Source organism: Heptranchias perlo, chromosome 16 (assembly GCF_035084215.1).
Source record: "Heptranchias perlo isolate sHepPer1 chromosome 16, sHepPer1.hap1, whole genome shotgun sequence".
Taxonomy (NCBI): domain Eukaryota; kingdom Metazoa; phylum Chordata; class Chondrichthyes; order Hexanchiformes; family Hexanchidae; genus Heptranchias; species Heptranchias perlo.
The window spans coordinates 66,351,641-66,495,819 of record NC_090340.1 but is presented as its reverse complement, the minus strand read 5'-3'; the positions used below and the strand labels follow the sequence as shown (position 1 = coordinate 66,495,819).

General features: G+C 49.8%; 1 protein-coding gene across 1 annotated transcript; it reads left to right on the top strand.

Moving 5' to 3' along the window:
- Positions 1 to 44,622: 44,622 nt before the first annotated feature.
- Positions 44,623 to 141,088, top strand: tat (tyrosine aminotransferase). The gene is made up of 12 exons (XM_067998244.1): positions 44,623 to 44,699; positions 45,056 to 45,264; positions 57,725 to 57,829; positions 65,803 to 65,870; positions 69,011 to 69,169; positions 81,849 to 81,987; positions 92,374 to 92,426; positions 97,219 to 97,371; positions 104,731 to 104,859; positions 113,746 to 113,829; positions 113,906 to 114,004; positions 134,545 to 141,088. The coding sequence occupies exons 2-12, from the start codon at positions 45,060 to 45,062 to the stop codon at positions 134,692 to 134,694; spliced, it is 1,344 nt and encodes a 447-aa protein (XP_067854345.1). The 5' UTR covers positions 44,623 to 44,699; positions 45,056 to 45,059; the 3' UTR covers positions 134,695 to 141,088.
- The last annotated feature ends 3,091 nt before the right edge of the window (positions 141,089 to 144,179 follow it).

Genomic DNA, 144,179 nt, shown 5'->3' with positions numbered 1-144,179 from the left:
CCGGCGGTTCGAGGGCCGGGGATATAAAGCCCGGCTGTCCGAGGGCCGGGGATATAAAGCCCGGCGCTCCGAGGGCCGGGGATATAAAGCCCGGCGGTCCGAGGGCCCGGGTATATAAAGCCCGGCGGTCCGAGGGCCCGGGGATATAAAGCCCGGCGGTCTGAGGGCCCGGGTATATAAAGCCCGGCGGTCCGAGGGCCGGGGATATAAAGCCCGGCGGTCCGAGGGCCGGGGATATAAAGCCCGGCGGTCCGAGGGCCCGGGGATATAAAGCCCGGCGGTCCGAGGGCCCGGGTATATAAAGCCCGGCGGTCCGAGGGCCCGGGTATTTAAAGCCCGGCGGTCCGAGGGCCCGGGGATATAAAGCCCGGCGGTCCGAGGGCCGGGGATATAAAGCCCGGCGGTCCGAGGGCCCGGGGATATAAAGCCCGGCGGTATGAGGGCCCGGGGATATAAAGCCCGGCGGTCCGAGGGCCCGGGTATATAAAGCCCGGCGGTCCGAGGGCCCGGGATATAAAGCCCGGCGGTCCGAGGGCCCGGGTGTATAAAGCCCGGCGGACCGAGGGCCCGTGTGTATAAAGCCCGGCGGTCCGAGGGCCCGGGTATATAAAGCCCGGCGGTCCGAGGGCCCGGGTATATAAAGCCCGGCGGTCCGAGGGCCCGGGTATATAAAGCCCGGCGTTCCGAGGGCCGGGTATATAAAGCCCGGCGGTCCGAGGGCCCGGGTATATAAAGCCCGGCGGTCCGAGGGCCCGGGGATATAAAGCCCGGCGGTCCGAGTGCCGGGGATATAAAGCCCGGCGGTCCGAGGGCCCGGGTATATAAAGCCAGGCGGTCCGAGGGCCCGGGTATATAAAGCCCGGCGGTCCGAGGGCCCGGGTATATAAAGCCCGGCGGTCCGAGGGCCCGGGTATATAAAGCCCGGCGGTCCGAGGGCCCGGGTATATAAAGCCCGGCGGTCCGAGGGCCAGGGTATATAAAGCCCGGCGGTCCGAGGGCCGGGTATATGAAGCCCGGCGGTCCGAGGGCCGGGGATATGAAGCCCGGCGGTCCGAGGGCCGGGGATATAAAGCCCGGCGGTCCGAGGGCCCGGGTATATAAAGCCCGGCGGTCCGAGGGCCGGGGATATAAAGCCCGGCGGTCCGAGGGCCCGGGTATATAAAGCCCGGCGGTCCGAGGGCCCGCGTATATAAAGCCCGGCGGTCCGAGGGCCCGGGTATATAAAGCCCGGCGGTCCGAGGGCCCGGGTATATAAAGCCCGGCGGTCCGAGGGCCCGGGTATATAAAGCCCGGCGGTCCGAGGGCCAGGGTATATAAAGCCCGGCGGTCCGAGGGCCGGGTATATGAAGCCCGGCGGTCCGAGGGCCGGGGATATGAAGCCCGGCGGTCCGAGGGCCGGGGATATAAAGCCCGGCGGTCCGAGGGCCGGGGATATAAAGCCCGGCGGTCCGAGGGCCCGGGGATATAAAGCCCGGCGGTCCGAGGGCCCGGGGATATAAAGCCCGGCGGTCCGAGGGCCCGGGTATATAAAGCCCGGCGGTCCGAGGGCCGGGGATATAAAGCCCGGCGGTCCGAGGGCCCTGGTATATAAAGCCCGGCGGTCCGAGGGCCGGGGATATAAAGCCCGGCGGTCCGAGGGCCGGGGATATAAAGCCCGGCGGTCCGAGGGCCGGGGATATAAAGCCCGGCGGTCCGAGGGCCGGGGATATAAAGCCCGGCGGTCCGAGGGCCGGGGTTATTAAGCCCGGCGGTCCGAGGGCCCGTGTATATAAAGCCCGGCGGTCCGAGGGCCGGGGATATAAAGCCCGGCGGTCCGAGGGCCCGGGGATATAAAGCCCGGCGGTCCGAGGGCCGGGGTATATAAAGCCCGGCGGTCCGAGGGCCGGGGATATAAAGCCCGGCGGTCCGAGGACCCGGGTATATAAAGCCCGGCGGTCCGAGGGGCGGGGATATAAAGCCCGGCGGTCCGAGTACCCGGGTATATAAAGCCCGGCGGTCCGAGGGCCGGGTATATAAAGCCCGGCGGTCCGAGGGCCGGGGATATAAAGCCCGGCGGTCCGAGGGCCGGGGATATAAAGCCCGGCGGTCCGAGGGCCGGGGATATAAAGCCCGGCGGTCCGAGGGCCGGGGATATAAAGCCCGGCGGTCCGAGGGCCCGGGTATATAAAGCCCGGCGGTCCGAGGGCCCGGGTATATAAAGCCCGGCTGTCCGAGGGCCCGGCTATATAAAGCCCGGCGGTCCGAGGGCCCGGGTATATAAAGCCCGGCGGTTCGAGGGCCCGGGTATATAAAGCCCGGCGGTTCGAGGGCCGGGGATATAAAGCCCGGCAGTCCGAGAGCCGGGGATATAAAGCCCGGCGGTCCGAGAGCCGGGGATATAAAGCCCGGCGGTCCGAGGGCCCGGGTATATAAAGCCCGGCGGTCCGAGGGCCGGGGATATAAAGCCCGGCGGTCCGAGGGCCCGGGTATATAAAGCCCGGCGGTCCGAGGGCCGGGGATATAAAGCCCGGCGGTCCGAGGGCCGGGGATATAAAGCCCGGCGGTCCGAGGGCCCGGGGATATAAAGCCCGGCGGTCCGAGGGCCCGGGTATATAAAGCCCGGCGGTCCGAGGGCCCGGGGATATAAAGCCCGGCGGTCCGAGGGCCGGGGATATAAAGCCCGGCGGTCCGAGGGCCGGGGACATAAAGCTCGGCGGTCCGAGGGCCCGGGTATATAAAGCCCGGCTGTCCGAGGGCCCGGGTATATAAAGCCCGGCTGTCCGAGGGCCCGGGTATATAAAGCCCGGCGGTCCGAGGGCCCGGGTATATAAAGCCCGGCGGTCCGAGGGCCCGGGTATATAAAGCCCGGCGGTTCGAGGGCCGGGGATATAAAGCCCGGATGTCCGAGGGCCGGGGATATAAAGCCCGGCGGTCCGAGGGCCGGGGATATAAAGCCCGGCGGTCCGAGGGCCCGGGTATATAAAGCCCGGCGGTCCGAGGGCCCGGGTATATAAAGCCCGGCGGTCCGAGGGCCCGGGTATATAAAGCCCGGCGGTCCGAGGGCCGGGGATATGAAGCCCGGCGGTCCGAGGGCCGGGGATATCAAGCCCGGCGGTCCGAGGGCCCGGGGATATAAAGCCCGGCGGTTCGAGGGCCGGGGATATAAAGCCCGGATGTCCGAGGGCCGGGGATATAAAGCCCGGCGGTCCGAGGGCCGGGGATATAAAGCCCGGCGGTCCGAGGGCCCGGGTATATAAAGCCCGGCGGTCCGAGGGCCCGGGGATATAAAGCCCGGCGGTCCGAGGGCCCGGGTATATAAAGCCCGGCGGTCCGAGGGCCCGGGTATATAAAGCCCGGCGGTCCGAGGGCCCGGGTATATAAAGCCCGGCGGTCCGAGGGCCGGGGATATAAAGCCCGGCGGTCCGAGGGCCGGGGATATAAAGCCCGGCGGTCCGAGGGCCGGGGATATAAAGCCCGGCGGCCCGAGGGCCCGGGTATATCAAGCCCGGCGGTCCGAGGGCCGGGGATATAAAGCCCGGCGGTCCGAGGGCCCGGGGATATAAAGCCCGGCGGTCCGAGGGCCCGGGTATATAAAGCCCGGCGGTCCGAGGGCCGGGGATATAAAGCCCGGCGGTCCGAGGACCCGGGTATATAAAGCCCGGCGGTCCGAGGGCCGGGTATATAAAGCCAGGCGGTCCGAGGGCCGGGGATATAAAGCCCGTCGGTCCGAGGGCCCGGGGATATAAAGCCCGGCGGTCCGAGGGCCCGGGGATATAAAGCCCGGCGGTCCGAGGGCCGGGGATATAAAGCCCGGCGGTCCGAGGGCCGGGGATATAAAGCCCGGCGGTCCGAGGGCCCGGGTATATAAAGCCCGGCGGTCCGAGGGCCCGGGGATATAAAGCCCGGCGGTCCGAGGGCCGGGGATATGAAGCCCGGCGGTCCGAGGGCCGGGGATATCAAGCCCGGCGGTCCGAGGGCCGGGGATATAAAGCCCGGCGGTCCGAGGGCCGGGGATATAAAGCCCGGCGGTCCGAGGGCCGGGGATATAAAGCCCGGCGGTCCGAGGGCCCGGGGATATAAAGCCCGGCGGTCCGAGGGCCCGGGTATATAAAGCCCGGCGGTCCGAGGGCCGGGGATATAAAGCCCGGCGGTCCAAGGGCCCTGGTATATAAAGCCCGGCGGTCCGAGGGCCGGGGATATAAAGGCCGGCGGTCCGAGGGCCGGGGATATAAAGCCCGGCGGTCCGAGGGCCCGGGGATATAAAGCCCGGCGGTCCGAGGGCCGGGGATATAAAGCCCGGCGGTCCGAGGGCCGGGGATATAAAGCCCGGCGGTCCGAGGGCCCGGGATATAAAGCCCGGCGGTCCGAGGGCCCGGGGATATAAAGCCCGGCGGTCCGAGGGCCCGGGGATATAAAGCCCGGCGGTCCGAGGGCCCGGGGATATAAAGCCCGGCGGTCCGAGGGCCCGGGTATATAAAGCCCGGCGGTCCGAGGGCCCGGGTATATAAAGCCCGGCGGTCCGAGGGCCGGGGATATAAACCCCGGCGGTCCGAGGACCCGGGTATATAAAGCCCGGCGGTCCGAGGGCCGGGTATATAAAGCCAGGCGGTCCGAGGGCCGGGGATATAAAGCCCGGCGGTCCGAGGGCCGGGGATATAAAGCCCGGCGGTCCGAGGGCCCGGGGATATAAAGCCCGGCGGTCCGAGGGCCGGGGATATAAAGCCCGGCGGTCCGAGGGCCGGGGATATAAAGCCCGGCGGTCCGAGGGCCCGGGGATATAAAGCCCGGCGGTCCGAGGGCCCGGGTATATAAAGCCCGGCGGTCCGAGGGCCCGGGTATATAAAGCCCGGCGGTCCGAGGGCCGGGGATATGAAGCCCGGCGGTCCGAGGGCCGGGGATATCAAGCCCGGCGGTCCGAGGGCCGGGGATATAAAGCCCGGCGGTCCGAGGGCCCGGGGATATAAAGCCCGGCGGTCCGAGGGCCGGGGATATAAAGCCCGGCGGTCCGAGGGCCGGGGATATAAAGGCCGGCGGTCCGAGGGCCCTGGTATATAAAGCCCGGCGGTCCGAGAGCCGGGGATATAAAGCCCGGCGGTCCGAGGGCCGGGGATATAAAGCCCGGCGGTCCGAGGGCCGGGGATATAAAGCCCGGCGGTCCGAGGGCCGGGGATATAAAGCCCGGCGGTCCGAGGGCCCGGGTATATAAAGCCCGGCGGTCCGAGGGCCCGGGTATATAAAGCCCGGCGGTCCGAGGGCCCGGGTATATAAAGCCCGGCGGTCCGAGGGCCCGGGTATATAAAGCCCGGCGGTCCGAGGGCCCGGGGATATAAAGCCCGGCGGTCCGAGGGCCCGGGTATATAAAGCCCGGCGGTCCGAGGGCCCGGGTATATAAAGCCCGGCGTTCCGAGGGCCGGGGATATAAAGCCCGGCGGTCCGAGGGCCGGGGATATAAAGCCCGGCGGTCCGAGGGCCGGGGATATAAAGCCCGGCGGTCCGAGGGCCCGGGGATATAAAGCCCGGCGGTCCGAGGGCCGGGGATATAAAGCCCGGCGGTCCGAGGGCCGGGGATATAAAGGCCGGCGGTCCGAGGGCCCTGGTATATAAAGCCCGGCGGTCCGAGAGCCGGGGATATAAAGCCCGGCGGTCCGAGGGCCGGGGATATAAAGCCCGGCGGTCCGAGGGCCGGGGATATAAAGCCCGGCGGTCCGAGGGCCGGGGATATAAAGCCCGGCGGTCCGAGGGCCCGGGTATATAAAGCCCGGCGGTCCGAGGGCCCGGGTATATAAAGCCCGGCGGTCCGAGGGCCCGGGTATATAAAGCCCGGCGGTCCGAGGGCCCGGGTATATAAAGCCCGGCGGTCCGAGGGCCCGGGGATATAAAGCCCGGCGGTCCGAGGGCCCGGGTATATAAAGCCCGGCGGTCCGAGGGCCCGGGTATATAAAGCCCGGCGGTCCGAGGGCCGGGGATATAAAGCCCGGCGGTCCGAGGGCCCGGGGATATAAAGCCCGGCGGTCCGAGGGCCGGGGATATAAAGCCCGGCGGTCCGAGGGCCAGGGGATATAAAGCCCGGCGGTCCGAGGGCCCGGGGATATAAAGCCCGGCGGTCCGAGGGCCCGGGTATATAAAGCCCGGCGGTCCGAGGGCCCGGGTATATAAAGCCCGGCGGTCCGAGGGCCCGGGTATATAAAGCCCGGCGGTCCGAGGGCCCGGGTATATAAAGCCCGGCGGTCCGAGGGCCCGGGTATATAAAGCCCCGCGGTCCGAGGGCCCGGGTATATAAAGCCCGGCGGTTCGAGGGCCCGGGTATATAAAGCCCGGCAGTCCGAGGGCCGGGGATATAAAGCCCGGCGGTCCGAGGGCCGGGGATATAAAGCCCGGCGGTCCGAGGGCCGGGGATATAAAGCCCGGCGGTCCGAGGGCCCGGGTATATAAAGCCCGGCGGTCCGAGGGCCGGGGATATAAAGCCCGGCGGTCCGAGGGCCGGGGATATAAAGCCCGGCGGTCCGAGGGCCCGGGGATATAAAGCCCGGCGGTCCGAGGGCCGGGGATATAAAGCCCGGCGGTCCGAGGGCCCGGGTATATAAAGCCCGGCGGTCCGAGGGCCGGGGATATAAAGCCCGGCGGTCCGAGGGCCGGGGATATAAAGCCCGGCGGTCCGAGGGCCGGGGATATAAAGCCCGGCGGTCCGAGGGCCGGGGATATAAAGCCCGGCGGTCCGAGGGCCCGGGTATATAAAGCCCGGCGGTCCGAGGGCCCGGTATATAAAGCCCGGCTGTCCGAGGGCCCGGGTATATAAAGCCCGGCTGTCCGAGGGCCGGGGATATAAAGCCCGGCGGTTCGAGGGCCGGGGATATAAAGCCCGGCGGTTCGAGGGCCGGGGATATAAAGCCCGGCGGTCCGAGGGCCCGGGATATAAAGCCCGGCGGTCCGAGGGCCGGGGATATAAAGCCCGGCGGTCCGAGGGCCCGGGTATATAAAGCCCGGCGGTCCGAGGGCCCGGGTATATAAAGCCCGGCAGTCCGAGGGCCGGGGATATCAAGCCCGGCGGTCCGAGGGCCGGGGATATGAAGCCCGGCGGTCCGAGGGCCGGGGATATAAAGCCCGGCGGTCCGAGGGCCGGGGATATAAAGCCCGGATGTCCGAGGGCCGGGGATATAAAGCCCGGCGGTCCGAGGGCCCGGGGATATAAAGCCCGGCGGTCCGAGGGCCCGGGGATATAAAGCCCGGCGGTCCGAGGGCCCGGGTATATAAAGCCCGGCGGTCCGAGGGCCCGGGTATATAAAGCCCGGCGGTCCGAGGGCCGGGGATATAAAGCCCGGCGGTCCGAGGGCCCGGGGATATAAAGCCCGGCGGTCCGAGGGCCCGGGTATATAAAGCCCGGCGGTCCGAGGGCCCGGGTATATAAAGCCCGGCGGTCCGAGGGCCGGGGATATAAAGCCCGGCGGACCGAGGGCCCGGGGATATAAAGCCCGGCGGTCCGAGGGCCCGGGTATATAAAGCCCGGCGGTCCGAGGGCCCGGGTATATAAAGCCCGGCGGTCCGAGGGCCCGGGTATATAAAGCCCGGCGGTCCGAAGGCCCGGGTATATAAAGCCCGGCGGTCCGAGGGCCGGGGATATAAAGCCCGGCGGTCCGAGGGCCCGGGTATATAAAGCCCGGCAGTCCGAGGGCCGGGGATATAAAGCCCGGCAGTCCGAGGGCCGGGGATATAAAGCCCGGCGGTCCGAGGGCCGGGGATATAAAGCCCGGCGGTCCGAGGGCCCGGGGATATAAAGCCCGGCGGTCCGAGGGCCCGGGGATATAAAGCCCGGCGGTCCGAGGGCCCGGGGATATAAAGCCCGGCGGTCCGAGGGCCCGGGTATATAAAGCCCGGCGGTCCGAGGGCCCGGGTATATAAAGCCCGGCGGTCCGAGGGCCGGGGATATAAAGCCCGGCGGTCCGAGGGCCCGGGTATATAAAGCCCGGCGGTCCGAGGGCCCGGGTATATAAAGCCCGGCGGTCCGAGGGCCCGGGTATATAAAGCCCGGCGGTCCGAGGGCCCGGGGATATAAAGCCCGGCGGTCCGAGGGCCCGGGTATATAAAGCCCGGCGGTCCGAGGGCCCGGGTATATAAAGCCCGGCGGTCCGAGGGCCCGGGTATATAAAGCCCGGCGGTCCGAGGGCCGGGGATATAAAGCCCGGCGGTCCGAGGGCCGGGGATATAAAGCCCGGCGGTCCGAGGGCCGGGGATATAAAGCCCGGCGGCCCGAGGGCCCGGGTATATAAAGCCCGGCGGTCCGAGGGCCGGGGATATAAAGCCCGGCGGTCCGAGGGCCCGGGGATATAAAGCCCGGCGGTCCGAGGGCCCGGGTATATAAAGCCCGGCGGTCCGAGGGCCGGGGATATAAAGCCCGGCGGTCCGAGGACCCGGGTATATAAAGCCCGGCGGTCCGAGGGCCGGGTATATAAAGCCAGGCGGTCCGAGGGCCGGGGATATAAAGCCCGGCGGTCCGAGGGCCGGGGATATAAAGCCCGGCGGTCCGAGGGCCCGGGGATATAAAGCCCGGCGGTCCGAGGGCCGGGGATATAAAGCCCGGCGGTCCGAGGGCCGGGGATATAAAGCCCGGCGGTCCGAGGGCCCGGGGATATAAAGCCCGGCGGTCCGAGGGCCCGGGTATATAAAGCCCGGCGGTCCGAGGGCCGGGGATATAAAGCCCGGCGGTCCGAGGGTCGGGGATATAAAGCCCGGCGGTCCGAGGGCCCGGGGATATAAAGCCCGGCGGTCCGAGGGCCGGGGATATAAAGCCCGGCGGTCCGAGGGCCGGGGATATAAAGCCCGGCGGTCCGAGGGCCCGGGGATATAAAGCCCGGCGGTCCGAGGGCCCGGGTATATAAAGCCCGGCGTTCCGAGGGCCCGGGTATATAAAGCCCGGCGGTCCGAGGGCCGGGGATATGAAGCCCGGTGGTCCGAGGGCCGGGGATATCAAGCCCGGCGGTCCGAGGGCCCGGGGATATAAAGCCCGGCGGTCCGAGGGCCCGGGGATATAAAGCCCGGCGGTCCGAGGGCCCGGGTATATAAAGCCCGGCGGTCCGAGGGCCCGGGTATATAAAGCCCGGCGGTCCGAGGGCCGGGGATATAAAGCCCGGCGGTCCGAGGGCCCGGGTATATAAAGCCCGGCGGTCCGAGGGCCCGGGTATATAAAGCCCGGCGGTCCGAGGGCCCGGGTATATAAAGCCCGGCGGTCCGAGGGCCCGGGGATATAAAGCCCGGCGGTCCGAGGGCCCGGGTATATAAAGCCCGGCAGTCCGAGGGCCCGGGTATATAAAGCCCGGCGGTCCGAGGGCCCGGGTATATAAAGCCCGGCGGTCCGAGGGCCGGGGATATAAAGCCCGGCGGTCCGAGGGCCGGGGATATAAAGCCCGGCGGTCCGAGGGCCGGGGATATAAAGCCCGGCGGTCCGAGGGCCCGGGTATATAAAGCCTGGCGGTCCGAGGGCCGGGGATATAAAGCCCGGCGGTCCGAGGGCCCGGGGATATAAAGCCCGGCGGTCCGAGGGCCCGGGTATATAAAGCCCGGCAGTCTGAGGGCCCGGGTATATAAAGCCCGGCGGTCCGAGGGCCCGGGTATATAAAGCCCGGCGGTCCGAGGGCCCGGGTATATAAAGCCCGGCTGTCCGAGGGCCCGGGTATATAAAGCCCGGCGGTCCGAGGGCCCGGGTATATAAAGCCCGGCGGTCCGAGGGCCCGGGTATATAAAGCCCGGCGGTTCGAGGGCCCGGGATATAAAGCCCGGCAGTCCGAGGGCCGGGGATATAAAGCCCGGCGGTCCGAGGGCCGGGGATATAAAGCCCGGCAGTCCGAGGGCCCGGGTATATAAAGCCCGGCGGTCCGAGGGCCGGGGATATAAAGGCCGGCGGTCCGAGGGCCGGGGATATAAAGCCCGGCGGTCCGAGGGCCCGGGGATATAAAGCCCGGCGGTCCGAGGGCCGGGGATATAAAGCCCGGCAGTCCGAGGGCCGGGGATATAAAGCCCGGCGGTCCGAGGGCCCGGGTATATAAAGCTCGGCGTTCCGAGGGCCGGGTATATAAAGCCCGGCTGTCCGAGGGCCCGGGTATATAAAGCCCGGCGGTCCGAGGACCCGGGTATATAAAGCCCGGCGGTCCGAGGGCCCGGGTATATAAAGCCCGGCGGTTCGAGGGCCGGGGATATAAAGCCCGGATGTCCGAGGGCCCGGGTATATAAAGCCCGGCGGTCCGAGGGCCCGGGTATATAAAGCCCGGCGGTTCGAGGGCCGGGGATATAAAGCCCGGCAGTCCGAGGGCCGGGGATATAAAGCCCGGCGGTCCGAGGGCCGGGGATATAAAGCCCGGCGGTCCGAGGGCCCGGGTATATAAAGCCCGGCGGTCCGAGGGCCGGGGATATAAAGCCCGGCGGTCCGAGGGCCCGGGTATATAAAGCCCGGCGGTCCGAGGGCCGGGGATATAAAGCCCGGCAGTCCGAGGGCCGGGGATATAAAGCCCGGCGGTCCGAGGGCCCGGGTATATAAAGCCCGGCGGTCCGAGGGCCGGGGATATAAAGCCCGGCGGTCCGAGGGCCCGGGGATATAAAGCCCGGCGGTCCGAGGGCCCGGGTATATAAAGCCCGGCGGTCCGAGGGCCCGGGTATATAAAGCCCGGCGGTCCGAGGGCCCGGGGATATAAAGCCCGGCGGTCCGAGGGCCCGGGTATATAAAGCCCGGCGGTCCGAGGGCCCGGGTATATAAAGCCCGGCGGTCCGAGGGCCCGGGTATATAAAGCCCGGCGGTCCGAGGGCCGGGGATATAAAGCCCGGCGGTCCGAGGGCCGGGGATATAAAGCCCGGCGGTCCGAGGGCCGGGGATATAAAGCCCGGCGGTCCGAGGGCCCGGGTATATAAAGCCCGGCGGTCCGAGGGCCGGGGATATAAAGCCCGGCGGTCCGAGGGCCCGGGGATATAAAGCCCGGCGGTCCGAGGGCCCGGGTATATAAAGCCCGGCGGTCCGAGGGCCCGGGTATATAAAGCCCGGCGGTCCGAGGGCCCGGGTATATAAAGCCCGGCGGTCCGAGGGCCCGGGTATATAAAGCCCGGCTGTCCGAGGGCCCGGGTATATAAAGCCCGGCGGTCCGAGGGCCCGGGTATATAAAGCCCGGCGGTCCGAGGGCCCGGGTATATAAAGCCCGGCGGTTCGAGGGCCGGGGATATAAAGCCCGGCAGTCCGAGGGCCGGGGATATAAAGCCCGGCGGTCCGAGGGCCGGGGATATAAAGCCCGGCGGTCCGAGGGCCCGGGTATATAAAGCCCGGCGGTCCGAGGGCCGGGGATATAAAGCCCGGCGGTCCGAGGGCCCGGGTATATAAAGCCCGGCGGTCCGAGGGCCGGGGATATAAAGCCCGGCGGTCCGAGGGCCGGGGATATAAAGCCCGGCGGTCCGAGGGCCCGGGGATATAAAGCCCGGCGGTCCGAGGGCCCGGGGATATAAAGCCCGGCGGTCCGAGGGCCGGGGATATAAAGCCCGGCGGTCCGAGGGCCGGGGATATAAAGCCCGGCGGTCCGAGGGCCCGGGTATATAAAGCTCGGCGTTCCGAGGGCCGGGTATATAAAGCCCGGCTGTCCGAGGGCCCGGGTATATAAAGCCCGGCTGTCCGAGGACCCGGGTATATAAAGCCCGGCGGTCCGAGGACCCGGGTATATAAAGCCCGGCGGTTCGAGGGCCGGGGATATAAAGCCCGGATGTCCGAGGGCCGGGGATATAAAGCCCGGCGGTCCGAGGGCCGGGGATATAAAGCCCGGCGGTCCGAGGGCCCGGGTATATAAAGCCCGGCGGTCCGAGGGCCGGGGATATAAAGCCCGGCGGTCCGAGGGCCCGGGTATATAAAGCCCGGCGGTCCGAGGGCCGGGGATATAAAGCCCGGCGGTCCGAGGGCCGGGGATATAAAGCCCGGCGGTCCGAGGGCCCGGGGATATAAAGCCCGGCGGTCCGAGGGCCCGGGTATATAAAGCCCGGCGGTCCGAGGGCCCGGGTATATAAAGCCCGGCGGTCCGAGGGCCCGGGGATATAAAGCCCGGCGGTCCGAGGGCCGGGGATATAAAGCCCGGCGGTCCGAGGGCCCGGGGATATAAAGCCCGGCGGTCCGAGGGCCCGGGTATATAAAGCCCGGCGGTCCGAAGGCCCGGGATATAAAGCCCGGCGGTCCGAGGGCCCGGGTGTATAAAGCCCGGCGGACCGAGGGCCCGTGTATATAAAGCCCGGCGGTCCGAGGGCCCGGGTATATAAAGCCCGGCGGTCCGAAGGTCCGGGTATATAAAGCCCGGCGGTCCGAGGGCCGGGTATATAAAGCCCGGCGGTCCGAGGGCCCGGGTATATAAAGCCCGGCGGTCCGAGGGCCGGGGATATAAAGCCCGGCGGTCCGAGGGCCCGGGTATATAAAGCCCGGCGGTCCGAGGGCCCGCGTATATAAAGCCCGGCGGTCCGAGGGCCCGGGTATATAAAGCCCGGCGGTCCGAGGGCCAGGGTATATAAAGCCCGGCGGTCCGAGGGCCCGCGTATATAAAGCCCGGCGGTCCGAGGGCCCGGGTATATAAAGCCCGGCGGTCCGAGGGCCGGGGATATAAAGCCCGGCGGTCCGAGGGTCCGGGTATATAAAGCCCGGCGGTCCGAGGGCCAGGGTATATAAAGCCCGGCGGTCCGAGGGCCGGGGATCTAAAGCCCGGCGGTCCGAGGTTCGGGGATATAAAGCCCGGCGGTCCGAGGGCCCGGGGATATAAAGCCCTGCGGTCCGAGGGCCCGGGGATATAAAGCCCGGCGGTCCGAGGGCCGGGGATATAAAGCCCGGCGGTCCGAGGGCCGGGGATATAAAGCCCGGCGGTCCGAGGGCCCGGGGATATAAAGCCCGGCAGTCCGAGGGCCGGGGATATAAAGCCCGGCAGTCCGAGGGCCGGGGATATAAAGCCCGGCGGTCCGAGGGCCCGGGTATATAAAGCCCGGCGGTCCGAGGGCCCGGGTATATAAAGCCCGGCGGTCCGAGGGCCCGGGGATATAAAGCCCGGCGGTCCGAGTGCCCGGGTATATAAAGCCCGGCGGTCCGAGGGCCCGGGTATATAAAGCCCGGCGGTCCGAGGGCCCGGGTATATAAAGCCCGGCGGTCCGAGGGCCGGGGATATAAAGCCCGGCGGTCCGAGGGCCGGGGATATAAAGCCCGGCGGTCCGAGGGCCGGGGATATAAAGCCCGGCGGTCCGAGGGCCCGGGTATATAAAGCCCGGCGGTCCGAGGGCCGGGGATATAAAGCCCGGCGGTCCGAGGGCCCGGGGATATAAAGCCCGGCGGTCCGAGGGCCCGGGTATATAAAGCCCGGCGGTCCGAGGGCCCGGGTATATAAAGCCCGGCGGTCCGAGGGCCCGGGTATATAAAGCCCGGCGGTCCGAGGGCCCGGGTATATAAAGCCCGGCTGTCCGAGGGCCCGGGTATATAAAGCCCGGCGGTCCGAGGGCCCGGGTATATAAAGCCCGGCGGTCCGAGGGCCCGGGTATATAAAGCCCGGCGGTTCGAGGGCCGGGGATATAAAGCCCGGCAGTCCGAGGGCCGGGGATATAAAGCCCGGCGGTCCGAGGGCCGGGGATATAAAGCCCGGCGGTCCGAGGGCCCGGGTATATAAAGCCCGGCGGTCCGAGGGCCGGGGATATAAAGCCCGGCGGTCCGAGGGCCCGGGTATATAAAGCCCGGCGGTCCGAGGGCCGGGGATATAAAGCCCGGCGGTCCGAGGGCCGGGGATATAAAGCCCGGCGGTCCGAGGGCCCGGGGATATAAAGCCCGGCGGTCCGAGGGCCCGGGGATATAAAGCCCGGCGGTCCGAGGGCCGGGGATATAAAGCCCGGCGGTCCGAGGGCCGGGGATATAAAGCCCGGCGGTCCGAGGGCCCGGGTATATAAAGCCCGGCGTTCCGAGGGCCGGGTATATAAAGCCCGGCTGTCCGAGGGCCCGGGTATATAAAGCCCGGCTGTCCGAGGACCCGGGTATATAAAGCCCGGCGGTCCGAGGACCCGGGTATATAAAGCCCGGCGGTTCGAGGGCCGGGGATATAAAGCCCGGATGTCCGAGGGCCGGGGATATAAAGCCCGGCGGTCCGAGGGCCGGGGATATAAAGCCCGGCGGTCCGAGGGCCCGGGTATATAAAGCCCGGCGGTCCGAGGGCCGGGGATATAAAGCCCGGCGGTCCGAGGGCCCGGGTATATAAAGCCCGGCGGTCCGAGGGCCGGGGATATAAAGCCCGGCGGTCCGAGGGCCGGGGATATAAAGCCCGGCGGTCCGAGGGCCCGGGGATATAAAGCCCGGCGGTCCGAGGGCCCGGGTATATAAAGCCCGGCGGTCCGAGGGCCCGGGTATATAAAGCCCGGCGGTCCGAGGGCCCGGGGATATAAAGCCCGGCGGTCCGAGGGCCGGGGATATAAAGCCCGGCGGTCCGAGGGCCCGGGGATATAAAGCCCGGCGGTCCGAGGGCCCGGGTATATAAAGCCCGGCGGTCCGAAGGCCCGGGATATAAAGCCCGGCGGTCCGAGGGCCCGGGTGTATAAAGCCCGGCGGACCGAGGGCCCGTGTATATAAAGCCCGGCGGTCCGAGGGCCCGGGTATATAAAGCCCGGCGGTCCGAAGGTCCGGGTATATAAAGCCCGGCGGTCCGAGGGCCGGGTATATAAAGCCCGGCGGTCCGAGGGCCCGGGTATATAAAGCCCGGCGGTCCGAGGGCCGGGGATATAAAGCCCGGCGGTCCGAGGGCCCGGGTATATAAAGCCCGGCGGTCCGAGGGCCCGCGTATATAAAGCCCGGCGGTCCGAGGGCCCGGGTATATAAAGCCCGGCGGTCCGAGGGCCAGGGTATATAAAGCCCGGCGGTCCGAGGGCCCGCGTATATAAAGCCCGGCGGTCCGAGGGCCCGGGTATATAAAGCCCGGCGGTCCGAGGGCCGGGGATATAAAGCCCGGCGGTCCGAGGGTCCGGGTATATAAAGCCCGGCGGTCCGAGGGCCAGGGTATATAAAGCCCGGCGGTCCGAGGGCCGGGGATCTAAAGCCCGGCGGTCCGAGGTTCGGGGATATAAAGCCCGGCGGTCCGAGGGCCCGGGGATATAAAGCCCTGCGGTCCGAGGGCCCGGGGATATAAAGCCCGGCGGTCCGAGGGCCGGGGATATAAAGCCCGGCGGTCCGAGGGCCGGGGATATAAAGCCCGGCGGTCCGAGGGCCCGGGGATATAAAGCCCGGCAGTCCGAGGGCCGGGGATATAAAGCCCGGCAGTCCGAGGGCCGGGGATATAAAGCCCGGCGGTCCGAGGGCCGGGTATATAAAGCCCGGCAGTCCGAGGGCCCGGGGATATAAAGCCCGGCGGTCCGAGGGCCCGGGGATATAAAGCCCGGCGGTCCGAGTGCCCGGGGATATAAAGCCCGGCGGTCCGAGGGCCCGGGTATATAAAGCCCGGCGGTCCGAGGGCCCGGGTATATAAAGCCCGGCGGTCCGAGGGCCCGGGTATATAAAGCCCGGCGGTCCGAGGGCCCGGGTATATAAAGCCCGGCGGTCCGAGGGCCGGGGATATAAAGCCCGGCGGTCCGAGGGCCCGGGTATATAAAGCCCGGCGGTCCGAGGGCCCGGGTATATAAAGCCCGGCGGTCCGAGGGCCCGGGGATATAAAGCCCGGCGGTCCGAGGGCCCGGGGATATAAAGCCCGGCGGTCCGAGGGCCCGGGTATATAAAGCCCGGCGGTCCGAGGGCCCGGGTATATAAAGCCCGGCGGTCCGAGGGCCCGGGTATATAAAGCCCGGCGGTCCGAGGGCCGGGTATATAAAGCCCGGCGGTCCGAGGGCCCGGGTATATAAAGCCCGGCGGTCCGAGGGCCCGGGTATATCAAGCCCGGCGGTCCGAGGGCCCGGGTATATAAAGCCCGGCGGTCCGAGGGCCCGGGTATATAAAGCCCGGCGGTCCGACGGCCCGGGTATATAAAGCCCGGCGGTCCGAGGGCCCGGGTATATAAAGCCCGGCGGTCCGAGGGCCCGGGTATATAAAGCCCGGCGGTCCGAGGGCCCGGGTATATAAAGCCCGGCCGTCCGAGGGCCCGGGTATATAAAGCCCGGCGGTCCGAGGGCCCGGGTATATAAAGCCCGGCGGTCGGAGGGCCCGGGGATATAAAGCCCGGCGGTCCGAGAGCCCGGGTATATAAAGCCCGGCGGTCCGAGGGCCCGGGTATATAAAGCCCGGCGGTCCGAGGGCCCGGGTATATAAAGCCCGGCGGTCCGAGGGCCCGGGTATATAAAGCCCGGCGGTCCGAGGGCCGGGGATATGAAGCCCGGCGGTCCGAGGGCCGGGGATATGAAGCCCGGCGGTCCGAGGGCCGGGGATATAAAGCCCGGCGGTCCGAGGGCCGGGGATATAAAGCCCGGCGGTCCGAGGGCCGGGGATATAAAGCCCGGCGGTCCGAGGGCCCGGGGATATAAAGCCCGGCGGTCCGAGGGCCCGGGGATATAAAGCCCGGCGGTCCGAGGGCCCGGGGATATAAAGCCCGGCGGTCCGAGGGCCCGGGTATATAAAGCCCGGCGGTCCGAGGGCCCGGGTATATAAAGCCCGGCGGTCCGAGGGCCCGGGTATATAAAGCCCGGCGGTCCGAGGGCCCGGGCATATAAAGCCCGGCGGTCCGAGGGCCGGGTATATAAAGCCCGGCGGTCCGAGGGCCCGGGTATATAAAGCCCGGCGGTCCGAGGGCCCGGGTATATAAAGCCCGGCAGTCCGAGGGCCCGGGGATATAAAGCCCGGCGGTCCGAGGGCCCGGGTTTATAAAGCCCGGCGGTCCGAGGCCCGGGGATATAAAGCCCGGCGGTCCGAGGGCCCGGGGATATAAAGCCCGGCGGTCCGAGGGCCCGGGTATATAAAGCCCGGCGGTCCAAGGGCCCGGGGATATAAAGCCCGGCGGTCCGAGGGCCCGGGTATATAAAGCCCGGCGGTCCGAGGGCCCGGGTATATAAAGCCCGGCGGTCCGAGGGCCCGGGTATATAAAGCCCGGCGGTCCGAGGGCCGGGGATATGAAGCCCGGCGGTCCGAGGGCCGGGGATATGAAGCCCGGCGGTCCGAGGGCCGGGGATATGAAGCCCGGCGGTCCGAGGGCCGGGGATATAAAGCCCGGCGGTCCGAGGGCCGGGGATATAAAGCCCGGCGGTCCGAGGGCCCGGGGATATAAAGCCCGGCGGTCCGAGGGCCCGGGTATATAAAGCCCGGCGGTCCGAGGGCCCGGGAATATAAAGCCCGGCGGTCCGAGGGCCCTGGTATATAAAGCCCGGCGGTCCGAGGGCCGGGGATATAAAGCCCGGCGGTCCGAGGGCCGGGGATATAAAGCCCGGCGGTCCGAGGGCCCGGGGATATAAAGCCCGACGGTCCGAGGGCCGGGGATATAAAGCCCGGCGGTCCGAGGGCCGGGGATATAAAGCCCGGCGGTCCGAGGGCCGGGTATATAAAGCCCGGCGGTCCGAGGGCCCGGGGATATAAAGCCCGGCGGTCCGAGGGCCCGGGGATATAAAGCCCGGCGGTCCGAGGGCCCGGGGATATAAAGCCCGGCGGTCCGAGGGCCCGGGTATATAAAGCCCGGCGGTCCGAGGGCCCGGGTATATAAAGCCCGGCGGTCCGAGGGCCGGGGATATAAAGCCCGGCGGTCCGAGGGCCCGGGTATATAAAGCCCGGCGGTCCGAGGGCCCGGGATATAAAGCCCGGCGGTCCGAGGGCCGGGGATATAAAGCCCGGCGGTCCGAGGGCCCGGGGATATAAAGCCCGGTGGTCCGAGGGCCCGGGGATATAAAGCCCGGCGGTCCGAGGGCCCGGGTATATAAAGCCCGGCGGTCCGAGGGCCCGGGTATATAAAGCCCGGCGGTCCGAGGGCCCGGGTATATAAAGCCCGGAGGTCCGAGGGCCCGGGGATATAAAGCCCGGCGGTCCGAGGGCCCGGGTATATAAAGCCCGGCGGTCCGAGGGCCGGGGATATAAAGCCCGGCGGTCCGAGGGCCCGGGTATATAAAGCCCGGCGGTCCGAGGGCCCGGGTATATAAAGCCCGGCGGTCCGAGGGCCCGGGGATATAAAGCCCGGTGGTCCGAGGGCCCGGGGATATAAAGCCCGGCGGTCCGAGGGCCCGGGTATATAAAGCCCGGCGGTCCGAGGGCCCGGGTATATAAAGCCCGGCGGTCCGAGGGCCCGGGTATATAAAGCCCGGCGGTCCGAGGGCCCGGTATATAAAGCCCGGCGGTCCGAGGGCCCGGGTATATAAAGCCCGGCGGTCCGAGGGCCCGGGTATATAAAGCCCGGCGGTCCGAGGGCCCGGGTATATAAAGCCCGGCGGTCCGAGGGCCCGGGTATATAAAGCCCGGCGGTCCGAGGGCCCGGGTATATAAAGCCCGGCGGTCCGAGGGCCCGGGTATATAAAGCCCGGCGGTCCGAGGGCCCGGGTATATAAAGCCCGGCGGTCCGAGGGCCCGGGTATATAAAGCCCGGCGGTCCGAGGGCCCGGGGATATAAAGCCCGGCGGTCCGAGGGCCCGGGTATATAAAGCCCGGCGGTCCGAGGGCCCGGGTATATAAAGCCCAGCCGTCCGAGGGCCCGGGTATATAAAGCCCGGCGGTCCGAGGGCCCGGGTATATAAAGCCCGGCGGTCCGAGGGCCCGGGTATATAAAGCCCGGCGGTCCGAGGGCCCGGGGATATAAAGCCCGGCGGTCCGAGGGCCCGGGGATATAAAGCCCGGCGGTCCGAGGGCCCGGGGATATAAAACCCGGCGGTCCGAGGGCCCGGGTATATAAAGCCCGGCGGTCCGAGGGCCCGGGTATATAAAGCCCAGCCGTCCGAGGGCCCGGGTATATAAAGCCCGGCGGTCCGAGGGCCCGGGTATATAAAGCCCGGCGGTCCGAGGGCCCGGGTATATAAAGCCCGGCGGTCCGAGGGCCCGGGGATATAAAGCCCGGCGGTCCGAGGGCCCGGGGATATAAAGCCCGGCGGTCCGAGGGCCCGGGGATATAAAACCCGGCGGTCCGAGGGCCCGGGTATATAAAGCCCGGCGGTCCGAGGGCCCGGGTATATAAAGCCCGGCGGTCCGAGGGCCCGGGTATATAAAGCCCGGCGGTCCGAGGGCCCGGGTATATAAAGCCCGGCGGTCCGAGGGCCGGGTATATAAAGCCCGGCGGTCCGAGGGCCCGGGTATATAAAGCCCGGCGGTCCGAGGGCCCGGGTATATAAAGCCCGGCGGTCCGAGGGCCGGGGATATAAAGCCCGGCGGTCCGAGGGCCGGGGTATATAAAGCCCGGCGGTCCGAGGGCCGGGGATATAAAGCCCGGCGGTCCGAGGGTCGGGGATATAAAGCCCGGCGGTCCGAGGGCCCGGGGATATAAAGCCCGGCGGTCCGAGGACCCGGGTATATCAAGCCCGGCGGTCCGAGGACCCGGGTATATAAAGCCCGGCAGTCCGAGGCCCGGGGATATAAAGCCCGGCGGTCCGAGGGCCCGGGTATATAAAGCCCGGCGGTCCGAGGGCCGGGGATATAAAGCCCGGCGGTCCGAGGGCCGGGGATATAAAGCCCGGCGGTCCGAGGGCCCGGGGATATAAAGCCCGGCGGTCCGAGGGCCCGGGTATATAAAGCCCGGCGGTCCGAGGGCCCGGGTATATAAAGCCCGGCGGTCCGAGGGCCCGGGTATATAAAGCCCGGCGGTCCGAGGGCCCGGGGATATAAAGCCCGGCGGTCCGAGGGCCCGGGTATATAAAGCCCGGCGGTCCGAGGGCCGGGTATATAAAGCCCGGCGGTCCGAGGGCCGGGGATATAAAGCCCGGCGGTCCGAGGGCCCGGGTATATAAAGCCCGGCGGTCCGAGGGCCCGGGGATATAAAGCCCGGCAGTCCGAGGGCCCGGGTATATAAAGCCCGGCAGTCCGAGGGCCCGGGTATATAAAGCCCGGCGGTCCGAGGGCCGGGGATATAAAGCCCGGCGGTCCGAGGGCCCGGGTATATAAAGCCCGGCAGTCCGAGGGCCGGGGATATAAAGCCCGGCAGTCCGAGGGCCCGGGTATATAAAGCCCGGTAGTCCGAGGGCCCGGGGATATAAAGCCCGGCGGTCCGAGGGCCCGGGGATATAAAGCCCGGCGGTCCGAGGGCCCGGGGATATAAAGCCCGGCGGTCCGAGGGCCGGGGATATAAAGCCCGGCGGTCCGAGGGCCCGGGTATATAAAGCCCGGCGGTCCGAGGGCCCGGGTATATAAAGCCCGGCGGTCCGAGGGCCCGGCGGATAACGGAACAGCGGAGAGATCAAAAATGATCAAGGCGTGACGTCACAGGCAGCAGGTTGGTGATTGGTTGGTGAGTATTACCGTTTTTTTTGCTCTCTGTGCTAGGGCAGTGGTTCAAACTAAGAGCTGGGAAACTATAACTATTACTTTATGAAATTAATAACTTAACTAGATAAACTAATTAGTTAATAAAACTAAAAATATCAAGTGAATAAAAACTTTAACTAATTAAATATATAAAACAAGGTTAGGTAGAAATGGCCGGGCAGGTGGTGTGTCGTAGCTGTAGCATGCGGAAGTTTGCAGAGACCAGCGAGATCCCGAGCAACCACATCCGTAGTAAGTGTCTGCAGCTCAAGGAACTTCGGCTCAGAATTGTTGAGCTGGAGTCCGAGCTTCCGACCTTGCGATGCATCAGGGAGGGGGAGAGTTATCTGGACACTTTGATCCAGGAAGCAGTCACATCCCATCGTTTAGGTAGTAGTTTAGATTTGGTCTGTGGTCAGGGACAGGAGGATGTGACTGCGAGTCAGGCAGGTATGGGGACCCAGGATACAGTGATGGAGGAGCCTCAGCTTTTGACCTTGTCCAACAGGTACGAGGTACTTGCTACCTGTATGGATGAGGCAAAGATTGCAGGGAGGATGGGCAAATTGACTACGGCATTGTGGTACAGGAGGCCATTCCAGTGGGGGGAGTAAAAAGGAATGTGGTAGTGTTATGGGATAGTATGCAATTTTACAACACCAAGTTATAATCCAGCAATTTTATTTTAAATTCACAAGCTTTCGGAGGCTTCCTCCTTCCTCAGGTGAACGAAATGAAATCCTCGAAATGAAATCGCACTTATAATTCACAGAACAATGCTTGGTGAGTACAGACAGTTTTTTCAACAGCCCGTTGCCAAGGCAGTCAGTGTGCAGACAGACAGGTGTTACCTGCAAGGTCTCAGAATATACAAATCACCAAAAAAAAACAACAAACAAAAAAAAACAGAGATAGAGAGGTAGAAACATAGAAAAGACAGCAACTGACCCGTTATATTAAAAACAGATAACATTTGTTCGCTGGTGGGGTAACGTGTAGCGTGACATGAACCCAAGATCCCGGTTGAGGCCGTCCTCATGGGTGCGGAACTTGGCTATCAATTTCTGCTCGACGATTTTGCGTTGTCGTGTGTCTCGAAGGCCGCCTTGGAGTACGCTTACCCGAAGGTCGGTGGATGAATGTCCATGACTGCTGAAGTGTTCCCCGACTGGGAGGGAACCCTCCTGTTTGGTGATTGTTGCGCGGTGTCCGTTCATCCATTGTCGCAGTGTCTGCATGGTCTCGCCAATGTACCATGCTCTGGGGCATCCTTTCCTGCAACGTATGAGGTAGACAACGTTGGCCGAGTCACAGGAGTATGAACCATGCACCTGGTGGGTGGTGTCCTCTCGTGTGATGGTGGTATCTGTGTTGATGATCTGGCATGTCTTGCAGAGGTTACCGTGGCAGGGTTGTGTGGTGTCGTGGACGCTGTTCTCTTGAAAGCTAGGTAATTTGCTGCGAACGATGGTCTGTTTGAGGTTGGGTGGCTGTTTAAAGGCGAGTAGTGGAGGTGTGGGGATGGCCATAGCGAGGTGTTCGTCGTCATTGATGACATGTTGAAGGCTGCGGAGAACATGGCGTAGTTTCTCCGCTCCGGGGAAGTACTGGACGACAAAGGGTACTCTGTTGGTTGCGTCCCGTGTTAGTCTCCTGAGGAGGTCTATGCGATTTTTTGCTGTGGCCCGTCGGAACTGTCGATCGATGAGTCGAGCGTCATATCCCGTTCTTACTAGGGCGTCTTTCAGCGTCTGTAGGTGTCCATCGCGTTCCTCCTCGTCTGAGCAGACCCTGTGTATTCGCAGGGCCTGTCCATAGGGGATGGCCTCTTTGACGTGGTTAGGGTGGAAGCTGGAAAAGTGGAGCATCGTGAGGTTGTCTGTGGGCTTGCGGTAGAGTGAGGTGCTGAGGTGCCCGTCTTTGATGGAGATTCGTGTGTCCAAGAAAGAAACTGATTCTGAGGAGTAGTCCATGGTGAGCTTGATGGTGGGATGGAACTTGTTGATGTTATCGTGTAGTCTCTTTAGTGATTCCTTGCCGTGGGTCCATAGAAAGAAAATGTCGTCGATGTATCTGGTGTATAGTGTTGGTTGGAGGTCTTGTGCAGTGAAGAAGTCCTGCTCGAACTTGTGCATGAAAATGTTGGCGTATTGGGGTGCGAATTTGGTCCCCATGGCTGTTCCGTGTGTTTGGGTAAAGAACTGGTTATCGAAGGTGAAGACATTGTGATCCAGGATGAAGCGGATGAGTTGTAGGATGGCGTCCGGAGATTGGCTGTTGTTGGTGTTGAGTATTGATGCTGTCGCAGCGATGCCGTCATCGTGGGGGATACTGGTGTAGAGTGCCGAGACGTCCATCGTGGTGAGAAGTGTTCCTGGTTCAACTGGTCCGTGGGTACTGAGTTTTTGTAGGAAGTCTGTAGTGTCGCGACAGAAGCTGGGGGTTCCCTGTACGATGGGTTTCAGGATGCCTTCGATGTATCCAGAGAGGTTCTCACACAGGGTTCCGTTGCCTGATACGATAGGACGTCCGGGTGTGTTGGCTTTGTGTATCTTTGGGAGGCAGTAGAAGTCTCCCACGCGGGGAGTACGTGGGATGAGAGTGCGTAGGATGCTTTGAAGATCTGGATCGAAGGTCTTGATCAGTTTGTTGAGCTGATGGGTGTGTTCTTTGGTCGGATCTGCGGGTAACCGTCTGTAGTGTTCCTGGTTGTCCAGTTGTCGGTATGCTTCTTTGCAATAGTCCGTTCTGTTCTGTATGACGATGGCTCCTCCTTTGTCCGCTGGTTTGATGACGATGTTGCGGTTGGTCTTGAGAGCTTTGATGGCGTTGTGTTGTGCTCGGGTGACATTCTGGACTGTCTTCTGAGTGCGGCTGATGAATCTGGCATTGACGCATTTCCTGACAGCTTGAGCATACATGTCAAGCTGAGGGCAGCGACCCTCTGGAGGAGTCCAGTTTGACTCTTTCTGTGAATTATAAATGCGATTTCATTTCGAGGATTTCATTTCGTTCACCTGAGGAAGGAGGAAGCCTCCGAAAGCTTGTGAATTTAAAATAAAATTGCTGGACTATAACTTGGTGTTGTAAAATTGTTTACAATTGTCAACCCCAGTCCATCACCGGCATCTCCACATCATGGGATAGTATAGTCAGGGGGATAGACAATGATCTCTGCAGCTGCGACCGGGAGTCCCGAAGGCTGTGTTGCCTGCCTGGTGCCAGAGTTAAGGACATCTCCTCACGGCTGGAAAAGAACTTGGAGCATGTGGGGAGGATCCAGTTGTCGTGGTCCTTGTAGATAGAACTAGGAATGAGTTTCTGCTGAGGGAGTTTGAGGGGCTAATAGGTATAACCAAAAAGGTAATAATCTCGGGATTATTACCTGAGCCACGTGCAAATTGGCATAGGGTCAAACAGATCAGAGAGTTAAATGCGTGGCTAAAAGAGTGGTGTGGGAGACAGGGATTTCAATTCATGGGGCACTGGAACCAGTACTGGGGAAAGAGGGCGCTGTTCCATTGGGATGGGCTGGGTCCAGTGTCCTGGCGAATCGAATAATTAGGGCAGTCGATAGGGCTTTAAACTAACAATTGCGGTGGGGAGAGGGTTCAGGTGAGGGGAAATTTAGAAATCTAAAGAGAAACGTCAAGGCCATAGAGCAGTGTGGCGATTAGGGTAAAGATAAGCAGAGTGTGATAGGAAGGGTCAGAGAGTTTAACGATAATAGTGCATCAGCGAATAAGGTCAAATCAGGGAAAAATAGTAAAAAGTTAAAATTAAAGGCACTTTATCTGAATGCACGAAGCATTCGTAACAAGATAGACGAATTAGTGGCACAAATAGAGATAAATGGGTTTGATCTAAGAGCCATTACAGAGACGTGGTTGCAGGGTGAACAAGGTTGGAAACTAAATATTCCAGGTTACTTGTCTTTTCAAAAAGACAGGGAGAATGGAAAAGGTAGGGAGGGGGGGTAATAAAGGACGACATAAGGACAGTGGTGAGAAAGGATTTTGGCTCGGAAGATCAGGAAATAGAATCAGTATGAGTGGAAATAAGAAATAACAAGGGGCAGAAAACACTGGTAGGAGTAGTTTATAGACCCCCAAATAGTAGTTATACTGTTGGACAGAATATTAATCAAGAAATAATAGGAGCTTGTAACAAAGGTAATGCAATAATCATGGTAGACTTTAATCTTCATATAGATTGGGCAATTCAAATTGTCAAAAGTAGTTTGGAGGACGAGTTCGTGGAATGCATTCGAGACAATTTCCTGGAACCAATCAAGGATCTGGCCATTTTAAACCTTGTCTTGTGTAATGAGACAGGGTTAATTAGTAATCTCATAGTAAAGGATCCTCTGGGGAAGAGTGATCATAATATGATAGAATTTCATGTTGAGTTCGAGATTGACGTATTTATGTCCGAAGACTTATGTCTTAAACTTAAACAAAGCCAATTACATAGGGATGAGGGGTGAGTTGGCTAAGGTTGATTGGGAAATTAAATTGGGAAAAAAGATATGATGGTAAATAAGCAATGGCAAACATTTAAAGAAATATTTCATAATTCTCAACGAATATACATTCCATTGTGAAATAAAAACTCCACGGGAAAAGTGATCTATCCGTGGCTAACTAACGAAGTTAAGGATAGTATTAGGTTAAAATAAGAGGCTATAATGTTGCCAAAAAGAGTAGTAAGCCTGAGGGTGGCGAGTTTTGAAACCAGCAAAGGATGATCAACAAATTGATAACAAGGGAGAAAATAGAATGAGAGTAAACGAGCAAGAAATATAAAAACAGATTGTAAGAGCTTCTACAAGTATGTAAAAAGGAAGAGAGTAGCAAAAGTAAACGTGGGTCCCTTAGAGGCTGAGACAGGAGAAATTATAATGGGGAGTAAGGAAATGGCAGAGACGTTAAACAAATATTTTGTATCTGCCCTCACAGTAGAAGACACAAAAAAAATACCAGAAATAGTGGGGAACCAAGAGTCTAATGAGAATGAAGAATTTAAAGTAATTAATATTAGTAAAGAAAAAGTACTGTAGAAATTAATGGGACTAAAAGCCGACAAATCCCCTTGATCTAATGGCCTACATCCTAGGGTTCTAAAAGAGGTGGCTGCAGAGATAGTGGATGCATTGGTTGTGATCTTCCAAAATTCCCTAGATTCTGGAATAGTCCCAGTGGATTGGAAGGTAGCAAATGTAACCCCGCTATTCAAGAAAGGAGGGAGAGGGAAAACAGGGACCTACAGGCCAGTGAGCCTGACATCAGTCATCAGGAAAATGCTGGAATCCATTATCAAGGACATGGTGACAGGGCACTTAGAAAATCATAATATGATTAGGCAGAGTCAACATGGTTTTATGAAAGGGAAATCGTGTTTGACAATTCTAATTTTTTGAGGATGTAACTGGCAGGGTCGATAAAGGGGAACCAGTGGATGTCGTATCTTTGGATTTTCAAAAGGCATTCGATAAAATGCCACACGAAAGGTTGTTACACAAGATAAGGGCTCATGGGGTTGGGGTAATATATTAGCATGGATAGAGGATTGGTTAACGGACAGAAAACAGAGAGTAGGGATAAATGGGTCATTTTCAGGTTGGCAGGCTGTAACTAGTGGGGTACCGCAGGGATCGGTGCTTGGGCCTCAGCTATTTACAATCTATATTAATGACTTAGGTGAAGGGACGGAGCGTAAAATATCCAAGTTTGTTGACGGTTCAAAGCTAGGTGGGAAAGTAAGCTGTGAGGAGGACACTAAGACCATAAGAGATAGGAGCAGGAGTAGGCCATTCGGCCCCTCGATCCTGCTCCGCCATTTAATGAGATCAGGGCTGATCTGATTTTTACCTCAACTCCACTTTCCTGCCTTTTCCCCATATCCTTTGACTCCCTTGCTGATCAAAAATTTGTCTAACTCAGCCTTGAATGTATTCAATGACTCAGCCTCCACAGCTTTTTGGGTAAAGAGTCTGCAAAGAGATATAGACAGGTTAAGTGTGTGGGCAAGAAGGTGGCAGATGGAGTATAATGTAGGGAAATGTGAGGTGATTCGTTTTGGTAGGAAGAATAGAAAAACAGAATATTTTTTAAATGGTGAGAAACTAATCAGAGGGATTTGGGTGTCCTTGTATTTTAATACAGAAAGTTATCATGCATGTATCCTGCCAACTACGGTTCAGTTTCTCGATAAAATTAAAATAAGTAAAGCAACAGTAATGAAGAAAATAATAGCACTAAAGAGTGACAAATCCCCAGGACCAGATGTTTTCCATCCCAGGGTTTTAAAGGAAGTAGGTGAGCACATTGCAGATGCCCTAACTATAATCTTTCAAAGTTCTCTAGATTCAGGAACTGTCCCTCTGGATTGGAAAATTGCACATGTCACTCTGCTTTTTAAAAAAGGAGAGAGAGGGAAACCAGGGAATTATAGACCAGTTAGCCTAACATCTGTTGTGGGGGAAATGCTGGAGTCCATAATTAAGGATAGGGTGACTGAAACCTCGAGAATTTTCGGTTAATCAGAGAGAGCCAGCATGGATTTGTGAAAGGTAGGTCGTGCCTGACAAACCTGATTGAATTTTTTGAAGAGGTGACTAAAGTAGTGGACAGGGGAATGTCAATGGATGTTATTTATATGGACTTCCAGAAGGCATTTGATAAGGTCCCACATAAGAGACTGTTAGCTAAGATAGAAGCCCATGGAATCGAGGGAAAAGTACGGACTTGGTTAGGAAGTTGGCTGAGCGAAAGGCGACAGAGAGTAGGGATAATGGGAAGGTACTCACATTGGCAGGATGTGACTAGTGGAGTCCCACAGTGATCTGTCTTGGGGCCTCAATTATTCACAATATTTATTAACGACTTAGATGAAGGCATAGAAAGTCTCATATCTAAGTTTGCTGATGACACAAAGATTGGTGGCATTGTAAACAGTGTAGATGAAAACGTAAAATTACAAAGTGATATTGATAGATTAGGTGAATGGGCAAAACTGTGGCAAATGGAATTCAATGTAGACAAATGTGAGGTCATCCACTTTGGATCAAAAAAGGATAGAACAGGGTACTTTCTAAATGGTAAAAAGTTAAAAACAGTGGATTTCCAAAGGGACTTGGGGGTTCAGGTACACAGATCATTGAAGTGCCATGAACAGGTGCAGAAAATAATCAATAAGGCTAATGGAATGCTGGCCTTTATATCTAGAGGACTAGAGTACAAGGGGGCAGAGGTTATGCTGCAGCTATACAAAACCCTGGTTAGACCGCACCTGGAGTACTGTGAGCAGTTCTGGGCACCGCACCTTCGGAAGGACATATTGGCCTTGGAGGGAGTGCAGCGTAGGTTTACTAGAATGATACCCGGACTTCAAGGGTTAAGTTACAAGGAGAGATTACACAAATTGGGGTTGTATTCTCTGGAGTTTCAAAGGTTAAGGGGTGATCTGATTGAAGTTTATAAGATATTAAGGGGAACAGATAGGGTGGATAGAGAGAAACTATTTCCGCTGGTTGGGGATTCTGGGAGTATGGGGCACAGTCTAAAAATTAGAGCCAGACCTTTCAGGAGCGAGATTAGAAAACATTTCTACACACAAAGGGTGGTAGAAGTTTGGAACTCTCTTCCGCAAATGGCAATTGATACTAGTTCAATTGCTAAATTTAAATCTGAGATAGATAGCTTTTTGACAACCAAAGGTATTAAGGGATATGGGCCAAAGGCGGGTATATGGAGTTAGATCACAGATCAGTCATGATCTTATCAAATGGCGGAGCAGGCACGAGGGGCTGAATGGCCTACTCCTGTTCCTATGTTCCTATGTTCCATGTACAGCAAGCAATTAGGAAGGCAAATGGTATATTGGCCTTTATTGCAAGGGGGCTGGAGTACAAAAGTAAGGAAGTCTTTCTAAGGAAGGATATACTAGCCTTAGAGGCAGTGCAACGAAGGTTCACTACATTGTTTCCTGGGATGAGAGGGTTGTCCTGGAGTTTGGAAGAATGAGAGGTGATCTCATTGAAACATATAAGATTCTGAGAGGGCTTGACGGGGTAGATACTGAGAGATGTTTCCACTGGCTGGAGAGTCTAGGACTATGGAGCGTAGTCTCAGGATAAGGGGTCGACCATTTAGGACTGAGATGAGGAGGAATTTCTTCACTCAGATGGTTATGAATCTTTGGAATTCTCTACCCTAGAGGGCTGTGGGTGCTCAGTTGTTGAGTATATTTCTTAACCAGTACGACTAGTGGGGTACCGCAGGGATCAGTGCTTGGGCCCCAGCTATTCACAATATATATCAATGATTTGGATGAGGGAACTAAATGTAACATTTCCAAGTTTGCAGATGACACAAAGCTGGGGTGGAATGTGAGCTGTGAGGAGGATGCAAAGAGGCTCCAATGTGATTTAGACAAGTTGGGTGAGTGGGCAAGAACATGGCAGATGCAGTATAACGTGGATAAATGTGAGGTTATCCACTTTGGTTGTAAAAACAGAAAGGCAGATTATTATCTGAATGGTGATAGATTGGGAAAAGGGGAGGTGCAACGAGACCTGGGTGTCCTTGTACACCAGTCGCTGAAAGCGAGGATTCAGGTACAGCAAGCAGTTAGAAAGGTGAATGGTATGTTGGCCTTCATTGCAAGAGGATTTGAGTACAGGAGCAGGGATGTCTTATTGCAGTTGTACAGGGCCTTGGTGAGACCATATCTGGAATATTGTGTGCAGTTTTGGTCTCCTTATCTGAGGAAGGATGTCCTTTCCATGGAGGGAGTGCAACGAAGGTTTACCAGACTGATTCCTGGGATGGCAGGACTGACGTATGAGGAGAGAATGGGTCGACTAGGCCTATATTCACTAGAGTTTAGAAGAATGAGAGGTGATTTCATCGAAACATATAAAATTCTAACAGGACTAGACAGACTAGATGCAGGGAGGATGTTCCCGATGGCTGGGGAGTCCAGAACCAGGGGTCACAGTCTCAGGATACGGGGTATGCCATTTAGAACAGAGATGAGGAGAAATTTCTTCACTCAGAGGGCGGTGAACCTGTGGAATTCTCTACCACAGAAGGCAGTGGAGGCCAAGTCATTAGATGTATTCAAGAAGGAGATAGATATATTTCTTAATGTTAAAGGGATCAAGGGATATGTGGAAAAAGCGGGAACAGGGTACTGAGTTAGACGATCAGCCATGATCATTTTGAATGGCGGAGCAGGCCCGAATGGCCTAGTCTTGCTCCTATTTTCTATGTTTCTATGCTTCTGGCCCAACGAGGAAGGAGACATTGCTGGACTCGGTTCTGGGGAATGAGGTGAGCCAAGTGGAGCAAGTGTCATTGGGAGAGCATTTCGGGAGCAGCGATCATAGTATCATAAGGTTTAGAATAGCTACGGAAAAGGACACGGACCACTCTAAAGTAAAAATACTCAATTGGAGGAGGGCCAATTTCAATGGATTGAGAAGAGATCTGGCCCGGGTAAATTGGAATCAAAGATTGGCAAGCAAAACTATAATTGAACAGAGGGCGGCCTTTAGGAGGAGTTGGTTTGGGTACAGTCCAGGCGCATTTCCATGAGGCTGAAAGGTAGGGTAACTAAAGCCAGAGCTCCCTGGATGACAAAGGAGATAGTGAGTAAGATGAAACAGAAAAAAGGGCCGTATGACAGATATCAGGTTGATAACACAAGTGTGAACCAGGCAGAATATAGAAAGTTCAGAGGGGAAGTGAAACAGGAAATAAGAGGGGCAAAGAGAGAGTATGAGAATAGACTGGCGGCCAACATAAAAGGGATTCCAGAAGTCTTCTACAGGCATGTAAACAGTAAACGGGTAGTAAGAGAGGGATAGAGCCAATTAGGGACCATAAAGGAGATCTACTCATGGAGGCAGAGGGGATGGCTGAGGTACTAAATGAGTACTTTGCATCTGTCTTCACCAAGACAGAAGATGCTGCCAGAGTCTCAGTAAAGGAAGATATAGCTGAGATACTGGATGGGCTAAAAATTGATAAAGAAGAAGTACTTGAAAGTCTAGCTGTACTTAAAATAGATAAGTCACCCGGACCGGATGAGATGCATCCTCGGTTGCTGAGGGAAGTAAGGGCGGAAATTGCAGAGGTACTGGCCATAATCTTCCAAACATCCTTAGATACGGGGGTGGTGCCAGAGGACTGGAGAATTGCAAATGTTACATCCTTATTCAAAAAAGGGTGTAAGGATAAACCCAGCAACTATAGGCCAGTCAGTTTAACCTCAGTGGTGGGAAAACTTTTAGAAACGATAATCCGGGACAGACCTAACAGTCATTTGGACAAGGGTGCATTGATTAGGGAAAGCCAGCACAGATTTGTTAAAGGCAAATCATGTTTAACTAACCTGATAGAGTTTTTTGATGAGGTAGCAGAGAGGGTAGATGACGGCAATGCATGGTGTATATTGACTTTCAAAAGGCATTTGATAAAGTGCCGCATGGCACTTATCATCAAGATTGTGGCTCATGGAATAACAGGGGCAGTAGCAACATGGATACAGAATTGGCTGAGGGACAGGTAACAGAGAGTAGTGGTGAACGGTTGTTTTTCGGACTGGAGGGAGGTGTACAGTGGTGTTCCCCAGGGTCAGTGCTGGGACCAATGCTTTTCTTGATATATATTAATGACTTGGACTTGGGTGTACAGGGCACAATTTCAAAATTTGCAGAAGACACAAAACTTGGAAGGGTAGTAAACAGTGAGGAGGATAGTGATAGACTTCAAAAGGATATAGACAGGCTAGTGGCATGGTCGGACATGTGGCAGATGAAATTTAATGCAGAAAAATGTGACGTGATACATTTTGGTAGGAAGAATGAGGAGAGGCAATATAAAATAAAGGGCACAACTCTAAAAGGGGATCTGGGGGTATATGTGCACAAATCGTTGAAGGTGGCAGGGCAGGTTGAGAAAGCGGTTAAAAAAGCATACGGGATCCTGGGCTTTATAAATAGAGGCATAGAGTACAAGAGTATGGATCAGCCAATTCTGTATCCATGTTGCTACTGCCCCCGTTATTCCATGAGCCACAATCTTGATGATAAGTGCCATGCGGCACTTTATCAAACGCCTTTTGAAAGTCCATATACATCACATCAACCGCATTACCCTCATTTAGACTGCACCTGGAGTACTGTGAGCAGTTCTGGGCACCGCACCTTTGGAAGGACATATTGGCCTTGGAGGGAGTGCAGCGTAGGTTTACTAGAATGATACCCGGACTTCAAGGGTTAAGTTACGAGGAGAGATTACACAAATTGGGGTTGTATTCTCTGGAGTTTCGAAGGTTAAGGGGTGATCTGATCAAAGTTTATAAGATATTAAGGGGAACAGATAGGGTGGATAGAGAGAAACTATTTCCGCTGGATGGGGATTCTCGGAGTAGGGGCACAGTCTAAAAATTAGAGCCAGACCTTTCAGGAGCGAGATTAGAAAACATTTCTACACACAAAGGGTGGTAGAAGTTTGGAACTCTCTTCCGCAAACGGCAATTGATGCTAGCTCAATTGCTAAATTTAAATCTGAGATAGATAGCTTATTGGCAACCAAAGGTATTAAGGGATATGGGCCAAAGGCGGGTATATGGAGTTAGATCACAGATCAGCCATGATCTTATCAAATGGCGGAGCAGGCACGAGGGGCTGAATGGCCTACTCCTGTTCCTATGATGAATCTTTATAAAACACTGGTTCGGCCACAACTGGAGTATTGTGTCCAATTCTGCCCACTGCACTTCGGGAGAGATGTGAAGGCCTTAGAAAGGATGTAGAAGAGATTTAATAGAATAATTCCAGGGATGAGGGTCTTAAGTTACGTGGATAGACTGGAGAAGCTGGGATTGTTCTCCTTGGAACAGAGACGGTTGCGAGGAGATTTGATCGGGGTATTCAAAATCATGAAGGGTCTGGACAGAGTAGATAAAGAGAAACTGTTCCCATTGGCGGAAGGGTCAAGAACCAGAGGACACAGATTTAAGGTGATTGGCAAAACAACCAAAGGTGACATGAGGAAAGCTTTTTTACACAGTGAGTGGTTAGAATCTGGAATGCACTGCCCGAGGGGGTGGTGGAGGTAGATTCAATCATGGCCTTCAAAAGGGAACTGGATAAGTACTTGAAAGGAAAAAATTTGCAGGGCTGTGGGGAAAGGGTGGGTGAGTGGGACGAGCTGGATTGCTCTTGCATAGAGCCGGCATGGACTTGATGGGCCGAATGACCTCCTTCTGTGCTGTAACCTTTCTATGACCTATAGCACTACACAGCCAATTAAGTAATTTTGAAGTGTAGTCACTGTTGTAATGTAGGAAACATGGCAACCAATTTGCACACAGCAAGATCGCACAAACAGCAATGTGATAATGACCAGATAATCTGTTTTGTGGTGTTGGTTGAGGGATAAAAATATTGGCCAGGATATCGAGGAGAACTCCCCAGCTCGTCTTCGAAATAGTGCCATGGAATCTTTTATGTCCACCTGACATGAAGTGCCTTCATGGCAGGGCCTCGGTTTAACGTCTCATCCAAAAGATGGCATCTCCAATAGTGCTGCACTCCCTCAGTACTGCACTGGAGTGTCAGCCTAGATTTAGCGCTCAAGTCTCTAGAGTGGGACTTAAACACCGAACTTCTGGCTCGGAGGAGAGCGTGTACCCATTGTGGGGTGTTTTGGGGTTGTTCTCACCCTATTGATCGGTGCAGATATCTGGTCCCCGGTCTAGCCAAGGAACACTTATACCTCACGGATCGGGGGTTCAGGAAAACGGGACTTACGCTAACGCACCCGGTGATGGATCACACAGTCGAATAGCACAGAGAGCACACAAACTCAGTGTTTGAATTGAATTGGAATGTTGGTTTTATTATACCATCAACACGAAGAAGATAACGATACAAACAGTCCTACACAGTACATTGAGTTACACACACCCACTACAGTACTTTATCCCGCTAAACTAAGAGGTTGGTGGGGACCCTGGAGACACCTATCACACACACACACACACACACACACACACACTCACGGATGGTCGAGGCTCACCAATCCTTTGCACTTGCAGGTCTGGCTGACCGGTTCTCTCACGTAGGATTCGTAGTTTCACTGGAAGCTGCTCTCCTCCCTGGAGAGTGCAAACCAAGAGACAGCAAAAAGCAAGGCTGCAAACCAAGCGAGAGGCAGAACAAGAACAAAAGCAAGAGCGAGAGAGAGAGAGGGGTTTCGAGTTTCCACTTATATACCCCTCCACTTACAATGGTCTTCGTCACTTAAATGAGGCACTTCATGTCTGTTTAAACAGTTCTTACAAAGTCCTTAAGAATCTTTGATGGCTTTTGATGGTCTCTCATCATGTTGCAATTGCTTTTCTCGATGGACCATTGTTAATTCCGATTTGTAGAGCACTTGCCACAGGGCTCCTTTTGTATCCAACGTCCTAGGTGTTGATCAGTTTTGCTTTGAAACAAAGACATGGCCCCACCATGTCTGGAGCAGTTGCCTCTTTCAATGGCCGACTGCCTCTCTGATCGTTGACCACCTGCTGTAGCTTTTGCATTAAAACAGAGACATGTCTGAAACAGTAATTCTCCCACATTCCACTGTGTGTTGTTGATTCGTCTGGTGACCTCTCACCTATCCTTCCATCTTAGGATTTTAGTCAATGGCCAAAGTTTTCCATACTCAGGGAAAAGGTGGAATTCCCAGAATTCTTACACCATTCAGTCACCTGAATTGGTTGAGAATAACGAGTGAGGAGGATAGAAATCACTTCCTGCTTCTCTCAGTTACCCAAGAGGTTTAGTGTTGGCAGAACGATCGTGACATGTGTGGACGACTAAAACGGAGGTATAATAAGTTCTGTAATGTAGATGCGCGATCCTGACCGTATATGAAACGAAGCTATTGAAAGGGGAAGACCCAAGAGAAGATGTAGAATTTGCCCGAATGTTCCATTATAACCTATTAGCCAAGAAATAGGCTAGGATTTATTTCTATATTGAGCCAGGAGCCTCTAGTTATGCAATTGGGGAGAAGGCCCAAGATTTGGGTAATCAGCACTCGCCTAAAGAGCACATGTAGCTTCGAGGAGCCCCTCTAACCTGTAGAGGTTTACAGGCTCCCTTATTGAGCGGGGTGGTGGTGGGAGTCATGGTGGGGTGGTGGGGGGAGGTCAGTTACATCCAAGCCAGTAGCCATCAATATCAGTCAATAAAGGGAACCAGTTGACATTCCTCCTCCCTGTTCAAAAGACCAAAGTCACAGTGGTCACCAACATTCTCCGGGTAAGATTATGGGAGGTCGGACCGAGGTACCCGAGAGACCGGAATCACCGTCCACCACGGCTCAATCATTCCAAGCGTAGGCTGCAAAATTCTGGCTCCCGAAAAGGCCTGAGACTCTATCAGAATTTGCGGTCAATCCACTCAAAAGACAATTCCAGTTTGCTGGAAGGAATGAAGAAGATAAACCAAAAATTAGAGGAGTTGCAACAGAACGGGAGTGTGAAAGGAGGTACCAACTCTCAATATGTTCTGATGAAGGGTCGTCAACCTGAAATGTTAACTCTGTTTCTCTCTCCACAGATGCTGCCTGACTTGCTGAGTATTTCCAGCATTTTCTGCTTCTATTTCAGATTTCCAGCATCTGCTGTATTTTGCTTTTGATTTTGTCTCAATATTAGTGCCTGACTGGACCCAGGGTACACTGACCCGACAGAACGTGTTGCAGGGCAAGTGATTCGCAGGGCTTAACTGTGAAATAAGTTGTATTGAGAGTGCAGGTAGATTCCCTGGTCGATGAACGTTAACTCCATAAAAGAGACCCTGATGCTATCGAACCCCCAATCAAGATTATTGATAAGAAGAATGTCCAGGATCAGATTTAGTCGCAAAAACCCATGCGAGCCGCGATCATTGGTATCTGGGAAAGACCCTGCGAGCCAGGATCATTGGTATCTGGGAAAGACCCTGCGAGCCAGGATCACCGGTATCTGGGAAAGACCCTGCGAGCCAGGATCATTGGTATCTGGGAAAGACCCTGCGAGCCAGGATCACTGATATCTGGGAAAGACCCTGCGAGCCAGGATCACCGGTATCTGGGAAAGACCCTGCGAGCCAGGATCACTGATATCTGGGAAAGACCCTGCGAGCCAGGATCATTGGTATCTGGGAAAGACCCTGCGAGCCAGGATCACCGGTATCTGGGAAAGACCCTGCGAGCCAGGATCACTGATATCTGGGAAAGACCCTGCGAGCCAGGATCACCGGTATCTGGGAAAGACCCTGCGAGCCAGGATCATTGGTATCTGGGAAAGACCCTGCGAGCCAGGATCACCGGTATCTGGGAAAGACCCTGCGAGCCAGGATCATTGGTATCTGGGAAAGACCCTGCGAGCCAGGATCACCGGTATCTGGGAAAGACCCTGCGAGCCAGGATCACTGATATCTGGGAAAGACCCTGCGAGCCAGGATCACCGGTATCTGGGAAAGACCCTGCGAGCCAGGATCACCGGTATCTGGGAAAGACCCTGCGAGCCAGGATCACTGATATCTGGGAAAGACCCTGCGAGCCAGGATCACCGGTATCTGGGAAAGACCCTGCGAGCCAGGATCATTGGTATCTGGGAAAGACCCTGCGAGCCGCGATCATTGGTATCTGGGAAAGACTCTGCGAGCCAGGATCACCGGTATCTGGGAAAGACCCTGCGAGCCAGGATCACTGATATCTGGGAAAGACCCTGCGAGCCAGGATCACTGGTATCTGGGAAAAGCCCTGCAAGCTGGGATCACCGGTATCTGGGAAAGACTGTGCGAGCCGGGTACGGTAGCATAGTGGTTATGTTACTGGACTAGTAATCCAGAGGCCTGGACTAAAATCCAGAGTTATGAGTTCAAATCCCACCACAGTAGCTGGTGAATTTAAATTCAATTAATTAAATAAAAATCTGGAATTAAAATACTAGTATTAGTAATGATGGTCATGAAACTACCGGATTGTCGTAAAAACCCATCTGGTTCACTCATGCCCTTTAGGGAAGGAAACCTGCTGTCCTTACCTGGTCTGGCCTAAATGTGACTCCAGACCCACAGCAATGTGGTTGATTCTTAATTGCCCTCTGAAATGGCCTAGCAAGCCACTCAGTTGTAAAATCTCGCTACAAAAAGTCATAATAAGAATAAAACCGGACGGACCACCCGGCATCGGACCACTAGGCACCGGATCGCCGTTCCTTCATTGTCGCTGGGTCAAAATCCTGGAACTCCCTTCCTAACAGCACTGTGGGAGAACCATCACCACACGGACTGCAGCGGTTCAAGAAGGCGGCTCACCACCACCTTCTCGAGGGCAATTAGGGATGGGCAATAAATGCTGGCCTCGCCAGCGACGCCCACATCCCTTGAACGAATAAAAAAAAAGCCAGGATCACTGGTATCTGGGAAAGACCCTGCCAACTGGGAATCATTGATATCTGGGAAAGAATCTGCGAGCCGGGATCACTGGTATCTGGGATAAAACCTGCGAGCCGGGATCACTGGTAACTGGGAAAGACCCTGCGAGCCGAGGATCATTGGTATCTGGGAAAGATTCTGTGAGCCGGGATCATTGGTATCTGGGAAAGACCCTGTGAGCTGGGGATCACTGGTGTCTGGGAAAGACCCTGCGACCCAGGATCATTGGTATCTGGGAAAGAGCCTGTGAGCTGGGATAAACATAGCAGCATAGAAAATAGGAGCAAGAGTCGACCATTCGGCCCTTCTGGCCTGCTCCGCCATTCGAAATGTTCATGGCTGATCGTCTAACTCAGTACCCTGTTCCCACTTTTTCCCCATATCCCTTGATCCTTTTAGCATTAAGAAATATATCTTTCTCCTTCTTGAATGCATCTAATGACTTGGCCTCCACTGCCTTCTGTGGTAGAGAATTCCACAGGTTCACCACCCTCTGAGTGAAGACATTTCTCCTCATCTCGGTTCTAAATGGCATACCCCGTATCCTGAGACTGTGACCCCTTGTTCTGGACTCCCCAGCCATCGGGAACATCCTCCCTGCATCTGGTCTGTCTAGTCCTGTTAGAATTTTATATGTTTCGATGAGATCACCTCTCATTCTTCTAAACTCTAATGAATATAGGCCCAGTCAACCCAATCTCTTCTCATCCGTCAGTTCTGCCATCCCAGGAATCAGTCTGGTAAACTCCCTCCATGGCAAGGACATCCTTCCTCAGATAAGGAGACCAAAACTGCACACAATACTCCAGATGTGGTCTCACCAAGGCCCTGTACAACTGCAATAAGACATCCCTGTTCCTGTACTCAAATCCTCTTGCAATGAAGGCCAACATACTATTCGCCTTCCTAACTGCTTGCTGCACCTGAATGCTCACTTTCAGCGACTGGTGTACAAGGACACCCAGGTCTCGTTGCACCTTCCCTTTTCCCAATCTATCACCATTCAGATAATAATCTACCTTTCTATTTTTACAACCAAAGTGGATAACCTCACATTTATCCACATTATACTGCATCTGCCATGTTCTTGCCCACTCACCCAACTTGTCTAAATCACATTGGAGCCTCTTTGCATCCTCCTCACAGCTCACGTTCCACCCCAGCTTTGTGTCGTCTGCAAACTTGGAAATGTTACATTCCGTTCCCTCATCCAAATCATTGATATGTATTGTGAATAGCTGGGGCCCAAGCACTAATCCCTGCGGTACCCCACTAGTCACTGCCTGCCACCCGGAAAAAGACCCGTTTATTCCTACTCTCTGTTTCCTGTCTGTCAACCAATTCTCAATCCATGCCAGTATATTCCCCCCAATCCCATGTGTTTTAATTTTGCACACTAACCTCTTATGTGGGACTTTATCAAAAGCCTTCTGAAAATCCAAATACACCACATCCACTGGTTCTCCCCTATCTATTGTACTAGTTACATCCTCAAAAAACTCCAGTAGATTTGTTAAGCGTGATTTCCCTTTCATAAACCCATGCTGACTTTGTCCAATCCCGTTAATGCCCTCCAAGTGTTCTGTTATCACATCTTTTATAATAGACTCTAGCACTTTCCCCACTACTGATGTTAGGCTAACTGGTCTGTAATTCCCTGTTTTTTCTCCCCCTCCTTTTTTAAATAGTGGGGTTACATTTGTCATCCTCCAATCTGTAGGAACTGTTCCAGAGTCTATAGAATTTTGGAAGATGATCACCAATGCATCCACTATTTCCAGGGTCACTTCCTTTAATACTCTGGGATGCAGATTATCAGGCCCTGGGGATTTGTCAGCCTTTAGCCCCATTAATTTCCCTAGCACTATTTTATCACTAATACAATGGTATCTGGGAAAGACCCTGCGAACCAGGATCACTGGTGTCTGGGAAAGACTCTGTGAGCCTGGATCACTGGTATCTGGGAAAGACCCTGCGAGCTGGGATCACTGGTATCTGGGAAAGACCCTGCGAGCCAGGATCACCGGTATCTGGGAAAGACCCTGCGAGCCAGGATCACTGGTATCTGGGAAAGACCCTGCGAGCCAGGATCACTGATATCTGGGAAAGACCCTGCGAGCCAGGATCACCGGTATCTGGTAAAGACCCTGCGAGCCAGGATCACCGGTATCTGGTAAAGACCCTGCGAGCTGGGATCACTGGTATCTGGGAAAGACCCTGCGATTCAGGATCACTGGTATCTGGGTGCCGCAGGGATCGGTGCTTGGGCCTCAGCCATTTAAAATCTACGTTAATGACTTAGATGAAGGGACCGAGTGTAATGTATCCAAGTTTGCTGACGATACAAAGCTAGGTGGCAAAGTAAGCTTTGAGGAGGACACAAAGAGTCTGCAAAGGGATATAGACAGGTTAAGTGAGTGGGCAAGAAGATGGCAGATGGAGTATAATGTGGGGAAATGTGAGGTTATTCACTTTGGTCGGAAGAATAGAAAAACAGAATATTTTTTAAATGGTGAGAAAATATTAAATGTTGGTGTTCAGAGGGATTTGGGTGTCTTCGTACAAGAAATACAAAAAGTTAGCATATAGGTACAGCAAGCAATTAGGAAAGCAAATGGAATGTTGGCCCTTATTGCAAGGGGGTTGGAGTACAAGAGTAAGGAAGTCTTACAATTGTACAGGGCTTTGGTGAGACCTCACCTGGAGTACTGTGTACAGTTTTGGTCACCTTATCTAAGGAAGGATATACTTGCCTTGGAGGTAGTGTAGCGAAGGTTCACTAGATTAATTCCTGGGATAAGAAGGTTGTCCAATGACGCGAAGTTGAGTGGAATGGGCCTATACTCTCTGGAGTTTAAAAGAATGAGAGGTGATCTCATTGAAACATGTAAGATTCCGAGAGGGCTTGACAGGGTAGATGCTGAGTGGTTGTTTCCCCTGGCTGGAGAGTCTAGAACTAGGGGGCATAGTCTCAGGATAAGGGGTCGGACATTTAAGACTGAGATGAGAAGGAATTTCTTCACTCAAAGGGGTGTGAATCTTTGGAATTCTCTACCCCAGAGGGCTGTGGATGCTGAGTCGTTGAATATATTCAAGGCTGAGATAGACAGATTTCTGGACTCTAGGGGAATCAAGGGATATGGGGATTGGGCAGGAAAGTGGAGTTGAGGTTGAAGACCAGCCATAATCTTATTGAATGGCGGAGCAAGCTCGAGGGGCCATTTGGCCTACTCCTGCTTCTATATCTTATGTTCTTATGAGCCGGGTTCATTGGTATCTGGGAAAGAGCCTGTGAGCCGGGATCACTGGTATATGGGAAAGCTAACCCTAAAAGGGATCTTGGAAATTTAACACTTCAGGGCATTATGGTCTGCGAGGCCCTTGTGGACTCAGGATCCTTAAGCCCTAGTCTGTTGGTTATTTGACCACATGGCTGAGTTAGAAGGCTCCCTAAAATATTCCAGTTCTTTTGTTTTAGCAGCATTGTACAGGGGACCTCAGGCTATGTGTGGCTGGAGGTTACCTCGGGCCTTGTAGAGAAACATCACTTGGTGCACACCCATGGAGGAGGAGGAACACTTACAAGGGATGGACCTCTGGTCCTACTGTTTTGTTACCATCATATCTCACGGGCCCAGGTGAAGGAGGCCACTGCCCAATGGGCAAGGCTACCGGCCACTGCCTAAAGGGCAAGGCTACCGGCCACTGCCTAAAGGGCAAGGCTACTGGCCATTGCCCTATGGGGAAGGACACCAGCCACTGCCCAATGGGCAAGGCTACCGGCCATTGCCTAAAGGGCAAGGCTACCGGCCACTGCCCTATGGGGAAGGATACCAGCCACTGCCCAATGGGCAAGGCTACCGGCCACTGCCCTATGGGCAAGGATACCGGCCACTGCCCTATGGGGAAGGATACCAGCCACTGCCCTATGGGCAAGGATACCAGCCCCAACCTCTAAATTCTGAAGTAGTTAGGCTGGGAAACCCTGAAACCTGAATCATACTGTCCCATTGGGCTGAAATCTAGGGAGCGCAGTTAGAGTTAATTGAAGGTGATGAGGGGGGATTAGAAGGAACACAATTTACTGTGTGTTTAAAAGATGTGTCTAACATTTTTTTGGTTGTTTCCAGGGTATTTGGTACCCTGACCACAGAAGCCAGTGAGTGAGATACTCCAAAGATAGGCTTTAAAAGGAAATTCTCAATCACTATAAGAAGGATATCGATTCTTTAGAGAGGGTGCAATGCAGGTTCCCTAGGATGCTGCCTGGTATGGGGAATTATAAATACAAAGGCTTAAAAAATGGGGTCTTTCTTCGTTAGAACAACATAGATTATGGGTTGATGTGATAGAAATGTTTTAAATTATGAAAAGATAGGATCATAGTATGGAATAGCACAGGAGGAGGCCATTTGGCCCATTTCCTCATGTTGCCTCTGGTTCTTTTGCCAATCACCTTAAATCTGTGTCCTCTGGTTACCGACCCTTCTGCCAGTGGAAATGGTTTGTCCTTATTTACTCTGTCAAAACCGTTCATGATTTTGAACACCTCTATCAAATCTTCTCGTAACCTTCTCTGCTCTAAGGAGAACAATCCCAGCTTCTCCAGTCTCTCCATGTAACTGAAGTCCTTCATCCCTGGTACCATTCTAGTAAATCTTCTCTGCACCCTCTCTAAGTCCTTGATATCCTTCCTAACATGTGGTGCCCAGAATTGAACACAATGTTCCAGCTGAGGCCTAACCAATGTTTTGTAAAGGTTTAGCATAACTTCCTTGCTTTTGTACACTATGTCTCTATTAATAAAGTCCAGGATCCCATATGCTTTTTTAACAACCCTCTCAATTTGTCCTGCACTCCCTTTAAAATTGTGTAATTTAGTTTATGTTGCCTCTCCTCATTCTTCCTACTAAAATATATCATTTCACATTGTAGGAAAATCCTGCTTTTCCAGTGGTTCATGGACCTGGACAATAGTTCAGTCAAAGAAAGTCACCCTTTATGCAGTAGTTTTGTTATGGTCATGCACACAAGCATGAAGCAAAATCAATCAATACATTTGATCTTATTCTACGTGTTATACACTTAATGGTTTGCAATGTAATTTTTAAATGATTTAACAATTCACACAAACATGCATGAAACAAAGCAAGCAAACAATACATACAACATTTTATAAACAACCCAGGGTTAGGGTTAGGGTTAGGGTCACGGTAGTTCAGAAGTGATCAGCTTCTCATGTCTTGAGGTTCTTTGTCTTGTTGTTGGACGTCTGACCTCTAGGTGAGCTTCATTAAACTCCACCTGACTGCTGACTGTTGACTGCTGAAGCTTCTTCCGGGTCCTCTGACTGCAGAGGTAAAGGAGCTGCTACAATGTCCTATCTTTATATGATTTTTGGCAGTTTGGGTGTGAACAAAGTCACAAGAAGTCCCATTTTGGCCACTCACCCACCGTTGCATTAATGATGGATGGTTGGCTGGACCACTCAAAAACCGTGAGAACCTGCTGTAGCTTTTTGTCTGTGTGAGTTCAGGTGCATCTCCAGCACTGTTTTTTCAGTTCAATTGTTTTGAGAACGAAAGTTGTTTTCGAACATCAATGTAGTTGTGAGAACCGAAATTGTTTTGAGAATTGAAGTTGTTTGAACCTCCTAGAAGCTTCTAGAAGGTTGCTAAGGCTTTTGTCTTTCATTCTTAACAATTGTTATTGAAAACTGTAGCTTATTGAATTTTCTGCACAGTTGAAGTTTTAAACTTATTGCACTTCCTGTTTTTGCAATTTAAATTGATGTCCAAATGCCCACAGTTAACCCTTTCCTTCAAATGTAATGTCCAAATATAATGTCCAGTTACTCTGAATTCACAATATTCAAAGGGGTTTTAATCACAGCATTCAAGGGGTTTTAACCCCTGCACTACAGCACTTCTCTATGTTAAATTTCATCTGCCATGTGCCTGCCCATTTCACCAGTCTGTCTATGTCCTTCTGAAGTCTGTTCCTATCCTTCACATCGTTTACTACATTTTTGAGTTTTGTGTCATCTGCAAACTTTGAAATTATACCCTCTCTACCCAAGTCCAGGTCAATATATGTCAAAAAAAAGCAGTGGTCCTGATATCAACCCTTGGGAACACCACTGTATACTTCCCTCCAGTGTGAAAAACAATGTTCACCTCTCCTCTCTGCTGTCTGTCCTCTAGCTAATTTTGTATCTATGCTGCCACATGAGCTTTAATTTTGTTAACAAGTCTATTATGTGGCACTTTGTCAAATGCCTTTTGAAAGTCTATATACACAACATCAACTGCACTACCCTCATCAACCCTCTCTGTTACTTCATCAAAGAACTCAATCAAATTAGTCAAACATGATTTTCCTTTAACAAATCCGTGCTGACTTTTATTTATTACCCAGACTTCTCCATGTGCCAATTAATTTTGTCCCGAATTATTGTCTCTAAAAGTTTCCCCACACTGACGTTAGGCTGACTGGCCTGTAGTTACCGAGTTTATCCCTCTCCCCGTTTTTGAACAGGGGTGTAACATTTGCAATCCTCCAGGCCTCTGGCACCGCCCCCATATCGAAGGAGGATTGGAAGATTGTGGCCAGAGCCTCCGCAATTTCCACCCTTACTTCCCTCAGTAACCCAGGATGCATCCCATCCGGACCGGGAGACTTTTCTACTTTCTATTTGAGTACTGTCAACCTTTTAAACCTCCTTAAGAATGGACAGGGTGGATAGATGGATATAAGATTAAATGTAAGAGATTTAGAGAGCAGGAGAAACAACTTCACACGGAGTTGTGAGTCTGTGGAAATCACTTCCAGGGTTAGTGGTTGAGGCAGAAACTGTCTACATTCAAGATTAGATTGGAGAGGCGGATGAAGGGAGCAGTTCAGCACCCAGGACATTTTGATTTCCTGTCCCTTTTGCACTCCAAAATATCTCTCAGTAGGACTGATGTTGCAGGTGTTTTCTATCAATAGAGTGGGTTCCATGTACTTGAGAGACGGTAAACGGCCAGTCTGCTGAAAGTCCGCTCTTTTGTTGCTCGCAGTGATGCACGGGAGCTACTTTAGCGGCCAGTAGAGGCCGTGGAGAACCGTGGATCTCCCGGCCTCCCTTAGTCGTACAAGGTCCTTTTCTCTGAAGGGTGGGCCCCCGTCCGCAACCCCAATCCCCCAAACCAGGCTATGACTGACCCTCTGCCCTGTCACCCTAGTGGGGCTTTCGCCTATCTCTGGACCCCTCGTTCTGTTTCCTTTCCCCACCGAGCCGGACTGGTAACCTTAATATTTAAACAAAGTCTTCAGGTTCAAACAATACGGATTATGAAGGCTGAGCGACTCTGGTTCTCCCCGCAGGTCAACTCAGGCACACGGAGCTTTCCCATCGACTTAACCTGAAGATTGGGGAATAGCAGCGAAGCAAAAATCAAACAAACTGCAGATGATGAAGGAAACAACAGACGTCAAAATACAAAAATATTCCAGAGATCGCGTAATGTGTCCGCATAACTGACACTCTCCCAGACCCGAGCCAGTTGGTCCAAAGATCTGGCGGCGCTTCCACCGTAACATCGTGTGCCTCATGTTTGCTTTTATTGAGCAATTCGGGGGTTGTTTTCTGTCCTTTTGTTGTTGGCAGAAGTTAGAAAAAGGTAAATGTCGGACGTGGGCTTGGGGTCGGTGGCCGGACACTGCCCATCCCTGGGACCAATAGGCTGGAGGAGCCCGGCTCCCCGCCCATCCCAGCCCTGCTTTTAGAGCCGCTCCCAACGCTTCTCCTTCACTTCGCCTCCACTCTGACTTCAATCTTCTCCGGACACATTCAGAACTTTCTCCCATCGGCAGGTACCTGACTCCGGACACCGAGGCATTCAAAAATGTTGTTCATTGTTTTTTTGTTTAGGACACAATATAAATCGCAGATAATTATTAGTATTAGAACTAAAATTATGTTTAATTATTTCAGTAATTTTTATAATTAAAACAGTCTGTGCCTTTCAAGTTTGACAAGTGTAGATTTTAAAAACGGGCACAAGCGCGTTTTATCCTTCCAGTGAATATAGAAAACCCGCGGCACGAACTCTACCTTCACTCTCTGCCTCTCTCCTTCCCTTCATCTCCTTCCCTTCACTCCCTACCTCACTCTGCTTATCTTCTTCCTTTTATCTCTGACCTGTTGCGTTTTCCTTGTTATTCTCCAGTGAAATGGCCAGTGAAAACTATCTGATCCTCGATTCCATCCTGAACGGCAGCGGTTTCCCTTATTCTGGGAGGTTAAAATCCAAACGCACCAAGTGGAATGTGCGGGCTTCAGAAATGTCCAAACGCACATTCAACCCGATCCGAGCCATCGTGGACAATATGAGAGTCGAGCGGAACCCAGGCAAAGACATGATCTCCCTGTCTATCGGTAAGAGGTGGGGTGGAATTACCTCATTTTATACTTAATGATATTAAGAATATACAGCATACAGCCCAGACCAATCACATAGATATGAGGAGTGAGTTGGTTATATGATGTGGAGATGCCGGTGATGGACTGGGGTTGACAAATTGTAAACAATCTTACAACACCAGGTTATAGTCCAACAATTTTATTTGAAAATCACAAGCTTTTGGAGGCTTCCTCCTTCCTCAGGTGAGTGTCCTGATGAAGGAGGAAGCCTCTGAAAGCTTGTGATTTTCAAATAAAATTGTTGGACTATAACCTGGTGTTGTAAGATTGTTTACATTGGTTGTGATAGATTGGGAAGCTACATTAAAAGGCATTACAGTGGATAGGCAATGGCTAACATTTAAGGAACGAATGCATGAATTGCAACAATTATACATTTCATTCTGGCGCAAAAACACAAAAGGAAAAACGGCCCAACCAAGGCTAACAAAAGAAATTAAGGATAGTATTCGATCCAAAGAGGAGTCATATAAAGTTGCCAGAAAAAGTAGCAAGCCTGAGGATTGGGAGCAGTTTAGAATTCAGCAAAAAAGGACCAAGGGATTGATTAAGAGGGGAAAAATAGAGTATGAAAGTAAACTTGTAAGTAACATAAAAGTGGACTGTAAAAGCTTCTACAAGTATGTAAAAAGAAAAAGATTAGTGAAGACAAATGTAGGTCCCTTACAGTCAGAAACGGGAGAATTTATAATTGGGAACAAGGAAATGGCAGAGCAATTAAACAAATACTTTGGTTCTGTCATCACAGAAGAGGACACAAATAACTTCCCAGAAATGCTAGGGAACCAAGGGACTAGTAGGTTTTTCCCTCGTGTTGGTTCGCTCACCACCTGCCGCAGGCCCAGTTTGGCAGCTATGTCCTTCAGGACTTGGCCAGCTCATTCTATGCCCTTGCTACCCTCAGTGCTTCCTCTAAGTGGTGCTCAACATGGAGGAGGACTGATTCATCAGCTGAGGGAGGGCAGTAGGTGGTAATCAGCAGGAGGTTTCCTTGCCCATGTTTGACCTGATGCCATGAGATTTCATGGGGTCCGGAGGATTTACTTTTTTCAGGGCCTGTTTCCATGTTGTAACTTCTATGATTCTATAATTTTGTCTTTTAAAAAGCATTTGGACAGTTACATGGGTAAGATGGGTACAGAGGGATATGGGCCAAGTGCAGGCAATTGGGACTAGCTTAGTGGTATAAACTGGGCGACATGGACATGTTGGGCCGAAGGGCCTGTTTCCATGTTGTAACTTCTAGTGAGAAGGAGGAATTAAAGGAAATTAGTATTAGTAAAAAAATAGTGCTGGAGAAATTAATGGGACTGAAAGCCGATAAATCCCCAGGGCCTGAGAATCTGCACCCCAGAGAACTAAAAGAGGTAGCCATGGAAATAGTGGATGCATTAGTTGTCATCTTCCAAAATTCTATAGATTATGGAACAGTTCCTGCAGATTGGAGGGTGACAAATGTAACCCCACTATTTAAAAAAGGAGGGAGAGAGAAAACAGGGAACTACAGACCGGTTAGCCTAACATCAGTAGTAGGGAAAACGGTAGAGTCTATTATAAAGGATGTGATAACAGAACACTTAGAAAACATCAATGGGATTAGACAAAGTCAACATGGATTTATGAAAGGGAAATCATGTTTGACAAACCTACTGGAGTTTTTTGAGGATGTAACTGGTAGAATAGGTAAGGGAGAACCAGTGGATGTGGTGTATTTGGATTTTCAGAAGGCCTTTGATAAAGTCCCACACAAGAGGTTAGTGTGCAAAATTAAAGCACATGGGATTGGGGGGAATGTACTGGCAAGAATTGAAAATTGGTTAACAGACAGGAAACAGAGAGTTAGAATAAATGTTTCTTTATCGGGGTGGCAGGCAGTGACTAGTGGGGTACTGCAGGGATCAGTGCTTGGGCCCCAGCTAGTCACAATATATATCAATGATTTGGATGAGGGAACCAAATGTAATATTTCCAAGTTTGCTGATGACACAAAACTAGGTGGGATTGTGAGTTGTGAGGAGGATGCAAAGAGGCTTCAAGGCGATTTAGACAAGTTGAGTGAGTGGGCAAATACATGGCAGATGCAGTATAACGTGGATAAATGTGAAGTCATCCACTTCGGAAGGAAAAACAGAAATGCAGAGCATTATTTAAATGGTGATAGATTGGGGAATGTTGATGTACAAAGGGACCTGGGTGTCCTTGTACACCAGTCACTGAAAACAAACATGCAGGTGCAGCAAGTAGTTAGGAAGGCAAATGAAATGTTGGCCTTCATTGCAAGAGGATTTGAGTACAGGAGCAAGGATGTCTTACTGCAGTTATACAGGGCCTTGGTGAGACCACACCTAGAGTATTGTGTGCAGTTTTGGTTTCCTTACCAAAGAAAGGATATACTTGCCATAGAGGGAGTGCAGCAAAGGTTCACCAGACTGATCCCTGGGATGGCAGGACTGTCATATGAGGAGAGATTTTAAAAAAAATTTTTTTATTCGTTCATGGGATGTGGGCGTCGCTGGCGAGGCCGGCATTTATTGCCCATCCCTAATTGCGCTTGAGAAGGTGGTGGTGAGCCGCCTTCTTGAACCGCTGCAGTCCGTGTGGTGACGGTTCTCCCACAGTGCTGTTAGGAAGGGAGTTCCAGGATTTTGACCCAGCGACAATGAAGGAACGGCGATATATTTCCAAGTCGGGATGGTGTGTGCATTGGAGGGGAACGTGCAGGTGGTGTTGTTCCCATGCGCCTGCTGCCCTTGTCCTTCTAGGTGGTAGAGGTCGCGGGTTTGGGAGGTGCTGTCGAAGAAGCCTTAGCGAGTTGCTGCAGTGCATCCTGGGTCGACTAGGCCTGTATTCACTCGAATTTAGAAGAATGAGAGGGGATCTCATTGAAACATATAAAATTCTGACAGGGCTAGACAGACTGGATGCAGGGAGGATGTTTCCCCTGGCTGGGGGTTCCAGAATGAGGGGTCACAGTCTCAGGATACGGGGTAGGACATTTAGGACTGAGAAGAGGAGAAATGTCTTCACTCAGAGGGTGGTGAACCTGTGGAATTCTCTACCACAGAAAGCTGTGGAGGCCAAGTCATTGAATATATTTAAGAAGGAGCTAGATAAATTTCTAGACACAAAAGGCATCAAGAGGTATGGGGAGAGAGCGGGAATATGGTATTGAGATAGAGGATCAGCCATGATCATATTGAATGGTGGAGCAGGCACGAAGGGCCGAATGGCCTACTCCTGCTCCTATTTTCTATGTTTCCATTTTCAGGTTGACAGGCTGTAACTAATGGGGTGCCGCAAGGATCTGTGCTTGGCCCTCAGCCATTTACAATCTATATTAATGACTTAGATGAAGGGACCGAATGTAATGTATCCATGTTTGTTGAGGATACAAAGCTAGGTGGCAAAGTAAGATGTGAGGAGTACACAGAATCTGCAAAGGGATATAGACAGATTAAGTGAGTGGGCAAGAAGGTGGCAGATGGAGTATAATGTGGGGAAATGTGAGGTTATGCACTTTGGTAGGAAGAATAGAAAAACAAAGTATTTTTTAAACGGCGAGAAACTATTAAATGTTGGTGTTCAGAGAGATTTGGGTGTCCTCATGTCGAAACTTAATATTACTTAATACTATACAAATGCATTAACACCCAAACAAGTAGTACAAAGAGAAACTTTATTGAACCCCAACTTGTATACAAGTGGAAGAGCACCTCAAGCAAAGGTTGATGGTGCAACTTCGCCGAGTTAAAGAAACAGCTCACGTTTATACAATTCGGTAAACAACGCCCACCTGTTACAGAATATGGGCGTACACGTACATTCTTTATTGGCTCAGGTAGTTGGTCAATCAAAATAGGGAGCCCGCCCTCGAGTTCCCACAGCCACCTTGATACTTTGCACGCAGGCCTGGGAAAGTGCTTTTCCCTACATTTCTGTCTTTCATTATCAGTAGGGCTATAGCTAGTTTCAAGGCTATATGGTCATTTATTCCTGTATTCAGCTACCTCCCTATCTAAAGGGAGGACAGCTATCAATGTGAGAAACTCAAAGTAATTACACAATTGTGCTTCTATGTGTTCTCGTGAGAAACTTTATTATGTGAGTTAAGTGAATTAATAGAGAGTTAATATGGTCAAGTATCCCTTCATGCACTTCCACATTCCCCCCTTTTGTCCTTCATAAAGGACAATATCCTAGTAGAGCATTACCCTAGCCAGGCGTTCAAACTCTTCCTGCACCTCATCTCTTGCCGTCTCTCCTTGCACCATTAAATTTGTAGGCATTGTATGTGTACCCAAATTAGACATCATAACACAGCAACATTTGAACAAGCAATAAGCTATAAGAACTATAACAACGAATATGAATAACCCTTGAACTAGAGAAGTCCCAATAGAACCCAGCTACCCGGTTGCCCAGCCCCAAAGAGTGAACGAAGGGGGCTGCTTGAGTTTCTCAATTTCCTTTTGGATGTGATCGGCCAAATTAGTAATCTTCTCTGAACTATCAGGTATGTAGGTACAACATTCAGATCCAATTAGTGCGCATGTTCCCTCTTTCTCTGCCAATAGGTAATCAAGGGCCATATGGTTCTGTAAAGTGACCGTACGAATGGCTATCATCTCTGCGCACATTTCCTTTAAGGCTTCTGCCGTATCATATTAGCAACTACTTCCCAGATTTCAGCCAAATTAATGATTTCTGTGGTGGCCTTACCCGCTGCCCACCTCGGGAAAGCAATGACCCAGAACCGGTCGGCCTCAGTAATTACCCTTTTCACTCGTTGCCCAGTGGGACGTTGGGACGGGGACGATGAGTGTTGGACATATGGGATTACATATCCCAAGTAACATAATCCTGTCCATTTTTGAGGCAACCATGGGTCTGCCTTGTGACCACAAATAAAGTAAGTTTCATTATACGCAGTTATTGCAGGAAATCTTTCTACATGTATTCTGTCTATGTAAATTTGGCCGCCTGTGCAAGGCTTCCATCTGATGGTACTACCGCCGCTGGTTTTTGTCATATTTATGTACTGAGTGCAATTGCTCCATCCTATCGTATCTCTCCCTTACTCAAACATATTGTTCCATTAGGTCTTGATGTATTTGTGAGGATTAAAAACGGGGGTTTATGGGTCCGATCATAATTGGGTTGGTACCACCCCCGAAATTTGGTTTCACATTTTGTTGTGTTTGTATACTCCTTCCATTGTTCTCTCACAAGTATTGCCTTACTTGTCTTCGCGTTCACCCTGCCGTTATCTCGCATTCTGTTCCCGTCAGTTTCAATTTGATTTATTACCCATTCCGCTATTTCTGGGGAAGTTAAGGGGACTGGTCTGAGGGGAATGCCTCCCTTGGAGTGGATAGGGATATGTGAGCACACCCAGCAACTAGAGATACCTTGACGTTTTGCATACATATAGGACATGTATAAGAAAGTATTGACGTGTTCCCTTGAAACGCGATTGGGTCTACTTGCAGCGGGGGTTGTAGCAGGTCCTGTGCTAATTCCCACCCATATGATCAGGCATGCTGAGCCAATTATTCTCAAATGATCTAACAGTTTAGGACATGCCATGCTGTAACAGTCTCTTATGATAGTTTGATTAATCAGTCTTTTCCTTCGGTTCGGCTGGTTCGCCACTGTCGGGGTCCTTGTATGGGGATTTCTTACAGTGGGACCCGTGTATCCACGTAGGTCGTTCCTTCATTTTCACGGCGGTGTTCGTTGTGAGGAGCACTTGATAGGGTCCTTCAAACCGGGGCTGGAGTCCGTTCTTTCGCTTAAAGATCTTTATGTAGACAGTATTTTCTGGCTCGATACTGTGACACCTCTCTCCTGTGGGTTCAAGCTGTGCTTGTTTGACCTGTCGGTGAAAACTAGAAATACAGTTAGTTAACGTGACACAATACTGTAGCATGTCCTCCTCCATTGTATGTATATCCATCTGTTTTACAGACAGAGGTGCTGAGAATGGCAGACGCTGTGGCCGTCCCATCACAATCTCATGTGGTGACAGTCCCGTCACCCTGCTGATTGAGGACCTCATGACCATGAGGGCTAAAGGCAATGCAACTACCCACTTGAGTCCCGTTTCCTCACAAAGCTTAGACAATTTGTTTTTTAACATGCTGTTGTATTGCTCAACTGTGCCTGATGACTGTGGGTGATAACTCCAGTGAAAGTGTTGATCGATCTGTAGTCCCTTACACAGTTCCTTTACAACGATTCCTGTAAAATGTGGCCCGTTGTTGCTTGACAATTTATGGGGTTTACCGGAGCGCGGGATAACTTCCCTAAGCAAACATTTAGCAACAACTGTAGTATCATTCTTTCTACATGGAAAAGCTTCAATCCATCTAGAAAACATGTCAATTATCACTAACACATATTTATATCCCATACATGGGGATAATTCAATAAAATCCATTTGCAAGTGTGTAAAGGGTCCTTCAGGACCCGGGTGCACAGAACGGACTGTCTTTTCAGTTTTACCAGGATTCATTCGGTGACAGACGGTACATTGGTCGCTAATTTGAGCGAGAGCCTTGGTTAGACCTGGCGCAAACCATGTTTGATTCACATAGTCGGTCATTCCGGTCTTACCAGCGTGCGTAAAGGTGTGAACACATCTAGCGAGCCAGGGTAAGAGTTGGCGAGGGGCCACCACATGGCCATCGTGGTGGACCCACAAACCCTCCTGGTCCTTTGTACAGTTATGATTAACCCATTCCACCACCTCGTTTTTCCCCGCCCTGGACTGATGTTCAATGACATCTTTTAATGATGGGGGTACCGATTCTGGATCTTTCTCTCTGGAAACCATAAGGGAGACCAGAGGCCCTGTGTCAGAAAGTGCTGCTTGTTTTGCTGCCAAATCAGCTCTTTCATTGCCCAGAGAGACTTGGTCTCGTCCTCCGGTATGGGCTTTACATTTTACTACAGCCACCAAAACAGGTCCCATTAGTGCTAGCAAGAGATGATTGATCTGTTCAGCATTTTTAATAGTTGTTCCATTTGATGTCAGGAATCCACGCAATTTCCAAATCTGTCCATAATCATGAGCAACGCCGAATGCATATCGTGACTCTGTGTAAATGGTGGCTGTTTTTCCAGTAGCAACAATACAGGCTCGCGTTCGGGCGAATAGTTCTGCCTGTTGTGCTGAAAAGGTGGGTGGTAGTGAATAGGCTTCTATAGCAGAATGGTCATCAACAATCGCGGAGCCTGCCTTTTGACTGTGGCCTTCTGCAGCTGCCAGAGTGCAGTGGGGCGCACTATCGGCTACTTTAAATAAGGGTTTTACCTCGCTGGGTAGTATGATTGACACAATTATGCCAGCCGGTCCTATCAGGATCGTATATCGAAGTAGGCTGTACAGTGTAAATTGTATTTCCAGGAGGTTAAATTAAGGAATGCTCGGTAATCAGATGCCGCCCTAGATACGTACTGCAGGGACCCCACCAATCTTCGAAGTTTTGTGGCCAGAGAGCCACTGTTGTTCATTAACCATTTATAAATGACGGGTGACTCAAATTCTTGAAGGGAGTACATTCCATAAGTTTCTTCCGGGATAGACACTTCTAATCCCCTATCCGTACATATGATGGTGGCTCTCATTTTGCATAAGAGATCACGTCCGAGTAAATTAACGGGTGCGTCCTCTGATAGTAGGAATGCATGTTGTCCGTGGAATACTTCTGATTTTATGTATAACGGTTCTGACCATTGCATGGTTTGTGTAACTCCTGACAGGCCAACACATTGTACACTTTTATCCGTTTTGGGGGCTTCTTTTGCCATTTCTTTGGACAATAAAGAGTTAGTAGCACCCGTATCGACAAGGAAGGGCACTTGTTTTCCCCCCATGTGTAGATAGAGGCATGGTCTTGACCAGCGTTCACTGAGACTATCGGCATTTGACAAGCAGGGTTCGAGGGCGTCATGCGGGATAATTTCCGGGATCGTTACGATTTGAATTACCCCATGGATTCCCAGTCGAAAATTGGGCTTGGGGTCGAGTGGTGGGCTGATCAGCATAATTTTGCGGTGGACCATTGGCAGACCTTCTGTCGGGCTGAGGACAATTCGATCGCCAATGTCCACTTTTCCCACAATTAAAACACAGACCATAAAAAGGTTTTTGAGGATTTCCCACACCGGGATGCCCAAAACCTCCTTGTTGTGGTGGGCCTGATCCGTGTCCGCGTTGTGGGCGTCCCCTCCCTCTATTATGTCCCATATAATACGAGGTGAGCGGGTCATTTGGAGTCATTTTTGTTTCTGCGTACCTTGAAGTTTTACTTTTATTCTCTTTGCTTTCTCTACTACGATCCTGGACATTCTTTAGAATGGACGTCAATTGGGGCACAGTTTTGTGTCTCCAATCTCGGCATATCAAAGTCAGTGGGTCTTTTAATTCTGGTCTGAGTCCGTTAACGAGGGCGTTAACGAGTGGCACTTGGTTTGCATCTTTAGCCATACCAGAACACTGGTCAAAATATTCTCCATTCTTTCTATATAATCCTCAACATCCTCATCTTTCCTTTGACTGGTTTCTGTAATCTTAGTCCAATTTGTTTTCTTTGGGAATTTTACGTGCATTACATCATACAAATTTTGGCAGAATGCATCATCTGCCACAGTCTTGTCTGATCCGTTGGCTGCCCTATGGTTTCGGATAAGGGCAAAACTTTCATTGCCCTCACACAGTCTTTTATATTTATTATCTTTCAACCATGCGCGTAATAACTGATCCATATCTACTATGGTTGGTTAGTGACAAATGACTATCGTTTTCAATTGATCAATAGATTTTTCTAAGTCTTTGGAGGGGTCTGGTAAGTCCTGAATGATTCCCCTCAATTCAGTAGCTGTCCATGGACGGTGGACGGAAACTGGGTCTCCGTCTGCAGCATGGACATTGGGGAACCGTCTTAAGGGCAGTTGTGTTTTGGCTGGGGTGGGCTTAGATTCCCCTTCGTCTCCGTCCTTCGCCTCTCTATGACTTCTGGCACCCCGGGAATCCTGGCTTGGGCCCGCAGTCTGGGAGGGGTCTGGGCAGCTGTCCCACCAGTAGCGCTGTCCTCAGGATTAAATAGAGGTGGGGGATCCAAAGGGTTAACGGGGTCCTCGGGCAGTGCGAGTGCCTCCTCCTGATAAGCCGGAGGGTTTCGCGGGGCTCGCATCTGTCCTATGAAATAATCGTCATCTTCGTCAGGGGCAGTGGGTAGGGCAGGATATAATGGCACAGCTAACGGCGGCTGTTTCTTTGTTATCATTTGTTTAATTTTTATATCTTGTTTAGTATTGGCTTTACTGGCTGCCTTACTTTGTTCGTGCCTTGATTCGGCTTCTTTCTTCCAATCTGAGAATGCCACCCACTTAACCCCTTTTTCACCTTTCTTTTTCGGGTCTCTGTCCTCTAAACATTCTTCTAAACACTTAATTCTGTCCATATTAAATGTACCGTCTTCGGGAAAGGGATATTTCCTAGTTTTGGTCCATTTTGACCAAATTATCAACTCGTCAGTCGTTTCTTTCCCAAAGTTTTTGTACATGTAAGCAGCAGGTGTTCCCTTTGGAGGGCTTTTGCTTGCGCTGGCACCCATGGCTTATAGTTTATACAATCCTTCACACTGTAATTACACAACAATCAAGGCCTATCTTAACTATTGCAATTCTATACTTGATAATTCTGCTGATCGGACAAGACGTCATGTGTTCTCTACACCTACTTTAGGGTCCTGGCCTTCACGTGGGGTTAAAACCCTCTTAATAACCAGCTCAGGCTAGGTGCGTGAGAGAAACGTCTGCAATTGGTTGGATCAGCTGACTTACACAAGATTCTTATATACCTTAACACTATGCGACATTCACACCAGTCTGCGTTTGTCGCCACTACAGACTTGTACAAATTACAATTTCACTCAGTTCCAAATATTAATTTTACTCTAAAAGTCTGTAACTTTGTTCCCTTTTCTCTGGCGCCTCTCTAGTAATGCCCGTCTGTTGGCTCTATACAGCAGCCTCAACGTCACTCTAGTTACTTTACCGGTTTCACAGATCAACTCCGTTATTGTTCTCTCACAGCCCGTTACTACAACACCGCAGCTGACAATATTGAGCAATCTGAAAAGGTCCCTTTTTTTCTTTCTCCTTATCTATACGAAACACATTTCCTATGATCGCCTTTCGATTCCTAATGGCAACAGAAGAATTAGTCACTTCAGTTAGTGCATACACTTACTAATCGCAGTGCATCCGCGGCTTGCACAGAACACCTAGTTGTAATAACAACCTGTGTCCGTACTTACCGGGGATCACAAGCGATCTCGGTGGAACCTCTAAGAAACTGTCGAAACTTAATATTACTTATTACTATACAAATGCATTAACACCCAAACAAGTAGTACAAAGAGAAACTTTATTGAACCCCAACTTGTATACAAGTGGAAGAGCACCTCAATTCGGTAAACAACGCCCACCTGTTACAGAATATGGGCGTACACGTACATTCTTTATTGGCTCAGGTAGTTGGTCAATCAAAATAGGGAGCCCACCCTCGAGTTCCCACAGCCACCTTGATACTTTGCACGCAGGCCTGGGAAAGTGCTTTTCCCTACATTTCTGTCTTTCATTATCAGTAGGGCTGTAGCTAGTCTCAAGGCTATATGGTCATTTATTCCTGTATTCAGCTACCTCCCTATCTAAAGGGAGGACAGCTATCAACGTGAGAAACCCAAGGTAATTACACAATTGTGCTTCTATGTGTTCTCGTGAGAAACTTTATTATGTAAGATAAGTGAATTAATAGAGAGTTAATATGGTCAAGTATCCCTTCATGCACTTCCACATTCATATAAGAGACACAGAAAGTTAGCATGCAGATACAGCAAGCAATTAGGAAGGCATATGGCATGTTGGCCTTTATTGCAAGGTGGTTAGAATGCAAGAGTAAGGAAATCTTGCTACAATTGTATGAGGCTTTGGTGAGACCACACCTGGAGTACTGTGCACAGTTTTGGTCTCCTTACCTAAGGAAGGATACATTTGCTGTAGAGGGGGTGCAACGAAGGTTCACTAGATTGATTCCCGAGATTATAGCATTGTTCTATGATGAGAGATTGATTAGAATGGGCCTATATTCTCTGGAGTTTGGAAGAATGAGAGGTGATCTCATTGAAACATATAAGATTCTGAGGGGACTTGACAGGGTAGATGCTGAGAGGCTGTTTCGTTGCAGAGGCAGAGTCTAGAACTAGGGGGCATAGTCGCAGGATAAGGGATCGGCCAATTAAGACTGAGATGAGGAGGAATTTCTTCACTCATAGAGTTGTGAATCTTCGAAATTCTCTACCCCAGAGGGCTGTGAATGCTGAGTCATTGAGTATATTCAAGGCTGAGATTGATAGATTTTTGGACTTTAGGGGAATCAAGGGATGTGGGGATTGGGCAGGAAAGTGGAGTTGAGGTCACAGATCAGCCATGATCTGATTGAATAGTGGACCAGGCTCAAGGGGCCACATGGCCTACTCCTGCTCGTATTTCTTATGTTCTTATGACCAATTATTGTCTGTGGAGTCAAATTTCAGACTTTGTGCTCTGTTCAGGTTGGAAAAAGTTCTGAGTAAATTTTCAAAATCTGGTAAATTTTTGACCTGTTGATTAAATTGTAGAATTGAACAGTTTTAGTTTCCGGATAAATTGGGAATAAACCTCCACAGCGCATGTCACGGGGTGAGAGAAACTGGGATGGCAGACTCTCCTATACCGGATGTTGTTCAACTTCCAAATGGTCAATCAACAAAATAAAAATATAAAATCGAGTATAACTTCACTTTGAATCTGCCAGAGAAACTTTCCAAAAATAGAACAGGACCTGGGATTGAGTTACAGGTGAGGGGGAAGGAGCCTGGGATTGAGTTACAGGTGAGGGGGAAGGAGCCTGGGATTGAGTTACAGGTGAGGGGGAAGGAGCCTTGGGATTGAATTACTAGTGAGGGGGAGGAGCCTGGGATTGAGTTACAGGTGAGGGGGGAGGAGCCTGGGATTGAGATCCAGGTGAGGTGGGGAGAAGCCTGGGATTGAGATCCAGGTGAGGTGGGGAGAAGCCTGGGATTGAGCTACAGGTGAGAGGGAGAGGAGCATGGGATTGAGTTACAGGTGAGGGGGGGAAGTCAGAGCCTCGGCCCAACTGGTCTATGCCAATGTTTCTACTCCACCTGAGCCTTCTCCCACCAATGGCTGATCTAGGTCGTTTCCCAGATTTCATAGTGAGATTTATTCTGATGATAAAGGAATATAATTGGCTGTGGATATAATGTTAGTTGGTAGCGGTCCCATTTGAACCCAAAGCTGATGAATGTGTTGCAGCATTAATAATGTGACTGTCATTTTCCTAAAGGTGATCCTACCGTGTTCGGGAACCTTCCGACCGATGGTGAGGTTTTACAGGCCATGAAGGAAGCTGTGGATTCAGGCAGATACAACGGATATGCATCATCCATAGGTACTGGCTTAGAATCTGAACATAGTGATGGGATCTGGACTGCACACTACATTCTAATTAATCCCCACCAAAGTCAATTTATAATATTTCTGAATGGCTAATTTCAGTGAGTTGAAAAGGGATCAATCCAGAGAAGTGTGAGGTAATACATTTGGGGAGGGCAAACAAGGCAAGGGAATACACAATAAATGGGAGGATGCTGAGAGATGTAGAGGAACAGAGGGACCTTAGAGTGCATGGCCACAGATCCTTGAAGGTAGCAGGACAGGTAAATAAGGTGGTTAAGAAGGCATACGGGATACTTTTCTTTATTAGCCGAGGCATGGAATATAAGATCAAGAAGGTTATGCTTTAATATATAAAACATTAGTTAGGCCACAGCTTGAGTACTGCGTACAGTTCTGGTCACCACATTACAGGAAAGATGTGATTGCACTAGAGAGAGTACAGAGGAGATTTACATGGATATGGCCAGGACTGGAGAATTTTATCTATGAGGAAAGATTGGATAGGCTGGGGCTGTTTTCTTTGGAACAAAGGAGGCTGAGGGGAGATTTAATTGAGGTGTATAAAACTATGAGGGGACTAGATAGAGTGGATAGGAAGGACCTATTTCCCTTAGCAGAGGGGTCAGTGACCAGGGGGCATACATTTAAAGTAATTGGTAGAAGGATTAGAGGGGAGCTGAGGAGAAATGTTTTCACCCAGAGGGTGGTGGGGGTCTGGAACTCACTGCCTGAAAGGGATGACAGAGGCAGAAACCCTCATCGCATTTAAAAGGTGCTTGAATGTGCACTTGAAGTGCCGTAACCTACAGGGCTATGGACCAAGAGCTGGAAAGTGGGATTAGGCTAGGTGGTTCTTTTTCAGTCGGCACAGACACGATGGGCCGAATGGCCTTCTCCTGCGCTGTAAATTTCTATGATTCTGTGATCTGGTCCAGGTGGATTGGGAACAAAGATTGGCAGATAAAACAGTAAATAAGCAATGGAAGGCCTTTAAGGAGGATTTGGTTCGGAATTGTTCGGTAGTGCTGAAGACTTGTGCTCCAGAACGAGCCGCGCCTCTCGCCAAACTGTTCAGTGCAGATACACACTGGCAGCTGCCCGACAATGTGGAAAATTGCCCAGGTATGTCCTGTCCACAAAAAGCAGGACAAATCCAATCCGGCCAATTACCGCCCCATCAGTCTACTCTCAATCATCAGCAAAGTGATGGAAGGTGTCCTCGACAGTGCTATCAGGTGGCACTTACTCACCAATAACCTGCTCACCAATGCTCAGTTTGGTTCCGCCAGGACCACTCGGCTCCAGACCTCATTACAGCCAAACACGGACAAAAGAGCTGAATTCCAGAGGTGAGGTGAGAGTGACTGCCCTTGACATCAAGGCAGCATTTGACCGAGTGTGGCACCAAGGAGCCCAAGTAAAATTGAAGTCAATGGGAATCAGGGGGTAAACTCTGTAGTGGCTGGAGTCATACCTAGCACAAAGGAACATGGTAGTGGATGTTGGAGGCCAATAATCTCAGCCCCAGGACATTGCTGCAGGAGTTCCTCAGGGCAGTGTCCTAGGCCCAACCATCTTCAGTTGCTTCATCAATGACCTTCCCTCCATCATAAGGTCAGAAATGGGGATGTTTGCTGATGATTGCACAGTGTTCAGTTCCATTCACAACCCCTCAGATAATGAAGCAGTCCGTGCCCACATGCAGCAAGACCTGAACAACATCCAGGCTTGGGCTGATAACTGGCAAGTAACATTCACGCCAGACAAGTGCCAGGCAATGACCATCTCCAACAAGAGAGAGTCTAACCACCTCCCCTTGACATTCAACAGCATTACCATCTCCGAATCCCCCACCATCAACATCCTGGGGTTACCATTGACCAGAAACTTAACTGGACCAGCCACACAAATACTGTGGCTACAAGAGGAGGTCAGGGGCTGGGTATTCTGCGGCGAGTGACTCATCTCCTGACTCCCCAAAGCCTTTCCACCATCTACAAGGCACAAGTCAGGAGTCTGATGGAATACTCTCCACTTGCCTGGATGAGTGCAGCTCCAACAACACTCAAGAAACTCAACACCATCCAGGACTAAGCAGCCCGCTTGATTGGCACCCCATCCACCACTCTAAACATTCACTCCCTTCACCACCGTCGCACCATGGCTGCAGTGTGTACCATCCACAGGATGCACTGCAGCAACTCGCCAAGGCTTCTTCGACAGCACCTCCCAAACCCGCGACCTCTACCACCTAGAAGGACAAGGGCAGCAGGCACATGAGAACAATACCTGCACGTTCCCCTCCAAGTCCCGCACCATCCCAACTTGGAAATATATCGCCGTTCCTTCATCGTCGCTGGGTCAAAATCCTGGAACTCCCTACCTAACAGCACTGTGGGAGAACCTTCACCACACGGACTGCAGCGGTTCAAGAAGGCGGCTCACCACCACCTTCTCAAGGGCAATTAGGGATGGGCAGTAAATGATGGCCTTGCCAGGGACGCCCACATCCCATGAACGTATAAAAAAATAATACAGAGTAGACACACTCCCATGAGGGGAAAATGAAGGGTATCCAAAGCTGGAGCTCCCTGGATGACTAAAGAAATTGTGATTAAAATGAAACAGAAAAAGGAGGTTCACGATAAATGTCAGGTTCATAATTCAGCAGAGAACCGAGCAGAATACAGAAAGTGCAGAGGAGGACTCATAGAATCATAGAATGATACAGCACAGAAGGAGGCCATTCAGCTCTTCGTGCCTGTGCTGGCTCTTTGAAGGAGTTATCCAATTAGTCCCAGTACCCTGCTCTTTCCCCTTAGCCCTGCAAATTTTTCTGTTTCAAGTATCTATCCAATTCCCTTTTGAAAGTTACTATTGAATCTGCTTCCACCGCCCTTTCAGGCAGCGCATTCCAGATCAGAACAACTTGCTGCGTAAAAAAAATTCTCCTCATGTCGCCTCTGGTTCTTTTGCCAATTATCTTAAATCTGTGTCCTCTGGTTACCGACCCTTCTGCCAATGGAAACAGTTTCTCCTTATTTACTCTATCAAAATCGTTCATGATGTTGAACACCTCTATTAAATCTCCCCTTAACCTTCTCTGCTCTAAGGAGAACAATCCCAGCTTCTCCAGTCTCTCCATGTAACTGAAGTCTCCCATCCCTGTTACCATTCTTGTAAATCTCCTCTGCACCCTCTCGAAGGCCTTAACATCCTTCCAAAAGCGTGGTGCCCAGAATTGGACACCATACTCCAGCTGAGGCCTAACCAGTGTTTTATAAAGGTTTAGCATAACTTCCTTGCTTTTGTAATCTATGCCTCTGTTTATAAAGCAAGGATCCCGCATGCTTTATTAACTGCCTTCTCAACTTGTCCTACCAACTTCAAAGATTTGTGCACCTATATCCCCAGATCTCTCTGCTCCTGCACCCCCTTTAAAATTGTACCATTTAGTTTATATTGCCATGCCTCATTCTTCCCACCAAAATGCATCACTTCACACCTCTGTGTTAAATTTCATCTGCCATGTGTCTGCCTATTTCACCAGTCTGTCTATGTCTTCCTGAAGTCTGTTACTATCTTCCACATTGTTTACTACATTTCCGAGTTTCGTACCATCTGCATACTTTGAAATTATGCCCTCTATACCCAAGTCCAGTTCATTAAAATATATTAAAAAGAGCAGTGATCCTAATACCGATCCCTGGGGAACACCACTGTATACTTCCCTCCAGTCTGAAAAACAACTGTTCACCACTACTTGCTGCTTTCTGTCCCTCAGCCAATGTGTCCTTTTTCTGTTTGATTTTAATTTCTATATCTTTAGTTATCCAGGGAACTCCAGCTTTGGATGCTCTTCCTTTCCCCCTCATGGGAATGTGTCGAGTCTCTACATGAACTATCTCCTCATTGAAAGCCTTCCATTGCTCATTTACTGTTTTACCTACCAATCTTTGATTCCAATTATAGAATAGAATCATAGAATGGTTACAGCACAGAAGGAAGGCATTCGGTCCATCAAGTCCGTGCCGGCTCTCTGCAAAAGCAATCCAGCTCATCCCATTCCCCGCCCTATCCCCGTAGCCTTGCAAATTTTTTCCCTTCAATTACTCATTCAATTCCCTTTTGAAAGCCACAGTTGAATCTGCCTCCACCACCTCCTCGGGCAGTGCATTCCAGATCATAACCACTCGCTGTGTGAAAAGGTTTTTCCTCATGTCGCCTTTGGTTCTTTTGCCAATCACCTTAAATCGATGTCCTCTGGTTCTTGACCCCTCCGCCAATGGGAACAGTTTCTCTCTATCTACTCTGTCTAGACCCTGCATGATTGTGAATACCTCGATCAAATCTCCTCTCAACCTCTGCTGTAAGGAGAACAACCCCAGCTTCTCCAGTCAATCCACGTATCTGAAGGCCCTCATCCCTGGATTCATAGAATCATAGAATCATAGAAGTTTACAACATGGAAACAGGCCCTTCGGCCCAACATGTCCATGTCGCCCAGTTTATACCACTAAGCTAGTCCCAATTGCCTGCACTTGGCCCATATCCCTCTACACCCATCTTACCCATGTAACTGTCCAAATGCTTTTTAAAAGACAAAATTGTACCTGCCTCTACTACTGCCTCTGGCAGCTCGTTCCAGACACTCACCACCCTTTGAGTGAAAAAATTGCCCCTCTGGACCCTTTTGTATCTCTCCCCTCTCACCTTAAATCTGTGCCCCCTCGTTATAGACTCCCCTACCTTTGGGAAAAGATTTTGACTATCGACCTTATCTATGCCCCTCATTATTTTATAGACTTCTATAAGATCACCCCGAAACCTCCTACTCTCCAGGGAAAAAAGTCTCAGCCTATCCAACCTCTCCCTATAAGTCAAACCATCAAGCCCCGGTAGCATCCTAGTAAATCTTTTCTGCACTCTTTCTAGTTTAATAATATCCTTTCTATAATAGGGTGACCAGAACTGTACACAGTATTCCAAGTGTGGCCTAACTAATGTCTTGTACAACTTCAACAAGACATCCCAACTCCTGTATTCAATGTTCTGACCAATGAAACCAAGCATGCTGAATGCCTTCTTCACCACCCTATCCACCTGTGACTCCACTTTCATGGAGCTATGAACCTGTACTCCTAGATTTCTTTGTTCTATAACTCTCCCCAACGCCCTACCATTAACGGAGTAGGTCCTGGCCCGATTTGATCTACCAAAATGCATCACCTCACATTTATCTAAATTAAACTCCATCTGCCATTCATCGGCCCACTGGCCCAATTTATCAAGATCCCGTTGCAATCCTAGATAACCTTCTTCACTGTCCACAATGCCACCAATCTTGGTGTCATCTGCAAACTTACTAACCATGCCTCCTAAATTCTCATCCAAATCATTAATATAAATAACAAATAACAGCGGACCCAGCACTGATCCCTGAGGCACACCGCTGGTCACAGGCCTCCAGTTTGAAAGACAACCCCCTACAACCACCCTCTGTCTTCTGCCGTCAATCCAATTTTGTATCCAATTGGCTACCTCACCTTGGATCCCGTGAGATCTAACCTTATGTAACAACCTACCATGCGGTACCTTGTCAAAGGCTTTGCTAAAGTCCATGTAGACCACGTCTACTGCACAGCCCTCATCTATCTTCTTGGTTACCCCTTCAAAAAACTCAATCAAATTTGTGAGACATGATTTTCCTCTCACAAAACCATGCTGACTGTTCCTAATCAGTCCCTGCCTCTCCAAATGCCTGTAGATCCTGTCTCTCAGAATACCCTCTAACAACTTACCCACTACAGATGTCAGGCTCACCGGTCTGTAGTTCCCAGGCTTTTCCCTGCCGTCCTTCTTAAACAAAGGCACAACATTTGCTACCCTCCAATCTTCAGGCACCTCACCTGTAGCTGTCGATGATTGAAATATCTCTGCTAGGGGACCCGCAATTTCCTCCCTAACCTCCCATAACGTCCTGGGATACATTTCATCAGGTCCCGGAGATTTATCTACCTTGATGCACGTTAAGACTTCCAGCACCTCCCTCTCTGTAATATGTACACTCCTCAAGACATCACTATTTATTTCCCCAAGTTCCCTAACATCCATGCCTTTCTCAACCGTAAATACCGATGCAAAATAGTCATTTAGGATCTCACCCATCTCTAGTGGTTCCGCACATAGATGACCTTGTTGATCCTTAAGTGGCCCTACTCTCTCCCTAGTTACTCTTTTGCCCTTTATGTATTCATTCTAGTAAATCTCTTCTGAACCTTCTCTAAGGCCTTCACATCCTTCCAGAACTGGTCACAATACTCCAGTTCTGATCGAACCAGTTGTATAAAGGTTCCTTGCTTTTGTACTCTATGTCTCTATTTATAAAGCCCAGGATCCCGTATGCTTTTTTAACCGCTTTCTCAACCTGCTCTGAAATTCTATCTAATATTCCAAATATGTACTTACCAGTCAGTTATATAGAGATAAATGATGTGCTTTAACTTATAGGAAGATGACCCAGAGATGAGTATATCATTGGCTTTGTTGATAACAGCTTCACTGTGACTGTAGTAATCCCACATAAAGCCTTTGCATTTGCTGTTCATTAATCAACACTCCTTCATTGTGTGCTTTTAAAGTTTTGGTTATATTTTTCCCCAATCCTGTTTTCTTTTGATCACCCACTGTGCAGAACGAGCAGATTGGAGCATTTCCTACTGGATCTGCTCTTTGACCTGGCCAAACCTCTCCATAGATCCAGGATGTGTACGATCACTGGAGGGGTCCTCTAACATTTATGCACTTTTTGAGCCACCAATGATGCCATGATGACTTGCAAATGCCAACATGTTGAGCCGACAGTTCACGGAGTGCCCTTCATGGATGGTTGGCACTGCGTGGAATTTTTGTTTTAATTTCTCCAACTTTATCTTTTTAATTTAACAGATTATTTTAGATACTTTTTCTTACTTTTCTTTTGTTTGAGAAGTTCTTGGAATTTTAACGGTGTCTCCTCTTGAGGGATGCACTTGATGGGATCGGGCTTCTCAATCCCACAATTCCCACCAGGCTACTAAAACATGACTCCTTCATCAGGTTTCTGTTGGATGTTTCTGTTCCAACCCTAACCCTAACCCTAATGCATTACCTTACATTTAGAATCATAGAATCATAGAAGTTTACAACATGGAAACAGGCCCTTCGGCCCAACATGTCCATGTCGCCCAGTTTATACCACTAAGCTCGTCCCAATTGCGTGCACTTGGCCCATATCCCTCTATACCCATCTTACCCATGTAACTGTCCAAATGCTTTTTAAAAGACAAAATTGTACCCGCCTCTACTACTGCCTCTGGCAGCTCGTTCCAGACACTCACCACCCTTTGAGTGAAAAAATTGCCCCTCTGGACCCTTTTGTATCTCTCCCCTCTCACCTTAAATCTATGCCCCCTATGTCTAAATTAAAATCATTCCTCAGCCTATCTGCCTAATTGGTTCAGATCTCTTTAAAAGCTGATTACATCTCTTATATTTGTCATCGGGTTATGTGGCTCAATGTGATCATCAAATTTTATACAAAAGTCATTTACAAATAGTATGAACAGGAAAGACCCAGAACTGGAGCTTTTCCATCTAACTTCACCTTCTGATTTCTATTGACCAGTTGGTGCTCAATCCAGCAGCTAATTTTACAGTAATTCTATCAACCTTTACCTTATTCACTCCCTTTGCTTTTGTTAGTTGTTTTCTAATCTCTTCAGAACATTTGGGTGTGTTCCATATGCCTTTAGGGCTCTCTTAATGCTCAGGTTCTCTAGGTTCTTAAAGACCACAGTGTTTCCTGGATTTCCAATGTTTCTTCTACTGGTTTATCAGGTAAATCAAAAATGTATTGACCTGTGTAAAATGAACGAGGATGGATCTGAGATGTATCCATGCTTATTTCTGCTTCTTTCTGTGTAGGGTATCAGAGCAGCAGAGAGGCAGTGGCTAATTTCTACAGCTGCCCTGAGTCACCTCTGGAGGCAAAGGTAATGAATCATAGAATCATAGAAAGGTTGCGGCATGGAAGGAGGCCATTCGACCCATTGAGTCCATGCCGGCTCTATGCAAGAGCAATCCAGCTAGACCCACTGCCCCGCCCTTTCCCCATAGCCCTGCAAATTTTTTCCTTCCAAGTATTTATCCAGTCCCCTTTTGAAAGCCATGGTTGAATCTGCCTCCACCACCCCCCTGGCAGTGCATTCCAGATCTTAACCACTCGCTGTGTAAAAACGTTTTTCCTCATGTCACCTTTTGGTTCTTTTGCCAATCACCTTAAATCTATGTCCTCTGGTTCTTGACTCTTCTGCCGATGGGAACAGTTTCTCTCCATCTACTCTGTCTAGACCCTTCATGATTTTGAACACCTCGATCAAATCTCCTCTCAACCTTCTCTGTTCCAAGGAGAACAACCCCAGCTTCTCCAGTCTATCCACGTAACTAAAGTCCCTCATCCCTGGAATCATTCTAGTAAATCTTTTCTCCACCCTCTCTAAGGCCTTCACATCTTTCCTAAAGTGCGGTGCCCAGAACTGGACACAATATTCTAGCTGTGGCCGAACCGGTGTTTTATAAAGGTTCATCATGACTTCCTTGCTTTTGTACTCTATGCCTCTATTTATAAATTGTAAACAATTTTACAACACCAAGTTATAGTCCAACAAATTTATTTTTAATTCCACAAGCTTTCGGAGGCTTCCTCCTTCGTCAGGTGAACGGTGTGGAAATGACATTTTCGAATCCTTCGCATTTTAAAATCACAGAACAATGCCTGGTGATTACTGCCCGTTGCCAAGGCAATCACAGTGAGCAGACAGAAAGGTGTCACCTAAAAAGGCCACCGAATATACAAACCCCCAAAAAAAAAGAGAGAGAGAAGGAAGACAGTCAATGACCCGTTATATTAAAAACAGATAACATTTGTTCGCTGGTGGGGTTACGTGTAGTGTGACATGAACCCAAGATCCCGGTTGAGGCCGTCCTCATGGGTGCGGAACTTGGCTATCAATTTCTGCTCGACGATTTTGCATTGTCGTGTGTCTCGAAGGCCGCCTTGGAGTATGCTTACCTGAAGGTCGGTGGCTGAATGTCCATGACTGCTGAAGTGTTCCCCGACAGGGAGAGAACCCTCCTGTTTGGCGATTGTTGCGCGGTGTCCGTTCATCCGTTGTTGCAGCGTCTGCATGGTCTCGCCAATGTACCATGCTCTGGGGCATCCTTTCCTGCAACGTATGAGGTAGACAACGTTGGCCGAGTCACAGGAGTATGAACCGTGCACCTGGTGGGTGGTGTCCTCTCGTGTGATGGTGGTATCTGTGTCGATGATCTGGCATGTCTTGCAGAGGTTGCCGTGGCAGGGTTGTGTGGTGTCGTGGACGCTGTTCTCCTGAAGGCTGGGTAATTTGCTGCGAACGATGGTTTGTTTGAGATTGGGTGGCTGTTTAAAGGCGAGTAGTGGAGGTGTGGGGATGGCCATAGCGAGGTGTTCGTCATCATTGATGACATGTTGAAGGCTGCGGAGAACATGGCGTAGTTTCTCCGCTCCAGGGAAGTACTGGACGACGAAGGGTACTCTCTTGGTTGCGTCCCGTGTTAGTCTTCTGAGGAGGTCTACGCGATTTTTCGCTGTGGCCCGTCGGAACTGTCGATCGATGAGTCGAGCGTCATATCCCGTTCTTACGAGGGCGTCTTTCAGCGTCTGTAGGTGTCCATCGCGTTCCTCCTCGTCTGAGCAGACCCTGTGTATTTGCAGGACCTGTCCATAGGGGATGGCCTCTTTGACGTGGTTAGGGTGGAAGCTGGAAAAGTGGAGCATCGTGAGGTTGTCCGTGGGCTTGCGGTAGAGTGAGGTGCTGAGGTGCCCGTCTTTGATGGAGATTCGTGTGTCCAAGAAAGAAACTGATTCTGAGGAGTAGTCCATGGTGAGCTTGATGGTGGGATGGAACTTGTTGATGTTATCGTGTAGTCTCTTTAGTGATTCCTCACCGTGGGTCCATAGAAAGAAAATGTCGTCGATGTATCTGGTGTATAGTGTTGGTTGGAGGTCCTGTGCCCAGGATAAAGCCCAGGATCCCGTATGCTTTTTTTAACTGCTTTCTCAACCTGCCCTGCCACCTTCAATGATTTGTGCACCTATACCCTCCGATCTCTCTATTCCTCTGCCCCTTTTAGAATTGTGCCCTCTAGTTTATATTCCCTCTCCTCATTCTTTCTACCAAAATGTATCACTTCACATTTTTCTGCGTTAAATTTCATCTGCCTTGTGAATGCCCATTCCAGGTGTCCCAGGAGAGAACGTTAGGCCCTGTGGCTGATCAAAACTTTAGCTCATTTATCATTTAAAACAATCGGCCAGATTATATATTTATTTGTTTCTGTCTACAAAAAGTATTTGGCAGCAAATATGGTAGAGAAGTACAGTATTTTGCATTAATGCTACAAGTTTTATTAGTGCGTCAGAGGCAGTAAAGGCACAAAGATCCAGTTCAAGAAGATGTCTAGACAATGCTGGAGGAGTAGGAGCAGATGCAGGGGTACGCGGGGGAGCAGATGCAGGGGTACGCGGGGGAGCAGATGCAGGGGTACGCGGGGGAGCAGATGCAGGGGTACGCGGGGGAGCAGATGCAGGGGTACGCGGGGGAGCAGATGCAGGGGTACGCGGGGGAGCAGATGCAGGGGTACGCGGGGGAGCAGATGCAGGGGTAAGCGGGGGAGCAGATGCAGGGGTACGCGGGGGAGCAGATGCAGGGGTACGCGGGGGAGCAGATGCAGGGGTACGCGGGGGAGCAGATGCAGGGGTAGGAACGGGAGCAGGAGCAGAAGCAGGGGACAAATGTAGGGGAAGATGTCGATGGGGAGGGCAGAGAGGTGGTAGGGGAGGAGAGAGATGTTGAGGGGGAGAGGTGTCAGGGGTGGTGTTCGAGGGGAAGACGTGTTGGGGGGGGGGTAGAGGTGTGGGGGGAGGGGAGAGGTGTCGGGGCGGAGGGGGGGTTGTCGGGGGGATGGAGTCTGTCCTGAAAATAAATGTTATTGTGATTAAAGCTGTCCATATATAAATGATCTGCTGTTTGTAAACAGCCGACATGCTGTTAATGAACTTGACTAACATTACGTTTCCTTGCCTTGTTAGGATGTGATTTTGACGAGTGGCTGCAGTCAGGCCATTGAACTGACCATCTCTGTCTTGGCAAACCCGGGCCAGAACATCCTGATCCCCAGGCCAGGCTTCTCTCTTTATAAAACACTGGCAGTGTCTCTGGGCATTGAGGTCAAACTCTACAACTTACTGGTACGTAGCGGCAAAGTGAGCAAAGTACGAGTTGCGGGATGGAAGGTTCTGGATCTGGGTAACATTGCCTGCTATGGCTGATGTCGCTCCATCTCCCAGTGGCGCTGGATTCCCAAAGGCATTACAAAAATAGACCATAATTGAGACTTGGTCTGTAGGAAGGGCACAAGTTTAGAATAATTACAAAGAGTGAAAGGGGAGATTAGTAAAACATCTTCTTACACAGAAGTTGGTTTCTCATATTAGGGGTGGATTCTTGATATAATGTGGCTTATATCCATATAATTAGGTACTGTGGGTAATTCCCATACACTGCATGTACTGTGGGTAATTCCCATATACTGCATGTACTGTGGGTAATTCCCATACACTGCATGTACTGTGGGTAATTCCCATACACTGCATGTACTGTGGGTAATTCCCATATACTGCATGTACTGTGGGTAATTCCCATATACTGCATGTACTGTGGGTAATTCCCATATACTGCATGTACTGTGGGTAATTCCCATATACTGCATGTACTGTGGGTAATTCCCATACACTGCATGTACTGTGGGTAATTCCCATATACTGCATGTACTGTGGGTAATTCCCATATACTGCATGTACTGTGGGTAATTCCCATATACTGCATGTACTGTGGGTAATTCCCATATACTGCATGTAATGTGGGTAATTCCCATATACTGCATGTACTGTGGGTAATTCCCATATACTGCATGTACTGTGGGTAATTCCCATATACTGCATGTACTGTGGGTAATTCCCATATACTGCATGTAATGTGGGTAATTCCCATATACTGCATGTACTGTGGGTAATTCCCATATACTGCATGTACTGTGGGTAATTCCCATATACTGCATGTACTGTTGGTAATTCCCATATACTGCATGTACTGTGGGTAATTCCCATATACTGCATGTAATGTGGGTAATTCCCATATACTGCATGTACTGTGGGTAATTCCCATACACTGCATGTACTGTGGGTAATTCCCATATACTGCATGTACTGTGGGTAATTCCCATATACTGCATGTAATGTGGGTAATTCCCATATACTGCATGTAATGTGGGTAATTCCCATATACTGTATGTACTGTGGGTTATACTGCATGTACTGTGGATTATTCCCATATACTGTGATATTAGAAAACCTAGCTGTACTTAAAGTAGATAAGTCACCTGGTCCGGATGGGATGCATCCTAGGTTGCTGAGGGAAGTAAGGGTGGAAATTGCGGAGGTACTGGCCATAATCTTCCAAACATCCGTAGACACGGGGGTGGTGCCAGAGGACTGGAGAATTGCAAATGTTACACCCTTGTTCAAAAAGGGTGTAAGGATAAACCCAGCAACTACAGGCCAGTCAGTTTAACCTCAGTGGTGGGGAAACTTTTAAAAACATTAATCTGGGACAAAATTAATAGTCACTTGGACAAGTGTGGATTAATTAAGGAAAGCCAGCATGGATTTGTTAAAGGCAAATCATGTTTTTTGATGAGGTAACAGAGAGGTTGATGAGGGCAATGTGGTTGATGTTGTGTATATGGACTCCCAAAAGGCGTTTGATAAAGTGCCACATAATCGGCTTGTCAGCAAAGTTGAAGCCCATGGAATAAAGGGGGCAGTGGCAGCATGGATACAAAATTGGCGAAGTGCCAGGAAATAGAGAGTAGTGGTGAACGGTTGTTTTTCGGACCGAGGGAGGTGTACAGTGGTGTTCCCCAGGGGTCAGTGCTGTGATCACTGCTTTTCTTGATGTATATTAATGATTTGGATTTGAGTGTACAGGGCACAATTTCCAAATTTGCAGATGAAACAAAACTTGGAAGTGTAGTGAACAGTGAGGAGGATAGTGATAGACTTCAAGCGGACATAGACAGGTTGGTGGAATGGGCAGACATGTGGCAGATGAAATTTAATGTAGAGAAGTGCGAAGTGATACATTTTGGTGGGAAGAATGAGGAGAGGCAATATAAACTAGAGGGCACAATTCTAAAGGGGGTGCAGGAACAGAGAGACCTGGGGGTATATGTGCACAGGTCATTGAAAGTGGCAGGGCAGGTTGAGAAAGCGGTTAAAAAAAGCATTTGGGATCCTGGGCTTTATAAATAAAGGCATAGAGTACAAACACAAGGAGGTTATGATGAACCTTTATAAAACCCTGGTTTGACTACCACTGGTGTATTGTGTCCAATTCTGGGCACCACACTTTAGGAAGGATGTGAAGGCCTTAGAGAGGGTGGAGAAAAGATTTACTAGAATGATTCCAGGGATGAGGGACTTTGGTTATGTGGATAGACTGGAGAAGCTGGGGTTGTTCTCCTTAGAGCAGAGAAGCTGGAGAGAAGATTTGATAGAGGTGTTCAAAATCATGACGGGTCTAGACAGAGTAGATAGAGAGAAACTGTTCCCACTGGTGAAAGGGTCAAGAACCAGAGGACATAGATTTAAGGTGATTGGCAAAAGAACCAAAGGTGACATGAGGAAAAACTTTTTTACACAGCGAGTGGTTATGATCTGGAATGCATTGCCTGAAAGGGTGGTGGAGGCAGATTTAATCATGGCTTTCAAAAGGGAATTGGATAAGTACTTGAAGGGAAAAGCTTTGCAGGGCTACGGGGGAGTGGGACTAGCTGGATTGCTCTTGCAGAGAGCCAGCACAGCTTGATGGGTCAAATGGCCTCCTTCTGTACTTTAACCATTCTATGATTCTATGATACTGCATGTATTGTGGGTTATATCCCCGTATTGTGGGTTATTCCCAAAATCTGCATCTACAGTGGGTTATTCCCATGTACAGTGTATTATTCCCATATACTGCATGTACTGTGTGTTATTCCCATATACTGCATGTACTGTGTGTTATTCCCATATACTGCATGTAATGTGGGTTATAACCATATAATGGAACAGAGAAAGTTGCAAGGAGATTTGACAGAGGTATTTAAAATCATGAAGGGTCTAGACAGAATAGATAGAGAGTAAATGTTCCCATTGGCGAAGGGTCAAGAACCAGAGGACGCAGATTTAAGGTGATTGGCAAAAGGAAAAGCTTTTTTACACAGCGAGTGGTTAGGATCTGGAATGCACTGCCCGAGGGGGTGGTGGAGGCAGATTCAATCATGACCTTCAAAAGGGAACTGGATAAGTACTTGAAAGGAAAAACTTTGCAGGGCTACGGGGATAGGATGGGGGAGTGGGACTAGCTGGATTGCTCTTGCAGAGAGCCGGCATGGACTTGATGGGCTGAATGGCCTCCTTCTGTGCTGTAACCTTTCTATGATTCTGTGATTCTACGACTGCAAGTATTGTGGGGTATTCCCATGTACTGCATCTACTTTGGGCTATTCCTATGTACTGTGGATTAATCCCATATACTGCAAATACCATGGGTTATACCCATATACTGTATGTACTATGGGTTATAGGCATATACTGCATGTACGGTGGGCTATAGGCATATCATAGAATCATAGAAAGGTTACAGCACGGAAGGAGGCCATTCGGCCCATCGAGTCCGTGCCGGCTCTATGCAAGAGCAATCCAGCTAGTCCCACTCCCCGCCCTATCCCGTAACTCTGTCTAGACCCTTCATGATTTCGAATACCTCCATCAAATCTCCTCATGACCGTCTCTGTTCCAAGGAGAACAACCCCAGCTTCTCCATTCTACCCACGTAAATAAAATGCCTCATCCCTGGAATCATTCTAGTAAATCTCTTCTGCACCCTCTCTAATGCCTTTGCATCTTTCCTAAAGTGCGGTGCCCAGAACTGGACACAATACTCCAGTTGTGGCCGTGCACCGTGGGTTACCGGCATATACTGCATGTACCATGGGTCATAGGCATATACTGCATGTACCGTGCATTATAGACATATACTGCATGTACTGTGGATTATAGGTATATACTGCATGTACTGTGGGCTATAGGCATGTACCGTGGGTTATAGGCATATACTGCATGTACCGTGGGTTATAGGCATGTACTGCATATACCGTGGGTTATAGGCATATGCTGCATGTACCGTGGGTAATAGGCATATGCTGCATGTACCGTGGGTAATAGGCATATGCTGCATGTACCGTGGGTTATAGGCATATGCTGCATGTACCGTGGGTTATAGGCATATACTGCATGGACCGTGGGTTATAGGCATATGCTGCATGTACCGTGGGTTATAGGCATATACTGCATGGACCGTGGGTTATAGGCATATACTGCATGTACCGTGGGTTATAGGCATATACTGCATGTACCGTGGGTTATAGGCATATGCTGCATGTACCGTGGGTAATAGGCATATGCTGCATATACCGTGGGTAATAGGCATATGCTGCATGTACTGTGGGCAATAAGCATATACTGCATGTACCATGGGTTATAGGCATGTACTGCATGTACTGTGGGCTATAGGCATATGCTGCATATACTGTGGCCTCTAAGCATATACTGCATGTACTGTGGGTTATAGGCATATACTGCATGTACTGTGGGTTATAGGCATATACTGCATGTACTGTGGGTTATAGGCATATACTGCATGTACTGTGGATTATAGGCATATACTGCATGTACTGTGGGTTATAGGCATATACTGCATGTACTGTGGGTTATAGGCATATACTGCATGTACTGTGGGTTATAGGCATATATGCATGTACTGTGGATTATAGGCATATACTGCATGTACTGTGGGTTATAGGCATATACTGCATGTACCGTGGGTTATAGGCATGTACTGCATAAACTATGGGCTCTAAGCATATACTGCATATACTGTGGGTTATCGACATATACTGCATGCACCATGGGCTATAGGCATATACTGCATGTACTGTGGGTTATGGGCATATATTGCATGTACTATGGATTATAGGCATATACTGCATGTACAATGGGTTATGGGCATATACTGCATGCACTGTGATTATAGGCATATACTGCATGTACAGTGGGTTATGGGCATATACTGCATGCACTGTGGGTTATACAACATTTTACATCGGACGTATATCGGCCATTCCTTCATTGTCATTGGGTCAAAAACCTGGAAGTCCCGACCTAAGAGCACCTTCACCACACGGACTGCAGCGGTTCAAGAAGAAAGTCCCGGCACCACCTTCTCAAGGGCAACTAGAGATGGGCAATAATTGCCGGCTTTGCCATATCCCAAGAATTAATTTTTAAAAAAGGGAACTTGCAATTCTGTGGTTTATGCACACATTAGGTGTGGGTACTTTATATTAGGTTTGGATATTTGCTATACTGTGGGTTATACACACAATAGGTTTGGGTATTCGCTATACTGTGCAATATCATAGTTACAAAATATCATATTAAGGTACAGCGCAGGAGGAGGCTATTCAGCCCATCGCACCTGTGCTGGCTCTTTGAAAGTGCTATCTAATTAATCTATGGCTCGATTACTAAAGCCCAGGATTCCATATGCTTTTTTAACAACCTTCTCAACTTGTCCTGCCACCTTCAAAAAATTGTGTACCCACAGTTCTCTCTGTTTTTTTATTCATTCATGGGATGTGGGCGTCCCTGGCAAGGCCAACATTTATTGCCCATCCCTAATTGCCCTTGAGAAGGTGGTGGTGAGCCGCTGCCTTGAACCGCTGCAGTCCGTGTGGTGAAGGTTCTCCCACAGTGCTGTTAGGAAGGGAGTTCCAGGATTTTGACCCAGCGACGATGAAGGAACAGCGATATATTTCCAAGTCGGGATGGTGTGTGACTTAGAACATAAGAACATAAGAACATAAGAAATAGGAGCAGGAGTAGGCCAATCGGCCCCTCGAGCCTGCTCCGCCATTCAATAAGATCATGACTGATCTGATCCTAACCTCAAATCTAAATTCATGTCCAATTTCCTGCCCACTCCCCGTAACCCCTAATTCCCTTGACTTCTAGGAAACTGTCTATTTCTGTTTTAAATTTATTTAATGATGTAGCTTCCACAGCTTCCTGGGGCAGTAAATTCCACAGACCTACTACCCTCTGAGTGAAGAAGTTTCTCCTCATCTCAGTTTTGAAAGAGCAGCCCCTTATTCTAAGATTATGCCCCCTCGTTCTAGTTTCACCCATCCTTGGGAACATCCTTACCGCATCCACCCGATCAAGCCCCTTCACAATCTTATATAGAATCATAGAATCATAGAAGTTACAACATGGAAACAGGCCCTTCGGCCCAACATGTCCATGTCGCCCAGTTTATACCACTAAGCTAGTCCCAATTGCCTGCACTTGGCCCATATCCCTCTATACCCATTTTACCCATGTAACTGTCCAAATGCTTTTTAAAAGACAAAATTGTACCCGCCTCTACTACTGCCTCTGGCAGCTCGTTCCAGACACTCACCACCCTTTGAGTGAAAAAATTGCCCCTCTGGACCCTTTTGTATCTCCCCCCTCTCACCTTAAATCTATGCCCACTCATTATAGACTCCCCTACCTTTGGGAAAAGATTTTGACTATCGACCTTATCTCTGCCCCTCATTATTTTATAGACTTCTATAAGATCACCCCTTAACCTCCTACTCTCCAGGGAAAAAAGTGTCAGTCGATCCAACCTCTCCCTATAAGTCAAACCATCAAGTCCCGGTAGCATCCTAGTAAATCTTTTCTGCACTCTTTCTAGTTTAATAATATCTTTTCCATAATAGGGTGACCAGAACTGTACACAGTATTCCAAGTGTGGCCTTACTAATGTCTTGTACAACTTCAACAAGACATCCCAACTCCTGTATTCAATGTTCTGACCAATGAAACCAAGCATGCTGAATGCCTTCTTCACCACCCTATCCACCTGTGACTCCACTTTCATGGAGCTATGAACCTGTACTCCGAGATCTCTTTGTTCTATAACTCTCCCCAACGCCCTACCATTAACGGAGTAGGTCCTGGCCCGATTCGATCTATATGTTTCAATAAGATCGCCTCTCATTCTTCTGAACTCCAACGAGTAGAGTCCCAATCTACTCAACCTCTCCTCATATGTCCGCCCCCTCATCCCCGGGATTAACCGAGCGAACCTTCTTTGTACTGCCTCGAGAGCAAGTATGTCTTTTCTTAAGTACGGAGACCAAAACTGTATGCAGTATTCCAGGTGCGGTCTCACCAATACCTTATATAACTGCAGCAATACCTCCCTGTTTTTATATTCTATCCCCCTAGCAATAAAAGCCAACATTCCGTTGGCCTTCTTGATCACCTGCTGCACCTGCATACTAACTTTTTGATTTTCTTGCACTAGGACCCCCAGATCCCTTTGTACTGCAGTACTTTCCAGTTTCTCGCCATTAAGATAATAATTTGCTCTCTGATTTTTCCTGCCAAAGTGCATAACCTCACATTTTCCAATGTTGTACTGCATCTGCCAAATCTCCACCCACTCACCCAGCCTGTCTATATCCCCTTGTAGGTTTTTTATGTCCTCCTCACTCTCTACTTTCCCTCCCATCTTTGTATCATCTGCAACTTTGATATGTTACACTCGGTCCCCTCCTCCAAATCGTTAATATAGATTGTAAAGAGTTGGGGACCCAGCACCGACCCCTGTGGAACACCACTGGCTACAGGTTGCCAGTCCGAGAATGAACCATTTATCCCAACTCTCTGCTTCCTGTTAGATAACCAATCCTCCACCCATGCCAGAATATTACCCCCAATCCAGTGATTCTTTATCTTGAGCAATAATCTTTTATGTGGCACCTTGTCGAATGCCTTCTGGAAGTCCAAATACACTACGTCCACTGGTTCCCCTTTATCCACCCTGTACGTTATGTCCTCAAAGAACTCAAGCAAATTTGTCAGACATGACTTCCCCTTCATAAAGCCATGCTGACTTTGTCCTATTAAATTATGCTTATCTAAATGTTCCGTTACTGTCTCCTTAATAATAGACTCCAAAATTTTACCCACCACAGATGTTAGGCTAACTGGCCTATAATTTCCAGCCTTCTGCCTACTACCCTTTTTAAATAACGATGTTACATTAGCAGTTTTCCAATCTGCCGGGACCTCTCCTGAGTCCAGGGAATTTTGGAAAACTATCACCAAAGCATCCACAATCCCTACTGCCACTTCCCTCAAGACCCTGGGATGTAAGCCATCAGGTCCAGGGGATTTATCCGCTTTGAGTCCCATTATTTTACTGAGTACCATCTCCTGAGTGATTTTAATCGTATTTAGCTCCTCCCCCTCTAGAGCCCCCTGTTTGTCCAGTGTTGGGATATTCTTAGTGTCCTCTACCGTAAAGACTGAAACAAAATATTTGTTCAGCATTTTTGCCATCTCCATGTTTTCCACCATTAATTTCCCGGTCTCATCCTCTAACGGACCTACGTTTGCCTTAGCCACCCTTTTTCTTCTTATATAACTATAGAAACTCTTGCTATCTGTTTTTATATTTTTTGCTAATTTCTTTTCATAATCTAACTTCCCTTTCTTAATCAATCGTTTCGTTACTTTTTGCTGTCTTTTGAAGACTTCCCAATCTTCTATCCTCCCACTAAGTTTGGCTACCTTATATGTCCTTGTTTTTAGTCGGATACTATCCTTGATTTCTTTACTTAGCCACGGATGGCTGTCATTTCTTTTACACCCTTTTTTCCTCAGTGGAATATTTTTTTTTTGAAAGTTGTAAAATAACTCCTTAAATGAACACCACTGTTCATGTACCGTCTTACCCTTTAATCTATTTTCCCAGTCCACTTTAATCAATTCTGCTCTCATACCATCATAGTCTCCTTTATTCAAGCTCAGTACGCTTGTTTGAGAACCAACCTTCTCACCCTCTAATTGGATATGGAATGTAACCATGTTATGGTCACTCATTCCAAGGGGATCCTTAACTGGGACATTATTAATTAATCCTGGCTCATTACACAGGACCAGGCAAGACAGAGGGTCAGAGGGATCTTGGTGTGCAAGTTCACAGATCCCTGAAGGCGGCGGAACAGGTAGATAAGGTGGTAAAGAAGGCATATGGGATACTTGCCTTTATTAGCCGAGGCATAGAATATAAGAGCAAGGAGGTTATGATGGAGCTGTATAAAACACTGGTTAGCCCACAGCTGGAGTACTGTGTGCAGTTCTGGTCGCCACACTACAGGAAGGATGTGATCGCTTTGGAGAGGGTGCAGAGGAGATTCACCAGGATGTTACCAGGGCTGGAGCGCTTCAGCTATGAAGAGAGACTGGGAAGATTGGGTTTGATTTCCTTGGAGCAGAGGAGGCTGAGGGGGGACATGATTGAGGTGTACAAAATTATGAGGGGCACAGATAGGATGGATACTAAGGAGCTTTTTCCCTTCGTTGAGGGTTCTATAACAAGGGGACATAGATTCAAGGTAAAAGGCGGGAGGTTTAGAGGGGATTTGAGAAAGAACTTTTTCACCCAGAGGGCGGTTGGAGTCTGGAACTCACTGCCTGAAAGGGTTGTGGAGGCAGGAACCCTCACAACATTCAAGAAGCATTTGGATGAGCACTTGAAATGCCATAGCATACAAGGCTACGGACCAAATGCTGGAAAATGGGATTAGAGTAGACAGGGCTTGATGGCCGGCGCGGACACGATGGGCCGAAGGGCCTCTATCCGTGCTGTATAACTCTATGACTCTATGACTCTAAGGTTGCTTGCCCCCTTGTAGGATCAGTTACACACTGCTCAAGAAATCCATCCCTAATACACTCAATAAACTCTTCCTCAAGGCTGCCCTGCCCAATTTGATTTGACTTGGAGGGGATCGTGCAGGTGGTGTTGTTCCCTTGTCCTTCTAGGCGGCAGAGGTCGTGGGTTTGGGAGGTGCTGTCGAAGAAGCCTTGGCGAGTTGCTGCAGTGCATCCTGTGGATGGTACACACTGCAGCCACAGTGCGCCGGTGGTGAAGGGAGTGAATGTTTAGGGTGCTGGATAGGGTGCCAATCAAGCGGGCTGCTTTGTCCTGGATGGTGTCAAGCTTCTTGAGTGTTGTTGGAGCTGCACTCATCCAGGCATGTGGAGAGTATTCCATCACACTCCTGACTTGTGCCTTGTGGATGGTGGAAAGGCTTTGGGGAGTCAGGAGGTGAGTCACTCACCGCAGAATACCCAGCCTCTGACCTGCTCTTGTAGCCACAGTATTTATATGGCTGGTCCAGTTAAGTTTCTGGTCAATGGTAACCCCCAGGATGTTGATGATGAGGGATTCGGCGATGGTAATGCTGTTGAATGTCAAGGGAAGGTGGTTAGACTCTCTCTTGTTGGAGATGGTCATTGCCTGGCACTTGTCTGGCGTGAATGTTACTTGCCAGTTATCAGCCCAAGCCTGGATGTTGTCCAGGTCTTGCTGCAATGCGAACACGGACTGCTTCGTTATCTGAGGGGCTGCGAATGGAACTGAACACTGTGCAATCATCAGTGAACATCCCCATTTCTGACCTTATGATGGAGGGAAGGTCATTGATGAAGCAGCTGAAGATGGTTGGGCCTAGGACACTGCCCTGAGGAACTCCTGCAGCAATGTCCTGGGGCTGAGATGATTAGCCTCCAACAACCACTACCATCTTCCTTTAGTTTATATTTTCTCTCCTCATTCTTCCTACCAAAATGTTTCACTTCATACTTCTCTCCTTTAAATTTCATCTGCCATGTGTCTGCCCATTTCACCAGTCTGTCTATGTCCTCCTGAAGTCTGTTATTATCCTCCACATTGTTTACTACATTTCCAAGTTTCATGTCATCTGCAAATTTTGAAATTATACCCTCTATACCCAAGTCCAGGTCATTAATATATATCAAAAAGAGCAATGGTCCTAATACTGACCTCTGGGGAACACCACTGTATACTTCCCTCCAGTCTGAAAAACAACCGTTCATCACTACTCTCTGCTTTCTGTCCCTTTAGCCAATTTTGTTTCCATGCTGCCACTGACCCTTTAATCCCATGAGCTTTAATTTTGCTAACAAGTCTATTATGTGGCACTTTATCAAATGCCTTTTGAAAGTCCATATACATCAACTGCACTCCCCTCATCAACCCTCTCTGCTATTTCATCAAAGAATTCGATCAAGTTAGTCAAACATGATTTCCTTTCACAAATCCGTGCTGACTTTTATTTATTAGCCCAGACCTTTCCAAGTGCCAATTAATTTTGACCTGGATTATTGTCTCTAAAAGTCACCTCACTACCAAAGTTAGGCTGACTGGCTTGTAATTGCTAGGTTTATTCCTCTCCCCCTTTTTGAACAGGGGTGTAAGATTTGCAATCCTCCAATCCTCTGGCAGTGTTTCCATATCTAAGGAGGATTGGAAGATTGTGGCCAGGGCCCCTGCAATTTCCACCCTTACTTCCCTCAGTAACCTAGGATGCATCTCATCTGGACCGGGAGACTTTTTTACTTTGAGTTGGCACTTAGGCGCGGCTATTTGCTATACTGTGGGTTATAAACACATTAGGTTTGGGTATTTTCTGTACTGTGGGTTATAAACACATTAGGTTTGGGTATTTTCTATACTGTGGGTTATAAACACAGTAGGTTTGGGTATTTTCTATACTGTGGGTTATACACACAGTAGGTTTGGGTATTTTCTGTACTGTGGGTTATAAACACAGTAGGTTTGGGTATTTTCTATACTGTGGGTTATAAACACATTAGGTTTGGGTATTTTCTGTACTGTGGGTTATACACACATTAGGTTTGGGTATTTTCTGTACTGTGGGTTATAAACACATTAGGTTTGGGTATTTTCTGTACTGTGGGTTATACACACATTAGGTTTGGGTATTTTCTGTACTGTGGGTTATAAACACATTAGGTTTGGGTATTTTCTGTACTGTGGGTTATAAACACATTAGGTTTGGGTATTTTCTGTACTGTGGGTTATAAACACATTAGGTTTGGGTATTTTCTGTACTGTGGGTTATAAACACATTAGGTTTGGGTATTTTCTGTACTGTGGGTTATAAACACATTAGGTTTGGGTATTTTCTATACTGTGGGTTATACACACATTAGGTTTGGGTATTTTCTGTACTGTGGGTTATACACACATTAGGTTTGGGTATTTTCTGTACTGTGGGTTATAAACACATTAGGTTTGGGTATTTTCTGTACTGTGGGTTATAAACACATTAGGTTTGGGTATTTTCTGTACTGTGGGTTATAAACACATTAGGTTTGGGTATTTTCTGTACTGTGGGTTATACACACATTAGGTTTGGGTATTTTCTGTACTGTGGGTTATAAACACATTAGGTTTGGGTATTTTCTGTACTGTGGGTTATAAACACATTAGGTTTGGGTATTTTCTGTACTGTGGGTTATACACACATTAGGTTTGGGTATTTTCTGTACTGTGGGTTATATTCACACACTTTGGGGGTGATTTTAAACCCCAAGAACGGGTGGATTGGGAGCGGGTGGGAGTTGAAAATAGTTGTTTTTTTGGGTCGCAACCGCAAAATTTTCGGACTTTGCATTTCCAGTGGGAAACCTGTACTTTTCTGCACCGATGTTAAACCCGGAAATAAAGCCGGGTTGTGGTTGCAACCCAAGAAACAACTATTTTCAACTTCCACCTGCCCCCAATCCACCTGTTCTTGGGGTTTAAAATCACCCCCTTTATGTCAATAGATGCTGTTTGCTGAGAAATTGATTGTGTTTTTCTGCTGACTGATTACAGCCAGAAAAATTGTGGGAAATTGACCTGAAACAAATGGAAGCGTTGATTGATGATAAAACTGCCTGCATCATCGTAAACAATCCGTCTAATCCCTGTGGCTCGGTGTTCAGTAAATCCCATCTCCAAAAGATTCTTGCTGGTTAGTATTAGGGTTTGAACATTTTCCAAACCAGGACGCCAGTGACTGTGGACATAAGTTGGGTTTTGACACCGGGGAAAACTTCAGAGGTGAATGATGGAAGGATACCAATCATGGGATTCTGATTGATGGGGCGCATGGTGCATTGGAACAGCAGTGGATAGTTGATGCAGTGCAGGTTTACCAGAAGGGGCACAACGTCAAATTTGCACACGACACAAAAATAGGGAGTGTGGTTATCATGAGGTGACTTCAGGAGTATATAGACAGGTTAGTACATTGAGCAGATGGATGTTGGATGGAACTTAATGCAGAGAAATATGAGGCGATACATTTTGGGAGAAAGATTAAGGAAAGGAAATATACACCAAATAATAAAACTTTAAAAGGACCAGAGAGAATTAAGGTTTAGATGTACGAAACTTTAAAAATGGGACAAGTTGGTTTTAAAAATGGGGTCTAAAGTGCAAAAGCAAAAAGGTGATTCTAAACCTATACAAGTCACTGGTTCGGTCACAGTTAAAACATTGTGTCCAGTTTGGGTGCCGTAAGTAAAGAAAGAAATAACTTGCATTTACAAAACGCCTTTCACAACCTTAGGATGTCCAAAAGTACTTTACAGCCAATTAAGTACTTTTGAAGTGTAGTCAATGTTGTAATGTAGGAAACGCAGCAGCCAATTTGCACACAGCAAGATCCCACAAACAGTAATGATAATGACCAGATAATTTGTTTTTAGTGATGAATATTGGTCAGGACACTGGGGAGGACTCCCCTGCTCTTCTTCAAATAGTGCTACGGGATCTTTTGCATTCACCTGAGAGGGATAGGCGAGGCCTCGGTTTAACATCTCATCCGAAAGACAGCACCTCCAACAATGCAGCACTCCCTTAGTACTGACCCTCTTACAGTGTAGCACTCCCTCAGTACTGCCCCTCTTACAGTGTAGCACTCCCTCAGTACTGCCCCTCTTACAGTGTAGCACTCCCTCAGTACTGACCCTCTTACAGTGTAGCACTCCCTCAGTACTGCCCCTCTTACAGTGCAGCACTCCCTCAGTACTGACCCTCTTACAGTGTAGCACTCCCTCAGTACTGACCCTCTTACAGTGTAGCACTCCCTCAGTACTGCCCCTCCAACGATGCAGCTTTCCCTCAGTACTGCCCCTCTTACAGTGTAGCACTCCCTCAATACTTCAATACTGACCCTCTTACAGTGTAGCACTCCCTCAGTACTGCCCCTCTTACAGTGTAGCACTCCCTCAATACTGACCCTCTTACAGTGTAGCACTCCCTCAATACTGACCCTCTTACAGTGTAGCACTCCCTCAGTACTGCCCCTCCAACAATGCAGCTTTCCCTCAGTACTGCCCCTCTTACAGTGTAGCACTCCCTCAATACTGCCCCTCTTACAGTGTAGCACTCCCTCAATACTGACCCTCTTACAGTGCAGCACTCCCTCAGTACTGCCCCTCTTACAGTGTAGCACTCCCTCAGTACTGCCCCTCTTACAGTGCAGCACTCCCTCAGTACTGCCCCTCTTACAGTGTAGCACTCCCTCAATACTGACCCTCTTACAGTGTAGCACTCCCTCAGTACTGCCCCTCTTACAGTGTAGCACTCCCTCAATACTGACCCTCTTACAGTGTAGCACTCCCTCAGTACTGCCCCTCTTACGGTGTAGCACTCCCTCAATACTGACCCTCTTACAGTGTAGCACTCCCTCAATACTGACCCTCTTACAGTGTAGCACTCCCTCAGTACTGCCCCTCCAACAATGCAGCTTTCCCTCAGTACTGCCCCTCTTACAGTGTAGCACTTGCTCACTACTGCCCCTCTTACAGTGCAGCACTCCCTCAATACTGACCCTCTTACAGTGCAGCACTCCCTCAGTACTGCCCCTCTTACAGTGTAGCACTCCCTCAGTACTGCCCCTCTTACAGTGCAGCACTCCCTCAGTACTGCCCCTCTTACAGTGTAGCACTCCCTCAATACTGACCCTCTTACAGTGTAGCACTCCCTCAGTACTGCCCCTCTTACAGTGTAGCACTCCCTCAATACTGACCCTCTTACAGTGTAGCACTCCCTCAGTACTGCCCCTCTTACAGTGTAGCACTCCCTCAGTACTGCCCCTCTTACAGTGTAGCACTCCCTCAGTACTGCCCCTCTTACAGTGTAGCACTCCCTCAGTACTGCCCCTCTTACAGTGTAGCACTCCCTCAATACTGACCCTCTTACAGTGTAGCACTCCCTCAATACTGACCCTCTTACAGTGTAGCACTCCCTCAGTACTGCCCCTCCAACAATGCAGCTTTCCCTCAGTACTGCCCCTCTTACAGTGTAGCACTCCCTCAATACTGCCCCTCTTACAGTGTAGCACTCCCTCAATACTGACCCTCTTACAGTGCAGCACTCCCTCAGTACTGCCCCTCTTACAGTGTAGCACTCCCTCAGTACTGCCCCTCTTACAGTGCAGCACTCCCTCAGTACTGCCCCTCTTACAGTGTAGCACTCCCTCAATACTGACCCTCTTACAGTGTAGCACTCCCTCAGTACTGCCCCTCTTACAGTGTAGCACTCCCTCAATACTGACCCTCTTACAGTGTAGCACTCCCTCAGTACTGCCCCTCTTACAGTGTAGCACTCCCTCAGTACTGCCCCTCTTACAGTGTAGCACTCCCTCAGTACTGCCCCTCTTACAGTGTAGCACTCCCTCAGTACTGCCCCTCTTACAGTGTAGCACTCCCTCAGTACTGCCCCTCTTACAGTGTAGCACTCCCTCAGTACTGCCCCTCTTACAGTGTAGCACTCCCTCAGTACTGCCCCTCTTACAGTGTAGCACTCCCTCAATACTGACCCTCTTACAGTGTAGCACTCCCTCAGTACTGACCCTCTTACAGTGTAGCACTCCCTCAGTACTGACCCTCTTACAGTGTAGCACTCCCTCAGTACTGCCCCTCTTACAGTGTAGCACTCCCTCAGTACTGACCCTCTTACAGTGTAGCACTCCCTCAATACTGACCCTCTTACAGTGTAGCACTCCCTCAGTACTGACCCTCTTACAGTGTAGCACTCCCTCAATACTGACCCTCTTACAGTGTAGCACTCCCTCAGTACTGACCCTCTTACAGTGTAGCACTCCCTCAGTACTGACCCTCTTACAGTGTAGCACTCCCTCAGTACTGCCCCTCTTACAGTGTAGCACTCCCTCAATACTGACCCTCTTACAGTGTAGCACTCCCTCAGTACTGCCCCTCCAACAATGCAGCACTCCCTCAGTACTGCCCCTCTTACAGTGTAGCACTCCCTCAATACTGACCCTCTTACAGTGTAGCACTCCCTCAATACTGACCCTCTTACAGTGTAGCACTCCCTCAGTACTGCCCCTCCAACAATGCAGCTTTCCCTCAGTACTGCCCCTCTTACAGTGTAGCACTCCCTCAGTACTGCCCCTCTTACAGTGTAGCACTCCCTCAATACTGCCCCTCTTACAGTGTAGCACTCCCTCAGTACTGCCCCTCTTACAGTGTAGCACTCCCTCAGTACTGACCCTCTTACAGTGTAGCACTCCCTCAATACTGACCCTCTTACAGTGTAGCACTCCCTCAGTACTGACCCTCTTACAGTGTAGCACTCCCTCAATACTGACCCTCTTACAGTGTAGCACTCCCTCAGTACTGACCCTCTTACAGTGTAGCACTCCCTCAGTACTGACCCTCTTACAGTGTAGCACTCCCTCAGTACTGCCCCTCTTACAGTGTAGCACTCCCTCAATACTGACCCTCTTACAGTGTAGCACTCCCTCAGTACTGCCCCTCCAACAATGCAGCACTCCCTCAGTACTGCCCCTCTTACAGTGTAGCACTCCCTCAATACTGACCCTCTTACAGTGTAGCACTCCCTCAATACTGACCCTCTTACAGTGTAGCACTCCCTCAGTACTGCCCCTCCAACAATGCAGCTTTCCCTCAGTACTGCCCCTCTTACAGTGTAGCACTCCCTCAGTACTGCCCCTCTTACAGTGTAGCACTCCCTCAGTACTGCCCCTCTTACAGTGTAGCACTCCCTCAGTACTGCCCCTCTTACAGTGTAGCACTCCCTCAGTACTGCCCCTCTTACAGTGTAGCACTCCCTCAGTACTGCCCCTCTTACAGTGTAGCACTCCCTCAGTACTGCCCCTCTTACAGTGTAGCACTCCCTCAATACTGCCCCTCTTACAGTGTAGCACTCCCTCAGTACTGCCCCTCTTACAGTGTAGCACTCCCTCAGTACTGCCCCTCTTACAGTGTAGCACTCCCTCAGTACTGCCCCTCTTACAGTGTAGCACTCCCTCAGTACTGCCCCTCTTACAGTGTAGCACTCCCTCAGTACTGCCCCTCTTACAGTGTAGCACTCCCTCAATACTGACCCTCTTACAGTGTAGCACTCCCTCAATACTGACCCTCTTACAGTGTAGCACTCCCTCAGTACTGCCCCTCCAACAATGCAGCTTTCCCTCAGTACTGCCCCTCTTACAGTGTAGCACTCCCTCAATACTGCCCCTCTTACAGTGTAGCACTCCCTCAATACTGACCCTCTTACAGTGCAGCACTCCCTCAGTACTGCCCCTCTTACAGTGTAGCACTCCCTCAGTACTGCCCCTCTTACAGTGCAGCACTCCCTCAGTACTGCCCCTCTTACAGTGTAGCACTCCCTCAATACTGACCCTCTTACAGTGTAGCACTCCCTCAGTATTGCCCCTCTTACAGTGTAGCACTCCCTCAATACTGACCCTCTTACAGTGTAGCACTCCCTCAGTACTGCCCCTCTTACAGTGTAGCACTCCCTCAGTACTGCCCCTCTTACAGTGTAGCACTCCCTCAATACTGACCCTCTTACAGTGTAGCACTCCCTCAATACTGACCCTCTTACAGTGTAGCACTCCCTCAGTACTGCCCCTCCAACAATGCAGCTTTCCCTCAGTACTGCCCCTCTTACAGTGTAGCACTCCCTCAATACTGCCCCTCTTACAGTGTAGCACTCCCTCAATACTGACCCTCTTACAGTGCAGCACTCCCTCAGTACTGCCCCTCTTACAGTGTAGCACTCCCTCAGTACTGCCCCTCTTACAGTGCAGCACTCCCTCAGTACTGCCCCTCTTACAGTGTAGCACTCCCTCAATACTGACCCTCTTACAGTGTAGCACTCCCTCAGTACTGCCCCTCTTACAGTGCAGCACTCCCTCAGTACTGCCCCTCTTACAGTGTAGCACTCCCTCAGTACTGCCCCTCTTACAGTGCAGCACTCCCTCAGTACTGCCCCTCTTACAGTGTAGCACTCCCTCAATACTGCCCCTCTTACAGTGTAGCACTCCCTCAATACTGACCCTCTTACAGTGCAGCACTCCCTCAGTACTGCCCCTCTTACAGTGCAGCACTCCCTCAGTACTGCCCCTCTTACAGTGTAGCACTCCCTCAATACTGACCCTCTTACAGTGTAGCACTCCCTCAATACTGACCCTCTTACAGTGTAGCACTCCCTCAGTACTGCCCCTCTTACAGTGCAGCACTCCCTCAGTACTGCCCCTCTTACAGTGTAGCACTCCCTCAATACTGACCCTCTTACAGTGTAGCACTCCCTCAGTACTGCCCCTCTTACAGTGCAGCGCTCCCTCAGTACTGACCCTCTTACAGTGCAGCGCTCCCTCAATACTGACCCTCTTACAGTGTAGCACTCCCTCAGTACTGCCCCTCTTACAGTGTAGCACTCCCTCAATACTGACCCTCTTACAGTGTAGCACTCCCTCAGTACTGCCCCTCTTACAGTGCAGCGCTCCCTCAGTACTGACCCTCTTACAGTGCAGCGCTCCCTCAATACTGACCCTCTTACAGTGTAGCACTCCCTCAGTACTGCCCCTCTTACAGTGCAGCGCTCCCTCAGTACTGACCCTCTTACAGTGCAGCGCTCCCTCAATACTGACCCTCTTACAGTGTAGCACTCCCTCAGTACTGACCCTCTTACAGTGTAGCACTCCCTCAGTACTGCCCCTCTTACAGTGTAGCACTCCCTCAGTACTGCCCCTCTTACAATGTAGCACTCCCTCAGTACTGCCCCTCTTACAGTGCAGCGCTCCCTCAGTACTGCCCCTCTTACAGTGTAGCACTCCCTCAATACTGCCCCTCTTACAGTGTAGCACTCCCTCAGTACTGCCCCTCTTACAGTGTAGCACTCCCTCAATACTGCCCCTCTTACAGTGTAGCACTCCCTCAGTACTGCCCCTCTTACAATGTAGCACTCCCTCAGTACTGCCCCTCTTACAGTGCAGCGCTCCCTCAATACTGACCCTCTTACAGTGTAGCACTCCCTCAATACTGCCCCTCTTACAGTGTAGCACTCCCTCAGTACTGCCCCTCTTACAATGTAGCACTCCCTCAGTACTGCCCCTCTTACAGTGTAGCACTCCCTCAGTACTGCCCCTCTTACAATGTAGCACTCCCTCAGTACTGCCCCTCTTACAGTGCAGCACTCCCTCAATACTGCCCCTCCAACGATGCAGCTTTCCCTCAGTACTACACTGAAGTGTCAGCCTGGATCATGTGCTCAAGTCTCAAGAGTGGAACTTGAACCAACGACCTTCTGACACAAAGGTGAGTGCGCTCCCCACTGGGCCAAGGCTGACATCTAACTTACTTTAGGAAAGATACCAAGGCAATGGAGAGAATGTAGAAGAGATTCACTAAGGTGATACCAGGGATGAGTAGCTTTAGTTATGAGGAGAGACCATAGAAATTGGGACTTTATTCATTGCAACAAAAAAAAGACTAATAAAGATTAAAAGATTAATAAAATTAATTAATCTGATAGAGGTGCAAGAAAAAACAGAAATGCAGCAGATTGGGAGAGCTATAAAAAACAACAAAGGGATACAAAGAAAATAATGAGGTGCAAAAAGGGAATGTGAAAAATAACTTGCTAGGAACATAGGAACAGGAGAAGGCCATTCAGCCCCTCTGTCCCACCATTCAATTCGATCATGGCTGATCTGTATCTTAATGCCATCTACCCACCTTGGTTCCGTAACCCTTAATACCCTTGCCTAACAAAAATTTGTCAATCTCAGTTTTGAAATTTTCAATTGACCCCAGCCTCAACAGCTTTTTGGGGGAGAGAGTTCCAGATTTCCACTCCCCTTTGTGTGAGGAAGTGCTTCCTGACATCACTCCTGAAAGGCCTAGCTCTAATTTTAAGGTTATGCCCCCTTGTTCTCGACTCCACCCACTGGAGAAAATGGTTTCTCTCTATCTACCCTATCAAATCCTTTAATCATCTTAAATATCTCAATTAGATCACCCCTTAATCTTTTATAATTTAAGGGAATACAAACCTAGTCTATGCAACCTGTCCTCATAACTTAACCCTTTCAACCCTGGTATCATTCTGGTGAATCTGCACTGAACCCCCTCCAAGGCCAATAAATCCTTCCTGATGTCCGGTGCCCAGAACTGAACGCAGAACTCTAAATGGGGCCTAACCAGAGCTTTATATAACTGTAACATAACTTCCACCCCATTGTATTCCAGCTCTCTTGAGATAAAGACCAAAATTCCATTCACCATTTTAATTATTTTTTGTACCTGTCCACGAGCTGTGATTTCTGTACTTGGACCCTAAATCTCTCTGCTCCTCCACAGTTCCGAGCTTCTCACCATTTATAAAATACTCTGATCTGTCTTTCTTAGGTCCAAAGTGGATGACCTCACACTTTCCCTCACTGAACTCCATCTTCCACAGTTTTGCCCTCTCATTTAATCTCTCAATGTCCCTTTGCAACTTTCTGCTCCAATCTACACTGTTTTCTGTGCCACCTAACTTAGTGTCATCAGTAAACTTGGATATGCGGCTCTCGATTCCTTCATCTAAGTCATTGATAAACATAGTGAAAAGCTGAGGCCCCAGTACAGACCCCTGGGGGACACCACCAGTCACATCCTGCCAATTGGAGAACATTCCCATTATCCCTACTCTCTGTCTCCTACCTCCAATTCCATGCGCTTTCATTTTTGTTAACAGCCTCTTGTGTGCCTTCTAGAAGTCCATGTAAATAACAGCCATAAACACTCCCTTATCTATCATGTTCGTGACTTCCTCAAAAAATTCAACTAGATTAGTTAGATATGACTTCACTTTACAAATCCATGCTGAATTTCTCTGATCAGCTCATATTTGTCCTCAGTCACTCCGTCCTTAATGACAGATTCTAGAAACTTCCCCACAACTGATGTTAGACTAATAGGTCTATAATTTCCTCGTTTCTCTCTCCCACCCTTCTTAAATAGTGGAGTGACATTGGCAATTTTCCAATCCAAAGGACAATTCCTGAATCAAGAGAGTTTTGGAAGATCATGACTAAAACATCAACAATTTCCTCACCACCTTCAATTACTAACCCTGGCTGGAAACCAAGGGATATCAAAGCTAACAGTAAAAGTTTTATAAATATATTAAAAGAAAGAGAGTGGTAAAGAGGAATGTGGGCATAATAAAGACAGTTACAGGTGAGACTATAATGGATAATAAGGAAATGGCAGCCTTGTTAAATTAATACTTTGCATCAATTTTCATTGTGGAGGAAGAGGGCAAAGTCAGCGGTACAAGGGACCCTTAAAATAGGCCAAGGAGAGGAACTTAGTGGATTCAATACAAGAAGAAAAATGGTAATGGAGAAAATAATGAGACTTAGATAGACAAACGTCCAAGACCTGATGATTTCCACACCACTTGGATCGAGGTCCAGTTTCCTGGGTTGGGGTGATTAAGTATCCAGAACCAAGCAGGGCTGCAGTGAGAAACTTGCTCCAGCACCTGAGGATAAGGAAACCATGTTCAATGGGTAGAAGAGACCCAAAATCAGTCTCCTAGTTGTGTTTTAAGCCTTGGATGGAGTTAAGGCCTAAAATCAGATATATTTCTGAGTGAGGGGACAGGTGCCCACTTCTGGCCGTACACCCAAAAAGGGATTCAGCTGGCCCTGGGTCTCTGGCCGTTTGGCCCGGGGCCTCTGACCATCTGGCCCGGGGTCTCTGACCTTCTGGCCTGGAATCTCTGACCGTCTGGCGGTAGCGGTGGCAGAAGGCAGGAAAATGGAGTGACTTGCTGGGTCCCACCTTCCTCTTGTCAGTTATGCTAAACCTTTATAAATCACTGGTTAGGCCACAGCTGGAGTATTGTGTCCAATTCTGGGCACCACACTTTAGGAAGGATGTCAAGGCCTTAGAGAGGGTGCAGAAGAGATTTATGAGAATGGTACCAGGGATGAGGGATTTCAGTTATGTGGAAAGACTGAAGAAGCTGGGATTGTTCGCCTTAGAATAGAGAAGGTTAAGGGGAGATTTGATAGAGGTGTTCAAAATCATGAACGATTTTGATAGAGTAAATAAGGAGAAACTGTTTCCAGTGGCAGGAGGGTCGGTAACTAGAGGACACAGGTTTACGATAATTAACAAAAACCCAGAGGGAGACGAGGAGAATTTTTTTACGTAGCGATTTGTTATGATCTGGAATGCGCTGCCTGAAAGGGAATTGAATAATACTTGAAGGGGAAAAATTTGCAGGGCAATGGGGAAAGAGCAGGGGATTGGATAGCTCTTTCAAAGAGCCGGTACAGGCAGAATGGCCTCCTCTTGTGCTGTAAGATTCTTTGATTCTATGTAGTGGGGGGGGAGTGAAGGGGTGGCTGGGGCCAGCAGTGTGGGGGGAGAGAATGATGTTGGGGGCAGGAGTTCTGCCTGCTTTGGGGGCTTGTAGCGAAGGACTATCCAGACTTGGGTGTCTGCTTATTTGAGAAAAATTAAAAGCGAATTAATTCCCAAGGCTCCTCTAACGACTAGCTGAAGGTCATTAGAGACTGGAAGGGCTGACTGAGTGGGCGCACTGGAGGCTCTGGAGTCTTGGGTCTGGAGTCTGGAGACACTGGGGGTTGAGGGTCTGGAAGTCGGGAGACTTGGGGACTGGGGCACTGGACTCTGGAGTCTCTGTGGATTGGGGAACTGGGAGTCGGGGGACTGGGGGCTCTGGAGTCTGGAGTCTGGAGACACTGGGGGTTGCGGTTCTGGGAGTCGGGAGACTTGGGGACGGGGGGCACTGGACTCTGGAGTCTCTGTGGATTGAGGAACTGGGAGTTGGGGGACTGGGGGCTTTGGAATCTGGAGGCACTGGGGGTCGGGGGACTGGGGGGCTGGGGGGCTGGGGGACTGGGGGACTGGGGGTCAGGGGGACTGGGGGTCAGGGGGACTGGCGACTAGGAATCAGCAGAAACTGAGATGTAATACAAAAATTGAAGAAATAACGGGGATTAATTATTCGAGAAACAGTCACTGCTCCTGTCTGATGCTCAGGTTTCTTCTTTCAGTTGCTGCCAGAAACTACCTCCCAATCTTGGCCGACGAAATCTATGGAGATATGGTGAGGAACATTGAGCAGACCGGGTCAGGGAAACATGTGCACACAGATCGTGCCTTGGACTTGTAATGGACGACAGTCTCTCTCTCTTTCTGTACATGTATGCCACTCATTAACATACTGTGTGCCTGCAGTAACCGCGCAATGGGATCAGTCCCTGAATCTCACACCAGGACCCTGCGAAGGGCAAACACTCCTACTCAGTTGTTTAAGCCTCTCATTGACACACAACAGATCAGTGATTTGCGAGGATGTTACTAGAACTGGGAGGATATACTTATCAGGAAAGGTTGAAAAGGCTGGGGCTCTTTTCTCTAGAAAAGAGAAGGCTGAGGGGTGACCTGATGGAGGTCTTTAAGATTATGAAAGGGTTCGATCGGGTAGACGTAGAGAAGATGTTTCCACTTGCGGGGGAGACCAGAACTAGAGGCCATAATTAGAAGATTTTTAAAATTCGTTCATGGGATGTGGGCGTCACTGGTGAGGCCGGCATTTATTGCCCATCCCTAATTGCCCTTGAGAAGGTGGTGGTGAGCCGCCTTCTTGAACCGCTGCAGTCCGTGTGGTGAAGGTTCTCCCACAGTGCCGTTAGGAAGGGAGTTCCAGGATTTTGACCCAGCGACGATGAAGGAACGGCGATATATTTCCAAGTCGGGATGGTGTGTGACTTGGAGGGGAACGTGCAGGTGGTGTTGCTCCCATGTACCTGCTGCTCTTGTCCTTCTAGGTGGTAGAGGTCGCGGGTTTGGGAGGTGCTGTCGAAGAAGCCTTGGCAAGTTGCTGCAGTGCATCCTGTGGATGGTACACACTGCAGCCACAGTGCGCCGGTGGTGAAGGGAGTGAATGTTTAGGGTGGTGGATGGGGTGCCAATCAAGCGGGCTGCTTTGTCCTGGATGGTGTCGTGCTTCTTGAGTGTTGTTAGAGCTGCACTCATCCAAGCAAGTGGAGAGTATTCCATCACACTCCTGACTTGTGCCTTGTAGATGGTGGAAAGGCTTTGGGGAGTCAGGAGGTGAGTCACTCACCGCAGAACACCCAGCCTCTGCCCTGCTCTTGTAGCCACAGTATTTATATGGCTGGTCCAGTTAAGTTTCTGGTCAATGGTGACCCCCAGGATGCTGATGGTGGGGGATTCGGCGATGGTAATGCCATTGAATGTCAAGGGGAGGTGGTTAGACTCTCGCTTGGTGGAGATGGTCATTGCCTGGCACTTGTCTGGCGCGAATGTTACTTGCCACTTATGACCCCAAGCCTGGATGCTGTCCAGGTCTTGCTGCATGCGGACTTGGACTGCTTCATTATTTGAGGGGTTGCGAATGGAACAGAACACTGTACAAACATCAGCGAACATCCCCATTTCTGACCTTATGATGGAGGGAAGGTCATTGATGAAGCAGCTGAAGATGGTTGGGCCTAGGACACTGCCCTGAGGAACTCCTGCAGCAATGTCCTTGGGCTGAGATGATTGGCCTCCAACAACCACTACCATCTTCCTTTGTGCTAGGTATGACTCCAGCCACTGGAGAGTTTTCCCCCTGATTCCCATTGACTTCAATTTTACTCGGGCTCCTTGGTGCCACACTCGGTCAAATGCTGCCTTGATGTCAAGGGCAGTCACTCTCACCTCACCTCTGGAATTCAGCTCTTTTGTCCATGTTTGGACCAAGGCTGGAATGAGGTGTGGAGCCGAGTGGTCCTGGCTGAACCCAAACTGAGCATCGGTGAGCAGGTTATTGGTAAGTAGGTGCCGCTTGATAGCACTGTCGACGACACCTTCCGTCACTTTGCTGATGATTGAGAGTAGACTGATGGGGCGGTAATTGGCCGGATTGGATTTGTCCTGCTTTTTGTGGACGGGACATATCTGGGCAATTTTCCACATTGTCGGGTAGATGCCAGTGTTGTAGCTGTACTGGAACAGCTTGGCTAGAGGCGCAGCTAGTTCTGGAGCACAAGTCTTCAGCAGTACAGCTGGGATGTTGTCGGGGCCCATAGCCTTTGCTGTATCCAGTGCACTCAGCCCTTTCTTGATATCACGTGGAGTGAATCGAATTGGCTGAAGACTGTCTTCTGTGATGGTGGGGATATCGGGAGGAGGCCGAGATGGATCATCCACTCGGCACTTCTGGCTGAAGATGGTTGCAAACGCTTCAGCCTTGTCTTTTGCACTCAGGTGCTGGACTCCGCCATCATTGAGGATGGGGATGTTTGCAGAGCCTCCTCCTCCCATTAGTTGTTTAATTGTCCACCACCGTTCTTGACTGGATGTGGCAGAACTGCAGAGCTTTGATCTGAGGGAATTAGGGGTTACGGGAGCGGGCAGGAAATTGGGCATGAATTTAGATTTGAGGTTAGGATCAGATCAGCCATGATCTTATTGAATGGCGGAGCAGGCTCGAGGGGCCGATTGGCCTACTCCTGCTCCTATTTCTTATGTTCTTATGATCCATTGGGTGTGGAATCGCTTAGCTTTGTCTATAGCATGTTGCTTCCGCTGTTTAGCATGCATGTAATCCTGTGTTGTAGCTTCACCAGGTTGGCACCTCATTTTTAGGTATGCCTGGTGCTGCTCCTGGCATGCTCTTCTACACTCCTCATTGATCCAGGGTTGATCCCCTGGCTTGTTGGTAATGGTAGAGTGAGGAATATGCCGGGCCATGAGGTTACAGATTGTGCTGGAATACAATTCTGCTGCTGCTGATGGCCCACAGTTCCTCATGGACCCCCAGTTTTGAGCTGCTAGATCTGTTCTGAATCTATCCCATTTAGCACGGTGGTAGTGCCACACAACATGTTGGATGATATCCTCAGTGCGAAGACGGGACTTCGTCTCCACGAGAACTGTGCGGTGGTCATTCCTACCAATACTGTCATGGACAGATGCATTTGCGACAGGTAGATTGGTGAGGACGAGGTTAAGTAATTGTTTCCCTCGTGTTGGTTCGCTCACCACCTGCCACAGACCTAGTCTGGCAGTTATGTCCTTCAGGACTCGGCCAGCTCAGTCAGTAGTGGTACTACCGAGCCACTCTTGGTGATGGACATTGAAGTCCCCCACCCAGAGTACATTTTGTGCCCTTGCTACCCTCAGTGCTTCCTCCAAGTGGTGTTCGACATGGAGGAGGACTGATTCATCAGCTGAGGGAGGGCGGTAGGTGGTAATCAGCAGGAGGTTTCCTTGCCCATGTTTGACCTGATGCCATGAGATTTCATGGGGTCCAGAGTCAATGTTGAGAACTGCCAGGGCCAGGTGAAGGTTAAAGTCCCCCATTAAGACCACTATGCCTTTGTTACACGCTTGTCTAATCTCTGCATTTATACAATCTAGCACTTCAGAGCTGCTGCCAGGGGTCCTATACACAACTCCCACTATAGTCTTAGATCCTTTCCTATTTCTCAATTCAACCCGTAAGGTCTCTGTTGGCTGCTTACCTCTCGTTATATCCTCCTTTATCATTGAATTGATTTCATCTCTAATCACTAAGGCTGCTCCTCCCCCTCTTCCATTTTCCCTGTCTCTCCTGTATACCTTATAACCTGGTATATTTAGTTCCCAATCCTGACCATCCTGCAGACATGATAACTAATAGCTATCACGTCATACCCTCCAATTTGAATTTGAACCTGTAGTTCATTTAATTTATTCCTTATACTCCCTGCATTTGTATATAGAACTCTTCGTTGGGCCACACACCCTCGCCTGACCTTCAGCTTTGATGCTGGGTTAATCGCCTTACGCCTTCTAGTTTTCACTTTATCTGTAGTGTCTAAAGTACACTTTCTTTCCGCTGCTCTACGCTTTTCCCTTTCACTTGTTCTTGAACAACTGTTTGTACTATTTGTATTGTAGATTTCCCCTGGGTCTTCCCCTCTCTTGCTGCTCTCAACTTTACTCCCTTCTGACTCCCCGCTCAGGTTCCCATCCCCCTGCCACTCTAGTTTAAACCCTCCTTTAAGTCTAAATCATTGATATATACCACAAAAAGCCAGGGACTGAGCCCTGGGGAACCCCACTGGAAATAGCCTTCCAGTCACAAAAACACCCATCAACCTGTCAATCCCCTTATCCCTTGACTCCCCTAGAGTCAGCCTTGGATATACTCAATGACTCAGCATCCACAGCCCTCTGGAGTAGAGAATTCCAAAGATTCATAACCCTCTGAGTGAAGAAATTTCTCCTCATCTCAGTCTTAAATGGCTGACCCCATATCCAGCGACTATGCCTCCTAGTTCTAGACTCTCCAAGATCTACCCTGTCAAGGCTCCTCATAATATTATATGTTTCACTGAGATCACCTCCCATTCTTCTAAACTCAAGAGAGTATAGGCCCATTCTACTCAACCTCGCCTCATAGGACAACCCTCTCATCCCCTCTTGCTCTCCACACACCCTGTCTCGTCCCTCCCACCCCCTGTCTCGTTCCCCCCACCCTCGTCTCGTCCCCTCCCATCCCCTGTCTCGTCCCCCCACCCACTGTCTCGTCCCCCCCCATTCCCTGTCTCGTTCCCCCCACCCTCATCTCGCCCCCCGCCCACCCCCTATCTCGTCCCCCCATCCCCTATCTCGTCCCCCCCATCCCCTGTCTCGTTTGCCCCCCCACTTCACACCCTGTCTCTTGCTTTATTGCTGGCGATTTATTACAGTCCATGTGTGGCTGTTGCTATGGAACAGACTCTGGGTTCATGCAATCCTGATTCACTTTTACCCACAATTTTTAGACTTCTTCCATTGCCTAATTTTATGGAATAATTCCGAGCTCTTTTCTCTAACCTACGAATCTGTGTTTGTTACAGGTTTTCCCAGAATGCAAGTACATCGCACTTGGCTCTCTGAGCAGCAGTGTCCCCATCCTGTCCTGCAGCGGCCTGGCCAAGCGATGGCTTGTTCCTGGCTGGCGAATGGGCTGGATTCTCATACATGACCGAAACCATATCTTTAGCAGAGAGGTGAGTGTCACTGGGAAACTGACCAATCGGTAGGTGAGGGTCACTGGGAAACTGACCAATCGGTAGGTGAGGGTCACTGGGAAACTGACCAATCAGTAGGTGAAGGTCACTGGGAAACTGACCGATCGGTAGGTGAGTGTCACTGAGAAACTGACCAATTGGTAGGTGAGGGTCACTGGGAAACTGACCAATCGGTAGGTGAAGGTCACTGGAAAACTGACCGATCGGTAGGCAAGAGTCAATGGAAAACTGACCGATCGGTAGGTGAGTGTCACTGAGAAACTGACCAATTGGTAGGTGGGGGTCACTGGGAAACTGACCGATCGGTAGGTGAGGGTCACTGGGAAACTGACCGATCGGTAGGTGAGGGTCACTGAGAAACTGACCGATCGGTAGGTGAGGGTCACTGGGAAACTGACCGATCGGTAGGTGGGGGTCACTGGGAAACTGACCGATCGGTAGGTGAGGGTCACTGGGAAACTGACCGATCGGTACGTGAGGATCACTGGGGGACTGACCGATCGGTAGGTGAGGGTCACTGGGAAACTGACCGATCGGTAGGTGAGGGTCACTGAGAAACTGACCGATCGGTAGGAGAGGGTCACTGGGAAACTGACCGATCGGTAGGTGAGGGTCACTGGGAAACTGACCGATCGGTAGGTGAGGGTCACTGGGAAACTGACCGATCAGTAGGTGAGGGTCACTGAGAAACTGACCGATCAGTAGGAGAGGGTCACTGGGAAACTGACCGATCAGTAGGTGGGGGTCACTGGGAAACTGACCGATCGGTAGGTGAGGGTCACTGAGAAACTGACCGATCGGTAGGTGAGGGTCACTGGGAAACTGACCGATCGGTAGGTGGGGGTCACTGGGAAACTGACCGATCGGTAGGTGAGGGTCACTGGGGGACTGACCGATCGGTAGGTGAGGGTCACTGGGAAACTGACCGATCGGTAGGTGAGGGTCACTGAGAAACTGACCGATCGGTAGGAGAGGGTCACTGGGAAACTGACCGATCGGTAGGTGAGGGTCACTGGGAAACTGACCGATCGGTAGGTGAGGGTCACTGGGAAACTGACCGATCAGTAGGTGAGGGTCACTGAGAAACTGACCGATCAGTAGGAGAGGGTCACTGGGAAACTGACCGATCAGTAGGTGGGGGTCACTGGGAAACTGACCAATCGGTAGGTGGGGGTCACTGGGAAACTGACCGATCGGTAGGAGAGGATCACTGGGAAACTGATTGATCGGTAGGAGAGGGTCACTGGGAAACTGACCGATCGGTAGGTGGGGGTCACTGGGAAACTGACCGATCGGTAGGTGAGGGTCACTGGGAAACTGACCGATCGGTAGGTGAGGGTCACTGGGAAACTGACCGATTGGTACGTGAGGATCACTGGGGGACTGACTGATCACTCGGTAAGGGTCACTGCAAAAAATATTGGGAGCCGGACATTATCCTAATCTTTAAAATGCTACATGGTTGGGGCTGTGAGAGTGTCAGCAGGTTTCATCACAAAAGGTATAGAATATACTAGCGAAAGATTTAAAAGAGTGATACCAGAACTGAGAGGTTTTAACTCAAAGAAGCTGGGGAATATATCATATAGTAGTACAGCAGAGGAGGTGGCCATTCGGCCCATCATGCCCATGCTGGCTCTTTGAAAGAGCTTTCCAATTAGTCCCTCTCCCCTGTTCTTTCCCCACAGCCCTGTACATCTTTTCCCTTCAAGTATTTATCTACTTACCTTTTGAAAGTTACTCTTGAAACTGCTTCCACCGCCCTTTCAGGCAGCGAATTCCAGATCATTAAAACTCGCTGCGTAAAAAAATGTTTCCTCATATCACCTCTGACTCTTTTGCTGATCACCTTAAATCTGTGTCCTCTGGTTACCGACCCTTCTGCCACTGGAAACAGTTTCTCCTTATTTACTCTATCAAAACTGTTCATGATTTTGAACACCTCTATCAAATCTCCCCTAAACCTTTTCTGTTCTAAGGAGAACAACTCCAGTTTCTCCAGTCTCTCCACATAACTGAAGTCCCTCATCCCTGGTACCATTCTAGTAAATCTCCTTTGCACCCTCTCTAAGGCCTTGACATCCTTCCTAAAGTGTGGTGCCCAGAATTGAACACAATACTCCAGCTGAGGCCTAACCAGTATTTTATAAAGATTTAGCATAAATAACTTCCTTGCTTTTGTACTCTATGCCTCTATTTACAAATTATTTTACAACACCAAGTTATAGTCCAGCAATTTTATTTTAAATTCACAAGCTTTCGGAGGCTTCCTCCTTCGTCAGGTGAACGATGAGGAAGCCTCCGAAAGCTTGTGAATTTAAAATAAAATTGCTGGACTATAACTTGGTGTTGTAAAATTGTTTACAATTGTCAACCCCAGTCCATCACCGGCATCTCCACATCTATTTACAAAGCCCAGGATCCCGTATGCCTTTTTAACAGCCTTCTCAACTTGTCCTGCCACCTTCATAGATTTGTGTACACACACCCCCAGGTCTCTCCGTTCCTGCACCCCCTTTAAAATTGTACCATTTAATTTATTTTGCCTCTCCTCATTCTTCCTACCAAAATGCATCACTTCACACTTCTCTGCATTAAATTTCATCTGCTATGTGTCTGTCCATTTCACCAGTCTGTCTCTGTCCTCCTGAAGTCTGTTATTATCCTCCACATTGTTTACTACATTTCCGAGTTTCGTGTCATCTGCAGACTTTGAAATTATAACCTCTATACCCAAGTCCAGGTCATTAATATAAATCAAAAAGAGCAGTGGTCCTAATACTAACACTTGGGGAACACCACTGTATACTTCCCTGAAAAACCACCATTCACAACTATTCTCTGCTTTCTGTCCCCTAACCAATTTTATATCCATGTTGGTAATGTCCCTTTAATCCCATGGGTTATAATTTTGCTAACAAGTCTATTATGTGGCACTTTATCAAATGCCTTTTGAAAGTCCGTATACACAACATCAACCGCACTACCCTCATCAACCTTCTCCATTACTTCATCAAAGAACTCAATCAAATTAGTCAAACATGATTTTCCTTTAACAAATCCGTGCTGACTTTCATTTATTAGCCCATAGTTTCCAAGTGCCAATTAATTATATATATATATTCATTGGAAAAGGGAATAGTACCAGAGGACTGGTGGACAGCTAATGTGATTCATATATTTAAAAAGGGAGATAGAATAAGTTCAGGGAACCATCGACCAGTTAGCTTAATGTTGGTGGCAGGAAAGATAATGGAATCTTTACTCAAAGATGTAGTAGAAAAACATCTAGAAACTAAAAATATAATAAATAGTAGTCAAAATCGATTTCAAAATGGGAAGTAATGCTTGACGAACCTTATTGAATTCTTTGAAGAAGTAACAGAAAGAGTAGACAAGGGTAATGTAGTAGATGTAATATATTTGGACTTCTAAAAGGCCTTCGATAAGGTGTCGCATAGTAGACTCATGACTAAGGTCAGAGCATGTGGAGTCTGGGGACAGGTAGCAGAATGGATAGCAAGATGACCACAAAACTACTATAGGCATGTAAACAGTAAACGGGTAGTAAGAGGAGGGGTGGGGCCGATCAGGGACCAAAAAGGAGATCTACTCATGGAGGCAGAGGGCATGGCTGAGATACTAAATGAGTACTTTGCATCTGTCTTTACCAAGGAAGAAGATGCTGCCAGAGTCTCAGTAAAGGAAGAGATAGTTGAGATACTGGATGGGCTAAAAATTGATAAAAAGGAGGTACTAGAAAGGCTGGCTGTACTTAAAGTAGATAAGTCACCTGGTCCGGATGGGATGCATCCTAGGTTGCTGAGGGAAGTAAGGGTGGAAATTGCGGAGCTACTGGCCATAATCTTCCAAACATCCTTAGATACGGGGGTGGTGCCAGAGGACTGGAGAATTGCAAATGTTACACCCTTGTTCAAAAAAGGGTGTAAGGATAAACCCAGCAACTACAGGCCAGTCAGTTTAACCTCAGTGGTGGGGAAACTTTGAGAAACGATAATCCGGGACAGAATTAGCAGTCACTTGGACAAGTGTGTATTGATTAGGGAAATGTAAGGAATCTTACAACACCAGGTTATAGTCCAACAAATTTATTTTAAAATCACAAGCTTTCGGAGATTATCCCCTTCGTCAGGTGAATGAGTGAAAGGTTCTCAAATCGCATATCTTATATTAGGCTGGGACACCATCACGCCAATCAAAAGGTGTCGTTGGTGTTCAGACAGATTAGCCACGGAGAACAATACGTCCCAGTACACTGAATATACAATGTGTCAAATTACACAGACAGAGAGAAAGAGACCCAAATGGCAGAGAGAGAGAGAGAGAGAATATTAAAAACAGATAACTTTTTTCCCCTTGCTGGTGGGGTTACGTGTAGCATGACATGAACCCAAGATCCCGGTTGAGGCTGTCCTCATGGATGCGGAACTTGGCTATCAATTTCTGCTCAACGATTTTGCGTTGTCTTGTGTCTCGAAGGCCGCCTTGGAGAACGCTTACCCGAAGATCGGTGGCTGAATGTCCTTGACTGCTAAGGTGTTCCTCGACTGGGAGGAAACCCTCCTGTCTGGCGATTGTTGCGCGGTGTCCGTTCATCCGTTGTCGCGAGACCATGCAGACACTGCTGGGACCACTGTTTTTCTTGATCCATATTAATGACTTGGAATTGGGTGTACTGGGCACAATTTTCAAATTTGCAGATGACACAAAACTTGGAAGTGTAGTGAACAGTGAGGAGGATAGTGATTGACTTCAAAATAAGTTGTGAAGAGGATATAAGGAGTCAGTAAAGGGATATAGATAGGTTAAGAGAATGGGCAAAAATTTGGCAGATGGAGTATAATGTGGGAAAATGTGAACTTGTCCACTTTCGTAGGAGGAATAGAAAAGCAGTATATTATTTAAATGGAGAGAGATTGCAGAACTCTGAGGTACAGAGGGATCTGGGTGTCCTAGTACATGAATCACAAAAAGTTAGTATGCAGGTACAGCAAGTGATTAGGAAGGCAAATAGAATGTTGTCACTTATTGCAAGGGGAATGGAATATAAAAGTAGAGATGTTTTGCTACAGTTGTACAGGGCATTGGTGAGACCACATCTAGAATACTGTGTGCAGTTTTGGTCTCCTTATTTAAGAAAGGACATAATTGCTTTGGAGGCGGTTCAGAGAAGGTTCACTCGACTGATTCCTGGGATGAGGGGGTTATCTTATGAGGAAAGGTTGGACAAGTTGGGCCTGTATACACTGGAGTTTAGAAGAATGAGAGGTGATCTTATTGAAACATGTAAGATCCTGAGGGGACTAGAAGGGGCAGATACTGAGAGGATGTTTCCCCTTGTGGGAGAGATTAGAACTAGCGGCCACAGTTTAAAAATAAGGGGTCTCCCATTTAAGACGGAGATGAGGAGAATTTTTTTCTCTGAGGGTCGTGAGTCTGTGGAACTCCCTTCCCCAGAGAGCGGTGGAGGCAGGGTCATTGAATATTTTTAAGGCTGAGTTAGATAGATTCCTGATTAACAAGGGAATCAAAGATTACAGTAGGTAGACGGGAAAGTAGGGTTGAGGTCACAATCAGATCAGCCATGATCTTATCAAATGGCAGAGCAGGCTCGAGGGGCCAAATGGCCTACTCCTGCTCTTAATTCATATGTTCGAGCGTAAGATGATATAGACAGGCTGGTGGCATGGGCGGACAGGTGGCAGATGAAATTTAACGCAGAAAAATGCGAAGTGATACATTTCGGTAAGAACGAGGAGAGGCAATATAAACTAGAGGACACAATTCTGAAAGGGGTACAGGAACAGAGAGATCGTTGAAGATGTCAGGGCAGGTTGAGAAAGGGGTTAAAAAAGCAAACGCAGTCCTGTGCTGTAACTTCCTCTGATTCTATCCTGGGTTTTATAAATAGAGGCATAGAGTACAAAAGCAAGGAAGTCATTATGAACCTTTATAAAACACCGGTTCGGCCACAACTGGAGTATTGTGTCCAGTTCTGGGCACCGCACTTTAGGAAGGATGTGAAGGCCTTAGAGAGGGTGCAGAAAAGATTTACTAGAATGATTCCAGGGATGAGGGACTTTAGTTACATAGATAGACTGGTGAAGCTGGGGTTGTTCTTCTTGGAACAGAGAAGATTGAGACGAGATTTGATCGAGGTATTTAAAATCATGAAGAGTCTAGACAATAGAGAGAGAGAAACTGTTCCCATTGGCGGAAGGGTCAAGAACCAGAGTACATAGGTTTATGGTGATTGGCAAAAGAACCAAAGGTGACATGAGGAAAACCATTTTTATGCAGCGAGTGTTTAGGATCTGGAATGCACTGCCCGAGGGGGTGGTGGAGGCAGATTCAATCATGGCCTTCAAAAGGGAACTGGATAAGTACTTGAAGGAAAAAACTTTGCAGGGCTACGGGGATAGGGTGGGGGAGTGGGACTAGCTGGATTGCTCTTGCATAGAGCCCGCACGGACTCGATGGGCTGAATGGCCTCCTTCCGTGCTGTAACCTTTCTATGATTGTAAAACAGAAAACAGAGGGTGGGGTTAAAGGTAGTTACTCAGGCTGGCAAAAGGTGGGAAGTGGTGTTCCACAAGGATCAGTGCTGGGACCACTGTTGTTCACAATTTACATCAACGATTCGGACTTGGGAATTGGAAGTACAACTTCAAAATTTGTGGATGACACCAAATTGGCGATGTAGTTAATGCAAAGGGAGAACGTGACAAAATACAAGAAGACATTAACAAACTTAACTCTAGGGGGATAGAATTAAAAAGCAGAGAAGTTATGTTAAACTTGTGTAGAACCTTGGTTCGACCACACTTGGAGTACTGTGCACAGTTCTGGTCTCCATATAATGAAAAGAATATAGTGGCACTGGAGAAGATGCAAAAAAGATTTATATTTATCAGAACTGAGTGGTTATTCCGATCAGGAAAGATTGAACAGGCTGGGGCTTTTTTTTCTCTAGCGGGCACGGTAGCTTAGTGGTTGTTACCTGATTAGTAATCTAGAGACATGCAGTTCAAATCCTGCTACAGCAACTGGGGAATTTAAATTCAGTTATTAAATAAAGAAATCTGGAATAAAAAGCTAGTATTAGTAATGGTGACCATGAAGCTACTGGATTGTTGTAAAAACCCATCTGGTTCCCTTTAGGGAAGGAAACCTGCTGTCCTTACCTGGTCTGGCCTATATGTGACTCCAGGCCCATTGTAGATGTGGTTGATTCTTAACTGCTATTAGTTAGTACTGTCTTGTGGAGGACAGATGGTATTCTCTAACACAAACTAAACCAATAATTTGTTCCAACAGGTCCGAGATGGTCTGGTCTGTTTGAGTCAAAGAATTCTTGGCCCATGCACAATTGTCCAAGGAGCGCTAGAAAATATTCTGAATAAAACAACTCAAGAATTTTATGATGACACCATCAGCTTCCTGAAGGTACCTGCTGGACTCAGCTTTCTGGCCAGTTTCTGACTGTTAATTTGGTTTGGATATGGTTTTAATTGCATCAGCTTTGATACTTTACACCCAATATAAGTGTTCCATACATTTTAGAATATTGATTATTATTATTCCAGGTCACAGACCCTATTGGTCCTTGTTTGAGGGGAGGGTTTTATAGTTTGAGTGGGAATTGGAGCTTGGCAGAAAAGGAGTTAATGGGTATGTAATTGGTTAACCAATAGAACCCAACGATGGTGCTACAGGGATTATCATCAGCCTGAGACCGCTTTTGTTTAATATCTGGTATTAGGAGTCACAAGCACAGTGGCTAAATTTGCAGTTGATGCAAATCTAATAAAGGTATAGACTTCAAAGCTGAACAGGATAAGCTCCAGGAGGATTTGAATATATTTGGGAATTGGGTAGACAGGCAGCATAGAAATGCAAAGTGCTTAATGTGGGGACAAAAAGTCCTGGAAAGGACCTTACTTAAACAGAAAGAAAATAATGTGTATGGGAAATGAAAGAGATCTGGGGGTCCTGATTGACAATAAATTGAAGCGATCGCAACAATGCTCGGTGACAGTGAGTAAAACAAATCAACAACTTGCATTTATATAGCGCCTTTAACATAGTAAAACGTCCCAAGGTACTTCACATGAGTGTTATCAGACAAAATTTGACACTGAGCCACATAGAGATATTAGGTCAGGTGACTAAAAACTTGGTCAAAGAGGTGATTTTTAAAGAGCGACTTAAAGGAGGAGAGATAGGTAGCGAGGAGGAGAAGTTTAGGGAGGGAATTCCAGAGCTTAGGGCCTAGGCAGCTGAAGGCACGGCCGCCAATGATGGAGCGATGAAAATTGAGGGATATGCAGGAAGCCAGAATTGGATGAATGCAGAGATCTCAGAGGGTTGTAGGGCTGGAGGAGGTTACAGAGATAGGGAGGGATGAGGCCATGGAGGGATTTGAACACAAGGATGAGAATTTTAAAATCGAGGCGTTCCCGGACCGGGAGCCAATGTAGGTCAGCGGGCACAGGGGGTGATGGGAGAACGGGACTTGTTGTGAGTTAGGATACGGGCAGCAGAGTTTTGGATGAGCTCAAGTTTATGGAGGGTGAAAGATGGGAGGCTGACTAGGAAAGCATTGGGATAGTCCAGTCTGGAGATGACAAAGGCATGGATGAGGTTGGGATGTATTGAAATCAGATGTTGGGATGTATTAAAAGGTCAACACTGAGCTGAAATTGTGAAGTAATCTTACCATTTTATAAATCATTGGCATCTAAGCAAATAGTATTGATTCATTCAAATGCAAATTTGATAGATTGATATACAGCATATGAGTAATTTGAGGCAGGAATGTGGTGAGTGTAACAGACTCGGGAGGAACATAAGACTTTGGACCTATGGTTCCCAAAGATCTCCCCCACTGGGGGTTTTCCTTAGCTCATGTCTGGGTCTGTTGTAAACTAATCGATAGAGATTGATTGCTATGATTAGTCAACAACTCCATTATCGTTGGATAATGCGACTATCAGGATGTTGGAGGTGAATTGGATGGACCTTGGTCTTTTATCGTCTAGCAATTCCCGTGCTCCTATATCAAGAAGGAGTCTGCACTGTACCATTCACTGGAGATGGTTTTAATTATTCATTCTTGGGATGTGGGCGTCGCTGGCGAGGCCGGCACTTATTGCTCATCCCTAATTGCCCCTCGAGAAGGTGGTGGTGAGCCGCCTTCTTGAACCACTGCAGTCTGTGTGGTGAAGGTTCTCCCACAGTGCTGTTAGGAAGTGAGTTCCAGGATTTTGACCCAGCGACGATGAAGGAACGGCGATATATTTCCAAGTTGGGATGGCGTGTGACTTGGAGGGGAACGTGCAGGTGGTGTTGTTCCCATGCGCCTGTTGCCCTTGTCCTTCTAGGTGGTGGGGGTCGCGGGTTTGGGAGGTGCTGCAGCGGGTGGGAGGCAGGGGGAGGGGTGGGAGTGGGAGGGAGGTGTCTGAGAGATGATGTAAGAAAGTTAATGGAAAAGGTAAATCTGAAAACTAATCTTGGGATCTTGTGAACACAATACAAGAATGTTCGGCCCAGCAAGTCCATTCCTTTTCACAGATTACCTCCACCTATTTTCCATCTTGTGATTAGAAGGTTAAAGAGTGATCTGATCGAGAGATTTAAGATGATTAAAGGATTTGATAGACTAGATAGAGAAACTACTTCCTCTGGTGGGGGGAGTCCAGAACAAGGGGGCAGAACCTTAAAATTAGAGCCAGGCCATTCAGGGGTGATGTCAGGAAGCACTTCTTCACACAAAGGGGAGTGGAAATCTGGAACTCGCTTCCCCAAAGAGCTATTGGGGCTGGGGTCCAATTGAAATTTTCGAGACTGAGATCGACAGATTTTTGTTGGGTAAGGGGATCGAGGATTATGGAGCAAAGGCGGGTGAATGACATTGAGGTACAGATCAGCCATGATCTAATTGAATGGAGGAACAGGCTCGAGTGGTTTAAGGGCCTCCTCCTGTTCTGGTAACAGACTCAAGGGGCTGAGTGGCCTCCTCCTGTTCTGGTAACAGACTCAAGGGGCTGAGTGGCCTCCTCCTGTTCTGGTAACAGACTCAAGGGGCTGAGTGGCCTCCTCCTGTTCTGGTAACAGATTCAAGGGGCTGAATGGCCTCCTCCTGTTCCTGTGTAACAGGCTCAAGGGGCTGAATAGCTTCCTTTTTTTTATTCATTCATGGGATGTGGGCGTCGCTGGCGAGGCCGGCATTTATTGCCCATCCCTAATTGCCCTTGAGAAGGTGGTGGTGAGCCGCCTTCTTGAACCGCTGCAGTCCGTGTGGTGAAGGTTCTCCCACAGTGCTGTTAGATAAGGAGTTCCAGGATTTTGACCCTGTGTAACAGGCTCGAGGGGCTGAATGGCCTCCTCCTGTTCCCGTGTTCTCACCATGGTGTGACACCCTTCTCTTTCCAGGAACACCTCCAATTGCCTCGGACCCATTTACATTTCCCGCTTTGATGTGCTTCCCTGGGAACTTATTCCACACTTTTTCCCTAAGGTTCAACAACCTCTTTTGATCCGTACTCTATCTCTCTGCTGATGTAGTGCAGTTACTTATGGCTAAGCACAGTGCTCATGGTCTCATAGCTTTATCCACCAAAAACTCTACAGTCTATTTCTTCAGAGCAGAATAGTCCAGGAATTAAGAGGCAAGCAGGGACAGTCCAGGAGCGAGAGGCGAGGGGACTAGAGCTGGACAGTCCAGGAGCGAGAGGAGAGGGGACTAGAGCTGGACAGTCCAGGAGTGAGAGGAGAGGGGACTAGAGCAGGACAGTCCAGGAGCGAGAGGAGAGGGGACTAGAGCTGGACAGTCCAGGAGTGAGAGGAGAGGGGACTAGAGCAGGACAGTCCAGGAGCGAGAGGAGAGGGGACAAGAGCAGGACAGTCCAGGAGCGAGAGGAGAGGGGACTAGAGCTGGACAGTCCAGGAGTGAGAGGAGAGGGGACTAGAGCAGGACAGTCCAGGAGCGAGAGGAGAGGGGACTAGAGCAGGACAGTCCAGAAGCGAGAGGAGAGGGGACCAGAGCTGGACGGTCCAGGAGCGAGAGGAGAGGGGACTAGAGCTGGACAGTCCAGGAGCGAGAGGAGAGGGGACTAGAGCAGGACAGTCCAGGAGCGAGAGGAGAGGGGACTAGAGCTGGACAGTCCAGGAGCGAGAGGAGAGGGGACTAGAGCAGGACAGTCCAGGTGGGAGAGGAGAGAGGACTAGAGCTGGACAGTCCAGGAGCGAGAGGAGAGGGGACTAGAGCAGGACAGTCCAGGAGGGAGAGGAGAGGGGACTAGAGCAGGACAGTCCAGGAGTGAGAGGAGAGGAGACTAGAGCAGGACAGTCCAGGAGCGAGAGGAGAGGGGACTAGAGCTGGACAGTCCAGGAGCGAGAGGAGAGGGGACTAGAGCAGGACAGTCCAGGAGCGAGAGGAGAGGGGACTAGAGCTGGACAGTCCAGGAGCGAGAGGAGAGGGGACTAGAGCAGGACAGTCCAGGAGCGAGAGGAGAGGGGACTAGAGCTGGACAGTCCAGGAGTGAGAGGAGAGGGGACTAGAGCTGGACAGTCCAGGAGCGAGAGGAGAGGGGACGAGAGCAGGACAGTCCAGGAGCGAGAGGAGAGGGGACTAGAGCTGGACAGTCCAGGAGTGAGAGGAGAGGAGACGATAGTTGGACAGTCCAGGAGCGAGAGGAGAGGAGACTAGAGCTGGACAGTCCAGGAGCGAGAGGAGAGGGGACTAGAGCTGGACAGTCCAGGAGCGAGAGGAGAGGGGACTAGAGCTGGACAGTCCAGGAGCGAGAGGAGAGGGGACTAGAGCAGGACAGTCCAGGAGCGAGAGGAGAGGGGACTAGAGCTGGACAGTCCAGGAGCGAGAGGAGAGGGGACTAGAGCAGGACAGTCCAGGAGCGAGAGGAGAGGGGACTAGAGCAGGACAGTCCAGGAGCGAGAGGAGAGGGGACTAGAGCAGGACAGTCCAGGAGCGAGAGGAGAGGGGACAAGAGCAGGACAGTCCAGGAGCGAGAGGAGAGGAGACTAGAGCTGGACAGTCCAGGAGCGAGAGGAGAGGGGACTAGAGCAGGACAGTCCAGGAGCGAGAGGAGAGAGGACTAGAGCAGGACAGTCCAGGAGTGAGAGGAGAGGAGACTAGAGCTGGACAGTCCAGGAGCGAGAGGAGAGGGGACTAGAGCTGGACAGTCCAGGAGTGAGAGGAGAGGGGACTAGAGCAGGACAGTCCAGGAGCGAGAGGAGAGGAGACTAGAGCTGGACAGTCCAGGAGTGAGAGGAGAGGGGACTAGAGCTGGACAGTCCAGGAGCGAGAGGAGAGGAGACTAGAGCTGGACAGTCCAGGAGCGAGAGGAGAGGGGACTAGAGCTGGACAGTCCAGGAGCGAGAGGAGAGGGGACTAGAGCAGGACAGTCCAGGAGCGAGAGGAGAGGGGACTAGAGCTGGACAGTCCAGGAGCGAGAGGGCTAGAACTGGACAGTCCAGGAGCGAGAGGAGAGGGGACTAGAGCAGGACAGTCCAGGAGTGAGAGGAGAGGGGACTAGAGCTGGACAGTCCAGGAGCGAGAGGAGAGGGGACGAGAGCAGGACAGTCCAGGAGCGAGAGGAGAGGGGACAAGAGCAGGACAGTCCAGGAGCGAGAGGAGAGGGGACTAGAGCTGGACAGTCCAGGAGTGAGAGGAGAGGGGACTAGAGCTGGACAGTCCAGGAGCGAGAGGAGAGGGGACTAGAGCTGGACAGTCCAGGAGCGAGAGGAGAGGGGACGAGAGCAGGACAGTCCAGGAGCGAGAGGAGAGGGGACTAGAGCTGGACAGTCCAGGAGCGAGAGGAGAGGGGACGAGAGCAGGACAGTCCAGGAGCGAGAGGAGAGGGGACTAGAGCTGGACAGTCCAGGAGTGAGAGGAGAGGGGACTAGAGCTGGACAGTCCAGGAGCGAGAGGAGAGGGGACTAGAGCTGGACAGTCCAGGAGCGAGAGGAGAGGGGACGAGAGCAGGACAGTCCAGGAGCGAGAGGAGAGGGGACTAGAGCTGGACAGTCCAGGAGCGAGAGGAGAGGGGACGAGAGCAGGACAGTCCAGGAGCGAGAGGAGAGGGGACTAGAGCAGGACAGTCCAGGAGTGAGAGGAGAGGAGACTAGAGCTGGACAGTCCAGGAGCGAGAGGAGAGGGGACTAGAGCTGGACAGTCCAGGAGCGAGAGGAGAGGGGACTAGAGCAGGACAGTCCAGGAGCGAGAGGAGAGGGGACTAGAGCAGGACAGTCCAGGAGCGAGAGGAGAGAGGACTAGAGCAGGACAGTCCAGGAGTGAGAGGAGAGGAGACTAGAGCAGGACAGTCCAGGTGGGAGAGGAGAGGGGACTAGAGCTGGACAGTCCAGGAGCGAGAGGAGAGGGGACTAGAGCTGGACAGTCCAGGAGCGAGAGGAGAGGAGACTAGAGCTGGACAGTCCAGGAGCGAGAGGAGAGGGGACTAGAGCAGGACAGTCCAGGAGCGAGAGGAGAGGGGACTAGAGCAGGACAGTCCAGGAGCGAGAGGAGAGGGGACAAGAGCTGGACAGTCCAGGAGCGAGAGGAGAGGGGACTAGAGCTGGACAGTCCAGGAGCGAGAGGAGAGGAGACTAGAGCTGGACAGTCCAGGAGTGAGAGGAGAGGGGACTAGAGCTGGACAGTCCAGGAGCGAGAGGAGAGGGGACTAGAGCTGGACAGTCCAGGAGCGAGAGGAGAGGGGACGAGAGCAGGACAGTCCAGGAGCGAGAGGAGAGGGGACTAGAGCAGGACAGTCCAGGAGCGAGAGGAGAGGGGACTAGAGCAGGACAGTCCAGGAGTGAGAGGAGAGGAGACGAGAGCAGGACAGTCCAGGAGCGAGAGGAGAGGGGATTGGAGCTGGACAGTCCAGGAGTGAGAGGAGAGGAGACTAGAGCTGGACAGTCCAGGAGCGAGAGGAGAGGGGACTAGAGCTGGACAGTCCAGGAGCGAGAGGAGAGGGGACTAGAGCTGGACAGTCCAGGAGCGAGAGGAGAGGGGACGAGAGCAGGACAGTCCAGGAGCGAGAGGAGAGGGGACTAGAGCTGGACAGTCCAGGAGTGAGAGGAGAGGGGACTAGAGCAGGACAGTCCAGGAGCGAGAGGAGAGGGGACTAGAGCTGGACAGTCCAGGAGCGAGAGGAGAGGGGACTAGAGCAGGACAGTCCAGGAGCGAGAGGAGAGGAGACTAGAGCCTGACAGTCCAGGAGCGAGAGGAGAGGGGACTAGAGCAGGACAGTCCAGGAGCGAGAGGAGACAGGACTAGAGCAGGACAGTCCAGGAGTGAGAGGAGAGGAGACTAGAGCAGGACAGTCCAGGAGTGAGAGGAGAGGGGACTAGAGCAGGACAGTCCAGGTGGGAGATGAGAGGGGACTAGAGCTGGACAGTCCAGGAGCGAGAGGAGAGGGGACTAGAGCTGGACAGTCCAGGAGCGAGAGGAGAGGAGACTAGAGCTGGACAGTCCAGGAGTGAGAGGAGAGGGGACTAGAGCAGGACAGTCCAGGAGCGAGAGGAGAGGGGACTAGAGCAGGACAGTCCAGGAGCGAGAGGAGAGGGGACTAGAGCAGGACAGTCCAGGAGCGAGAGGAGAGGGGACTAGAGCAGGACAGTCCAGGAGCGAGAGGAGAGGGGACGAGAGCTGGACAGTCCAGGAGCGAGAGGAGAGGGGACTAGAGCAGGACAGTCCAGGAGTGAGAGGAGAGGGGACAAGAGCAGGACAGTCCAGGAGCAAGAGGAGAGGGGACTCGAGCTGGACAGTCCAGGAGCGAGAGGAGAGGGGACTAGAGCAGGACAGTCCAGGAGTGAGAGGAGAGGGGACTAGAGCTCGACAGTCCAGGAGCGAGAGGAGAGGGGATTGGAGCTGAACAGTCCAGGAGCGAGAGGAGAGGAGACTAGAGCTGGACAGTCCAGGAGCGAGAGGAGAGGGGACTAGAGCAGGACAGTCCAGGAGCGAGAGGAGAGGGGACTAGAGCTGGACAGTCCAGGAGCGAGAGGAGAGGGGACTAGAGCAGGACAGTCCAGGAGCGAGAGGAGAGGGGACTAGAGCAGGACAGTCCAGGAGCGAGAGGAGAGGGGACTAGAGCTCGACAGTCCAGGAGCGAGAGGAGAGGGGATTGGAGCTGGACAGTCCAGGAGCGAGAGGAGAGGAGACTAGAGCAGGACAGTCCAGGAGCGAGAGGAGAGGGGACTAGAGCTGGACAGTCCAGGAGCGAGAGGAGAGGGGACTAGAGCAGGACAGTCCAGGAGCGAGAGGAGAGGGGACAAGAGCAGGACAGTCCAGGAGTGAGAGGAGAGGGGACTAGAGCTGGACAGTCCAGGAGCGAGAGGAGAGGGGATTGGAGCTGAACAGTCCAGGAGCGAGAGGAGAGGGGACTAGAGCAGGACAGTCCAGGAGCGAGAGGAGAGGGGATTGGAGCTGGACAGTCCAGGAGCGAGAGGAGAGGGGACTAGAGCAGGACAGTCCAGGAGCGAGAGGAGAGGGGACTAGAGCAGGACAGTCCAGGAGTGAGAGGAGAGGAGACTAGAGCTGGACAGTCCAGGAGCGAGAGGAGAGGGGACTAGAGCTGGACAGTCCAGGAGCGAGAGGAGAGGGGACTAGAGCTGGACAGTCCAGGAGCGAGAGGAGAGGGGACTAGAGCTGGACAGTCCAGGAGCGAGAGGAGAGGGGACAAGAGCTGGACAGTCCAGGAGCGAGAGGAGAGGGGATTGGAGCTGGACAGTCCAGGAGCGAGAGGAGAGGAGACTAGAGCTGGACAGTCCAGGTGCGAGAGGAGAGGGGACTAGAGCAGGACAGTCCAGGAGCGAGAGGAGAGGGGACAAGAGCTGGACAGTCCAGGAGCGAGAGGAGAGGGGATTGGAGCTGGACAGTCCAGGAGCGAGAGGAGAGGAGACTAGAGCTGGACAGTCCAGGTGCGAGAGGAGAGGGGATTGGAGCTGGACAGTCCAGGTGCGAGAGGAGAGGGGACTCGAGCAGGACAGTCCAGGAGCGAGAGGAGAGGGGACTAGAGCTGAACAATGCAGGCATGAGGGAGCAATAAATAAACAAGAACTAAAACATGACAAAGGCATCTCAAGATGACAACTCATGCTGAGTGTTTCTGAAAGAGTTGGTGACCACTTATTCCAGCACAGGCACAATGGGCTGAATGGCCTCCTTCTGTGCTATGTCATTCTATGATTCTATGAATGTAAGCAGTTAGAGGGTGGACATTTATTTAGACAAAGAGTTGATTGTTAATTGAATGAATAAAGACTATTGAAGTTGGAATTAAGGGTGGAGTAACTCTGACTGTTTTCTCTTCTCAGTCCAATGCTGACCTGTGTTTCAATGCCCTCTCGATGGTTCCTGGCCTGCAGCCAATCAGACCATGTGGAGCCATGTACCTGATGGTGAGTAGGGTGGAGCTCAGTATTAATCAGGGCTTCAGACACTCAAATTCTCGTTTACTCATTTCTTTGTTTTCAGGTTGGAATCGACATGGACGATTTTCCAGAATTTGAGAGTGACATTGACTTCACTGAACGGCTGATAGCAGAACAGTCGGTTTTCTGCCTTCCTGCTACGGTAACTCGATTTCACACACTCGCCTCGAGCCCAGTTAATAAACAAATCCTGCAGTGAGACTGAAGGAGACATTTAGGCCCAGTGAGACCGACCTCCTTCCTGACTGGTCAATTTCATGCTCAGGCGAGGGGGTCAGTGCCATCAAGGTCAGTGGTATCGGCCATAATGCAAGCATCCCTCCGAGGGCAGAAAGGCCCAGCCACGAGGTCAATCTGTTTGTTTTCTGCTCCTAATGGTGCTACCGGGGAGGGGCATGCAGCACAAGGTACAGGTCACAGGGCACAAGGCACAATGCAGCTCTCAACTGGTGTGAGCTCCACTGAGACCTGCCAAGGGCATATTGGATGGAATGCCCATGGTCACACATGGACCCTCCCAGACACATCCTGCTGCTGCAGGGAATGTGGGCAGAATATTTACCCCCACGGGAAAATCGCTGAGCTGTTCAAATGGGGAATAATCTCAGCGGAACCAGGTGCCACCTCATCATACGGTCTCCTATTGGGCAATGCGCCCTACACCCATTCAGGCCCCAACTGGAATTTTGAGCACACGATGTATTATGAGATTATAGAATCATACAGCACAGCAGGTGGCCACTCGGCCCATCGTGCCTGTGCCGGCTCTTTGAAAGAGCTATCCAATTAGTCCCAGCCCTCTTTCCCCTTAGCCCTGTAAATTTCTCCTTTTCAAGTATTTCTCCAATTCCCTTTTGAAAGTTACTATTGAATCTGTTTCCACCGCCCTCTCAGGCAGTGCATTCCAGATCAGAACAACTCGCTGCATAAAAACATTCTCCTCATCTCCCTTTTGCCATTTATCTTAATTCTATATCCTCTAGTTACTGACCCTCCTGCCAGTGGAATCAGTCTCTCCTTATTTACTCGTATTAAAACCCTCTTCTAGGCTTTGACATCCTTCCTAAAGTGTGTTGCCCAGGATTAAAACGCAGTACTCCAGCTGAGGCCTAACCAGTGTTTTATAAAGGTTTAGCATAACTTCCTTGCTTTTGTACTCCAAGCCTCTATTAATAAAGCCAAGGATCCAGTATGCTTTTTAACAGCCTTCTCAACTTGTCCTGCCACCTTCAAAGATTTGTGTACACACACCCTCCGGTCTCCCTGTTCCTGCACGCCACTTAAAATTGTATCATTTAGTTTATAATGCCGCTCCTCATTCTTCCTGCCAAAGTGCATCCTTGTATGCCCTGTAAACCCAAGTCCAGGTCGTTAATATATAACAAAAAGAGCAGTGGCCCTTATAAGAACATAAGAAATAGGAGTAGTAGGCCATATGGCCCCTCGAGCCTTCTCCACCATTCAATAAGATCATGGCTGATCTTCGACCTCAACTCCACTTTCCTGCCCTATCCCCATAACCCTTGATTCCCTTAGTTTCCAAAAATCTATCGATTTCACTCTTGAATATACTCAATGACTCAACATCCACAGCCCTCTGGGGTAGAGAATTTTAAAGATTCACAACCTCCTGAGCGAAGACATTTTTCCCCACCTTGGTCCTAAATGGCCGACCCCTTATCCTGAGACTATGCCCCCTAGTTCTAGACTCTCCAGCCAGGGGAGGCAGCCTCTCAGCATCTACCCTGTCAAGCCCTCTAAGAATTTTATACATTTAATGAGATCACCTCTCATTCTTCTAAACTCCAGAGAGTATAGGCCCATTCTACTCAATCTCTCCTCATAGGACAATCCTCTCATCCCAGGAATTAATCTAGTGAACCTTTGTTGCACCCCCTCTAAGGCAAGTATATCCTTCCTTAGATAAGGAGACCAAAACTGTACACAGTACTCCAGGTGTGGTCTCTCCAGAACCCTGTACAATTGTAGCAAGACTTCTTTACTTTTATACTCCAACTCCCTTGCAATAAAGACTAACATACCATTTGCCTTCCTAATTGCTTGCTGTACCTGCATGTTAACTTTCTGCGATTCATGTACAAGGACACCTAAATCCCTCTGACTACCAACATTTCTTTTATAAAATATTCTGCTTTTCTACTGTTCCTACCAAAGTGGATAATTTCACATTTCCCCACATTATACTCCATCTGCTACCTTCTTGCCCACTCACTTAACCTGTCTATATTCCTTTACAGCCTCTTTGTGTCCTCACAGCTTACTTTCCCACCTTTCTTTGTTATAACTTGCCAACCCGAAAATTACCCGTTTATTTCTACTCTCTGTTTTATGTCCATTAACCAATCCTCTATCCATGCTATTACCCCCAACCCCATGAGCCCTAATCTTGTGTAACAACCTCTTATATGACACCTAGGAACATATGAACATATGAATTAAGAGCAGGAGTAGGCCATTCGGCCCCTCGAGCCTGCTCTGCCATTTGATAAGATCATGGCTGATCTGATTGTGACCTCAACCCTACTTTCCCATCTACCTACGATAACCTTTGACTCCCTTGTTAATCAGGAATCTATCTAACTCAGCCTTAAAAATATTCAATGACCCTGCCTCCACCTCTCACTACTGTGTTCACCACTACGCTCTGCTTTCTGCCAATTTTGTATCTATGCTGCCACTGTACCTTTAATCCCATGAGTCTCAATTTTGCTAAGTCTATTATGTGGCACTTTATCGAACGCCTTTTGAAAGTCCATACACACAACATCAATTGCACTCCCCTCATCAACCCTCTCCGTTACTTCATCAAAGAACGCAATCAAGTTTGTCACATATTATCTGCCTTTAACAAATCCATGCTGATTTTCATTTATTAACCCATATTTTTCCAAGTACCAATTAATTTTGTCTCAGATTATTGTCTCTAAAAGTTTCCCCACCACCGACATTAGGCTGGCTGGCCTGTAATTGCTGGGTTGATCCTTACACCCTTTTTCGAACAGTTGTGTAACATTTGCAATCCTCCAGTTCTCTGGCACCACTCCTATATCTAAGGAAGATTGGAAGATTGTGGCCAGAGCCTCCGTTATCTCCATCTTTACTTCCTTCAGCTACCTAGGGTGCATCCCTTTAGGGAAGGCCAGCACGGATTTGTTAAAGGAAAATCATGTTTAGCTAGCCTGATAGAGTTTTCTGATGAGGCAACAGAGAGGGTTGATGAGGGCAATGCAGTTGATGTGGTGTATATGGACTTCCAAAGGAATTTGATAAAGTGCTGCATGGAAGGCTTATCATCAAGATTGCGGCCCATGGAATAAAGGGGGCAGTAGCAACATGGATACAGAATTGGCTAAGTGACAGGAAACAGAGAGTAGTGGTGAACAGTTGTTTTTCGGACTGGGGGGAGGTGTACAGTGGTGTTCCCCAAGAGTCGGTGCTGGGACCACTGCCTTTCTTGATATATATTAATGACTTGGACTTGGGTGTACAGGGCACAATTTCAAAATTTGCAGATGACACAAAACTTGGAAGGGTTGTAAACAGTGAGGAGGATAGTGATAGACTTCAAGAGGATATAGACAGGTTGATGGCATGGGCGGGCACGTGGCAGATGAAATTTGGCGCAGAAAAATGTGAAGTGATACATTTCAATAGGAAGAACGAGGAGAGGCAATATAAATTAAAGGGCACAACTCTAAAAGGGGTACAGGAACAGAGAGACCGGGGGGTATATGTGCACAAATCATTGAAGGTGGCAGGGCAGGTTGAGAAAGCAGTTAAAAAAACATACGGGGTCCTGGGCTTTATAAATAGAAGCATAGAGTACAAAGATATGGAAGTCATGATGAACCTTTATAAAACACTGGATCGACCACAACTGGAATATTGTGTCCAGTTCTGGGCACCGCACTTTAGGAAAGATGTGAAGGCCTTAGAGAGGGTGCAGAAGAGATTTACTAGAATGATTCCAGGGATGAGGGATTTTAGTTACGTGGATAGACTGGAGAAGCTGAGGTTGGAACAGAGAAGGTTGCGAGGGGATTTGATAGAGGTATTCAAAATCATGCAGGGTCTTGACAGAGTAGATAGAGAGAAACTGTTCTCACTGGCGGAAGGGTCAAGAACCAGAGGACACAGATTTAAGGTGATTGGCAAAAGAACCAAAGGTGACATGAGGAAAAACCTTTTTTACACAGCGAGTGGTTATGATCTGGAATGCACTGCCCGAGGGGGTGGTGGAGGCAGATTCAATCATGGCCTTCAAAAGGGAACTGGATAAGTATTTGAAAGGAAAAAATTTGCAGGGCTACAGGGGTAGGGCAGGGGAGTGGGACTAACTGGATTGCTCTTGCATGGAGCCAGCGTGAACTCGATGGGCCGAATGGCCTCCTTCCGTGCTGTAACCTTTCTACGATTCTCTGATTCTATCTGGACCGGGTGACTTTTCTACTTTGAGCGCTACCAACCTTTTAAGTACTTCCATTTTAGCCATTTTTATCCTCTCCAATTTATCTACTACCTCCTACTTTATAGGGAATTGGAGCAGGAGTAGGCCAATCGGCCCCTCGAGCCTGCTCTGCCATTCAATAAGATCATGGCTGATCTGATCCCAACCACAAATCTAAAGAACACAAGAAGTAGGAGCAGGACCCGGCCACTCAGCCCCTGGGCCCTCTCCGCCACCCACAGGGCATTGACCGATCCGAACTCAGCTTCATGTCCAATTTCCTGCCCGCTCCCCATAACCCCTAATTCCCTTTACTTCTAGGAAACTGTCTATTTCTGTTTTAAATTTATCTAATGATGTAGCTTCCACAGCTTCCTGGGGCAGCAAATTCCACAGACCTACCACCCTCTGAGTGAAGAAGTTTCTCCTCATCTCAGTTTTGAAGGAGCAGCCCCTTATTCTAAGATTATGCCCCCTAGTTCTAGTTTCACCCATCCTTGGGAACATCCTAACTGCATCCACCCGATCAAGCCCCTTCACAATCTTATATGTTTCAATAAGATCGCCTCTCATTCTTCTGAACTCCAATGAATAGACTCCCAATCTACTCAACCTCTCCTCATATGTCCACCCCCTCATCCCTGGGATTAACCGAGTGAACCTTCTTTGTACTGCCTCGAGAGCAAGTATGTCTTTTCTTAAGTGTGGACACCAAAACTGGATGCAGTATTCCAGGTGCGGTCTCACCAATACCTTATATAACTGCAGCAATACCTCCCTGTTTTTATATTCTATCCCCCTAGCAATAAAAGCCAACATTCCGTTGGCTTTCTTGATCACCTGCTGCACCTGCAAACTAACTTTTTGATTTTCTTGCACTGGGACCCCCAGATCCCTTTGTACTGCAGTGCTTTCCAGTTTCTCGCCATTAAGATAATAACTTGCTCTCTGATTTTTCCTGACAAAGTGCATAACCTCACATTTTCCAATATTATATTGCATCTGCCAAATCTCCGCCCACTCACCCAGCCTGTCTATATCCCCTTGCGGGTTTTTTATGTCCTCCTCACTCTCTACTTTCCCTCCCATCTTTGTATCATCTGCAAATTTTGATATGTTGCACTCGGTCCCCTCCTCCAAATCGTTAATATAGATTGTAAAGAGTTGGGGACCCAGCACCAACCCCTGTGGAACACCACTGGTTACTGGTTGCCAGTCCGAGAATGAACCATTTATCCCAACTCTCTGCCTCCTGTTCGATAACCAATCCTCCACCCATGCCAGAATATTACCCCCAATCCAGTGATTCTTTATCTTGAGCAATAATCTTTTATGTGGCACCTTGTCGAATGCCTTCTGGAAGTCTAAATACACTATGCCCACTGGTTCCCCTTTATCCACCCTGTACGTTATATCCTCAAAGAACTCAAGCAAATTTGTCAGACATGATTTCCCCTTCATAAAGCCATGCTGACTTTGTCCTATTAAATTATGCTTATCTAAATGTTCCGTTCCTGTCTCCTTAATAATAGACTCCAAAATTTTACCCACCACAGATGTTAGGCTAACTGGCCTATAATTTCCAGCCTTCTGCCTACTACCCTTTTTAAATAACGATGTTACATTAGCAGTTTTCCAATCTGCCGGGACCTCTCCTGAGTCCAGGGAATTTTGGAAAACTATCACCAAAGCATCCACAATCCCTACTGCCACTTCCCTCAAGACCCTAGGATGGAAGCCATCAGGTCCAGGGGATTTATCCGCTTTGAGTCCCATTATTTTACTGAGTACCATCTCCTGAGTGATTTTAATCGTATTTAGCTCCTCCCCCCCTAGAGCCCCCTGTTTGTCCAGTGTTGGGATATTCTTAGTGTCCTCTACCGTAAAGACTGAAACAAAATATTTGTTCAGCATTTTTGCCATCTCCATGTTTCCCACCATTAATTTCCCGGTCTCATCCTCTAAGGGACCTACGTTTGCCTTAGCCACCCTTTTTCTTTTTATATAACTATAGAAACTCTTGCTATCTGTTTTTATATTTTTTGCTAATTTCTTTTCATAATCTAACTTCCCTTTCTTAATCAATCGTTTCGTTACTTTTTGCTGTCTTTTGAAGACTTCCCAATCTTCTATCCTCCCACTAAGTTTGGCTACCTTATATGTCCTTGTTTTTAGTCGGATACTATCCTTGATTTCTTTACTTAGCCACGGATGGCTGTCATTTCTTTTACACCCTTTTTTCCTCAGTGGAATATATTTATTTTGAAAGTTGTAGAATAACTCCTTAAATGAACACCACTGCTCATGTACCGTCTTACCCTTTAATCTATTTTCCCAGTCCACTTTAATCAATTCCGCTCTCATACCATCATAGTCTCCTTTATTCAAGCTCAGTACGCTTGTTTGAGAATCAACCTTCTCACCCTCTAATTGGATATGGAATTCAACCATGTTATGGTCACTCATTCCAAGGGGATCCTTAACTGGGACATTATTAATTAATCCTGACTCATTACACAGGACCAGGTCCAAGGTTGCCTGCCCCCTTGTAGGATCAGTTACATACTGCTCAAGAAATCCATCCCTGATGCACTCAATGAACTCGTCCTCAAGGCTGCTCTGCCCAATTTGATTTGTCCAGTTAATATGATAGTTAAAATCCTCCATAATTATAGCTGCTCCCTTATTACATGCCCCGACTATTTCCTGATTAATACTTCTTCCAGCAGAGTTGCAACAATTAGGAGGCCTATATACTACGCCCACGAGTGTTTTTTTCCCCTTATTATTCCTTATCTCTACCCAAACTGTTTCATTATCTTGATGCTCTGTCCCAATATTATTTATCTGTATTACAGTGATTCCTTCCTTTATTAACATAGCCACCCCACCTCCCCTTCCTTCCTGCCTGTCCTTCCTTATTGTTAAATACCCTGGCATATTTAATTCCCAGTCGTTGTCACCCTGCAGCCATGTTTCTGTAATGGCCACAAGATCATACCCATACGTCGTTATTTGTGCCGTTAACTCGTCCATTTTGTTACGAATGCTACGTGCATTCAGATAAAGAACTTTCAAATCTGTTTTGTGACACTTAGTTCCTGCTTTTTCCTTTTTTAACACTTTACCTTTTTCTCCATACCTTCTGTCCCTTCCTGACATGCTTTCCTCTGTCTCCCTGCTCAGGTTCCCTTTCAACTCACTGAAATTAGCCCTCCACCAATTGAATATCTTCATATTTGATTGTTCCTTGACTTTTTCCATAACTACTCTTAAACCTGATATTGTGATCCCTGTTTCCCAAATGCTCTCCCACTGAAATATTTACATAGATTTACATAGAATGTACAGCACAAAAACAGGCCATTCGGCCCAACAGGTCTATGCTGGTGTTTATGCTCCACACAAGCCTCCTCACTCCCCCTTTTTCAACTCACCCATCAACATATCCTTCAATTCCTTTCTTCCTCATGTGTTTATCTAGCTTCCCCTTAAATGCATCTATGCTATTCACCTTAGCTACTCCATATGGGAGCGATTCCACATTCTCACCACTCTCTGGATAAAGAAGTTTCTCCTGAATCCCCTATTGGATGTATTAGTGGCTATCTTATATTTATGGCCCCGAGATCTGGTCTCCCCAGAAACATGCACCACTTCCCCACTTCATTCCCCAGAACTAGATCCAGCTGTGCTTCCTTCCTCGTTGGGCTGGAAACACACTGATCAAGAAAGTTCTCTTGTACACACTTCAGGAATTCCTCCCCCTCTTTGGCCTTTACACTGTTCCTATCCCAATCTATATTGGGATATTTGAAGTCCCCCATTATCACTACTGTATCGTTTTTACATCTTTTGAAATTTGTCTGCAAATATGCTCCTCCATCACCTTCGCACTATTTTTAATATACACTCTACATAATGGCTCCGATATTGTTCCTCAATTTAAACCAAATAAATTCTGTCTTTAAAACCTCAAGTACATCATCCCGATCTAGTGCTGGAACAGCATTTTCAACAAATCTGCCACCACCTCCCCCCTTTTTTTCCTTCCCTCTTCCTCGTAAATACATTAGAGCCAGGAATGTTAGGTTCAGAGTGTTAGTGAAGGGTGCAGGGTATATCAGAGTATTACAGAGAGGGGTGGGGGGTATATCAGAGTGTTACAGTGAGGGGTGTGGGGTATATCAGAGTATTACAGAGAGGGGTGTGGGGTATATCAGTGTATTAGAGAGAGGGGTGTGGGGTATATCAGAGTGTTACAGTGAGGGGTGTGGGGTACATCAGAGTGTAACAGTGAGGGGTGTGGGGTATATCAGAGTGTTACAGTGAGGGGTGTGGGGTATATCAGAGTGTTACAGTGAGGGGTGTGGGGCGTATCAGAGTATTACAGAGAGGGGTGTGGGGCGTATCAGAGTGGACAGTGAGTGGTGTGGGGTTTATCAGAGTGGACAGTGAGTGGTGTGGGGTTTATCAGAGTGGACAGTGAGTGGTGTGGGGTTTATCAGAGTGGACAGTGAGTGGTGTGGGGTTTATCAGAGTGGACAGTGAGTGGTGTGGGGCGTATCAGAGTCTGGCCTATATATGACTCCAGACCCACAGCAATGTGGTTGATTCTTAATTGCCCTCTGAAATGGCCACTCAGTTGTAAAATCTCGCTACGAAAAGTCATAATAAGAATAAAACCAGACGGACCACCCGGCATCGGACCACTAGGCACCGGACACGACAACGGCAAAACACCAAGCCCAGTCGACCCTGCAAGGTCCTCCTTACTAACATCTGGGGACTTGTGCCAAAATTGGGAGAGCTGTCCCACAGACCAGTCAAGCAACAGCCTGACATAGCCATACTCACAGAATCATACCTTTCAGCCAACGTCCCAGACTCTTCCATCACCATCCCTGGGTATGTCCTGTCCCACCGGCAGGACAGACCCACCAGAGGTGGCGGTACAGTGATATACAGTCAGGAGGGAGTGGCCCTGGGAGTCCTCAACATTGACTCTGGACCCCATGAAATCTCATGGCATCAGGTCAAACATGGGCAAGGAAACCTCCTGCTGATTACCACCTACCGTCCTCCCTCAGCTGACGAATCAGTCCTCCTCCATGTTGAACACCACTTGGAGGAAGCACTGAGGGTAGCAAGGGCACAAAATGTACTCTGGGTGGGGGACTTCAATGTCCATCACCAAGAGTGGCTCAGTAGCACCACTACTGACTGAGCTGGCCGAGTCCTGAAGGACATAGTTGCTAGACTGGGCCTGCGGCAGGTGGTGAGCGAACCAACACGAGGGAAAAACTTACTTGACCTCGTCCTCACCAATCTACCTGTCGCAAATGCATCTGTCCATGACAGTATTGGTAGGAGTGACCACCGCACAGTCCTCGTGGAGATGAAATCCCGTCTTCGCACTGAGGACACCATCCAACGTGTTGTGTGGCACTACCACCGTGCTAAATGGGATAGATTCAGAACAGATCTAGCAGCTCAAAACTGGGCATCCATGAGGCGCTGTGGGCCATCAGCAGCAGCAGAATTGTATTCCAGCACAATCTGTAACCTCATGGCCCGGCATATTCCTCACTCTACCATTACCAACAAGCTAGGGGATCAACCCTGGTTCAATGAGGAGTGTAGAAGAGCATGCCAGGAGCAGCACCAGGCGTACCTAAAAATGAGGTGCCAACCTGGTGAAGCTACAACTCAGGACGACATGCATGCTAAACAGCGGAAGCAACATGCTATAGACAGAGCTAAGCGATTCCACAACCAACGGATCAGATCAAAGCTCTGCAGTCCTGCCACATCCAGTCGTGAATGGTGGTGGACAATTGAACAACTAACGGGAGGAGGAGGCTCTGCAAACATCCCCATTCTCAATGATGGCGGAGTCCAGCACGTGAGTGCAAAAGACAAGGCTGAAGCGTTTGCAACCATCTTCAGCCAGAAGTGCCGAGTGGATAATCCATCTCAGCCTCCTCCCGATATCCCCACCATCACGGAAGCCAGTCTTCGGCCAATTCGATTCACTCCACGTGATATCAAGAAACGGCTGAGTGCACTGGATACAGCAAAGGCTATGGGCCCCGACAACATCCCCACTGTAGTGCTGAAGACTTGTGCTCCAGAACTAGCCGCGCCTCTAGCCAAGCTGTTCCAGTACATCTGCAACACTGTCATCCACACGACAATGTAGAAAATTGCCCAGGTATGTCCTGTCCACAAAAAGCAGGACAAATCCAATCCAGCCAATTACCGCCCCATCAGTCTACTCTCAATCATCAGCAAAGTGATGGAAGGTGTCGTCGACAGTGCTATCAAGCGGCACTTACTCACCAATAACATGCTCACCGATGCTCAGTTTGGGTTCCGCCAGGACCACTCGGCTCCAGACCTCATTACAGCCTTGGTCCAAACATGGACAAAAGAGCTGAATTCCAGAGGTGAGGTGAGAGTGACTGCCCTTGACATCAAGGCAGCATTTGACCGAGTGTGGCACCAAGGAGCCCTAGTAAAACTGAAGTCAATGGGAATCAGGGGGAAAACTCTCCAGTGGCTGGAGTCATACCTGGCACAAAGGAAGATGGTAGTGGTTGTTGGAGGCCAAGCATCTCAGCCCCAGGGCATTGCTGCAGGAGTTCCTCAGGGCAGTGTCCTAGGCCCAACCATCTTCAGCTGCTTCATCAATGACCTTCCCTCCATCATAAGGTCAGAAATGGGGATGTTCGCTGATGACTGCACAGTGTTCAGTTCCATTCGCAACCCCTCAGATAATGAAGCAGTCCGAGCCCGCATGCAGCAAGACCTGGACAACATCCAGGCTTGGGCTCATAAGTGGCAAGTAACATTCGCGCCAGATAAGTGCCAGGCAATGACCATCTCCAACAAGAGAGAGTCTAACCACCTCCCCTTGACATTCAACGGCATTACCATCGCCGAATCCCCCACCATCAACATCCTGGGGGTCACCATTGACCAGAAACTTAACTGGACCAGCCATATAAATACTGTGGCTACGAGAGCAGGTCAGAGGCTGGGTATTCTGCGGCGAGTGACTCACCTCCTGACTCCCCAAAGCCTTTCCACCATCTACAAGGCACAAGTCAGGAGTGTGATGGAATACTCACCACTTGCCTGGATGAGTGCAGCTCCAACAACACTCAAGCAGCTCGACACCATCCAGGACAAAGCAGCCCACTTGATTGGCACCCCATCCACCACCCTAAACATTCACTCCCTTCACCACCGGCGCACTGTGGCTGCAGTGTGTACCATCCACAGGATGCACAGCAGCAACTCGCCAAGGCTTCTTCGACAGCACCTCCCAAACCCGCGACCTCTACCACCAAGAAGGACAAGAGCAACAGGTACATGGGAACAACACCACCTGCACGTTCCCCTCCAAGTCACACACCATCCCGACTTGGAAATATATCGCCGTTCCTTCATCGTCGCTGGGTCAAAATCCTGGAACTCCCTTCCTAACAGCACTGTGGGAGAACCTTCACCACACGGACTGCAGCGGTTCAAGAAGGCAGCTCACCGCCACCTTCTCAAGGGCAATTAGGGATGGGCAATAAATGCCGGCCTTGCCAGCGACGCCCACATCCCGTGAACGAATAAGAAAAAAAAAAGTACAGTGAGTGGTGTGGGGTTTATCGGAGTGGACAGTGAGTGGTGTGGGGCGTATCAGAGTGTTACAGTGAGGGGTGTGGGGTTTATCAGAGTGGACAGTGAGTGGTGGGGGGTTTATCGGAGTAGACAGTGAGTGGTGTGGGGCGTATCAGAGTGGACAGTGAGTGGTGTGGGGCGTATCAGAGTGTTACATTGAGGGGTGTGGGGTTTATCAGAGTGGACAGTGAGTGGTGTGGGGTATATCAGAGTGGACAGTGAGTGGTGTGGGGTATATCAGAGTGGACAGTGAGTGGTGTGGGGTATATCAGAGTGGACAGTGAGTGGTGTGGGGTGTATCAGAGTGGACAGTGAGTGGTGTGGGGTTTATCAGAGTGGACAGTGAGTGGTGTAGGGTTTATCAGAGTGTTACAGTGAGTGGTGTAGGGTTTATCAGAGTCTTACAGTGAGTGGTGTGGGGTTTATCGGAGTGGACAGTGAGTGGTGTGGGGTTTATCAGAGTGGACAGTGAGTGGTGTGGGGTTTATCACAGTGGACAGTGAGTGGTGTGGGGTTTATCAGAGTGGACAGTGAGTGGTGTGGGGCGTATCAGAGTGGACAGTGAGTGGTGTGGGGCGTATCAGAGTGGACAGTGAGTGGTGTGGGGTTTATCAGAGTGGACAGTGAGTGGTGTGGGGTGTATCAGAGTGGACAGTGAGTGGTGTGGGGTTTATCAGAGTGGACAGTGAGTGGTGTGGGGTATATCAGAGTGGACAGTGAGTGGTGTGGGGTATATCAGAGTGGACAGTGAGTGGTGTGGGGTATATCAGAGTGGACAGTGAGTGGTGTGGGGTGTATCAGAGTGGACAGTGAGTGGTGTGGGGTTTATCAGAGTGGACAGTGAGTGGTGTAGGGTTTATCAGAGTGTTACAGTGAGTGGTGTAGGGTTTATCAGAGTGTTACAGTGAGTGGTGTGGGGTTTATCACAGTGGACAGTGAGTGGTGTGGGGTTTATCAGAGTGGACAGTGAGTGGTGTGGGGTTTATCAGAGTGGACAGTGAGTGGTGTAGGGTTTATCAGAGTGTTACAGTGAGTGGTGTGGGGTGTATCAGAGTGGACAGTGAGTGGTGTGGGGTTTATCACAGTGGACAGTGAGTGGTGTGGGGTTTATCGGAGTGGACAGTGAGTGGTGTGGGGTTTATCAGAGTGGACAGTGAGTGGTGTAGGGTTTATCAGAGTGTTACAGTGAGTGGTGTGGGGTGTATCAGAGTGGACAGTGAGTGGTGTGGGGTTTATCACAGTGGACAGTGAGTGGTGTGGGGTGTATCAGAGTGGACAGTGAGTGGTGTGGGGTGTATCAGAGTGGACAGTGAGTGGTGTGGGGTTTATCAGAGTGGACAGTGAGTGGTGTGGGGTTTATCACAGTGGACAGTGAGTGGTGTGGGGTTTATCAGAGTGGACAGTGAGTGGTGTGGGGTTTATCGGAGTGGACAGTGAGTGGTGTGGGGTGTATCAGAGTGGACAGTGAGTGGGGTGGGGTGTATCAGAGTGGACAGTCAGTGGTGTGGGGTGCATCAGAGTGGACAGTGAGTGGTGTGGGGTATATCACAGTGGACAGTGAGTGGTGTGGGGTTTATCAGAGTGGACAGTGAGTGGTGTGGGGTGTATCAGAGTGGACAGTGAGTGGTGTGGGGTTTATCAGAGTGGACAGTGAGTGGTGTGGGGTTTATCACAGTGGACAGTGAGTGGTGTGGGGTTTATCAGAGTGGACAGTGAGTGGTGTGGGGTTTATCGGAGTGGACAGTGAGTGGTGTGGGGTGTATCAGAGTGGACAGTGAGTGGGGTGGGGTGTATCAGAGTGGACAGTCAGTGGTGTGGGGTGCATCAGAGTGGACAGTGAGTGGTGTGGGGTATATCAGAGTGGACAGTGAGTGGTGTGGGGTATATCAGAGTGGACAGTGAGTGGGGTGGGGTGTATCAGAGTGGACAGTGAGTGGTGTGGGGTATATCAGAGTGGACAGTGAGTGGTGTGCGGTATATCAGAGTGGACAGTGAGTGGTGTGGGGTTTATCAGAGTGGACAGTGAGTGGTGTGGGGTATATCAGAGTGGACAGTGAGTGGGGTGGGGTATATCAGAGTGGACAGTGAGTGGTGTGGGGTATATCAGAGTGGACAGTGAGTGGTGTGGGGTGTATCAGAGTGGACAGTGAGTGGTGTGGGGTTTATCAGAGTGGACAGTGAGTGGTGTAGGGTTTATCAGAGTGTTACAGTGAGTGGTGTAGGGTTTATCAGAGTGTTACAGTGAGTGGTGTGGGGTTTATCACAGTGGACAGTGAGTGGTGTGGGGTTTATCAGAGTGGACAGTGAGTGGTGTGGGGTTTATCAGAGTGGACAGTGAGTGGTGTAGGGTTTATCAGAGTGTTACAGTGAGTGGTGTGGGGTGTATCAGAGTGGACAGTGAGTGGTGTGGGGTTTATCACAGTGGACAGTGAGTGGTGTGGGGTTTATCGGAGTGGACAGTGAGTGGTGTGGGGTTTATCAGAGTGGACAGTGAGTGGTGTAGGGTTTATCAGAGTGTTACAGTGAGTGGTGTGGGGTGTATCAGAGTGGACAGTGAGTGGTGTGGGGTTTATCACAGTGGACAGTGAGTGGTGTGGGGTTTATCAGAGTGGACAGTGAGTGGTGTGGGGTGTATCAGAGTGGACAGTGAGTGGTGTGGGGTTTATCAGAGTGGACAGTGAGTGGTGTGGGGTTTATCACAGTGGACAGTGAGTGGTGTGGGGTTTATCAGAGTGGACAGTGAGTGGTGTGGGGTTTATCGGAGTGGACAGTGAGTGGTGTGGGGTGTATCAGAGTGGACAGTGAGTGGGGTGGGGTGTATCAGAGTGGACAGTCAGTGGTGTGGGGTGCATCAGAGTGGACAGTGAGTGGTGTGGGGTATATCAGAGTGGACAGTGAGTGGTGTGGGGTATATCAGAGTGGACAGTGAGTGGGGTGGGGTGTATCAGAGTGGACAGTGAGTGGTGTGGGGTATATCAGAGTGGACAGTGAGTGGTGTGCGGTATATCAGAGTGGACAGTGAGTGGTGTGGGGTTTATCAGAGTGGACAGTGAGTGGTGTGGGGTATATCAGAGTGGACAGTGAGTGGGGTGGGGTATATCAGAGTGGACAGTGAGTGGTGTGGGGTATATCAGAGTGGACAGTGAGTGGTGTGGGGTATATCAGAGTGGACAGTGAGTGGGGTGGGGTGTATCAGAGTGGACAGTGAGTGGTGTGGGGTATATCAGAGTGGACAGTGAGTGGTGTGCGGTATATCAGAGTGGACAGTGAGTGGTGTGGGGTTTATCAGAGTGGACAGTGAGGGGTGTGGGGTTTATCGGAGTGGACAGTGAGTGGTGTGGGGTTTATCGGAGTGGACAGTGAGTGGTGTGGGGTTTATCAGAGTGGACAGTGAGTGGTGTGGGGTGTATCGGAGTGGACAGTGAGTGGTGTGGGGTATATCAGAGTGGACAGTGAGTGGTGTGGGGTTTATCAGAGTGGACAGTGAGTGGGGTGGGGTATATCAGAGTGTTACAGTGAGTGGTGTGAGGTTTATCAGAGTGGACAGTGAGTGGTGTGGGGTTTATCAGAGTGGACAGTGAGTGGTGTGGGGTTTATCAGAGTGGACAGTGAGTGGTGTGGGGTTTATCGGAGTGGACAGTGAGTGGTGTGGGGTTTATCGGAGTGGACAGTGAGTGGTGTGGGGTTTATCAGAGTGGACAGTGAGTGGTGTGGGGTATATCAGATTGGACAGTGAGTGGTGTGGGGTGTGTCAGAGTGGACAGTGAGTGGTGTGGGGTTTATCAGAGTGGACAGTGAGTGGTGTGGGATTATAGGAGTGGACAGTGAGTGGTGTGGGGTTTATCAGAGTGGACAGTGAGTGGTGTGGGGTGTATCAGAGTGGACAGTGAGTGGTGTGGGGTTTATCAGAGTGGACAGTGAGTGGTGTGGGATTATTGGAGTGGACAGTGAGTGGTGTGGGTATATCAGAGTGGACAGTGAGTGGTGTGGGGTTTATCAGAGTGGACAGTGAGTGGTGTGGGGTTTATCAGAGTGGACAGTGAGTGGTGTGGGGTTTATCAGAGTGGACAGTGAGTGGTGTGGGGTGTATCAGAGTGGACAGTGAGTGGTGTGGGGTTTATCAGAGTGGACAGTGAGTGGTGTGGGGTTTATCAGAGTGGACAGTGAGTGGTGTGGGGTTTATCAGAGTGGACAGTGAGTGGTGTGGGGTATATCAGAGTGGACAGTGAGTGGTGTGGGGTGCATCAGAGTGGACAGTGAGTGGTGTGGGTATATCAGAGTGGACAGTGAGTGGTGTGGGGTTTATCAGAGTGGACAGTGAGTGGTGTGGGGTTTATCAGAGTGGACAGTGAGTGGTGTGGGGTGTATCAGAGTGGACAGTGAGTGGGGTGGGGTGTATCAGAGTGGACAGTCAGTGGTGTGGGGTGCATCAGAGTGGACAGTGAGTGGTGTGGGGTATATCAGAGTGGACAGTGAGTGGTGTGGGGTATATCAGAGTGGACAGTGAGTGGGGTGGGGTGTATCAGAGTGGACAGTGAGTGGTGTGGGGTATATCAGAGTGGACAGTGAGTGGTGTGCGGTATATCAGAGTGGACAGTGAGTGGTGTGGGGTTTATCAGAGTGGACAGTGAGTGGTGTGGGGTATATCAGAGTGGACAGTGAGTGGGGTGGGGTATATCAGAGTGGACAGTGAGTGGTGTGGGGTATATCAGAGTGGACAGTGAGTGGTGTGGGGTGTATCAGAGTGGACAGTGAGTGGTGTGGGGTTTATCAGAGTGGACAGTGAGTGGTGTAGGGTTTATCAGAGTGTTACAGTGAGTGGTGTAGGGTTTATCAGAGTGTTACAGTGAGTGGTGTGGGGTTTATCACAGTGGACAGTGAGTGGTGTGGGGTTTATCAGAGTGGACAGTGAGTGGTGTGGGGTTTATCAGAGTGGACAGTGAGTGGTGTAGGGTTTATCAGAGTGTTACAGTGAGTGGTGTGGGGTGTATCAGAGTGGACAGTGAGTGGTGTGGGGTTTATCACAGTGGACAGTGAGTGGTGTGGGGTTTATCGGAGTGGACAGTGAGTGGTGTGGGGTTTATCAGAGTGGACAGTGAGTGGTGTAGGGTTTATCAGAGTGTTACAGTGAGTGGTGTGGGGTGTATCAGAGTGGACAGTGAGTGGTGTGGGGTTTATCACAGTGGACAGTGAGTGGTGTGGGGTTTATCAGAGTGGACAGTGAGTGGTGTGGGGTGTATCAGAGTGGACAGTGAGTGGTGTGGGGTTTATCAGAGTGGACAGTGAGTGGTGTGGGGTTTATCACAGTGGACAGTGAGTGGTGTGGGGTTTATCAGAGTGGACAGTGAGTGGTGTGGGGTTTATCGGAGTGGACAGTGAGTGGTGTGGGGTGTATCAGAGTGGACAGTGAGTGGGGTGGGGTGTATCAGAGTGGACAGTCAGTGGTGTGGGGTGCATCAGAGTGGACAGTGAGTGGTGTGGGGTATATCAGAGTGGACAGTGAGTGGTGTGGGGTATATCAGAGTGGACAGTGAGTGGGGTGGGGTGTATCAGAGTGGACAGTGAGTGGTGTGGGGTATATCAGAGTGGACAGTGAGTGGTGTGCGGTATATCAGAGTGGACAGTGAGTGGTGTGGGGTTTATCAGAGTGGACAGTGAGTGGTGTGGGGTATATCAGAGTGGACAGTGAGTGGGGTGGGGTATATCAGAGTGGACAGTGAGTGGTGTGGGGTATATCAGAGTGGACAGTGAGTGGTGTGGGGTATATCAGAGTGGACAGTGAGTGGGGTGGGGTGTATCAGAGTGGACAGTGAGTGGTGTGGGGTATATCAGAGTGGACAGTGAGTGGTGTGCGGTATATCAGAGTGGACAGTGAGTGGTGTGGGGTTTATCAGAGTGGACAGTGAGGGGTGTGGGGTTTATCGGAGTGGACAGTGAGTGGTGTGGGGTTTATCGGAGTGGACAGTGAGTGGTGTGGGGTTTATCAGAGTGGACAGTGAGTGGTGTGGGGTGTATCGGAGTGGACAGTGAGTGGTGTGGGGTATATCAGAGTGGACAGTGAGTGGTGTGGGGTTTATCAGAGTGGACAGTGAGTGGGGTGGGGTATATCAGAGTGTTACAGTGAGTGGTGTGAGGTTTATCAGAGTGGACAGTGAGTGGTGTGGGGTTTATCAGAGTGGACAGTGAGTGGTGTGGGGTTTATCAGAGTGGACAGTGAGTGGTGTGGGGTTTATCGGAGTGGACAGTGAGTGGTGTGGGGTTTATCGGAGTGGACAGTGAGTGGTGTGGGGTTTATCAGAGTGGACAGTGAGTGGTGTGGGGTATATCAGATTGGACAGTGAGTGGTGTGGGGTGTGTCAGAGTGGACAGTGAGTGGTGTGGGGTTTATCAGAGTGGACAGTGAGTGGTGTGGGATTATAGGAGTGGACAGTGAGTGGTGTGGGGTTTATCAGAGTGGACAGTGAGTGGTGTGGGGTGTATCAGAGTGGACAGTGAGTGGTGTGGGGTTTATCAGAGTGGACAGTGAGTGGTGTGGGATTATTGGAGTGGACAGTGAGTGGTGTGGGTATATCAGAGTGGACAGTGAGTGGTGTGGGGTTTATCAGAGTGGACAGTGAGTGGTGTGGGGTTTATCAGAGTGGACAGTGAGTGGTGTGGGGTTTATCAGAGTGGACAGTGAGTGGTGTGGGGTGTATCAGAGTGGACAGTGAGTGGTGTGGGGTTTATCAGAGTGGACAGTGAGTGGTGTGGGGTTTATCACAGTGGACAGTGAGTGGTGTGGGGTTTATCAGAGTGGACAGTGAGTGGTGTGGGGTTTATCAGAGTGGACAGTGAGTGGTGTGGGGTTTATCAGAGTGGACAGTGAGTGGTGTGGGGTTTATCAGAGTGGACAGTGAGTGGTGTGGGGTATATCAGAGTGGACAGTGAGTGGTGTGGGGTTTATCAGAGTGGACAGTGAGTGGTGTGGGGTGTATCAGAGTGGACAGTGAGTGGTGTGGGGTATATCAGAGTGGACAGTGAGTTGTGTGGGGTTTATCAGAGTGGACAGTGAGTGGTGTGGGATTTATCGGAGTGGACAGTGAGTGGTGTGGGGTTTATCGGAGTGGACAGTGAGTGGTGTGGGGTATATCGGAGTGGACAGTGAGTGGTGTGGGGTTTATCGGAGTGGACAGTGAGTGGTGTGGGGTGTATCGGAGTGGACAGTGAGTGGTGTGGGGTTTATCACAGTGGACAGTGAGTGGTGTGGGGTTTATCAGAGTGGACAGTGAGTGGTGTGGGGTATATCAGAGTGGACAGTGAGTGGTGTGGGGTGCATCAGAGTGGACAGTGAGTGGTGTGGGGTATATCAGAGTGGACAGTGAGTGGTGTGGGGTTTATCAGAGTGGACAGTGAGGGGTGTGGGGTTTATCAGAGTGGACAGTGAGTGGTGTGGGGTTTATCGGAGTGGACAGTGAGTGGTGTGGGGTATATCGGAGTGGACAGTGAGTGGTGTAGGGTTTATCAGAGTGGACAGTGAGTGGTGTGGGGTATATCAGAGTGGACAGTGAGTGGTGTGGGGTTTATCAGAGTGGACAGTGAGTGGTGTGGGGTATATCAGTGTGGACAGTGAGTGGTGTGGGGTGTATCAGAGTGGACAGTGAGTGGTGTGGGGTTTATCAGAGTGGACAGTGAGTGGTGTGGGGTTTATCAGAGTGGACAGTGAGTGGTGTGGGGTTTATCGGAGTGGACAGTGAGTGGTGTGGGGTTTATCGGAGTGGACAGTGAGTGGTGTGGGGTTTATCGGAGTGGACAGTGAGTGGTGTGGGGTTTATCGGAGTGGACAGTGAGGGGTGTGGGGTTTATCGGAGTGGACAGTGAGTGGTGTGAGGTTTATCAGAGTGGACAGTGAGTGGTGTGGGGTTTATCAGAGTGGACAGTGAGTGGTGTGGGGTTTATCGGAGTGGACAGTGAGTGGTGTGGGGTTTATCAGAGTGGACAGTGAGTGGTGTGGGGTTTATCACAGTGGACAGTGAGTGGTGTGGGGTTTATCAGAGTGGACAGTCGGCTGCTCGATATCACTCATAAATGCCCGTTGCACTTTCCACAAGAGCTGTTCTTCACCTCTGAACTTCGATTCTTGTATCATTGAACCGAGGGTCGCATCACCACCGAGCCTGAGGTGTGACAAGGGCTTTTCTCACCAGGGGAGACTGGATGGTTTCCTGGAGTGGGAACAGAGAGAGGTTTTTCCCCCTGGTCCAGAGAGCCTCTGTTGCACAGCAGGATCCCAGGGCAGGGACGGAGGCTGGAAGCTGCTGTTTGTTTGCAATGAGCAGTTGAGTGTGAGGAGCGGCCAGTGATATTTGGGAGACAGAGGGTGGAGTTTCCTCGGGGATTCCCCAATCTCCGCATCAACTTCTGTGGAAGAAAGTGAGAAACCGTCGGGAATTGCGCTCATTCACTCCGTTTCTCCCGAGTTTTGCTCCACCGCCCGGGACCCGGACCCCGCCACAATGTTTCGCTGCAATGTTTAAATTCCTCATCTTCTGTCTCCTCAGTGCTTCGAGTATCCAAACTTTTTCCGGGTGGTGTTGACTGTTCCCGAACCCTTGATGCTGGAGGCGTGTAACCGGATCCGGGAGTTCTGTGAGGAACATTTCCAGCCGCAGGAAAACGGTGTCGCTCCTGATCTGGAATGTGACAAGTGACATTTGTCCGAGGCTTTGCTGGGCTGCGATTGAGTCTTCCCAGAAACACGAACTGTGCTTCGGTCTGAACCAGTCATCTAAAGTCTAATGCAATTTAAAAATGACTGTACCAAGTTTAATTTATTATTTATGCGGAGTAATTCACATGAAACTTAATCTGGATCATGCTGGGTGACCCTGGGTGTGAACTCGTGAATCCCCGACTCACTAAAGACTCGTTTTAGCCTCTCTGACAGTGTCTAGAGAATGTTTTCATCCTGCGGGACCTGGATCTGGATTGATTGCTAACAGAACTAATATCAGTCACACAATGACTTTGCTTCCCCTCCTGGCTGTCTGCTGATATTGTTAACGGTTCCCTCTCCTCAGGTCCTGTCCACATCCCCTCCTAAAAACCCACCCTTGACCCCTCTCTGTCCTTGCAAATTACCGCCCCATCTCCAACCTCCCTTTCCTCTCCAAAGTCCTTGAACATGTTGTCGATTCCCAAATCCGTGCCCATCCTTCCCACAACTCCATGTTTGAATCCCTCCAATCAGGTTTCCGCCCCTGCCACAGTACTGAATCGGCCATTATCAAAGTCACGAATAACATCCTATGTGACTGTGACCGTGGTAAACTCTCCCTCCTCATCCTTCTCCACCTGTCTGCAGCCTTTGACACGGTTGACCACACCATCCTCCTCCAACGCCTCTCCTCCGCTGTCCAGCTGGGTGGGACTGGGCTCGCCGGGTTCCATTCTTATTTATCCAGTCGTAGCCAGAGAATCTCCTGCAATGGCTTCTCTTCCCACTCCCGCACCGTTACTTCTGGTGTCCCCAAGGATTTATCCTTGACCCCCTCTTATTTATCATCTACAGGCTGCCCCTCGGTGACATCATCCAAAAACGTGACATCACATTCCACATGTACGCTGACGACACGCAGCTCTACCTCACCACCACATCTCTCGACCCCTTCACTGTCTCTCATTTGTCACACTGTTTGTCCGACATCCAGTACTGGATGAGCAGAAATTTCCTCTAACTAAATATTGAGAAGACCGAAGCCACTGTCTTCAGTCTCCACCACAAACTCCGTTCCCTCATCACCGACTCCATCCCTCCCCTGGCCACTGTCTGGGGCTGAACCAGACCGTTCGTAACCTTGGCCTCCTATTTGACCCTGAGATGAGCTTCCGACCTCATATCCGCTCCATCACCAAAACCGCCTGCTTCCGCCTCAGTAATATTACCCGTCTCCGCCCCAGCCTCAGCTCATCTGCTGCTGAAACCCTCATCCGTGCCTTTGTTATCTCCAGACTGGACTATTCCAATCCTCTCCTGGCCGGCCTTTCATCTTCCACCCTCCATAAACTTGAGCTCATCCAAAACCCTGCTGCCCGTATCCTAACTCGCACCAAGTCCCGTTCTCCCATCACCCCCTGTGCTCACTGACCTACATTGGCTCCCGGTCCGGGAACGCCTCGATTTAAAATTCTCATCCTTGTTTTCAAATCCCTCCATGGCCTCACCCCTCCCTACCTCTGTAACCTCCTCCAGCCCTGCAACTCTCCAAAATCTCTGCACTCCTCCAATTCTGGACTCTTGCGTGTCCCCGATTTTAATCGCTCCACCATTGGCAGCCGTGCCTTCAGCTGCCTAGGCGCTAAGCTCTGGAATTCCCTCCCTAAACCTCTCCGGCTCCCTACCTCTCTCGCCTCCTTCAAGACGCTCCTTAAAACTTACCTCACCTGTCCTAATATCTCCTTATGTGGCTCGATGTCAAATTTTGTTTGATAATCGCTCCTGTAAAGTGCTTTGGGACGTTTTACTACGTTAAAGGTGCTATATAAATGCAAGTTGCTGTTGTTATAGTGATTAACCATCTCCCCAAGAATATTCAGTTAATATCCCCTCCAAACTACAGCCCAGTCCCTAAAGAAGCACAGAATCAGTGTGAAACGGTAGGAATAGTGGACAGTGTAGTCAGGGTTGGCAGAATCAGCGTGAAACTTGGAATAGTGAGCAGTGCAGACAGGGTTAGCAGAATCAGTGCGAAACAGTTGGAATAGTGAGCAGTGTCATCGGGGTTGGTAGAATCAGTGAAATGGTTGGAATAGTGAGCAGAAGTTGGCAGAATCAGTGTGAAACTATTGGAATAGTGAGCAGTGTAGACGGGGTTAGCAGAATCAGTGTGAAACTTTTGGAATAGTGAACAGAAAAGGTGGGGTTAGCAGAATTAGTGTGAAACTTGGAATAGGGAGCAGTGTCAACGAGGTTAGCAGAATCAGTGTGAAACTGTTGGATTAGTGAGTAGTGTCGACGAGGCCAGCAGAATCAGTGTGAAACTGTTGGATTAGTGAGTAGTGTAGACGGGGCCAGCAGAATCAGTGTGAAACTGTTGGATTAGTGAGTAGTGTAGACGGGGCCAGCAGAATCAGTGTGAAACTGTTGGATTAGTGAGTAGTGTAGACGGGGCCAGCAGAATCAGGACTCTCTTGTCAGGTATCACTAACTCCTCTGAGCAAGTTACAGGTTTGCGATACTTGCTGTTGTGGACCTGATCCTCGTGGATATTGGTGTCAGACTTCTGACTAATTGAATAAAATCTGTTCATGATTTTTCCCATGACAACATGGGGCAGCAATGGGTGTGAGAGTATTCCCGCCGGGAAATGCAACAAGAACTTGAGACCACGAGGGTAAAGTAGAAGGGGAGAGATTTAAGGCCAAAGTCTGAGCAAAGCTTTAAACTCCAGACTGTGATAAATCTAATACTTTCCTACAGTGAAACCTCACAGCAAGAATAAGTGCATGAGTACGCACCCACATAGAATCATAGAATCATAGAAAGGTTGCAGCACGGAAGGAGGCCATTTGGCCCATCGAGTCTGTGCCGGCTCTATTGCAAGAGCAATCCAGCTAGTCCCATTCCCCCGCCTTATCCCCGTAGCCCTGCAAATTTTTCCCTTTCAAGTACTTATCCAGTTCCCTTTTGAAGGCCATGATTGAATCTGCCTCCATCACCCCCTCGGGCAGTGCATTCCAGATTCTAACCACTCGCTGTGTAAAAAAGTTTTTCCTCATGTCGCCTTTGGTTCTTTTGCCAATCACCTTAAATCTATGTCCTCTGGTTCTTGACCCTTCCGCCAATGGGAACAGTTTCTCTCTATCTACTCTGTCTAGACCCTTCATGATTTTGAATACCTCGATCAAATCTCCTCACAACTGTCTCTGTTCCAAGGAGAACAACCCCGGCTTCTCCAGTCTATCCACATAACTAAAGCCCCTCATCCCTGGAATCATTCTAGTAAATCTCTTCTGCACCCTCTCTAAGGCCTTCACATCCTTCCTAAAGTGTGGTGCCCAGAACTGGACACAATACTCCAGTTGTGGCCAAACCAGTGTTTTATAAAGGTTCATCATGACTTCCATACTTTTGTACTCTATGCCTCTATTTATAAAGCCCAGGATCCCGTATGCTTTTTTAACCACTTTCTCAACCTGCCCTGCCACCTTCAACAATTTGTGCACATATACCTCCAGATCTCTTTTCCTGTACCCCTTTTAGAGTTGTGCCCTCTAGTCTATATTGCTTCTCCTCGAAATGTATCACTTCACATTTTTCTGTGTTAAATTTCATCTGCCACGTGTCCGCCCATGCCACCAGCCTGTCTATATCCTCTTGAAGTCTATCACTATCCTCCTCACTGTTTACTACCCTTCCAAGTTTTGTGTCATCTGCAAATTTTGAAATTGTGCCCTGTACACCCAAGTCCAAGTCATTAATATACATCAAGAAAAGCAGTGGTCCCAGCACCGACCCCTGGGGAACACCACTGCACACCCCTCCAGTCCAAAAAACAACCGTTCACTCTGTTTCCGGTCCCTTATCCATGTAGCTACTGCCCCCTTTATTCCATGGGCAGCAATCTTGATGATAAGCCTACCATGCGGCACTTTATCAAACGCCTTTTGAAAGTCCATATACACCACATCAACCGCATTACCCTCATCGACCCTCTCTGTTACATCATCAAAAAACTCAACCAGGTTAGTTCAACATGATTTGACTTTAACAAATCCGTGCTGACTTTCCCTAATCAATCCACACTCATCCAAGAGACTGTGTCAGCTATGGTGGGCTTTTACACACTTATGGCCCGTACACACTATCTATTAGGTTCAACGATTCCTGCACTGACACTTGTTCCCATTTCACTGGATATCTGTGAGCTTGTACACAATGCGGGTCATTTGGACTTTGGCGACAGTGTGAAACGGCCGACATCTATTCAGCGCCTATTTAACATCACTTCCCATTTTCATTTCCGTTGAGGTCACTGGAAATGAAAACCAGTCATGGGAGGTTGGTCCCCACAACTGACCCTCATTGCATCCAAAAAATAGACACAACCAGCTCCAACTTCTACCCCTCTGAGTGTATCGTTTCAAACTTAAATCCCAGATGCAAGGTGTATTGAGTTGGTTTTGCAAGTCGTGCAGCAGTTGGTCGAAAAACTCATCATAGAATCTTACAGTACAGAAAGAGACCATTTAGCCCATTAAGCACGTGCTGTCTGTCATAGGAACTGGAGGAGGCCATTCATCCCCTCGAGCTTGTACTGTCATTTAATTTAACTCTATCTTCCAGTCTTGGTTCCATAACCCTTAATACCCTTACCTAACAAGAGAGTTCCAGATTTCCACTCCCCTTTGTGAGAAGAAGTGCTTCCTGAAATCACCCCTTTAATGAGGAGGTCAGCGTCCTGCACATATTGTCTTCCTGAAATCACCCCTTTAATGAAGAGGTCAGCGTCTCGCACATATTGTCTTCCTGAAATCACCCCTTTAATGAAGAGGTCAGCGTCTCGCACATATTGTCTTCCTGAAATCACCCCTTTAATGAAGAGGTCAGCGTCTCGCACATATTGTCTTCCTGAAATCACCCCTTTAATGAAGAGGTCAGCGTCTCGCACATATTGTCTTCCTGAAATCACCCCTTTAATGAAGAGGTCAGCGTCTCGCACATATTGTCTTCCTGAAATCACCCCTTTAATGAGGAGGTCAGCGTCTCGCACATATTGTCTTCCTGAAATCACCCCTTTAATGAAGAGGTCAGCGTCCTGCACATATCGTCTTCTACTTTTATCCATCGATCATTTGCAACCCAGAGATTTTTTTTAACCCCCCTCCCCCTCCAAATCCACGTTAGTGAAGGAAAGAAGGCCAAGCCAGAAGCTTACTAAAAACCCGATGGATAATCAAATCGTGAAATGCAAAATAGTTGTGGTGGGAGATAGCCAATGTGGAAAAACCGCTTTGTTGCACGTTTTTGCTAAGGATTATTTCCCAGAGAACTATGTGCCCACGGTCTTCGAAAATTACACAGCCAGCTTTGAAATTGAAAGGCCTAGCTCCAATTTTAAGGTTCTGCCCCCTTGTTCTGGACTCCCCCCACCAGAGGAAATAGTTTCTCTCTATTTATCCTATCAAATCATTTAATCAACTTAAACACCTCAATTAGATCACCCCTTAATCTTCTAAACTCGAGGGAATACAAGCCCAGTCTATGTAACCTGGCCTCATAATTTAACCCTTTTAGCCCTGGTATCATTCTGGTGAATCTGCACTGCACCCCTCCAAGGTCAATATATCCTTCCTGAGGTGCGGTGCCCAGAACTGATCGCTGTATCTCCAGATGGGGTCTAACCAGAGCTCTGTACAACTGGAACATAACTTCCACCCCTTTGTATTCCAGCCCCCTTGAGATAAAGGCCAACATTCCATTGGACTTTTAAATTATTTTTTGTACCTTTCCACTAACTTTTCGTGATTTCTGTACTTGGACCCCTAAATCTCTCTGCTCCTCCGCAGTTTTGAGCTCCTCACCATTTATAAAATACTCTGATCTGTCTTTCTTAGCTCCAAAGTAGATGACCTCACACTTTCCCTCACTGAACTCCATCTTCCACAGTTTTGCCCACTCACTTAATCTCTCAATGTCCCTTTCCAACTTTCTGCTCCAATCGACACTGTTTACTGTGCCACCTAACTTAGCGTCATCTGTAAACTTGGCTTAGATGAAGGAACAGGGAGGCATATATTCATGTCTGAAAGGGTTAATCCACAGTCCTATTCCCTCTAAATGTTTCCTTTATATAGACCCCGTTAGAATGCTCAACTCGTCTTTCAGTTGGTAGTTTTGAGTAACACAGCTTTGGGGTCATGTCCAGACTGGATGCAGATTTAATTTTGACTGTTGCCTTTGTTTCTGTGCTGCCTGGTTTGTTTCAACTTTTTCATGTATTTGATCCTACTCACCAGGCTAGTCTCCTTTTTTATGACTTATTTAAGAACATTATTGTAAAGATTTGTGTTCCTAATAAATATCTTGCAGTATTTACCATGTGACATTGGTTTACTTCATTAGTCATTAGTCAAATTCAAAGACAGTCTCTGGGTCGGGGCACGTATATGTGAGGTGGGTATTGGTGTGTCTGGGTAGGGTATGTAATTGTATGTAATGTGTGTGAGTGTGTAATATGTTTGTGCCTGTGTGTAAGATGCGAGTGTGTAATATGTGTGTGTCTGTGTAATATGCAAGTGTGCAATATGTGTGTGTGTAATAGGCGAGTGTGAGTGTGTAATGTGTGTCTGTGTGTAATATGAGTGTGTAGTATGTGCATAATATGTTTGTCTGTGTGTAATATATGAGTATGTGTAATATGTGTGTAATATGAATGTCTGTGTGTAATATGTGAGTGTGTATGTGTGTGCCTGTACATAATATGCGAGTGTATTTGTGTGTAACTTGTGTGTAATATCCGTGTGTAATATGCAAATGTGTAATATGTGTGCCTGTGTAATATGCGAGTATGTAATGTGTGTAATATGAGTATATGTAATATATGAGGGTGTAATGTCTATATATAATGTGTGTGTAATATGCGAGTGTGTAACGTGTATAATATGTGTGTCTCTGTGTAATGTGCGAGTGTATGTGTGTGTAATATGTGTCTGTGTAATATGCGAGTGTGTAATATGTGTGTCTGTGTGTAATATGCAAGTGTATGTAATATGTATGTGTGTAATATGCAAGTATGTAATGTGTAATATGTGTCTGTGTGTAATATGCAAGGGTGTAATATGTGTGTCTGTGTAATATGTGTTTCTGTGCGTAATATGCAAGAGTATAATGTGTGTAATATGTGTGTGTAATATGCGAGTGTGTGATATGTGTGTGTAATGTGTGTGAGTCTGTAATATGAGGGTGTGTAATATGTGCATGTCTAATATGCATATGACTGTGTGCAATATGTGTGTCTTTATAATATGCGAGTGTGTAACACATGTCTGTGTACAATATGAGCATGTAATTTGTGTCTGTGTATAATATGCGAGTGTGTAATATGTGTGTGTATAATATGCGAGTGTGTAATATGTGTCTGTGTATAATATGCGAGTATGTAATATGTGTCTGTGTATAATATGCGAGCATGTAATTTGTGTCTGTGTATAATATGCGAGTGTGTAATATGTGCAGACGAAAACATAAAATTACAAAGAGATATTGATAGATTAGGTGAATGGGCAAAACTGTGGCAGATGGAATTCAATGTAGACAAATGTGAGGTCATCCACTTTGGATCAAAAAAGGATAGAACAGGGTACTTTCTAAATGGTAAAAAATTAAAAACAGTGGATGTCCAAAGGGACTTAGGGGTTCAGGTACACAGATCATTGAAGTGTCATGAACGGGTGCAGAAAATAATCAATAAGGCTAATGGAATGCTGGCCTTTATATCTAGAGGACTAGAGTACAAGGGGGCAGAAGTTATGCTGCAGCTATACAAAACCCTGGTTAGACCGCACCTGGAGTACTGTGAGCAGTTCTGGGCACCGCACCTTCGGAAGGACATATTGGCCTTGGAGGGAGTGCAGCGTAGGTTTACTAGAATGATACCCGGACTTCAAGGGTTAAGTTACGAGGAGAGATTACACAAATTGGGGTTGTATTCTCTCGAGTTTCGAAGGTTAAGGGGTGATCTGATCGAAGTTTATAAGATATTAATGGGAACGGATAGGGTGGATAGAGAGAAACTATTTCCGCTGGTTGGGGATTCTAGGAGTAGGGGGCACAGTCTAAAAATTAGAGCCAGACCTTTCAGGAGCGAGATTAGAAAACATTTCTACACACAAAGGGTTGTAGAAGTTTGGAACTCTCTTCCGCAAACAGCAATTGATACTAGCTCAATTGCTAAATTTAAATCTGAGATAGATAGCTTTTTGGTAACCAAAGGTATGAAGGGATATGGGCCAAAGGCAGGTATATGGAGTTAGATCACAGATCAGCCATGATCTTATCAAATGGCGGAGCAGGCACGAGGGGCTGAATGGCCGACTCCTGTTCCTATGTTCCTATGTGTCTGTGTATAATATGCGACTATGTAATTTGTGTCTGTGTACAATATGCGAGTATGTAATATGTCTGCATAATATGCAAGTGTGTAATGTGTCTGTGTATAATATGCAAGTGTGTAATGTGTCTGTGTATAATATGCGAGTGTGTAATTTGTGTCTGTGTATAATATGCGAGTGTGCAATATGTGTCTGTGTATAATATGCGAGTGTGTAATTTGTGTCTGTGTATAATATGTGAGTGTGTAATTTGTGTCTGTGTATAATGTGCGAGTATGTAATATGGGTGTCTGTATAATATGCGAGTGTGTGATATTTGTCTGTGTATAATATGTGAGTATGTAATTTGTGTCTGTGTATAATATGCGAGTGTGTAATATGTGTGTCTGGATAATATGCTGGTGTATTATATGTGTCTGTGTATAATATGCGAGTGTGCAATATGTGTCTGTGTATAATATGCGAGTGTGTAATTTGTGTCTGTGTATAATATGCAAGTGTGTTATATGTGTCTGTGTATAATATGCGAGTATGTAATTTGTGTCTGTGTATAATATGTGAGTATGTAATATGTGTCTGTATAATATGCGAGTGTGTAATATGTATCTATGTATAATCTGCCAGTATGTAATATATGTCTGTGTATAATATGCGAGTGTGTGATATGTGTCCGTGTATAATATGCGAGTATGTAATTTGTGTTTGTGTATAATACGCGATTGTGTAACATGTGTCTGTGTATAATATGCGAGTATTTAAATTGTGTCTGTGTCTAATATGTGAGTGTGCAATATGTGTGTCTGTATAATATGCGAGTGTGTAATTTGTGTCTGTGTATAATATGCGAGTGTGTAATTTGTGTCTGTGTATAATATGCGAGTGTGTAATTTGTGTCTGTGTATAATATGCGAGTGTGTAATTTGTGTCTGTGTATAATATGCGAGTGTGTAATTTGTGTCTGTGTATAATATGCGAGTGTGTAATTTGTGTCTGTGTATAATATGCGAGTATGTAATTTGTGTCTGTGTATAATATGCAAGTATGAAATTTGTGTCTGTGTATAATATGCGAGTATGTAATATGT

Coding starts and splice junctions, on each gene's coding strand:
- tat (XM_067998244.1), top strand. CDS start 45,060: ATGGCCAGTGAAAACTATCTGATCCTCGATTCCATCCTGAACGGCAGC. Junction 104,860..113,745: donor ACACCATCAGCTTCCTGAAG/GTACCTGCTGGA, acceptor TTCTCTTCTCAG/TCCAATGCTGACCTGTGTTT. Junction 114,005..134,544: donor TTTTCTGCCTTCCTGCTACG/GTAACTCGATTT, acceptor CTGTCTCCTCAG/TGCTTCGAGTATCCAAACTT.